General features: G+C 45.5%; 11 protein-coding genes and 2 long non-coding RNA genes across 15 annotated transcripts; 10 read left to right on the top strand and 3 right to left on the bottom strand.

The window, feature by feature from the left end:
• Positions 1-3,966: 3,966 nt before the first annotated feature.
• Positions 3,967-5,326, top strand: LOC120682216 (2-oxoglutarate-dependent dioxygenase DAO-like). Its single transcript, XM_039964023.1, has 3 exons — positions 3,967-4,453; positions 4,525-4,843; positions 4,945-5,326. Exons 1-3 carry the CDS (start codon positions 4,116-4,118, stop codon positions 5,185-5,187), a joined length of 900 nt encoding a protein of 299 aa, XP_039819957.1. The 5' UTR covers positions 3,967-4,115; the 3' UTR covers positions 5,188-5,326.
• Positions 5,327-12,336: 7,010 nt separating this feature from the next.
• On the top strand, positions 12,337-13,993 carry LOC120682215 (2-oxoglutarate-dependent dioxygenase DAO-like). The gene is made up of 3 exons (XM_039964022.1): positions 12,337-13,079; positions 13,173-13,491; positions 13,564-13,993. Exons 1-3 carry the CDS (start codon positions 12,742-12,744, stop codon positions 13,804-13,806), a joined length of 900 nt encoding a protein of 299 aa, XP_039819956.1. The 5' UTR covers positions 12,337-12,741; the 3' UTR covers positions 13,807-13,993.
• Positions 13,994-14,288: 295 nt separating this feature from the next.
• On the top strand, positions 14,289-16,802 carry LOC120682217 (protein THYLAKOID ASSEMBLY 8, chloroplastic-like). The gene is made up of 2 exons (XM_039964024.1): positions 14,289-14,684; positions 16,040-16,802. The coding sequence occupies exons 1-2, from the start codon at positions 14,370-14,372 to the stop codon at positions 16,442-16,444; spliced, it is 720 nt and encodes a 239-aa protein (XP_039819958.1). The 5' UTR covers positions 14,289-14,369; the 3' UTR covers positions 16,445-16,802.
• LOC120681174 (uncharacterized protein At4g06744-like) lies at positions 16,456-17,690 on the top strand. The gene is made up of 2 exons (XM_039962701.1): positions 16,456-16,460; positions 17,123-17,690. The coding sequence occupies exons 1-2, from the start codon at positions 16,456-16,458 to the stop codon at positions 17,688-17,690; spliced, it is 573 nt and encodes a 190-aa protein (XP_039818635.1).
• A 17,279-nt stretch (positions 17,691-34,969) lies between these two features.
• On the top strand, positions 34,970-36,777 carry LOC120682849. Of its 2 annotated transcripts, none has more exons than XM_039964881.1 (2): positions 34,970-35,596; positions 36,413-36,777. In XM_039964881.1, the coding sequence occupies exon 1, from the start codon at positions 35,072-35,074 to the stop codon at positions 35,582-35,584; it is 513 nt and encodes a 170-aa protein (XP_039820815.1). In that variant the 5' UTR covers positions 34,970-35,071; the 3' UTR covers positions 35,585-35,596; positions 36,413-36,777. The 2 variants fall into 2 exon arrangements, with proteins under 2 accessions (XP_039820815.1, XP_039820816.1); XM_039964882.1 differs by having other exon boundaries at positions 34,972-35,585.
• A 502-nt stretch (positions 36,778-37,279) lies between these two features.
• LOC120682848 (putative protein Brevis radix-like 5) lies at positions 37,280-39,047 on the bottom strand. Its single transcript, XM_039964880.1, has 3 exons — positions 38,923-39,047; positions 38,171-38,806; positions 37,280-37,751 (listed from the first exon to the last, which is right to left on the bottom strand). Exons 1-3 carry the CDS (start codon positions 38,992-38,994, stop codon positions 37,533-37,535), a joined length of 927 nt encoding a protein of 308 aa, XP_039820814.1. The 5' UTR covers positions 38,995-39,047; the 3' UTR covers positions 37,280-37,532.
• A 1,079-nt stretch (positions 39,048-40,126) lies between these two features.
• On the top strand, positions 40,127-45,548 carry LOC120682719. 2 transcript variants are annotated; one of them, XR_005678571.1, is made up of 2 exons: positions 40,127-40,478; positions 44,442-45,548. It is a non-coding gene; the product is annotated as an uncharacterized LOC120682719 (long non-coding RNA). The 2 variants fall into 2 exon arrangements; XR_005678570.1 differs by lacking the exon at positions 40,127-40,478 and adding an exon at positions 43,562-44,055.
• On the bottom strand, positions 40,921-43,822 carry LOC120682718 (G-type lectin S-receptor-like serine/threonine-protein kinase LECRK3). Its single transcript, XM_039964717.1, has 2 exons — positions 43,437-43,822; positions 40,921-43,325 (listed from the first exon to the last, which is right to left on the bottom strand). Exons 1-2 carry the CDS (start codon positions 43,783-43,785, stop codon positions 41,320-41,322), a joined length of 2,355 nt encoding a protein of 784 aa, XP_039820651.1. The 5' UTR covers positions 43,786-43,822; the 3' UTR covers positions 40,921-41,319.
• A 5,464-nt stretch (positions 45,549-51,012) lies between the features above and the next one.
• Positions 51,013-51,917, bottom strand: LOC120683698. The gene is made up of 2 exons (XR_005678884.1): positions 51,307-51,917; positions 51,013-51,201 (listed from the first exon to the last, which is right to left on the bottom strand). It is a non-coding gene; the product is annotated as an uncharacterized LOC120683698 (long non-coding RNA).
• Positions 51,918-64,020: 12,103 nt separating this feature from the next.
• LOC120682758 lies at positions 64,021-66,025 on the top strand. Its single transcript, XM_039964757.1, has 7 exons — positions 64,021-64,243; positions 64,333-64,647; positions 64,785-64,928; positions 65,012-65,098; positions 65,246-65,286; positions 65,374-65,418; positions 65,646-66,025. The coding sequence occupies exons 1-7, from the start codon at positions 64,104-64,106 to the stop codon at positions 65,693-65,695; spliced, it is 822 nt and encodes a 273-aa protein (XP_039820691.1). The 5' UTR covers positions 64,021-64,103; the 3' UTR covers positions 65,696-66,025.
• Positions 66,026-66,474: 449 nt separating this feature from the next.
• On the top strand, positions 66,475-68,565 carry LOC120683147 (polygalacturonase inhibitor-like). The gene has a single exon (XM_039965176.1). It carries the CDS (start codon positions 66,605-66,607, stop codon positions 67,811-67,813), a length of 1,209 nt encoding a protein of 402 aa, XP_039821110.1. The 5' UTR covers positions 66,475-66,604; the 3' UTR covers positions 67,814-68,565.
• Positions 68,566-76,485: 7,920 nt separating this feature from the next.
• LOC120683711 (beta-glucosidase 12-like) lies at positions 76,486-81,320 on the top strand. Its single transcript, XM_039965804.1, has 13 exons — positions 76,486-76,760; positions 76,919-76,988; positions 77,158-77,216; positions 77,393-77,468; positions 77,577-77,654; positions 77,732-77,819; positions 78,094-78,349; positions 78,847-78,962; positions 79,053-79,270; positions 79,562-79,593; positions 79,678-79,780; positions 80,769-80,877; positions 80,991-81,320. Exons 1-13 carry the CDS (start codon positions 76,599-76,601, stop codon positions 81,157-81,159), a joined length of 1,536 nt encoding a protein of 511 aa, XP_039821738.1. The 5' UTR covers positions 76,486-76,598; the 3' UTR covers positions 81,160-81,320.
• Positions 81,321-88,425: 7,105 nt separating this feature from the next.
• Positions 88,426-91,385, top strand: LOC120683712 (probable nucleolar protein 5-1). Its single transcript, XM_039965805.1, has 7 exons — positions 88,426-88,700; positions 88,792-88,901; positions 89,002-89,043; positions 89,871-90,035; positions 90,114-90,293; positions 90,487-90,687; positions 90,772-91,385. The coding sequence occupies exons 1-7, from the start codon at positions 88,643-88,645 to the stop codon at positions 91,132-91,134; spliced, it is 1,119 nt and encodes a 372-aa protein (XP_039821739.1). The 5' UTR covers positions 88,426-88,642; the 3' UTR covers positions 91,135-91,385.
• The last annotated feature ends 50,218 nt before the right edge of the window (positions 91,386-141,603 follow it).

Raw genomic sequence — 141,603 nt, 5'->3', positions numbered from 1 at the left:
TCTCGTGGGCAGAAAATGAGGGCACAGAGGGAAGGGGCGGAGTTTTATATTTGAGGAGGGAGCCTGCCGCCCCCCTGCCGGGCGGCAGCCCCCTGCCGCCCGGCAGGGGGGCGGCAGGCTCCCTCCAAAGACCTCTGCGCAAAATAAATTTATTTTTATTTACATATAGGTCCCTACCGCCTCCCTGCCGGGCGGTAGGCCCCCTGCTGCCCCCTGCCGGGCGGTAGGGGTATAGAACTGTAAAACCTGAAACCAAAAATATATTTCTGTATTTTTTTTTGAAAAATACAAAAATAAAAAAAACGCCCGCTTGAGCGTCTTTTTCCGTGTGTTTCCTCGACTGAAAACGCTCCTCATACACATGGAGTAGTATACAGAAGGGCTTGCAGCTGCTAAGAAATAGTATGATATGGCGAACAGGAAATGGCAGAAGCGTAAATGACTCCGTTCGGCAGCCAGCTCCAGCTCCAGCCCAACAGTATTTTCCTCTCACACCACTCCAGCCACCAGCTCCAGCTCCAGCCAGCCCAACAGTATTTATCTCTCACACCATTCCAGCTCCAGCTTCCAGCTCCAGCTTGCCGAACGCAGTGAATATTTGGAGGGACCCATGGATCCCCGGGAGTGGACTAGGCAACCGAAGACACAACCTGTTTAGTTCCCAAAAATTTTCATGTGCTACAGTACTTCAAATGTTTGACCACTACTTAGAAGTATTAAATGTGTTTATCTGATAAAACACATTTCATAACCTCGAGCAAAATCACGAGACGAATCTAATGAATCTAATTATACAATGATTAGATAATATCGTGCTACAGTAAACAACCTCTAATGACGATAATTAGACCTAATAGATTCCTCTCGCGATTTCCCGCCCATCCATCTAATTAGTTTTATAATTAGTCTATGTTTAATACTCCTAAAACAACTTGATCAGCAAAGTTGATGAGCTTATTGATCCGGTCACAAGTGATTGGGACAGCCAATTGGTCCACCAAACTTTTATACCAGCTGACGGTGACGGTGGGTGATTACCGCTAGCAGGGATTCGTGGAAACCCCCATTTAGAGATTCAGCCAGGGGTGTAGAACACGCAAGAATCTCCCTCACAGAAGCGGGTCTGGTTTTTAGACAAGTTCAGGCCGCCTGGGTGTTGTGATTGGTTCCTGTTGATCCCGAATTGGAAAGTCCAGACTCAGAATCTCTCAGGCAGGTCCTGGAAATGGGTTCTTCTTTACATGTCCTCGGGTCTCTTTATTTATAGGCTAGAACTATGTTCTCCGCTCTTCTCTAACTCGTGTGAATGCCCCCTTTGCATGGTGGGCGCCGTCTTCCAGGCTGGCCTGCCCTTGTCAGATGGGCAGGCGGCTTGTCGGGCCCGCCGTAGCAGGCTTTGGGGGGCCCAACAATGTCATGGGCGCCCCGGGGTGGCCATGGACATTGGTGGGTGGACCCCACGTCCCGGGGTGATCCCGAGAGTGCTTGGAGGGCCCTCGTGCTCTGGGGTGTCCTAGGGGACATCCCGGGGTGGTCCGAGGTGGCCGCGTGGCGGTCCCGGGGTCACCCCGCGGATCCTCATGGTCCGGGGTGACCCCGGTCAACCCCGGGGAGGCGGCCAGGGCCGCCGCGGTTTTATCGCGACGATGGGCGCAGTAAACCGCGTTGGGTCCTGACCACCGTCCATCTTCAAGTTGATGGGATGGGTAGCTCAGGGATAAGCTATCCGCCGCCTATCTTCTTATCGTCTGAGTGCTCAACATCCCCGTAATCATGATGTTCTTATGGGGAAGCCGCGCGCCCCCTCGGGTTTTGTACCGAGCCAGGCGGCTGGGCGCCGCAACCCACACGATTTTCCGCTCGGTAAAGATATTTTTACCAGGCGAGTGTCTTCGAGGGGAAGGAAAAGGCCTTCTCTGGGCTTCTCGTGCCGGGCCGAGCCCGGCCCGTTCCATGCAGGCGCCCATCTCTATGGGCAGTTGTTCTAGGTGTGGGTCCAAGGCTCCAAGCTGCGCTCGGCTGACGTCGCCGGCTGACGCGTGCTGGTGGGCCTCCTTTCTTTATGCGCGCATTAGTCTGGGGTTATGGGTACCCGTTCGCTTTACGCTGACAGACGCCCAGATCATCTTGGCAATTCTAGTACAAATGGACCTGGAAGATGTGACGGCATGGCATTATGATGCTAGAGGTCTTTTCTCTGTCAGCTCGGCATACAAGGTGCAGAAGGAACACAACCATAGAAGAAGCAGAGTGGGCTGTCAATCCTCGTCAGGAGGGAGCACATTAGAGAGTGAACACTAGGGCGACTATGGAAGTTGAAATGCCCTGGTAAGATAAAGCACTTCTTCTGGAGATTGGCCCATGACTCACTTGCTCGGAGAATAAATCTAGAAAGGAGAGGAATGGAGCTGGATACACGATGTGTGATCCAGCTCCATTTGGCAGATGCCACCTGTTCTTCGGCTGCAAGTCAGTATGACCTATTTGGCAGATGCTGGGATTATGTGAAGTTCGGGACAAACTGAGCCATACTTTCTCAGCAAAAGAAGCTGTCAGATCAATTTTTGAACTCGATGAGAATGACATATTGCTAGCTATTACCTTAATGTGGCAGTGGTGGCTAGAAAGAAACCGAGTGAGAGAAGGGGAACGGAGGATGGAGCCCTCACAACTGGCCTACATTGCTCGAAAGAATACTGACGAATTTCAGGCAATAAGCAGTGTATGTGCAGAATCAAAACCACAAGAAAAGAAATGATGGGAGAGATCGGAGCAAGATGTCCTGAAGATAAACTGCGATGGGGTCTTCAGAAGCGAAACATCGGTAGGTGGCTCGGGCTTTGTGATAAGAGACGACTCTGGCTTGGTGATCAAGTCAGGGGCAGGAAATTGCACACATCTGATGGATGCACTCCACGCCGAAATGCTTGCTATATTGGCCGGTGTTCGAGCAGCAGGAGAATAGAGGACAAGTCAAGTCGTGATCGAGACGGATTCAATGCTGGCGCGGCTAGCACTGACAACATCTACTTTCGCCCTGGGACCGGTTGGTGGTGTTGTGTATAAGATTAAATACTTGATGAACTTGTTTTTTACTTCGTTACAAGTGGTGTATTGCCCTAGAGAATGTAATAGGGTGGCGCACGCTGTGGCGGCGCTTGGTTGTAAGTGTCCTCCTGGTGCCGTTCTTTCATGGGATGGTACACCATCGGGCATTGAGGACCTAATGACCAGTGATATCACTGAGTCATCGGTTTAATGGAATGAAAATTCCTTAAAAAAAAAGAAAACGCTCCTCATCATCAGCACACCAGTCTTCAGCAGGTTCAGAGTGACAGAGTTCTCACCGGTGCTATTGTCAATGGTGCCTGCCTGCCTGGTGCTTGGTGCCCTCCCTCCACCGTGCCTTCTGCTCCAATGCTCCATGACTTGTACGATACGAGTACGTCAGTACTGGGCTTTATTCTTCCATGCCGCAGCGACGGCGACGGCGACCCTTCCTCGCTTGCCTGTTTCTTGGGATCCCTGCCCGATCTCGATGTCCCCAAGTCGGCGACCCGGTTGACATCGCTGCCACGCCTGTCCTCTAAAGAGACAAATCGTTCGCCCAGTCGAGCTCCCGTGCCGTGCTCCGAGGGGTTCCGTTTGCCTTGCATGCATCTTGCTGCCTCGCAGTTTACCGATCCGGGCTGTGTTTAGATCCTGGACCATTGGGAGAAAAAATCACATTGGATACTGTAGCATACTGTAGCACTTTTCGTTTGTTTGTGGTAAATATTGTCCTATTATGACCTAACTAGGCTCAAAAGATTCGTCTCGCAACGTACATCAAAACTATGCAATTAGTTTTTTTATTTACCTACATTTAATACTCCATGTATGGGTCATTTGTTATATTTAATGTTTCGATGTGATGGAAAATTTTGATTTTGGGGGGTTTTGGGGGCATCTAAACACACCCCGATGGCAACAAAAGCCTCCCGTGACGTGAACGCAGCGGCGTGTCGGCCGCTTGTCGATCTCACCACACCGGCGGCGCTATACATACAGCAGCAGCAAGCGAACCCGGGCGGCGTGTCCGGGAGACTAGAGACGACGACGGCCTCGGCAGTGGGATGGCGGCGGAGGTCCCGGTGATAGACCTGCGCCTCGCCGGCGCGGCGCCGGAGGAAGCCGCGCGCCTGCGGGCCGCGTGCGAGCGGCTGGGCTGCTTCCGCGTGACCGGCCACGGCGTGCCGCGGGGGCTCCTGGCCGAGATGAAGGTCGCCGTGCGCGCGCTCTTCGACCTCCCCGACGACGCCAAGCGCCGCAACACCGACGTCATCCCCGGCAGCGGGTACGTCCCGCCCAGCGCCACCAACCCGCTCTACGAGGCCTTCGGGCTCCTCGACGCCGCCGCGCCCGCCGACGTCGACGCCTTCTGCGCGCGCCTCGACGCGCCGCCGCACGTCAGGTTGGTCGTCCTCTGAATAGAATTCGCGCCTTTTTTTCTTTCCCGAGTAACGCAAATCATGTTGCTCGCAGGGAGACCGTTAAGGCCTACGCGGAGAAGATGCACGACGTGATCGTCGGCGTCGCCGGCGTGCTGGCCTCGAGCCTGGGGCTGGAGGAGCACTCGTTCAGGGACTGGCCGTGCCAGTTCCGGATCAACAGGTACAACTACACGCAGGGCACGGTGGGCTCCTCCGGCGTGCAGATCCACACGGACTCGAGCTTCCTCACCGTGCTCCAGGAGGACGAGTGCGTCGGCGGCCTCGAGGTGTCGGACCCGGCCACCGGCGAGTTCGTGCCGGTGGACCCTGTCGCCGGCTCCTTCCTCATCAACATCGGGGACATCGGCACGGTAGGTACCCCTCCCGACAGATCCGGGCAGTACGTCTCGGTGTTCCTGAGGTCTTTGATGATCACCCCGTCTCGATCTCCATCGATGCCGTGCGTTTCCAGGTGTGGAGCAACGGGAGGCTGCACAACGTCAAGCACCGGGTGCGGTGCGTCGCGCCGGTGCCGCGCATCTCCATCGCCATGTTCCTGCTCGGGCCCAAGGACGGCCGCGTGAGCGCGCCGGAGCCGTTCGTGGATGCGGACCACCCGCGCCGGTACAAGGAGTTCAACTACGGCGACTACCGGGGCCTCCGGCTGTCCACCGGCGAGCACGCCGGCGAGGCGCTCGCACGGTTGGAGGCGTAACGTGGCCGCGTGGTGCAGCGGCTGATCCGGAGCGTTAATTTGGGGCGAACGATGACTTTGAGGCTTTGAGCTATGTGAATTGCGATGAATTGCTAGCTATTCAATTCCGATCAATAATTTTTTTCGGTCCGTCTATGCCTAACTCAAGTGATTTGACGGGTTCCAACACTCGGGTAATTTTGTTCTTTGTTTCACCCAAAGCAAGTATCCAAAAAAATCGAGTGAAACAAAAGGCTTGCTCACCTAAAATTTGTAACCATCAGATCAGACATCAATTGCCACAAAAAAAATCCAAAAAGAGTACTAAAAACATATAACCAAAAACAAAAAGAAGAAGAAAAATATTTAAAAAATTAAAATTATACAGAATTAAAAAATTAAAATTATACAGAAATGTTCTATGGAATACAAAATTTCAGACATTTTAGGGAGACAGTGAGTAACCCGACAAATGCTAGATACAAAATTCCAAAAACCAAAATTTCAAAATATTACAAAGTTATTCTATGGAACTCAAAATTTCAGAATTTTTTGGGGTGCCTGAGTAACCCAACAAATGCCAAAAAGAAAATTGACAAATCAAATATTCAAGCAAATTGTACAATCCAAAAATATATATGTTACAGTGCTATGAACACTGTAATTGACAAATGTAATGCACTGTCAGTTACAATAATATTGACTTAACAAGATGGAAAACAAAAGAAAAATGGAATCCTGATTTTTATCCGTACACTTTTAATAAGAAAAGTACTGCAGCTAATTTACACTCACATTGTGGAAAACATACAGTACTATAGAAACTGTAATTTACAATGAAATGCAATGTCAATAAGGAAAATGCAATGGGGATGAAATAGTTGGGGGGCAAAATGAGAAATAGAACAAGCAATTTATAAAAAAGCCTAAATGAAAACCATCATTGATATTTGAAGTCAATAGCACATAATTACAACCCAAATATATTTAAATTACAGTACTATAAACACTGTAATTTTGGATAAATTGCACTGTAAATATGAAAGGAAAGGATAAAAAATAAAAATATACCTGCAAGACAAGAGGAAAGGGAAAAAAATTTAGTCTACAATAAACCTGACGCAAAATCCACAATTGATTAAGAAGTTATGATCAAGTATATATTATAGAAAAATAAGAATAGGAACCAGGACTAGATATATAGGGCATGCACAAACGAGTAGAGTGTAGAGCAGCACTAAACAAATAATGAAAACAAAATACCTTATCAAGATAAGAGCCATAATGGACAGACCAACAAAAATCAACTGCGGATAAAATTTACAGTGACAACATATGTAAATGACAGTATGAATTAAGCTGTCAATAGAGTATAGATTACATGTAAAAAGTACTATACTAACAGAAAAGCAGTTACAAGAAAAAGGACTACAAAATATTCTAAGTTAATCAGAAATATAATAGTGTCGTGGAGCTCATTACTGTAAAATCAAACATAAAACCAGAGACTAAAATCAGAAAATAGGTAAAAAGTTCTACAAGTTACAGAGAACTCCACTAATAAGGGGGTGATCAAAACATAGACGACTAGCAGTATACAAAGGCTACTAAACTTGCAGTATGTAAACTATTAACCAATACACTGAAACTGTATACACACACGAAAATCCACAAGTAGCAAGCAATAAATATACACACGAAAATCCATGAACAGGGGAATGACTGAAATCTGCAAGCAAATCAGATAGAGGGGGGAGGTCAAAAACCTACAGCATTCGGAAACAAAAAGAATCAAATCAAATGGACGCTAGCAACCAACAATTTACAATGAAATGAGCCAAATCCACAGGCAAAAACAAAGCATCCGTGCCACATACCTAGAGAGAGATAGAGAGCGAGAGATGGGGGAGCCCCCGTACAGCACGAGCGGCGCGAGTGCCAACGTGAGCAGCAGCAGCAGCACTGCGCCCGACACCGCTCCCTCCCCAACATCCCCTCGGCCTCCGCCTCGGTGGCCGGACGCGGGGCCTCCGATGTGCGCCGCCTGCCGGCACCGTGCGCGCTCCAGAGAGAGAGAGAGAGAGAGAGAGAGAGAGAGAGGTACCACAATGCCTCAGCAGAGAATGCCGGGCCTGGAAGGAGACGGCAGCGGCGGCGCAGGAAAAAAAATCAGTTGGAGGGAGAGCAGCGGCCGCAACGGGATCACGTTCAAAAATCACCGAGAAAATCGCAAACAAATGAAATCAACAACGAAAACCACAAATAGGGGAGCAAATCGAAAGGAATCAGGGAGGAGACGACGAAAACCTAAAAATCACCTCACCTGGCGGAGCTAGGAAGGGAGCGGAGCTCACAAGGGAGGAGACAAAAATGAAATGGAACTGAAAAGAAGAATAGAGAAAGAGCGGCCAGAATATCAGGGCAGCAGATAAAAAATCCAAAAAATCAGGCCGACAACATTGGCCCGCAGGTCATTGAGGTAAACCATAACAAACGGCACCAAAATAAACGAAGGGTGCAGATTGGACCAAAATGAGATCGGACGACACAGCAAATCGAGTGAGCAAAGGCTTCAAATCACCCGAGTGAAAGATAGCTTTCCCTATTTTTTTTGTGTCACTTCACATCATTTGAAAATTGCAAGTGGCAACACGTGCAGCCGTGCACACACAAAGATCTCGATGGTTCATACACGGACAGAAGCCTTTTCCTAAATAGAAAGGAGATGATTAAAGTATCCAGCATATTGTAATTTGGCTTACCTGCTATTTATAATAACCTACTACATTTTACACCACATACTTAATTTAAAAACATAGGTGATGATAAGCATTTTTTGAATTGGAACAGCATGAATTTTACACAGACTCTTTTTGAAAAACAAACTTTACACAGACTCGCTAGGATAGTTGAGCTGCAAGGAGACGTAATAAGGCTTCAACTTGATCTGTCAGCATCTGAGGCTTACCACTGATGTTTTCTCAAGTTTGCTGTTTAGTCCTTTTGTAGTGGCCGCACCCTCGGCTATCTGTTGGAATAAAGTCACTAACAAATGCACTATTCAATCCCTCGTCTTGTGATGACCATTGAGGAGAACATCTACCAACAGATATGCAGCGGAAGAATAAGAATCACATGCACAAGAGATGCATCGATTTACGAGGGAAAACCTCCTCAAGGTGAGGAGTAAAAACCCACGGGACCAATCGGTCCACTCCAAGCTTCCACTATAATCAACAAATAGTTACAAGGATTCTTCTCTAGGACCTCTAGAGGATTACACCAGCAGCAACACATTCACCATGATACACTTGGCATCAACAATAACAACAACCACAACTATGTAGCAAGAGGTATGCCAAATGTCAACAGAGAAGTCATAGATTCTGTCCCCCTTTGGTATCAGTTCATATCTCACAAACCACAGCTCCACTGTGCACAAATTTTGGTAGGAAAGTAGATATACGAGTCCTCTGACTACTGACAAGATTTCAGCTCAATCGGACACCATTTGACCACCCAAACAAATCATCTACCGAAACTGCTCTGTGCTGAAACTGCAATCACGCGAACTAAAAAAACCCCTATCAAATCTGATGCTCTGCTTAACCAATCATCAAACCAACTGACCAGATCGAAGTACCCTAAGTGTAGAACGAGCTCACCAAGTTTGGCGCAAATCCAAGCACGTTTGAGCCTCCAATCACTGGCTTGAAGCAGATCGGTTCACAACCACCAAATCTGGACATATTTGCTTCTCCTTCTTCCACCAAATCTGGACATATTTGCTTCTCCTTCTTCCTCTCTTCTCTCTAGTTGTGTTTTGTGTGTTCTGCACCTCCACCACTCCAAAGTGACGGCCGCACCTGGGAAAGATGAGGGTAGGGTTTTCTTGCTTGCCACTTCCTCTAAAGGAGCATTCTCAACCATTGATTCAAGCACTACATTAATGGTGCACAAGCACTTGGGCTTGTGGGCTGTCTTCATGAGTTTGCTTGGGCTCCAAATCTTCCTCTATGTGGAGGGATAGCCCAACACTAACATGGTGTTTCGAGAAACCAGTGCCACGACTGGAGCAAACGAACCTTTGTGGAGAGAGAAAAGAACCGCATTCAAAGTAAGTTTCGGTTCCCCGCCGATTAAAAAACTACATGCAGCAGATTATCTCAAGAGAAATTGAGGTGGCTGTTATCCATTGGGCGATGAAAGACTATTTTATTGTATATGGGACCCATGACCCCTTCAATAAAGTTTTTTTTATGATCGACGAGTAGCTTGTAAGGCCCACGAGTTCAGGGTGCGATGCACGTGGCTGACGTTTTCTTCGGAAATCGATACCACCGTTGGAGAAGGCCTTATGAACCTTCCTCGGCATGCTTGTTCGGCTGCACTGAAGTTAGCCGGCTGGCCGGCTGATTCAGGCCTGGCAGCACCCGCCGACACTCCTCATTTCGTGTGAGAGCAAAGCCAACAAGCTGGTTGTAAGGATTCTTGCAGTCTTCTCTCAGCCCACCTGTATAATAGTTAGCTCTTCACAATTAATACATGCCCCACTTGTCTCTCTCACAGATTTTTTTAGTTCTTGTACCCAAGCCGGCTGTAAGAGCAAGACTAATGATTTAGTCTGCTGCTGGCCGCAAGAAGATTTGCATCTCATCTCTCAGCCCACTTGTATAGTGGTTTAACCCTTCATCATTAATACACGGCCCACTTGTCTATCTCACAAATTTTCTTAGTTCTCGTGTCCAAGCTGACTGTAAGCTAACAACCCACTTCTCTTCTCTCTCTTTTCTCTCTCCTCCACCTAAGCATTCAGCCTGCTTTTAGCCTACTATAATACTTGCTCTAAGGTTACAGCCCGCTTCTCTTCTCTTCTCTCCTCCACCTTATCATTTAGCCGGCTTACAGTCAGGTATAATACTTTCTGAGGATGCTGGAGCCATCGGGTGTCTCAGCCCAGCCAGATCTATCCAGCCGAACATGCTCATAGATAGTCTCAAGAAACTTAGGCTATTCTTGCAGCTACTCACCCAACTTCCCTCGGTAACACTGTAAGTCTGTAATAGCATGATTTCCTGTATTAGCTATATTGGGGCTACCAGGGGCGGATCCGCACATCAATGTTCTCCCTTCTTACTCATCTGTTCTGTATTTTTTTTTCCTGAAAAGCCTTACTCAACTGATCTTTGCGTTTAGGAGTAACAGATGGTGCTGACAAGCAGATATTCTAGTCCACAGCTGAGAAAGCAGATCGAGATGACTCTCACAATGTTGCCATTGCTGATAGTTCTTGATCCCGTGCTTCCAAGCAAAGATTTCCCGTCAGAGGTCGACAAAACCTGTTCATACGTGGAAGAGGGAAGATTTGGAGTCCGACGCTGATGGATTCATTCTGCTTCTGAAGGCACTCCTAGATGCATGGTTCACACACTTGGCAATGGACTACTTCCATCCCATGAATTTATGGGACAGTGATCCTATAACAAGATAACACACTGAACATTTGTCAAAGGTCTTGAATCCCTAGGAAATACTGACCTAGCTGATGATATAAGGTTCGAGGCAGAAAATGGTCACAGTTCGTTGGACTACCTTGATGAAGTGGTGATCCAAGAGGCTTGCACGAGTTCTTAACAGAACGGGTGAATGTTGATTGCTTGCTTTAGTAGTGATCATGTGGCATATGGCAACCTGGGAAATAAGTCGCTCCTGAATACATGGATCGCTTAGAAATTCGAACAGCACAATCTGTTGCTGCAGTGACTAGTGATCAGTACTATTTTCCTGCCGTTTAACAATCCAGAAGCCTTGAAGGACATTTCTTTTGCGACTTCTGCTGCCACTGAATTGTAGCCACACTGACTGCTCTCTGCACAATAGCATCTCTCTGCCACTGATTCAGATTTATCACTGTAATAGTAGCTTTCAGATTCCCATATCACAAAGCAACAGATATCTTTTCGACTTCTCGAGATCCTCTGTCTGCCTGCATGACAAACCGACCACGGATTGGAATTGGATGGTGCCACGGGTAGGCCTCATCATCCATCGGGTTGGGTCGAATTTGGGTTGGGTTACTTCGAGTTTTGGGTCAAAAAAATGTTGGCCCGCGCCTGACCCGTGACATGATCGGGTTGGGTTGGCCCGCATTTTTGTATGTAATTTTCGGGTTCTATCGGGTTTTTTGAGTTTTGGGTCAAAAAATTCGGCCCGTACCCGACCCGTCACTTGATCGGGTCGGGTCGGGTTTTTTCGGGCTGGTTGGGTCGGGTTTATTGGGTCGGGTGGCACATGATCAGGTCTAGCCACAGGGCAACTAAAGCTACTCGCTCCAGGTTGGTAAAGAAAGTCATTTCAAACATCTTTGATCACTATCTTTTTGATACAAAAATTTATAAAATAGTCAATATATATACTTTTAAAAACTACATTTCAATATGAATCTATCTACATCCCTTTTATATTTTCAAATTCAATCTAAAAAAATTATTTACAGTTAAAGTTTAAAATATTTGCTTTAAAATAAATTCAAAACGACTTCCTTTACCCATAGGCCATACGGAGGGACCACGTGCGCAGGGGAGGTTTACAGTTACGGATTAATTGGCCTTGTTTGGTTTCCCGCGCTAGAAAGTGCTAGGAAACTTTGACTGCTAATTATGGTGTCAAATAAAATCAATTTATAAAACCAACTCCAGGATCCTTGCGCTAGGAACCCTGAAGAATATAATGAGGCCTTTGACCGCGTGATTAGAGGATGGTTACTGTAGCATCACTGTAGCCAATCATCGACTAATTACCATCATTAGATTCGTCGCGAAAAGTTATACACATTTCTGAAAAGTTTTGCAAATAGATTTTATTTAGCACTCCATGCATGCGAGATATTTTTTTTGAAAGCGTGCATTCTAAACAAGGCCATTATTTTCACCCGCTCAAGTCAATGAACGTCATTAGTGACGACAGCACCTGGATTGTATTCCATGCCTCCCTTCGTCGCTTGTCTGTTTCCAGGGATCGATCCCTATCCGATCCTGATGTCTCCCGACTCGGCGACCCGGTTGCCATCGATGCCCTCGCCTGTCCTCTAACGAGACAAGCCACATGATGCCATTGCCAGTCAGCCGCCACCACCGATTGTGTGCGCCAACGACTCTCTTCCGGTGTCGCAAAGATTGGTGGCGTCCACTTCGACTCTTCGAGGTGTACTACAGAGCTACCGTGCCGTGCGGTCCAACGAGTTTCCACTTGCTGATTGGCCTGCTGCCGCTTCACAGTTTCTTCCCGATCAGCTGGCTACGCGATCCGATGGCAAGAAAAGCCAAGCCTTGACGTGGAACGCGCGGTGTGTCGGTCGCCTGTCTCACCAAACCGGCGAGCGAGCAGGGAGGTCGTGGCGTGGCGCCGCAGGGCTCACGGTGCCGCCCGCCCCGACAAGCGGCGGCGCCCGTGCTCCCCCCCGCAGCCGCGCCTCTAAACTAAATACAGCACCAGGCCCGGCACCGAGCGAGGCCAAGCCAGTCCCGCGGTGCGTCCGGTCCGGGGGAGTAGAGCCGACCGGCTCCGGCAGCGGGGATGGCGGTGGAGATCCCGTTGATCGACCTGCGCCTGGCCGGCGCGGCGCCGGAGGAGTCCGCGCGCCTGCGGGCCGCGTGCGAGCGGCTGGGCTGCTTCCGCGTGACCGGCCACGGCGTGCCCGGGGGTCTCCTGGCCGAGATGAAGGCCGCCGTGCGCGCGCTCTTCGACCTCCCCGACGACGCCAAGCGCCGCAACGCCGACGTCATCCCCGGGAGCGGCTACGTCGCGCCCAGCGCCGCCAACCCGCTCTACGAGGCCTTCGGGCTCCTCGACGCCGCCGCGCCCGCCGACGTCGACGCCTTCTGCGCGCGCCTCGACGCGCCGCCGCACCTCAGGTTGGCCTCCGCCTTTTCTGGTCCGTCCATTTCTTTCCTCGTAATCGTCATATAGAAATTTGCCCCCCGTGTAACGCAAAATCATGCGCGCAGGGAGACCGTCAAGGCCTACGCGGAGAAGATGCACGACGTGATCGTCGACGTCGCCGGCAAGCTGGCCTCCAGCCTTGGGCTGGCGGAGCACTCGTTCGAGGACTGGCCGTGCCAGTTCCGCATCAACCGGTACAACTACACGCAGGACACGGTGGGCTCCTCCGGCGTGCAGACCCACACGGACTCGGGCTTCCTCACCGTGCTCCAGGAGGACGAGTGCGTCGGCGGCCTCGAGGTGCTGGACCCGGCCACCGGCGAGTACGTGCCCGTCGACCCCGTCGCCGGCTCCTTCCTCGTCAACATCGGCGACGTCGGCACGGTATGAACTTGTTGGCAGGTCCGCGTGCCGTCTCGGTGTTGTTGAGCCTTGACCTCTCGATCGATGTCCCAGGCGTGGAGCAACGGGAGGCTGCACAACGTGAAGCACCGGGTGCGCTGCGTCGCGCCGGTGCCGCGCATCTCCGTCGCCATGTTCCTCCTCGCGCCCAAGGACGACAGGGTGAGCGCGCCGGAGGCGTTCGTGGACGCGGACCACCCGCGCCGCTACAGGGAGTTCAACTACGACGACTACAGGAGGCTCCGGCTGTCCACCGGCGAGCGCGCCGGCGAGGCGCTCGCCCGGTTGGCGGCGTGACGTGGGCCACGCGGCCGGCTGCAAATTGGGAGCTGTTGATTACTCCTATACACTAGTGCTACTCCGTATCGGCTGTCTCGTTGACCCGTTGTGAATTGGTATGGAGAAGAAGGATTGGCAATTATGTCGCCATGTGATTTGGTATGGAGTCTTGATCAATAAAATCTCGTGTCATTTGAAAGTCGCACACACGTGCAGCCATCAGCTTGCGCATATATTTTTGAAACTATTGCGGATATAAATATATAATGAAGCAAAAGTTGCTCCTAGTCTAAGAGAAAACTAGGTAACTGATGCAGTTTGTATTCAGAAATCAGCGCGCTATAATTTTGCTTACATGTTACCTATAGTCAAAAGAAGATGAACTTCATACTACAAAGTACAAACTGACATGTAAAAAGATGAACCCTCGGCAAGACAAAACGTCTGAAATGTGAAGTTTTTTTTTTTTGGGAACGTCTGAAATGTGAAGTTCTGAACCCACCCAAAACAGTCACAATCCCACACCACTATCCATCCAACTCGGCCAGAGGCAGAGGGCCAGAGCGCCCTGCGGTGCGGCGATGCTCTCCTCACCCGCCTGCTCACCGCTCCGCCTAATCCCGGCCGGCGGTGGCGCTCGCCGGAGGAGCGCCGCCGCCGCGACCATCACGATGCGGGACCGGAGCAAGAACCGGAAGCCGACGCAGCGCGGGCGGTACCTCAGCACCGAGGCCATCCAGGCCGTCCAGTCCCTCAAGCGCGCCGCCCTCCGCGGCGGCCCCGCCGCGTCCTCCGCCGCCGCGGTAGAGCCCAAGCTGCGGCGCCTCCTCAAGGCCGACATGGTAGCCGTCTTCCGCGAGCTCGCCGCGCAGGGCGAGGCACTACTGGCCCTCCAGGTACGCCGTGCTATGTGCGCCTGCTGCTTCACCAACAGAGCCTATTGTTTTTTTTAAAGAAAAAAAGTAGCAGAGCCTTCTTTTTTTCCCTATCAAATAGAGCCTATTGGTAATCGCCTTGGTGGCTGTTTGGGCATTGTAAGCCAAATTCTTGGCTAAACTGTGTTGATCAATTAGTCAGTTACCTATTAACGTGTAGTTTAGCAACCAATGTGTAAAATCGTGAATTTCTGTCACGGGGTTGTGCCATGCCGACGGCCTAAATTGTTCCTTCTCCAAATTGGTAAAACTTATCAAGGAGATAACAAATTTGAGAACAATGCTTTACCCAAAAGCTGTCAGCCTTTCTGAACTACAGCAGATGTGCACCTACTATTGTTATTTATAAACTGTCCATTAGATACCTGTGCGTGAAGTATTTCTGATCTGATCCAACAATCTATCATCTACGAGGGTTAGGAGTCTTGGCTAGTTGTAGCGACTTTGTTTTCGCTTTTGCTCGTCGCGTTCAGTTCAGATCTCTTTATGTTGCTTGTGGCTTCCGGTTGGCAGCCCTCTGTGCTGTCTTCGGCAAGTTTGCTAATACTTTGTCTAAACAGTCATAGTTTCGTATCTCTCGAACTTTGTAATTTCGTTACTGTGGTAATGAAATCAGGGCAAAGTCCCAGTTTGGAATAAAAAAATCTATCATCTACGGAAAACTCAGTCTAATCTTAATTGTTGGTTGAAATCTCCTACCTTCCTTCAGAAATAGCATGATGTGCTGATCTGGCCTTCAAGATTCATGCCTGTTCAAATTCTTGTCCACTTTGATTTGAGCCATTTCCTTTTAACTGCTGGATGCAGTGGATGTGCTTTGGGTGCTATTTCTTAAGGTTATGAATCCAGTAAATGTGAAGCACGTATATGATTACTTATGTTAGTCTACAGCAAGAACCTTTAAGTATTTTCTTTTTCAATATGGCTGCTATTTTCGATTAATTAGAATCTAGTAGCATGAATGAAGGCAATTTAGTGGCAGCTCATAGAACTACCAGGAACTACTTCTAACTTCTTGTTGCACTTTCACTGTTAGTTTCTGTAAATGGCATTTTCGTGGTGCATTATTTCGCTCAATATCCACTCTTCTTAATTCGTATCACTTTATATATATATATATATATATATATATATATATATATATATATATATATATATATATATATATATATATATATATATATATATATATATATATATATATATATATGCATTTAGGATGATGGTGCTACTGCTGACAAGCAAGTTTTATTCCTGAACAGATAAATGCAGACTTAGATGCTTCTCATTTCTCACAATGTTGTCATTTCTGATAGGTCTTTGAGGAGATTCGGAAGGAGCATTGGTACAAGCCTAGGTTGCTGTGGTACGTAGATCTTGTTACAGTGCTTGCAAGTAAAGGTTTGCGGTCTGAGGTTGACAAAGCCTGTTCCTACCTGAAGAGGGAACAGTTGGAGCCAGACACTGAAGGTTTCAATCTGCTTCTGAAGGCACTCCTAGATGCTGGGTTCACACAATTAACACTGGATTGTTTCCGTCTGATGAAATTGTGGGACAGTGATCCTGATAAGATAACATATACAACATTGATCAAAGGTCTTGGATCCCTAGGAAAGATGGAGCTATCTGCTGGTATAAGGTTGGAGGCAGAAAATGATTACGGTTCCTTGGACTTCCTTGATGAAGTGGAGATCGAACAGGCTTGTACAAGTAGTTCGTAACAGTATGGCCAATGTGGTTTGGTTGCTTATTGATCGAACAAGCAGGAGTTATATCTGCATTGTTCGGAATGATCATATGGCAACCTGGCAAAGAAATCACCCCAAATATTTGGATTGTTTAGGGTTTAGAAAGTAGAACAACGTAACTTGTTGCAGCAAGGACTACTGACTACTGACATCTAACTTTTGTCCGTCCATATTTTCTTTTGTAACTTGTCCAGATTTTTCTTTGAGAAGTTCTCTGCATCTATTCATACTGTTGACTTGCCATCTGAATTATAGTCACATTACTGAATTCCCTTTGCGACTTTCAGTAATCGCATTTCTGTATATATAAATGGCTGCGTGCTTCCACTCATACTGAATTAGAGCGTGCTTGTAAGTGGTACTTATGTTTTAGAATTACTATTGTAGGTTGCTGTGGGTGTAAATGGAGGATTATGGCAATTGCTAATATCCATTCATACTGTGTTCAGTTTGCCAATTTACATTTCTGGAGATAATGTTCAGATGGCCATGCTCAGGGGTGTTAATTAGTGATCCTTAGGTGCACCTCCAACCCGTTCAAAATTTTGTACTACTTCTCCAAAATTAAATTTTATTTTGAAAAATTACTACAAAATTTTAAACTAAAGAGGGTTAGAGGAGCAACTAAGGGTCACCAATTTGCACCCCTAGCGGCCTAGCCAGGTCCATCGATCGCAACAGCTGCACGCTCCTTGAGGTGCTGCTCTTCCTCAACAACAGCCTCAGCGGGTGCCTCCCCTACGAGCTAGGCCTGCTCGAGAAGGCCACGGTCATCGACGCCGGCACCAACCGCCTCACGGGCACCATCCCGGCGTCGTTCGCGTGCCTGCGCAAGGTGGAGCAGCTCAACCTGGCGGACAACCTCCTCTACGGCGAGGTACCCGACGCGTTCTGCCGGCTCGCGTTCGGCCGCCTCAAGAACCTCACGCTCTCCGGCAACTACTTCACGTCGCTCGGGTCCTGCTGCTGGGACCTGATCAAGGAGGGCAGGCTCAACGTCGACCGCAACTGCATCCAGTGGGCGCCCAACCAGCGCTCGCACGAGCCACGAGGAGCGCGCCAAGTTCCTCCGCCAGCCAGGTCGTGCCCCGTCAGCGACTACGTGCCGTGCCGCCCCAAATACCGCGGCTCCGGCGAGCCGGCCGCTGGCGAGGCCGCGGAGGAGGAGGATGCGGCGGTGGAGTACAGGTACCGGACGTACTCGGCGCTGCATCCTTGAGGTCTCGACCTGGGCCGGACGGCGACGGCGAGGGCACTGCACAGGCTGAAAAAACGCAGAGCGCTGTGCGTCTTGTGACCGTGAAACGACTGATCAGTCGATCGCTGCTTGGCCCGCTGTGTTCGACGGGTTGTGTTGGTGTGTTGTGTCCCTGTCCAGCAATATTCCCCTTCTGTCTGATGATGATCAATCCACTATTATGGCCTACTTGAATTCAGAGCACCATGCCACCATTTACTAATGAAATCAAACGACCACCAGTATGAAATCGTGAGATTGTAATGCCGCGATGCGCATCAGCAAAGGCAATTATGGTGGGAAAAGAAAACACAATAATCTGAAGAAAGCATAGTAAGATATAATAATAATAAGCAAACGTACCAATGCTTTTTGCCTATGACGTTAAAACCAGAAGCATGCATGATGCAGCACTAGAATGTGCACTTCACGTTCATGGAGCAGAAGATTATTACCCTCCATGAGTGCTGCGCAAACTGCTAAGACGCATGTTAGCAGCATTTGAAGTATCTAATAATTGATGAAGTACAAATAATAGGATCTGTAGAAAACTATTCATGCAGTTATATGCTTAGCCTGCCACCAGAAAATATATATAGCATCTCATGCAAATATATATGGTAAAATTGTCACCAAATATTATTAATTTGAAGCAAACAGCATCAGCCTCCAGTTTAACAAATGGTACGGAAATCAATCAACACACAGACATTTCATGAAAACGCAGCGTCATCCGATGGTTTGATGTGGCGCGCACAATTATTCTTGTGCATTTATTCTTAAACGGCAGCGCATGATAGTTTATAAACTAGTTGTTATCTTGCATGCTCCACTTGAAAATCATATTCCCAAATCTAAATGAAACCAGGGGGCAGCTTATCCATCTCATGGAGCATCGGACGATATGCAACTGGTGCAGACCCCCTCCCTCTTCCCCTTCCCCTTCCCCTTCCCCTTCCTCCTCCCCTCCACCTCCCCCTTCCTCTTCCCCTCGTATTTCTAGTAGTGCTCCCTGCAAAATATTGGATCAATAATAAGAGATCTCAAATATACCGCTCAATGTTCAACAAGACAATAGAATACCACTTTTTTTTTGCGTAAGTTGAAAACAGAACACTTCATATCTCCATTTTAAATGTACTAGACAATGCTCTTCTAACTATATTATTATTGACAACTGACATAAAGGGAATGCAGGTATGTCTTTCAAGTCTACGATGTAAAAATATTTTTTTTTGGCAATGTGACGTAATATTGAAAATGCATTGTTCGAATCCATACCACCACTTTCAGCATCATCAAAATCCACTGTTCTCTGCAACACCAAAGAATGCATCAAAATAATATTGATCAAATAAATATAAGACAACAAGTATGCGTATAATGAAAAGGAAAAATTCAACCAGCATTGTATTGTTGTTTAAAGTTCAAAATTTTCTAAATACCCACTATATACATATATATAAAAGGTGTCAGTTTACATTTTTTATTTTCATTTTATGCAAGTGTCAACACAAAACAGCTGGTGGGAATTTCAACTTTCTATTTGAGAAAACCAGATTTCCAACTTTAGAACACAAAAAAGGGAAGCTACTAGCGCGCAAAAGAAAATACAAGTACCTTCAATAGAATTTTCTAGAAAAAGTTAGTACCTTCTTATGCAATTTTCTTCCTTCAAACATGTCTGCACCTTCTGACAATGCCACTAGAAATGCTTCAACTTTAGGTTTCGAGCGGAACATCCTTGTGTATTCCCGATGAGAGTAGAACTACATGAAACAAATTTTACTAGCTACAAGGTTTGGGATTTTGTACCAACCATTCATAAGTAAAATAACATATCAAGCTAATACATAATTAGTCATACATGCTAGATTATAATCATATACAACACTATGCCTCGAGTTAGTAAAATATCACACATAATCAATCGTGTGCAAGTTGTTGACTTGGTGGCCAAATTGTAGCCAGATTGTGCGAATCACATTGCAATGCTGGCTGTTTTTTGATACAATGAAATATCTATCATAGTTACATTGAATAATATAAGAAAGCTTGTTTATTGGAAATCCATGACTGCATATACGAACGTTCAGTTTCCTAGCTCTTCACATTTTCTTCTAGTAATAAAAGCTTTTAGGGTCATGGACACTTCCTAATTATCCGTTTTATCTACAACGGAGTGATAGCTTTCGCATTAGCAAAGGCATAGCCTATACATATGAACATTGTAATTCAATTTGGTTGTTCATGAGTTATTCCACTTGATCACCGTGCATCAAAAATGGCTATTATACTCTCCCATATACTTTCATTTTATGGATCTTTACTTTTTGTTATTGTCACACTTTATCAACGCTAATTGGCATTTCATTGACCCATTTGAGGTTGTCATCTCCCACCTAGAAGAACTTCTCCAGTTACTTGTCAACAAATTCAAGGACCTCCTTTGTAGTGCTCAAGGCCGTCAAGAGGTAGACCGGTTAGGAAGAGAGGGTTCACTTCATTACTTCATCCACATTGCCCTTCCCTACCGCTTGTGTCTTGTTGGGACCCCCATCACCTCGACAAGCTGACTGTAGCCTTATTGGCGAGTGGATAGAGGTCAACTTTCTGTAATTGCTTGATGCTAAGCGGTAGTCTGAGGTACTTGATTGAGAAGTTTGCTCGGGAATCCTCTAGGACATCTTCTAGATCAATTCGCTCATGAAAATTAGCGCCATCGAGGATTTTTGCACATTTTGTTACATCACCGAAGAGCTAGAGAAGATGTTTCAAAGTGGTCACTTCATGCTTAGCTATCTTTTTGAAAATGACCGCATGATCAGCATACCTAGAAACAAGTAGCCTTGCATTGTTTCTAGTGACCTAGTTCAGGATGCCTGCCTCGGAGGCCAGGCTGAGGAAATGCTGCAATCTAGTCTTCGACCATATTCTTCGACCATTAGCAATTAGTGATCCCGGAATGTCGTTAAGAAACACATGTTGACAAGGCAATGGAGAAGGTTGCGGCAATCTAGTCCCACCATCTTTGTGTGTGTGTGTTTGGGGGGGGGGAGTATAAGCGATAGCAAATAATCCAAGTAAAACAAGTTGAACACTTTTAAGATTTCTAGCTTTAACAACATATCATCATTTTGTGTTGGTCAAAGTACCATATTGAGTTGTGAACATAGAAGAAGTGATCATGGATGTCACAATCACGAATGAAAGCACTTCCGCTTTTAGAAATGATGTCGTGTATTGCAAACACTAGGCATAAGCCCAGAATCTTAGATCCTATTTGGCATGGCTCCAACTCCACATTTTTCTGATCCACTCTAAAACTTCAGCTGAAGCATGTGCTAGGTAGAGTTGGAGCTATGTGGATAGGGTCTTTGGCTACCTAGCGCAAAAAAAAGGATTTTGAAGGTGCTTTGCCATTCTCACCCTTTCTTATGGAAGGACGGGGGCAAGAACAAAGTGTCAAGGGATGAGGGGGCATGGGCTGGATGGGTGGCGACAACAATGAGCCATGGGATGAGGGTGCAATAGCAAGGGCGAACAGCAAGATGGGGGCGTGGTGGTGAGATGGGATGCGGCAAGGGCAAGCTGTGCGAGGGGCTGCCGGATGGTGGAATGAGCGGTTGTGGGTGTGCAGTGAGGGCAAGTGGTCGCAAGGTTACGGCGAGGGTGAGGAGCCGTAGGACGGGCGACGATGAGGTGTGAGGAGCTGAAGGATGGGGCATGGCGGCGGAATGGGGTGGCGGCTAGGGTGAGGTTGTGAGGAGTCATAGTATGGGACATAATGGAGGCGGCGGGATAGGTGGTGAGGAGGGCGAGGGGCCATGATATGATGTGCGGCAACGGGACAGGCGGTGAGGAGGGCTAGGTGCCGCAGATGGGGCACAGTTGCCGGTGACAGCACGACAGTGAGACAGGGGCGCAGTGGGGGGGCTTGCAGAGGAAGGTTGGTAGACAGAGGTGGGAAGGAAAAAAACAAATTGTTTTCTTGTGTAACCGATAGCAGTGGTGGGTAAGTTCCTCCGCTTCATGTTTGGGTTGATTTGAGAGTATATTTGAGCAGTTGGAGAGGTGCTCCATGAGAATGCACTAGGGCTCCACCAATTCCATGGAGTTAGGTTGCTACATCAATTTTTGGAGTTGAGGTGTTTGGCTAGCTATACTCAACTCTGGAGTGGAGTTTGGAGTTGGAGCCATACCAAACAGGGCCTTAGTGAATAGCTTCACCATTCTATGAATGAGATTAACCAGCCTATATGATCTTGTTTGCAGCTTCTTTCTTTGGTATTAAGATGTTAGCCGAGTTCAGAAGGTTGAGATTTATATAGTGGATGTCATAAACGGAGTTAATGGTTGTCACTAGGTCTTCTTTGATGATCTCCCCATAGATCTAGAAGAAATTCCAGTGAAGCCATCTGCCCAACACGGCTTGTCCGACGTTGTTAGAGAGATAGACTTCAAGATTTTGTTCATTTGTAAAAGGTGCATCTAGGTGGGAAAGATTATAGCGTTGTATATTTAGGGCCTCCCAAATGAAACCTATCATTTGTGTTTACGGGGATCCCATGATGAAGATGTACTCATTGACCATAGAGGGTTTATAATCATACAATATGGTCCATTCTCACTCATTTTGTAAGCGCCAGATATGATTTTTGCATGTGCATGTTTGTTTTAGATGGAAAAATGTTGTGTTTGTATCACCCTCCTTTAGGTTAGTGACCCTAGAGGCCCATCTTTTCCTAGCCCTCTCAATGACAACAAGCCACATAACTTGACGCTTGAGACATTTTCTCACTTAGAACACGTCATCAAAGAGTTCCCTACTTTCCTGAGCAATACCCAGGTACTTGATTATTTCCAAGGCCATGTGTAGTTTTTATGTGTTCTCATAGAGGATTGATTGGCTCAATTTGAGCAAATATTATGCTGTTTCATGAAGCTTTTAGTGCAGGACACAAACTGGTTGAATGTGTGTTGTTGGCTCATTCCAAACTCTTCAAATGTCATCCAAAAATCCGGTTATTTTGGTTAGTGCAAGGACACGGTTGACAGGCCAGTCAAATTGGAGAGCAGAAGCACACATTGATCTGACATGCGGCGGCAAGTGCTTCCATATGCCATGTTGTTCAAACTCGAGGTCCTAGCTTTTATCCAGAAGGATGGCATATCAAAATTGTCTCATTCTTCCCAAGTTTAGGTTTCAGTTATTTTAATTGCATGCTCGGTCAATTAAGTTGAAATAGGACTAACCATTTATAGTTGTTTGGGGGCTTAATGCTTCTCAATTCTTTTAGGAAGGTAGGTTTGCAGTTATGACTAGATTGGCCATAAGAACCGTGATGATGAATAAGGTAGCGCATTCCTTCATTAACACTGACACCTAGATGTCCTGTAGTTCAACGTAGTTGTCATTCCAAATTAACAGGATGCCTCCTCTGGTGCTAGCTACACGTTCGTAGCTGAATATAGCCTCCCAAGAAGGCAACCAAAGCTCCATTAATAGAAGTTAACTTGGTTTCTAGAAGGCATGCAAGTTGGCAGAAGCTTGAAGCCAACATTTCGTGCATACTTATCCAATAATATCAAGATTTGGCATTTCCATGGCACTAACAATGAACTCCGCAGTGCCAAACCAGTGAAGAACTACCGCTAGACTATAGGATTACACAAAAAAAGCATACTCGATGAGGAGAAAATGAGCCACCAGTCAACAAAGGACATCACAATACTAATACCATCAAATGCCCATGAAGTTCTGGACAAAACCATATAAATTTACACGAGCGTCTACGATGAGCTCAGTACTGAACCACAAATTTTAGATGACATAACCAAGGGACATGACATGAAGATAAACATAGAAGCATTGAGCTTTTGCGGCAAGCAATTACATATTAGCCTCGACAATCAATGTTTGCAGCTCTTCAATCTCGCCGCTAACTCACTCATTCATTGCCTCATCTAGTTGAGTGTAGTGGGGGTGGGGTGCCAAAGAGTGTAGTGAGGGCCACAATGATGTGAGGTTGAAGAGGACCGTAGAACATGGTGATGTAGTTGTTCATGACCTCCTGGAGCGGAGCATGCTCTTCTTCAAGTAGATAGAAACACCATCATAGGTTGATTTTCTTCACCATCGATGCAGTTGGGGTCTTCGCCAGCCTAGCACTTCTGCACACCTTGGCCATATTGTAGACTCAGATGCAACGAGTTTGCACTTGGCGCGATACCTTAGGCCACTCCTGCATGATTGGCCCTGGGGGCATGGCGAAGAATTCATCCAGCCCTAAAGCCGAGGAGGGGCCTAGAATGCCTCCATGTCACATTCGGAGCCACAGGTATGCATGGGTAGCATCTTAATTGGCGAGTGAGAGAGCACCCACACAAGTAAGGAGATGTGTGGCAGTGGCCTCTCAAACAGCAATGTGGCCGCAAGTTGTAACTTGGTTGAGCCTTGTTGCACATGCCTTAAAGATTTCTCTTTCAAGTTATCTTATTTCCTGTTACTTCATTGAGTCTTTGTCTTGGGCAAATCCCCACGACAAATATGCCTAACTTTATTGAATTGTGATCATCATTGATGATAATTCCAATTAAGGCACTTTATATATTAAGAGGTAATTTCACATGATATTTACATGCATTATACCTAATTTAATCAATCTTTTAACAATATCACTATTTTTTCTTAGAGCTTGAGTCTAGTGATATGCTTGTTCATGCTTTTGCCCTTAGGTTTTGGGGAAAAAGTTATAAACCCAAAGCAACACAATGCATTTGAGTCTTCCCTTTCCCTAAGCTAAAGTATCAAAAGGCTCCAATTGGACTACAAACAAAAAGCAAGAGAAATTGTGGTTCCCTAACTGTTGTAGGTTGCAGACCTGCTGTCATCTTGGACACCACAGAGATCGCAACAAATTAGCCACTACTGTGGGTTGCAAGTCATCCTAGACTATAGGATGGTGCCTTGTCGGGACCAAGTTATTAGTAACATGTTTTCTCTCAACCTGTCCCACTAATGTCATGTTAGAGATGTGTTCTATTTCACATCACTAGATTGGGTGTGTCCTTTCTTGATTTCTAACATAGTGTTGCAGTCATCCTAGATACCAGAGTTCATCACAAATGAGCCATTATGTAACACTCTAAAATTTGCTTTTAAAACTATTTACTCTGGTTATATAATTTTTGGGGTAAAAAAGAATTAATTTTGCAATATTTAAAACTCACCATAGGTTTTAATTTGAATTGATGCATTCACATTGGTACATATTTTATTTTTGTATGGTTGTGTTCAAGTTTCTAAAGCTCCAAGAATTTTTTCCAGAATTTTCTGAGGTTTGTATCTATTTTCTATAATTTAAATTTTTTTTTGGTCACTGGAAAAACCTTTTTCTTTTCCATTTTCCATTTTCCCCGTTCTTTTCTCTTTTTCTCCTCCAACCCGGGCCGCCGGCCCGTTTCTCCCCCGCGCCGGCCTCCTTTTACTTCTTCCCCCGCCGGCCCATTTCCCTTCCTCCTCTTTTCTTCCCTTCTCGGCCCAGCACCGACCCGCCGGTTTTTATTTTCCCCTCTACCGCTGACAGGTGGACCCCACCTGTCAGGGTCTCCTTCTACCCCGAGTCAGGGTCGGACCTGAGTTCCACTGAGCTTCTCTACCTGGGCCCGTAGGCGCGGATGCCTAGGCCGAGTCGGCTGCTTGGACGCGTCCCTTTTCTCCATATAACTCAGCCCACGGACCCCTATCTCTCTCGTCGCCCAAGTTTTTTTTGCCCTAGCTTCTGCGCACGCGCACGTGCCGCCGCTGCCCCGCCCAAATCTCTCTCACCTCCGTCGATGTCCTCAGCCAGGACCCCTCTGCTCACACCGCCGCCTCCGGGAGTTGCATGGTGAGCACTGCAGCCTCTCCTGCTCTGTTTTCACGTGTTTTGACCCGGGTTAGCACCCTTGCCCGCTCGCCGGACTTCCGCTGATGCCTCCCTTCGCCGTCGGCCGCTGTCGGTGCCCGACTACCGCCCCGCAACCCCCGCATTGGCTTCCCCTCGCCGCGCTCGTGCCCCCCGAGTCTCTCCGCAATTTTTGGCGCACCGGAGCGCCGCTTGGAGCTCACTCCGGCAAGCCCCCACCGCGTCTAGGGTGGCGCCGCCGCTGGCCGCCCGATCCGATTTGAGCCGTCGGATCAAAATCCAACGGGTGAAGATGGATCTAACTCGAGTCAATAGGCAATCCGTCGGACAACTATGGCCATTTTGCGCTTAGGCCCTTTCGTTTTCCAGAAATAAACCCGCCGTCCTTATCTATTCAAAATTAATTACGTTTTAACTTTGTTTCTTGCAGAAAACCCCTTGAGCTTTTCTAAAATAGAACCCGCTGTCCAAACTTTAGTTTTTACACGTTAGCCCTCAAGTTTTTATTTAAAATTATGTTTTAGTAATCAAATTCTTCTGTTTAGCCCTTTTTAGTAGTTTTTCTCGCAAATAAATCCCTGCAGAACCGTTTTTAGCATATCTTTAGCGTTTAAAGTCCGTTTTAAGTTCTTGGTACCGTTTTGATCGTTGTAACGCGTAGAACTTGTTTTTAAGCCTTTTACATCTGTTTTTCATTGATTGATGTACTATTTTAATTTATTTCTATTGTTTTCTTGTATGTGCTCGTGTTGCTTGGTGTGTTCGTGATGATTAGACGAAGAGCCGTTCGAGAACCTTCAAGATCAGGATTTTGAAGACTTTGAGTAGCGGCAAGTGAATGAGGAAGGCAAGTATATTCCTTGATAATATTTTGTCCTACTCACATTTACTTTATGCGTGCATGCATTAAATTGATTGGACACCTATTTATCCCTATTGTTATCCATGTCCTTGAATAACCGGGTTTTCCATTATAAAAGTTTTTGGTAGTTTGCTTAGCCACTGAACAATGGTTATGGGTGATTAAAGAAAGCTTTACAGTTGATATATGGTTTACACTTTTTGAGGAACTTTATGATACTTTGGTAATGATGATTAAAATCAACCATGGAGAACCACCCATGAAAATAGCACAACCACAAGAACTACATGGCTCTGGTCTTGGCTGATTAATTAGATTTATCTAGGTTATTAGTAGCTTACCAAAAGGCGCAACGGGGTACTAGGTTCAAGTGGGGTACCCGGCCTGCCAAAGGGGTTTGGTACGCCTTCGAGGTACGCTCGCTTTGGGGGAGGGTGCACTCGCCTAGAGGCTGAAACCTCAGCGGACTGCTACTGGTTATAGAGTCTTTGTAAATGCCTCGTAGTGAATCCCTTCCACTCACCAAAGAAAGTGTTTAAGGGCCTTACAAACTCAGGCATCAAGGGAGACATGACTTGTGGGTAAAGTGTGCATCCTCTGCAGAGTGAAAACTGGTATATCAGCAGTGCTCACGATTAAGAGCGGCTCGAGCCCTCACATATCTACTTACTTGAAATCATTGTTTAATTCAGTTGTTCAATTATTTCAAGGTTTATTTATTACTTCATTTATCATTTTCTTTCATTAATGTGGGTTTGGATTCACATGTGTAGTAATGTTATTTAATCAATTGTTAATTAAAATGCTTATCGCTTATTCAGCTAGCCTTATTCCTTGTTTAAGCATTCATGTCATTTATTTTCCAATATACTTGCTGAATACGTCATATGCTCACACTTGCTATATCAACACTGCTCAGAACAGGATCAGTTTGAGGACTTCCCAGAGGACATCCAAGACTTCTAGGCGTAAGTTCCCCCGGTCAGCTACATGTGGAGTTGAATGATCCACTGCTAGAATAAATGCAAACTGAAACGCTTATTTATTTATTTATTTATGTTATGACTTTCTGTTTGGTTTGTAATAAATAACTTTGGTACTTTATGGCATTGTTTCTGTTATTCACTATTGTCGTCATATGTGTGTAATTTGACCTTGACACACATATGATTTATTGCTCAATTTATTACTTCAAAATCGGGCCTGACACATTACTACCAATAAATAAGTTCCCCAAATACTATTCTATTTCCCCTTCCACTTGTCATTCAGCACTTCATCCTTTGAAACCTTTTATCACGGTGCAACTTCCTCCCCAATGTTGTGCACCGTTGTTCTTCTTGATGGCGTGCCATGTTCTCAATAAAGAGCTCTAACTCAAGGATTTAACCAGCTATCACACAACAATGGCCCTACATGTGCTCGTCCCTTTCATGATTGAAGTAACCCATGAGCATAGTATTATCCAATGATGGCACCACCCTAGCTTTTCCCTAATGTGGTGTCCCAGGCACCACATGTCATCAACTTAATAGTGGTCCTGATTGTTCTTCTAACTCATGCCTATCTTGTGTAACGCATGCCTATTGCGAGTTGCCTAATGGCATCAAGCTGGAGTAGCTTTAACAAAATTAGTTTCTCAAGTGCATAAGGCAAAACATGCTTTTGTAAAAGTGACTTTGGAAAAGTAGCTTCTCACAGTCACAATGCACAAGCAATTGCAAAAAGTGCCTTTACATGAAAGTTTAAAGTTTAACTGCATAAGAAAAAAGATGCTTTTGTAAAAGTGACTTTGGAAAAGTAGTTTATCACAATCACAATGCACAAGCAATTGTAAAAATGCCTTTACATGAAAGTTTGAACTTTAAGTAAGATTTCTAAGTTGATTGCTCATCCCTTCAATGATTGAAGTAACCCGCGGGCATGGTATCATCCAATGATGGCACCACTCTAGCTTTTCCCTAATGTGGTGTCCTAGACGTCTCATGTCATCAACTTAATAGTGATCCCCAATGTTCTTCTAACTCATGCCTATCTTGTGTAACACATGCCTATTGCGAGTTGCCTAATGACATCAAGCTAGAGTATCTTTAAAAAAAATTAGTTTCTCAAGTGCGCAAGACAAAAGATGCTTTTGTAAGAGTGACTTTGGAAAAATAGCTTCTCACAGTCACAATACACAAGCAATTGCAAAAGTGCCTTTACATGAAAGTTTAAACTTTAAGTGCATAAGACAAAAGATGCTTTTGTAAAAGTGACTTTGGAAAAGTAGCTTCTCATAGTCATAATGCATACGCAACTGTAAAAGTGCCTTTACATGAAAGTTTGAACTTTAAGTAAAAGTTCTAAGTTGATTGATTGCCCCTTTAATGATTGAAGTAACCCACGGGCAAGGTACGATCCAATGATGGCACCACCCTAGCTTTTCCCTAATGTGGTGTCCTAGACATCACATGTCATCAACTTAATAGTGGTCCCCAACATTCTTCTAACTCATTACTATAGTGTGTAACACATGCCTATTGTCAGTTTCCTAACGACATATACAAGCTGGAGCAGCTTTAATTAGTTTATCAAGTGTATAAGACAAAATATGCTTTTGTAAAAGTAACTTTGGAAGAGTAGCTTCTCACGATCACAATGCACAAGTAACTTTTTTTTGCAAAAGTACCTTTACATGAAAGCTTAAACTTCAAGTAAAAGTCCTAAGTTTTTGCATACATCATAAATATAATTATATGACACTTAATAAGCAGAAAAAGCAGGCTACTTACATATATAAAAAATTGGTATAGTCTAAACAACTTCACTTTGGATAGAATTAGAGGTTTATTGCATCTTTACATCTAAATCCCTATAGGACTTTACTCACCTTAACTCATACTTTGCAATATTTTTACCACAAACTATATATACTGATTATTGTATAAATAATCATCATTAACTAATCTTTTTAACAAGGTGTATTACTCTATTCATTTTGTATATCTTAGGACATAGATTCAAGGGCCCTCATCCATTGGACATTAACTCTACCTCCATTAATTCTTGTTATTGGAAACTACACCAACCAATACTTCTCTAAAGACAAATAGCTAGAATGAAAGAGAGGTTTCCATATGCGGTTGAATACTTCAAGATACAATAGAACTTTAATCACTTACCCAGTCATGCCGCCCATCTGGCCTTCCCTTTTTGAATGCCTTCCAATCTTCAGCGTTGCATAAAGGATGTTCCTCCATCCATAAAGGTGTTGGAACTTCAGTTAGCCCGAAGAATACATCATTGGTACTTGAATCTTCCATTGAAGTTAGCTTGCTGGTTGGGGCTTGGCTAGTTGTAGGTACTAGAAGAGAGTAAGGGGATATAAATAAGACGAAGCCTAGTGTTCTACTGAAGGGAAGAGCTGAATATATAGAGGAGAAAAGGAGAACCAGATTTTGTCCTATTCTATTTTATTTAATTTAATATAAAACTTCTAAAAAACAAATTATTCCATATAAAACTCATCTATACTAGGCGATTCTATAGTATTTATTACATAGATGTTATTTGGCTGTAACCTGCTTTGTTTGGATCTCCACCATCATTACTAGGTTTTTAGTCACAAAATGTAATCTACCGATGGATTGAAGGTTGGTTTTAGATAGCCCATCATTTTTTTTGCTACAATCAATGCACTTTATGGTATAAAGCCAAGCCAAATCTACCATAATATATCAGATCTATACAATTAATCCCCACTAATATTATTTAGATCCTAAAAATATCTCTCCATATTCATCCAGATCATTGAAATATGATTTATCTATATGCAATATACAAAATTATCTTGTTTGGAGCCATTCAATCAAGGTTGGAAGACACAATTGATAATCTCATCGATGGATGCATGTAATGAAAGTTAGTAGTAGCTCATCATTAACTTTTGGCTCCCAATACGACAAGATGTCAGTGAAGCTAGATCTATGGTATCTATTCAATCCATCCTTACTAACATTATTTAATTTTTTAAAAGATATCTTCACGTTTACTCGCACTCTGGCAAACAAGCAATCATTTATTTATTTCTATGACCAATACTATGTATACTCTTTAAAGCCAAATCTAAAATCCATAATATATATGTAAATTATTCTTGCTAAATTATTTCCTCAAAGATCTCTCAACAGTCATCCACATCTAAAATAAGATAACTAGGGATGAAGAGGGATTTTGTTTTTCTACATGTATCTCATATTTTCATGAAAAGGAAATATGATTGGAAAATAGGGGAACAGGATGGGAACTGGATGAGAAACATGGAAGGGTATATACCACTCGTATTAGCAAGATCTTGTATTTCATCCAGAATGGACCCGTATTTATCCCATTTTTAATCTATCCAAGATAGGTCCATCTTTTTTTTAAGGAAAGATAGCTCCATCCTAATTGCAGCCGTAATGCCTATGCGAAAATGCCTTCGCTTCAACAACCTCACCGGGATCATCCCGCCGGAGCTATGCAACGTCACTTCCCTGAAAGAGCTCGTCTCACGTACAACCAGCTTGGTGGTAGCATTTCTGCAGGGATTGGAAAGCTGCCAGAGCTGAGGATGTTGTTGCTAGCAGTGAATATGATTTCCAGTGGGATCCCTGAAAGCCTCTTCAATCTTTCTCTGCTAGAGTTGCTAAGCCTGACAGGCAATAGGTTAGATGGTAAGTTGCCTCCTGCAATCGGTAACGCCTTCCCTAACCTCCATTTTCTTGATCTGGCTTCCAACATGCTTGAGGGTTTTGCCCCAGCATCACTATGCAACCTTTCCTCGATCCAAGAGATGGATTTTAAAAAAAATCAGTTTAGAGGGAAAAATCCGTGTTCCATTTGGCATGCTTCCTGGCCTCATTCGGATGGACCTAGAGCTAAACAATCTAGAAGCAAAGGACAATGCAGATTGGCAGTTCTTCAATGCACTCCGAAACTGCAGCCATCTGCAAATGCTCGGGCTTACGGGAACCAGCTGCAGGGAGTCGTGCCAAGTTACATCGGTAACCTTTCTTCCTCTCTTTGGTACATATCTTTGGGGGGTGATTACAATTTATCAGGCGTTCTCCCCCCGAGCACGGGGAACTTTCGTAACCTGAATTGGGTTGCATTTGGCCACACTAGTGTATTAGGCACAATCGGAGAGTGGATTGGGAGGCTGGAAAACTTGCAAGGTTTATTTGTTCCAATGAACAATTTCGTGGGTACTATTCCATCATCTGTAGGATATCTTACCAAGTTGGTAGTTATCAATATGTACGACAATAGCTTCTCAGGTCTCATATCGTCCACCATAGGAGACCTTCCGTAGTTATCGGTTTTGAGTATTGGTCGCAACAATGTCCACGGCACTATACCCAAAGAGATTCTTACAACATCCACATTAACCAAATTCTTGATATACAACAACAATTTGGAAGGCCTGATTCCTGATTTTAGTAATCTCCAACAGTGCACATGGCTAGACTTTCATCCAACAAGCTTTCAGGGGAGATGCCTGCATCTCTAGGCACATGTCAACATTTGCAAACCATCCAGATGGGCCAGAACTTCCTCTCAGGAAGCATCCCGGTGTCTTCGGGGAATCTTATAAACTTGGCAACGCTCAATCTTTCCCGAAACAATTTATCAGACACCATTCCAACTGCTCTAAGCGATCTTCAACTTTTGTCCCAGTTGGATCTATCTAACAATCACCTAGAAGGAGAGATACCAAGGATAGGGGCGTTCAGGAATGTTACAGGCATTTCACTCGAAGGCAACAGGGGCCTATGTGGAGGAGTAGGGGAGCTACACATGCCTTTATGCCCGGTTTTCCTCAAGAAACAATAATATGCAAAACGTTGGTTGAAATTTTGGTCCCCGTACTTGGTTCTTTGGTGCTTATGTTATTGATATATTTAAAATTAATCAGAAAGAGGACATCGAGAAAAATTCAGCTATCACTGCCAGGTGAGCAATTTCCTAGAGTTACTTACAAAGCTCTAGTACAAGCCACAGATAATTTTGCAGAGTTCAACTTGATTGGGAGAGGAAGCTCTGGTTCGGTATACAGAGGAAGGTTAACCCAACCGAACAAGCTTGTGGCTGTAAAGGTTTTTCACATTGACATGCAAGACACAGATAGAAGTTACATGGCAGAATGTAAAACTTTGAGAAATATTCGGCATAGGAATCTCCTTCCGATTTTGACAGCATGCTCTACAATTGATAATAGGGGAAAAGATTTCATAGCTCTAGTTTATGAGTCCATGAACAACGGCAACTTGGATACTTGGCTGCACCCAACAGGCGACAGACATGTTCTGCATCAACTGGGCCTAACTCAAAGGATAGACATAGTCGTTGATAGCTTATGCATTGCAATATCTACACCATGACTGTCAGAATCCTACCGTCCACTGTGATTTGAAGCCCAGCAATATCCTTCTGGATGATGATATGATTGCTCATTTGGGAGAATTTGGCATGGCGAGGTTCTACCTTGGATCCATGTTGGCATCAGGAGAAGATTTGGGCTCCATAGATTCAATAGGTTTGAAGGGAACTATAGGGTGTATAGCTCCATGTACCTTTTCTTGTCTAGCCATAACTATCGTTTCTCTACAAACCAAAATCATTATTTATTTACATGAATTTCACCTTCTATTGCCCTTCTGACTTGACATTCAGAGTATGCTGGAGGAAGCAATATTTCAATTTCTAGAGATGTGTATAGTTTTGGAGTAGTAGTGATGGAGATACTAACAGGAAAATGGCCAACTGACCCTATGTTCTGCAATGGACATACCATCGTTGATTTCATCAAGAAGAGTTATCAACATGAGGCACTTCATACCCTTGACGCTTGTCTCCAAGAAGAACGCCGCCAGTTTACCCGATCAAATATGGAAGAAGATAACAACGTCTACCAGTGCTTGCTGTCCCTGATACAAGTGGCACTTTCTTGCACATGTCAAATCCCTAGTGAATGGATGAACATGAGAGAAACGACTGCGAAATTGCACGCGATCAAAATGTCATAAATGTCTTGGAGGGGAAGCTAACAGTGGCGAAGCTACAGCTTGCTATCGGGATCAGCCGACCCCGATAAAAGTCCAGCAAAATTCACTGTTCATCAATATTTTTTACTTACCGATCCGTTGCAAAAAGATAAAGATCCCGTTGATCGTCACCGCTGGGCGCTGGCTTCGCCCTAGGAAGCTAAGTTACCCTTCATCAGTAGTACAAGTGTACGACATACACCAGATGATACTTTTTTCGAAGTACAAGCGTCTGAAAAAAGTCCTATTGCATCTGAATTCTGAAATGGAATGTTCCTTCCTTCGAAATGTGTAAACAGTTTTTTAGATTACATGTAAACATTAATAAACTGAAGAAAACGAGTGGACCGTGTAGTGGCGTGAGCCTGTGAAACAGCTCATGAGTGGACCGTTCGCTAGTGGGCGGAGAGGGGCGGGCGCACGCACTCTGCAGTAAGGATGGATCTAGACATCCGAATTCTTAGAACAAATTTGGTATTTTAAAATAAATATGTTTAAAATTTTATGCTAATCTTTTTTTATATTATCAATCATATTATTACACATAAGAATAAAATTTTGTATATATTTTTTTATGTATTATTTGCTCCCTACAATTAAAAAGGTGAAAAAAGATTTGAATCCGTATCCGATCCGTATTCGAATTTTTATATCTATTATTTGAGAATATATATGATAAATTTGAGGTTTAGTTTTTATGAATCTTTACAAGATAAATGTTAAATACAAAGCTATGAATTTACATAGTAAATTTTATATCTTATTTGTCCATAATCGAAGAAAAATGACAAAAAATCTGACATTCGAATAAACATCCGAATCCATCCTTCTCGCAGCAAAGTTGGGCCGTAAAATGGGGTTTCTGCTCTAGCGGGCCAAACCCAGAAGATGGATTTGGCTGGCATTTGCATATGCTGGGCCCCACTGCAAAGATTAGGAAAAGACATCGTGGCTCGTTTCGAGCTGGTAGAGGATTTGATGTAGTAGCGGGTGATGTCTAGTAGTAGCGAGCTAGTACTGCCATGCCTGGTGAATATGCTACGAGGCCCTGCATGATTGATCGCTGGGCAAACATTGCACGCCGGAGCTTGGAATGCGCTCGGTGGGTATCTATCGATTTGATCGGGGCAGGTTCTCTTCCAAACACAAGTCCTCGAGCACTTATGACTAATTATGAATTAATTAGATTCAAAAAGCTCGTCTCACAAAATTATCGCAATATGTGTAATTAGTTATTTTTTATTATAATATTAAATAATTCATACATGTGTCTACAGGTCAAAAGTTTTTGGTGTGGGAACTAAACACGCTGCGCGCGGATTCCATCTGAACTTCTTATTGGCCTAGCTTTTTCTTCCAAAAACAATTGTGTATCCAATTCTGAACTTCTGATTGGCCTAGTTTTTTTTCTTCAAAAAAAAATGGTCTAGCTTTATCCTGTCAGCGAAAGCTTCCCGTGCGCGCGCCCCCTTCGCCCTCCTGCCGCGGTATTGCCGCCGCCGCCGTCCCCCACTCGCATCCCGCATGGCGGAGGCCAAGCCCCGTGCCCAAGCTCGGGTCGCCGCTCCCGCGTGGGCGCAGCGGACCGAGGCCCTGACCCACATCCTTACCCACCCGTCCCACTCGCCGTCGCTCCACTCGCAGCTCTTCCTCGCCTCCCGCGTCCCGTGCCCGGGCTCCACCGCGTCGTACCCGCCCTTCCTCTGCCCCGGCGCCTCGCTCCTCCGCTGGGCGCTCGCCTCCGTCTTCCTCCCGCGCGCGGCGCGCCTCGGCCTCCCGCCCTCGTCCTGGCGGTCCCGGTGCCCCTTCCAGCTCCCGCCGCCGCTCGTGCCCTCGGCGGCCATCGAGCCGGCGCCCGAGCGGTGGGGCGACGCCGAGCTCGCGGCGTACGCGCGCCGGCGGCGGGCGCGGAGGGGCCCGCTGACGACGCGGCCGCCGATGTCCGTGGCGGGCGTGCTGTTCACCACCGTGCCCAGCGTCGCGATCGTCGTCGCCGTCGTAAGGGAGCTCTTCTGGGTCCGGCCCAACCGCATCTGAGGTGACTTTGAGGTTATACCATGCTCGACGGGATACTGCTGGAACTGGAATGATTTGATACTGATAGTAGGAGGCAGTTGCATATTTGTGCAGTTTGCTTTGATTGTGGCAAAATGCCATGTTCTTTACAGTGATTTCGTTGCACAAGCCATTGTCTGACAGTATTGCATAAACCGCACTGAACTGCAAACTTGTGATTTCTTTCGCCATATACACCTGCACATGAAACGCTAGATTGGCCTGTTGGTGGTATTAGGATATGGACTTGTTGTTGCTCAGGAATAATAGACACTTTTTGGGTGATTTGCTGCAACAAATGTCTTGCAGCAGACTGTACTCACTGTAGGCATTACATAGCTCAAGATTTTGGTTCTGCCTGGCTGCCTTCAACTTATTCAGTGTGTTCTAATATCTCTTTTTGTTTGTTTCCACGAGTTTTTTTTCCGGCCCCCATCACATCAAAAAAAAAATCTTACTATTTAGGACTATCAAATAAAATTTGTTTATAATTTTTTTTGCACAGATGAGTGCTAATTCGCGAGACGAATCTAATGAGCCAAATTAATCCATAATTTACTACAATGATGCTACAGTAATCATTCGCTAATCATAGATTAACATGCCTCATTAGATTCGTCTCGCAGTTTAGCCATGTGGTTCTGGAATTAGTTTTGTAATTATATTTCATTTAATACTTCTAAATACTAAGATTCTCTTTGATGTGACATAGTTTAAAATTTAACCCATAAATCCAAACAACCCCTGAAATTGCAGCTTATTTATGACGGCATGGTGTAGTATTGCTGAGTTTAAATTGAACCTGGGCAGGATGCTGGATCAGGATTCAGGAAGCACAGGGATCTCGGCAGCTCCATAAAAAACCTGGGCCTATTTATGGATGCCTGGGGGCACCAGAGGGCCACGGACACGGACCATTCGAGGCCCTTCATGCCAAAGGAAGCCTCCTCGTGGACCACCACCAGCAAATCAGGAGTCACTCGGTGTTGTTCCTGTATCACGAATCCTTTCTTCTTTCCATCAGGCCTGCTAGAAAACAAGTTCCAGAAGGATTATCATCCAATTTGTTGGGGGATGCCAATGTTCTTGACTCCAATCCACGGCGACATTGGCTGAAATGTCATTGTGAAGAATGTTTCTGGCTCAATGTTACATCGGATGATATGTGCTGCTTACAAACCACAGACTCCTTACAAACCTAGGATAAACTGAACTCGGAGGTCTAGTCGAAGCAGCAGCGTCGAGCAAGGTTGTAGAAGTGTTCCCTTCAGGTTAAGGGGACTAGTATAAACTAGGTGTCCAGATTTCACTGTGTTCGGTAGCTCTACTGGCCTCCAGCTCAATAGTATTTTCCTCTCACACCGCTCCAGCACCAGCCTCCAGCCACCAGCCAGCCAACAGTGTTATTCTCTCACACCACTCCAGCACTACCCACTAGCTCCAGCCCAGCGAACAGAGTGTTTGTAGTCTTTTTTAAGTGTTTTTTTCTATTACACCATGGTTGATCACCAATAAATTGGGAAAAATGGATGTTTTTCTGCTTCTGACGAAACAGAGATTGTTCTGCACCTGTTTTGGGAGGGCTTATGGGAAGCTCATATCATGCGATGTACAATTGATTATGTAGCCATACGATTGGCACCTTTTATTAATGGATACTACACCATGATAAGCTCATAAGCTGGTAGGAACAAACTTTATTATAGGATCGAGTTTGATCTTACATTTCGAATCTGGGTTAAATAGTAAACACTATGTACATTTCAGCAAAATATCACACAAGCAAATAGCCTAGGTATAAGTTAGGCACTGTAACAACAGTTGGAGACGGTTGTGTATAGGATTTCAGTCAGGATGCAGCAGAGGTCGCCATCAGTCCTCATCAGGTTGTAATGAGACTGATGAACAGGTATAATTTTCCAGGTAAGTGTCACTGTCCCTGTCTCGTTGTTTTGTGGCTGTGTTTCGCCTGGGCAGCCCTTGCGAAGCTGTCGGCCTCGGTGACGAGCCCGAGGATTGGGGAGTCCACCTTGTTGGCCGACCCGCCGCCGCTGCCGCTGCCGCTGGACGGCCCGGAGAAGTTGGAGGTGGACCCTCCCGACGCCGACGCCGAGCACGACGCCGAGTACTCCAGCTCCCCGATCCCATCCTGTGAACCCCACACGATGCAATCATCCTTCGTTGTTCTAGAAGGCGAAAAAGCAGAGCAGATTCTATGCAGTCGGTGCATTGTGAGATGGAGACTTAATTTGCTACAGGAAAATATGATCAGTACTCTGCCGCCATATTTATCATCAGGCGTACAGCCAGTAGCAAGCAAGCAAGAGAGGTGTACGCCCATGGCCGAAAAGATGGCTGGATTGAGAGTCCCGGTACCAACGATCGTAACATGAATTTGAAACGAGATGCCGAATCGGATCATGGCTTATGGCGGCATTGCAAATCTTTTATTGCCTCGCTGCTGTACGCGGCTGCTAGCTGCTCCGGTACGGTGGAGGTAGGTGGCCAAACTCCACAGTGCAAGTGTGTGATCGGAGCAGCGAGCGGGAAATCGAATCAAACGCGTACCGGATGTTGGTGGTCGTCGTCCTCGGATTGGCACGGGGTGACGGGCGCTGCCGGATCGTCGTCGTCGTCGTCCTCGTCGCCGTGCGAGGGGTGCTCGGGCTGGACGATGACGCTGTAGAGCTCGACGATGCGGTCGCAGTTGTCGGCCCACCAGCTCTGCGCCGCCCAGGCGTCGCCGAAGTACTCCTCGCTGAAGCGGATGCGGCGGAGGTGGTTGGTGCCGTCGCCGCGCGACACCAGCGTCATGAGCACCCCGGGCTCCGGCTCCGCCGCCCACTCCCGGTCGCTGTCGGGCGCGCCCGCGGTGGCCTCCTCCTCGTCCCCAGCGCCGCCGCCGCCGTCCAAGGGAGAGCAGCACTTGTCGCAGTGCTCGTGCCTCGCCCCTCCACGCTCCCGCTGCTCCTCGCCCGCGTGGAGGCGATCCTTGTGGTGATCGGCGGCGTCGGCTTCGTGCGGCTGCGCCGGCGCGATCTTGGCGGACGAGGACGCGGACGACGCCGCGGCGGCGTCCTTGTCCCGCGGCGTCTCGGCCTCCGGGGAACGCCGCCGATGCCGCCGCCGCTGTCGCCGCGGCGCCCGCGATTCGTCCTCGCCGCGCCCCGCCGCCCTCACCTTGATGAGTGACAGGGCCTTCATCTGCGCGCGCGAAGGACACGACACGACACGTTACATTACATCACACACGCCGCCACGCCATGGGAAGAACGAACAGGGAGGGGGAAGCGGCAGGGTCCGGGCGGCCTGGGGCGTACGCTCTTGGCGATGATGCCGACGGACTTGGCGACCCTGCTGCCGCCGCCAGCGCCGTGGAAGCACGCGTGCATCGCGGAGCCCGGCGGCGGGCCCCCGGGGCCTGGACACCTCCCCTACACCCCCCCCCCCCGATCTACTCCGCTCCGCCGCGCCCGTGCACCTGCTCTGCTCCCGTGCTGCTGCGCCGCCGCGCTGGAACGAAGACGCGAGGGGGGATGGGATGGGGATGGAATTTGAAAGAGGCGGAGGGCGCGGCACGGAATTAACGGGCGGGCGAGCCCGTCGCGCAATCAATGCCGCGGGATTGCCGTATTTAAGGCAAGGCGTTTGGTAATTCCATGCCGTCCTCCTTCCAGGTTCCAGCCCACCGAGGGCAGAGCTGCCTTAACTGCTGCGCACGTACGCAGGCGCACGGGGGTGTCTTCGAATTTGCCCCGGATTTCCCGTCGGAGGACGCCCACTCGCCCAGAGATCGAGCCCGAAATTACCGTTACGTGACGCGGATAGCGTGGTGTGCGGTGGTTGGTTGGTTGGTTCGGTGAGAAGTGCAGGCGCGCTCTGAATTTGGGCCTCTTGTAGGCGCGAGCACCTCGATTCAACCCACACAGAAGGGTCAGGAACAGCCCACCGGACTGCGGGGCTTAGGGTTCCCATGGCCTCCGGCGAGGGGTGAGAGGTGGGTGAGTGGCGTCGGTGAGGTTACCGCTGGTCAGGTGGTGATCGAGACGGTGGTTAGAGTTAGGTTTCGGGTTTCTAGGAGAGGTGCCTTACGAGGCCAAAGGCTATAGAAGGAGCGGTGGGGGCGGCGGTGGTAAGCTATGGATAATGGGACGGTGTCGGGAGGATGAAGATGAGAAGCAGCGACGCGTAGGCTGGCTCACGCGGGAGAAACTTTTGTGATGAATCGATCCTTATATGACTGCGAATGGCCCCCTGTTTCCCCTTTTCTGAAACGAAGTCCTGTTTTACGCGCAGACTAACACAGTCGGGTGAAACTTGTTCATTCAGATTTGACCATTTGAGTAACTACTTCTGTTTGGGCTGGATCACTCATGCATCACATTTGGGCTGTTCCAAGAGCTTCTATTTATTTTGGGGGTATGTGACACCTGGACTGTTGCAAGCGCTCTATTTGGGCTGCAAAGAACCTTCGGCCCATCCTTTTGGTTGCAACAAACGAGGGTTTGAGACCCGACACGATTCGGCCCGCGCTGGAATCGGTTTTGATCCTGCTTGCTGGTGAAAAAAAAAGAGGAAAATCCGGCCGGCGACAGCACCGCCTAACCCGCCGTGGCGAAGGGGAAGCGGTCCAGCGGGGCTGGTTGCGAACTAGTCCCGCCGTAGATGAAGAAGCTGCTGCTGACTGTTTCGGGCCTGGGTGTTCCCTTCTGTTCATGCGGGAGGCCATGGCGGCGGTGGCTGGCGGGAGCCTAGGGCCGTTTCGGCTCTGACGTTGGTGCCGAGGTTGAAGCGGGAGCGTTGGCGGGGGCCACCTGCTGCCTACGGGTAGATTGTTAGCGCCTCCAATGCGATTCGATAGACGCCTGGTTGGATGGTGAGTTCTCAGACCTCTCCTATTCTCGACTGTGTTTTGTGACGAAGAGTAGGATCTAGGGTTGTAGGAATTAGGACACAATTGGCTGGAAGCAACAGCATAGTTCAATCTGAACTCTGGCCATGTATAAGTAAGTATAGCATTCTAACTCATGGTCATGGAACCATAGCATACCTGCTGGTCTGCTACCCAGTTCACTTAGTGCATTTTTTTGAGAACTAGTGTATTGTCCTTGTCCTGAGAAATAACCAGTCTGGAGATCTCTCCAGTTGTTATCGTTGTGAGAGACTGAGAGTAACACTTCGCTCACCAATTAGGATATCCATACACTCAACCATATAATATATTCTGTTTTTCTGAATCTCTGACTGTGGGCGGTATAGTTCTTGTTTGGAAATGCCCTCAAATCCAGCACGAGGAGTCGATGATTCTAGGACTAATATATTATCCACTTTGCAACACAATTCATTGAAATACAACTGCAACACAATTCATTGAAATACAACTGTCTTGTAACGCACTGCTAGTCTACTTTTATTTTACAAATAGTGTAAGACGAATTCATGGAGCATGGGATAGCTAGCTATTAAGTGCACTATATGATTATCTTGGGTAGCAGCTACCATTATTTCCCAATGACCTTCACTTTGTAGAAAGGAGGAAACAGTACATATTTCATGACCAACAGAAGGGAAAGCTCCCTTTCCTATTGTCAGTCGGAACAACAGTACAATTACTATGTAATGCAGTCAATATCATCAGCCTTCTATAGCACAAAAAAATAAAGATGACTCCAAAACAGAAAATAAAACATGTATGGCTTGCTCTTACAAATGCCATTTTACAGAAGTGAACTTATGAAGGCTGGAATGCCAATAGGAGGCTGGGGAGCCTCTGTTGACCCATCAAGCATCTTGGTCACCTTAAGCATAGTTGGGCGCATCGTTGGTTCATCCTGTATGCACCAAAGAGCGACTCTTGTGAGTCTTTCCACCATTTTCATATTAATAATTGCTTCCTCATCACCTTCAACTAACAAGTCAATGCGGGCACAGCGATAGCAATCATATGCCCAGAATGCCAATATAACTTGCTCCTCATCTGCAACCTTCAGGTCTATGTTCCGCCTGCAGCATACAATCTCTAGAAGGACTATCCCAAAGCTATATACATCTACTTTACTAGAGATACCCACATTCTTGAACCACTCTGGAGCAAAGTATCCTCGGGTACCTCGGATTCCAGTGCTTGTTTGTGTCTGCTCAGCTTTCAGGAGCTTCGCAAGGCCAAAGTCTGATATCTTGGCTATAAAGTTGTCATCAAGAAGGATGTTCTCAGGCTTTATATCACAGTGTATGATCTGCTTGCCACACTCCTCATGCAAGTAGAGCAGGCCTCTTGCAATCCCATGGGCAATATCAACTCGGAGGTCCCATGATGGCCTCATGCCACTGAAAAGGAACTTAGTAAGAGAGCCATTGGGCATGAATGGATACACCAGTAGCCTTTCATTTCTTTCATAGCAAAATCCCAGCAGCTGGACTAAATTCTTGTGAAGTGTATGCCCAATTGTTTCAACTTCCATTGTGAACTCCTTTTCCGTCTCTCTGGGGATCCTATCAATCTTCTTAACTGCGATGCCAGTGCGAAACTCGTCATGCAGGTGTCCCTTATAGACTATACCAGAAGCCCCCCTGCCCACCTCCTCATTGAAACCATTGGTTGCCTCCTCAAGCTCTCTATAAGTAAAATCTCTTGTCATTGCCCTGGTCCATGATTGTATTTGGTTCTTTTTCGTGGGGTTCTTAAAGCTTGATCTGAGAATATGTGCTGAAATGAAGAGAAAGTTCAAAAAGACAGAGATACCTATAGCGATGGACCCTCCAAGTATCCAGTCCTTCCTATTGGCTTTCCATTTACTTGTAGCCTCAATATTAACTAGAGGGTGTGGATAATTATTCTTCGGTACCTTGAGGAAAACTGTCCTTTGAACTTGACTTCCTTGGTTTCCATTAGACAGAGGTAGTTTCTTCTTCCAGCAATGTCCATCCTGATCAAACACCGCAGCAGCACAGAAGCAATCGGTCAGGCATAAGTTTTGGCAAGTAGTCTTGTTCATGGGGAAGTACTGCTCGTAGGCACGAAGAGGCCAATCAATGTTATTCATTGGAATCATTTGAAACTGCTCTAGTACTTGTGCCTCCCTCAAGTCACAGCTTTGCAACGCAAAGTCTGGTTTGCACCCTTTGTACTTTCTTTCTGGATCAAAGAAGGAATAGTTTGGTGCACAAGCACATTCTGTTTCTGTCTGGTTCCAGTTGAACGTGCAATAGCTGTTGTATCCACACACTCCACTGCCAAAATTTGAATACATAATGGAGCAGATATTTGCTGGCACTGCTTGCACTACTGTCTGCGCTGAAGGCAACCCACTGCTTACTACTACTTTTTTTGGATACTTGTACTGTCGAAGAACACCATCTGGGTCAAGTTTTGCCCAGTGATAGAACTGATCCATTGAATCCATCTCTGCTGGCATGATGACAATGATAGGGTGTTGCATGCTGTTCTCCAAGGCATAGTAGATTGTGCCATTCACATCATAGACCAGCTTCCCACCATTTCCGCTCGTGTTAGTGGACCAATAACCATCATAGTTGAATCCAGTTGGAACAGCAACTGTGTAGAAAGTCAGGTTGCCATCTGTTTCAAGACTGAGGATGAACCGACCATTTGAGTAATCGGTGTCCATGAGCTTAGCTTGGAGGAGAGTCCCGCTAGACAACTCTTGGGATGGTAGGATGGTGTCTGCTGGTGTAGTAAAACTTTGCCACATGGGGGAGCCATCTGCTCCATAAATCACAAAGTTTCCAGTGTCATTCATGGAGGCATAAGCACCACCAGAAATTGGGGACCTCCAAACCTCAGCGCCAGCGGAATCACGTAGAGAAAGCGTACCGTTATGGGTGAATTGCAGGCTTGAACCAGATGACATTGGTGTGCTACCATTGGTGTACCAAACAATAGTCTTCTCTTCTATCTGTTCAAACCAGATGGCAAGTAGATAGAGTGAGGAGTTAGTCTCCAGGGATCTGAAACCAAAGGCAAAATTGCCAGAGGGTGAAAGCCATGATCTGTTTGGGCCTTCAGGTTTCAGAGCGGATCCTGTGCTGATAATCTCTTGAGCTCTAGTACATGAGTGGGGAAGTTGCAACAGTAGTAGGAGGAGGAATAAATGTGCCATTGGTCTTAGCTGGTTGCTCTGTCGAACAATAGATTTATGCGCAGAGGAGGATATAATTTTCATATCACGTGCTATAGGTGTTACATCCTTAGGACCAAGACTTCCGTGGGATGACAGGTAAATTGATGATTAGAGCTGAATGCATGGCATGTTTGACAATGGAGCTGACACCACTATATTATTAACCAGCCATTTTCGTGGAACGGGAGGTAAGTTCATTGAATGCTAGGCCATGAGATTGTAGCACACAGTGAATGTGAACCACAGAGGCTTTTTCTGCGTGAGATGAAGTCGTCTGGTTTCGTTGAATCAAGTTGGTGCATCCGACAACTTGTAAGTGGTGCTGACCAAAGGTCACTATAAAACAGCTGGTATAATTAGATTAGCCATTTTGATGAATGCTTAACTTCTGAATCAGACCTAAGCATAAAACTTTTCAGTTATGGATAAATTCTGATAAGGAAAAAATAATTGCTTGACAGTCTACTAGAGAAGCATATGGAGACTATAGTTTTGTTCCCATCTTAAAGAATGAAGTGCTGCTTTCATGTGTCCATTTGTATTTATTTGAAACATGATGTGTGCAATTTTTAATTTCCAACCAGGGAACGAATTATGTTAAAATAATGAAAGTGATTTGAGCACTGGAATTGCATAAAAGACAACTATTCTTATCTCCAAAGTTGATTTCCTCTAGTTCTACTGCCTTTTTTCTGCAGAGGCTGGTCGGTTGTGACCTGGTGTTGAAGTCTTTGAGAGATTTAAATGCAGCTTGCAAATTGTCAAGCTGAGAAAGATGAGCCAAACTCATGAGCCACCGTGACTGGAGCTAGGACCAGATCTATGGAAATGATGGCAAGATCAGTGTCAGTGTTGAAAACTGCGTCGTGTTGATCTCTATATCACTGGCAAAACCGTGACAGGGCAGAATTTGTCAACTTGGTGCTGTTTTGTAGTTTTTACTTTTCTGAATTCTAGATGATAGGCTATATGCTGGACAGTAAATTGACTATTGAGCGATTTGGTTTCACAGGATTGTAAGAAGTCCGATGAGCGAGGCTAATGTATGATGTTGCTATATAGAAGGGAGATTTCTGCGTTCCCCCTTGTCCGGACTGATCATCCACGGTGCCCACGCCGGCATCGCCTGTTGCTGGGCGTGCGTTGTTTGAAAATTGAAACTTGTTTTGTGAATTTGTGCGAGTGGACTGCTTGAGCTGGTAACACACTCGGGATTGAGAGTGACGGTACGACCAAGTCAGAGCAACCTGGTTGGAAAAGTTGACTGTTCTCGTGGACATGATGTGTGCAATTTTTAATTTCCAACCAGGGAACGAATTATGTTAAAATAATGAAAGTGATTTGAGCACTGGAATTGCATAAAAGACAACTATTCTTATCTCCAAAGTTGATTTCCTCTAGTTCTACTGCCTTTTTCTGCAGAGGCTGGTCGGTTGTGAACTGGTGTTGAAGTCTTTGAGAGATTTAAATGCAGCTTGCAAATTGTCAAGCTGAGAAAGATAAGCCAAACTCATGAGCCACCGTGACTGGAGCTAGGACCAGATCTATGGAAATGATGGCAAGATCAGTGTCAGTGTTGAAAACTGCGTCGTGTTGATCTCTATATCACTGGCAAAACCGTGACAGGGCAGAATTTGTCAACTTGGTGCTGTTTTGTAGTAATTACTTTTCTGAATTCTAGATGATAGGCTATATGCTGGACAGTAAATTGACTATTGAGCGATTTGGTTTCACAGGATTGTAAGAAGTCCGATGAGCGAGGCTAATGTATGATGTTGCTATATAGAAGGGAGATTTCTGCGTTCCCCCTTGTCCGGACTGATCATCCACGGTGCCCACGCCGGCATCGCCTGTTGCTGGGCGTGCGTTGTTTGAAAATTGAAACTTATTTTGTGAATTTGTGCGAGTGGACTGCTTGAGCTGGTAACACACTCGGGATTGAGAGTGACGGTACGACCAAGTCAGAGCAACCTGGTCGGAAAAGTTGACTGTTCTCGTGGACCTGATCAGAGCTGTGTGTCGTTGTCCCCCATGTCATCCAGGTGATTTTGCTTTGTGTTATCAATCACTTTTTGGACAAATCAGAGAATGACACATCGTACATTCAAGAGAAATAAAAACTGAGTGAAAAAATTACAGTCACTCAGATTTCCGTCAACTTGCAATCTTTCAGATCAGAAAGAGATGAGTCCACATTTCTAATTTCTTTCTAGCGACCCTCATCAGGTAACCCTGCCTCTGAGTAACGCACTAAGCTAAACTGAAAACTGATCACCATACCTCTTGGGATGCCGTCAGACTTGATAGCGATTAAGGTGTGCTCAATCTGGAATCACGTAGAGGAGATGGTTAGTGAGATCGGTAAATTGAATATCTATGACCAACTGCTCTTGTTTGTAGGAAATCTTCAACCTGCCATATGGTGGTTTCTGAAAGTGATCGGGTGCTCGTAAGCTAAGAGAGGAAGATGGTGAATTAGACTAACTAAAAAACCTTAACATATGGCTTCAACTAATTTGCACAAAACATAAAATAGATCACATTATCTAGATGTGCAACTATGATTTAAATAATGTGAAACTCTCATCCCAAAACAAGTTTTGCAACCTATAGCCAATCCTAGCTTGATGCTACTCTAAGAAAGCAAAGTCAAACAAGTTGTAAGTATGAAATGCGAAAGCTTAAATGGGGATGAGAGAGGCAAACTCTTGATGCGTGATTTATCTCGTGGTTCGGTTATGCACTAAGCCACTCCTACTCCACATTGTTGAAGCACTCACGAAGAGTATCACTTCTTGGCCACCAAGTCTCTTCTGGGACTTTTCTTGCGTTGCCACCAAGGCTTGCAAGTCACCACGGTCATCTTGACCCAGGGTTCCACTAAAGAGCTTTTCCATAAAGGATGAGGGTCTTCATGTCCCTCGCACAAAGATGTCGACGCCGCTCCACACCAAGCCGGAGAGTCGTTGACGTTGCCGGTGAGTCACAAGGACTCCAAGGATGGCTGGCGCACCAAGATACAATGTTGGTTCGCTCTAGAACCACGCACAAGGCAGCAACACCTTGCTTTCGCACTCACTTAAGAGCTAACCTAGCACAAACACTCTCAGAGGTGTGCTAAGGACTAAACATTTGTTCACTAAGCTCTTTGATGGCTTGGAGATGTTCTTGGGTGTGGATGTGATGTCTTGGAACTCCAACAACTCCAAAATAGTCGGGGATGCCACATATATAGCCCACAAACTCGTAGCCATTTGTAGCCGTTGATGGCATTTCTGCGTAAGCATCGGTTTAACCGGTGCCTAGTCATCGGTTTAACCGGTTACCAATAGCTTGAACTAGTCGTTGGCTCATTCTGACAAGTTTTGCAGCTGAAATATAGTACCACCGATTTATCCGGTGATAGCATTAGTTTAACCGGTGCTAAAGAAATTTTCTGGAGCCAAAAACATGCTCTCTGGTCAATAGTATAGTGCATTACACCGATGCCCTTTTCGTTAGCATCGGTTTAACCGGTGCTTATAGGAATCAGCTTCGATGATCTTGTACTATATAAAAAGCTTGTGAAATACTCTACAAGATTCTGCTGAAGTCCATCTCATTTGATCAAATTTTGAGCTTAGGAATAACCGTTGATATGGCATCGCGGTGCCACACAGAAATCAGCTTTCTCATGTTTTGGTCATAATTTTTTACTCCGAACTCCGATTTCGATTATCTTGTACTCTATGGAAAGCTTGTGAAATGATCTACAAGATTCTGCTGAAGTCCATCTCATTTGACCAAAGTTTGAGCATCGTTTTAACCAATGACCATCGGTTTGACCGATGGCTGCTAGGCACTATATTAATTGGTGCTACTGTTTTATGCCGAACTCGTCCAATTCAGTGTTTCTTTGAATTCTTTCTTCGTGCTTTGCTTTGCTAGGGCTTTTTACTTCATCTTTGGGACCTAGAAAGATTCTCTTGACAAAATTATTAGTCCCATGATCATATCGTCACTCAATCACCAAAATCACAAACAATGACCTTATGGGGCCATGCTCCTTACAGTTTCATAGAACTAAGAAAACATAACACTCTATGCAGTCAAATTTAACTGAAAAATGAGTTTAGGGAAAACTGAATACACCGAATAAATATGTTAGTTTTTTAGGCTTTATTTTTTAGGCACTCTTGGAGATGCTCTTACCACATTAGTTTTGCGTGACAAAACAATCACTTAAAGCAACAACATAAGATAATGTTGCAATAGATGTTAACCTATTACAACGAAAGTTGAACATATGGCAATGCAATAAAACTCGTGGCAATATAATAGATATATTGACATCAATTTTTAAGTTGTGGCAATATCACCTACTTGTTGCAACAATTTATATGTTGTTGCAATATTTTTGGTGGCAAAAGTCTATTTTTCTAGTAGTGAGCTGATGGACAATATAATGTTTTAAACGTTATTTCTTATTTGCATGCAATTCTTTCGCAGACTAAATTTCTCTCCGGTCGAGTGTTATTCTACCTATGGTGACCATTGCACTTGTCCCCTACTGTTTGTGGCGTGCTTACCGGAAGAAAAAGGTTGAGATGAGTTTGTGGAACCTATTTCTTGTTGCACTTGCGGTGCTTCCATTTTATATTTATAATTTATGGTTTAATAATCAATTTAATTTGCTTCATCCAGGGGCAGATTTAGCGTGGTGGGGTGGGGAGGGGGGGGGGCTTAAGCCCCCCTACCCTCATGAAGCCCTCCTAAGCCCCCCAACATTCTTGAGCCATGGATGAAGTAGGGGAACAAGAAAATGAGGAGGAGGAAGAAAAAGAGGGGAGGGGCCGTGGAGGAGGAAGAAGAAATAACACTAGTGAAAGGGAGAGGGTGATGATGCCGAAGAGAGGCTGTGTTTGTGCCACGCGCCAACAAAATCGTGAGAGAGGGCAAGCTGGGCTATTAAAGTTAATTCGGTAAAAAAAACTAACATGTAAACTGACTCAGTTGTTCTTTTACTAGATTCTCTACTTTATGATCCTTTTGCATGGCACCATGCCTCCATGGCCTAGTTTCTGTGGGGAACAATCGATCCAAGTTTCTTGCTTTTTGGAAGCCAACAAATCTCCATAGTGCAGAGTATAAAATTTCGTTCAGAATTTCAGTAACCTATGTTCATGTTCAAGCCTAATGAGCTTACTATACCAATTATGGACTGATTAATATTGTCATGGTTCCTGATCTGCTTATGGTGTTAATTTTTTTTGAGTTTGTGGTGTTAATTGTGAGGTGCGGTAGTGTCTTGTAGCAAGGCAACAAACTTTTGGAGTAATGTCAAGGACCCTCCCTTGGCAAGGACAGAGATGCAGGAGGATTGCAAAAGAAGGTCAGGTTGGATGTGCAGTGGCCTTGTGCTTGCATGGGCCTGCGGACATGAACAATCAGACATCACCAGTAGGCAGTAGGTGATGGACAGTCTCCAGACTCCACAGAGGATGAAGAAGCTTGCGGCGCGACGCTTATCGTTGCTCTTAGCCTCCAACTCTGTGATCCTCATCGCTGGTTAAACTTTGGCACCTTCTCATCATGATCACTGCAGGCCAGATGATAGTCTAATATAGTGCAAAGCCTAGAATTATCTCATTTATTTTGACTAATAATAATATAATCATGAAGGTGCATTTCGGATTTTCGGTAATATAATAAAATATATATGTGGTAAAATATATTAATTATTTGTGTAGTTAGTTTCCTATAGATATGCACGATATGTAGCTTGATATGCTAAACGATGGATAGATTTATATTTATAAATAGCAATATATTTTAGTGACACTTGTGGGTAATTTATAAATATGTATAAGGGTATTTTAGGCTAATTTTTTCGTAATGGCAAGGGTGAGTAATTTTAATTTTTCTTTTTTTTTCTTCGATTAACGTGGGAATTTCTAGACCTTGAGAGCGAACGTGGTGCTCCGTTGGTTGGCCAAATAATAGATAATAGATAAATTCAGAAGTCTGAATAGCTAGAGGACAATGAATATTTAGAACCATTCAAAAACCTAAATATGCGGACAATGGAAACTGAATCAGTGAACATTGGATATTCAGCGGGGCATAGAACATCTCACCATTTGTCGAAAAAGAGAACACTAAACATAGAAGATATATAGTAATAATGCAAATAAAAGAATAGCTTCCAACCGAACAAAATTGTAAGTAAAGACTGAAATGTTGAAGCGATTGAGGTTCACTTGACTGAAATATAGTATCAAGTTGCCGGCGATGGCATCTCTCAACCCACCAGCTGCTTAGCATCTTAGGCTATCCGCATTGGGGGACGGTAAACCGTCCTCTAGTACGTGATAGAGGAGGAATCCCCTGCAGCGGGGTCCTATATCGCCTACGCGAAAGCAATGGACGGCTCGACATCCACCATTCGTAGCGCAAGTACGGTTCTTCCGCTATGGGTGGGCCCAGCATCAATGCCGTGCACCTCCAACCGCCGGAAGCCGCGCCCCGCTGCCTCCTCCGCCCCGCCGCGCTTCCACTGCCGCTGACGCTCCGCCCCGGGCGCGGCCGCCCCTGCTCCTCCTCCGCCCGCCGCCGCCCCGCTGCGGCTCACCTCGCCCAGCTCCGCGTCCTCCAGCCCGCCACGGTCGCCACGGCGGGCCTCCGCCACTGGCCACGGTCGCCAGGGCAGCCCACCCGAGGCCTCCGTCGAACAGGGGCAGCTGGTGCCCGGCCCCCGCCCCCGCATCGTTGAGGAACGCGAGCTGCTCCTGCAGCTAGAGCTTGTCGAGGAGCGGGTCCCGGCGGGTGCGGCGAAGAGCTTGTCAAGGAGCCCGGCCCTAGCACGAGCCCGGCCTGGCCCGCTCTTAGCCGTGCCGTGCCTGGCCCGGTCCAATATCAAGTCGGGCCGTGTCGTGCCAGCCCACGGGCTCTACCAGCGGCCCAAGCACGGGCCCGCGGGCCTGTTTCGTGCCGGGCCATCCCGCTGGAGCCCGGCACTATAGCCCAGGCCAGGCCGCCCGAAGCCCATAGTTCAAAATACATCTCACCCTACTCCAAATTTAACAAGCAATTCAAAAAAAAAGGTCACAGATCACAGCCAGCCACACACAGAGACACATATAGTAAAATATCACTTAACTGATAAGTGATAACACAATTATAGAGCTATTTTAACACTTGATCTATGTGATCAAGTGTTGCTGCCTCATTAAAAACCTTCCTAGATAAAACTCACCCTTGTGAGAAACCCTAGGAAGGGAAAAAGAGTACAGCCCAACTCTATAATTGTTCAAAATTACATCACATTGTTCAAGTTCAGCAGACTCATTAGTACATTACAAACAGAAGATCAAATTGCAAAACACTACTGCTGACTTGGTGATGCTGCTGGCCTCTTGCCTAGGCCCAGCCTTGCCCCTTGCCTTCACTTCTCATGACTAGCCATTGGCAGGGACAGACCTAGCAAATACAGACAAGAGAAGAATCAATGATCATGATTTATGAAACTGAACAATTCATAATAGCATAATCAAATATGTTCATGTGAACTTGTGAAGTACTTACTCATTTCCAGCAGCCTGCCCTTCAGCATTGTCCTTGATGCCAAACTTTAACTCCAAATCTCGCGTCAACTTCTCGACATCATGCTGCGCCCTTGCATCAGCAGCTTCCCAGTCCTTGACACAGGTCAAGTACTCCACATTATGAGGCGCCAAGCATCGTCGACGCTCCTCGATCACCCTGCCAGTGAGACTAAAGCAAGATTCCGAAGAGACAGTAGAAATTGGAACAGACATAACATCTTTTGCTAGTATAGACAGAATGGGATATGTCAGTTTGTGCTCATGCCACCAAATTAATATGTCAAAATCATCATCAAAGTAGGTGACAGTGTCGCTGTCCAAGTAGGAAGCCAACTCTGAAACAAGAGGCACAGATACTGCAGAAGAAGATGTAGATGCAAGAGCAGGAGAAGAGGGACTTGTACCAGCAGCTCCATATATCTTACCCCAAGTATTTTTTTCTTACCAGATGATCCTGATATGTTGGAGGGCCTCTGCAACCTAACTGCACCATACTTGTTTTCATACTTGTTATACAGTTTGTACAGTTCAGCTCTTACCTCAGTGAAGTAATTAGAATAATCAACACCAACAGCCTAAGAAAGAAGCTGGAGAACATTATGAAATCCTCTCATCTTGGCCCTTGTATCCAAAACAAAAGCAAATGAATACAAAAGAGGGATGTTTTGCCAATAATTGAGGAACTTCAGTTTCATAGGAGTCAGAATGCTCATGAGCAAAGCATCAGTCTCTCTGGCATGCAAATGACAAGCAATTTCAAGGATATGATGCAGCATCAGAGGACTAGTTGGATAATAAACACCAAAGAAAGCAACAGTTGATTCATAAAAATTCCAAGAAACTCCATGATTTTCTCAGCAACAGCCCAATGACCTTCACTGAGTAGTGGCTCACCATTAACCAAACCATAATTAGCAGCAATAAAGGTCGAGAAAGTGCCCTTGTATAGTATGAGATGCTTGATCATGAGATAGGTGGAGTTCCATCTCACATCCATATCCAAAACAAACTTGCGAGGTTTAACCCCCTTAACAATGCAATAGTTATGAAATTCACCAATGCGTTGGTTAGAAGAGTTCAAATAAGAGATTGCAGTTCTAAAAGCCTCGAGATAAGACTTGATCCTTTTCAAACCAGATTTGATAATGAGATTTATAATGTGACATGCGCATCGCTGGTGCAAGAGTCCACGCAATGCATTGTTATTTTCTCTGTTAACATTGTCAAGTGGTGCAGGATCAGGACCAAGATAATCAACAAACTTAGGAATGAGCTTTGACATAACTCTGGAATTAGAAGAAGCATTATCAAGGGTCACAGCAAAGATTTTATCTGTCAAACCAAACTCATGAACAACAGATTCAACACGTTCAGCAATGTTAACACCATTATGTGAGCAATCAATGAGCCTAAGCCCAATGACTCTCTTCTCTAACTCCCAATCAGCAGAAACAAAATGAGCAACCACACTAAGATAGTCTTCCTTAGAATTGCCCGACCAAATGTCAGAAGTGAGGCAAACAAATGTAACAGAACGCAAGCTATCAATTAGAGAAGTACGACGCTCAAGAAAATATTTTTCCAAATCTCTAGTAGTGGTCTGTCTAGAGACTCTAGAAAAACAAGGATTGTGAGCACGCTGAATGCACTCCTCAAATACTTCTTCATAATCAAAACCAAGAGGCAAATCAAGTCTAGAAATCAACCGGCACATCTCTCTCCGAGCAACATCGGGTTTGTATTGCCAACCAGTGACTGAACCATCACCATTGAACTGGATGCGGGACTGCACTAAAGCAGCATGCTTAGCTTTCTTGACGCATTGCGTCTGGTGACGGAGCAGATGTCCAGTACCAGGAGTAGATAGACAGAACATGATTACAGTGGTGGCAATTGGCAGCGATTCGTACCTGCTTGCTAGAGGGCAAGGTCTCAAAGATCGGCTCGAAGTCATTCCAGGCACCAGACCTGGCACACTTCAACACGATGTTGTTGGCAGTAGAAGCAGTAGGCATCGAGGCCGGCGTCTGAGTCGCCGACGCGCCGACGCTATCACCTCCAGCACCAGCGCCGGCATCATCAGGGGCATCGACATTGATCGGAGCAACACTGCTACCGAACAATGCCTCAGCGCCGGCAGTCGGGTCGTCGTCGTCATCCGCGGGCAGGCCACACGCCCTGAGGTCATCGTTGATGGTGTACTCCTCCATGTCGTCCATCACGACGACCTCAGGGTGCAGCCCACCTTCGCATCAACCCTCGACGGCTCCATTCCTCAATGGCCGGCGGCTCCGAGTGCACGAGACCTGCACAAGAGACAAGATGGAGATGAAAGACGAGGGTTAGGGGTAGGGAAAAGAATGGAGATGGAAGACGAGGGTTAGGGTTAGGGTTACGGAATAGAGTACCTGCGCAGCCGGAGCCCGGAGCCATAGAGAGAAGAGACAACGACGGCGAGACGGCAAAGACTACTGCCAACTCCGGCCAGGATTGGAGCGAACCAGCGAGGTGCGTAGGAAAGCGAGATCTGCTCACCGGAGCGACGGAACCGGAGATCTACTCACAGGAGACGGAAGGGAAGACGAGAAGCCGGCGGCGGAAGCGGGTGCGGCCGTGCGGGTCGCCGCTTGCCGGCCGAAATGGCGGAGGCGGCCAGGCGGAGGCGCAATCTCTTGCGGTCGCGGAGTGGCGGCGGGAGCCAGGCGATGGGGGCGCGAGGGAATGGGGGCTAGGGTTACGAGCGGGGGGAGCCGCGGGCGGGCGGAGTTATATACTCCCCCCTCCCCTAGCCAGCTGGGTTGGGCCGGCCGCGCCCGACCGTTGGAGTTAGCGGGCCACTACCGGGCCGGCCTGCTAACTCCGTGCCGGGCCGTGCCGGCCCACGGGCGGGGGTGCTGGCCCAGGCACGGACACGGGCCGTGCCAGCCCGGGCACGAAATGGACCGGGCCAGGCTGGGTTTGGGCCGGGCCAAAAAAACGGGCTTCCAGGTGAGCCAACGGGTCACGGGCTGCATGGCCAACTATACACGTCGTTAACTCCCGCGCGTGCTAGCAGAAGGAGAGCACTGAGAATAGCAGCAGGTCCATGGCCGCCTTCGTCAATGTTCTCCCGATCCACACGTTCATGTCGGCGCCTGGCCTACCGAGATTTTCCAAGAGTCGAACAACTCACAAGCAGCACGCTAAACACACTCAGCTCCATCTTGGGCACAGCCACAGTTAAGTGGGCCAGTTGCCGCGGTGCGGCTTTGCCCATTGTTTATCAGCCTAGCAGGTTCAGCCCAAGTGCGTACGTGCGCGAGCAAGCAGGCAAAACCAGGGCTGAAAGTGCAGAAAGGTGCCCGTGCGCCATATGATCATACTCCTATGTACTCCCTCCATATTATTTTATTTGACGTTAGGACATCAAACAATAGTTCATTTTATATATAGATTCTTGTCTGAGACGTCAAAATAAAAGAATACGGAGGGAGTATCTTTCAGTGTCCCAAGGTCTGTTTGATAAGCTGAAGTTGGGTGCTAAACTTTAGCACAATTAGCATCTATATACGTGCTAAAGTTTATAAATCTTAGCTACATCTTAACCCATCTCATTAGTCATTAGCACTTCCATTTGAATAAGCTAAGGCTGATGTTTAGCACTTTCATATATAGCACGTGGATTCCAAGCGAAATGTTAGTTTTCTTTTTCAAAATATGGCATAAACACTGCTCAATCATATAAGAAAAAAAGAAGCAAGCTGGTTCTTACATGTAATGAACATGGCCTCATTTAGGCCATTTCGAGTGATTTTGGTGATCGAGTGACAACGCAATCAACGGGACTAAGGTGTTTGTCAAGTGTCACTACCGGAAAACGCTAATTCGCCGTGTGCCAGAATCTTTGCCGTGTGCATTTTATCGGGCACACGGCAAATAAAGGATTTGCCGTGTGTCTGCAAGAAAACACACGGCAAACAACAAACACACGGCGAACCGCGCTCTTCGCCGTGTGCCAAGCCCTAGCACACGGTGAACTCCAATCTTCGCCGTGTGCCATATGTCTGGCACACGGCGAACATTATTCTGCCGTCACGCGCCGTCTAGGTCCCTGACGGACGTCATTATTTGCCGTGTGTACAGGGTGACACACGGCAAACATGGACCTTTGCCGTGTGCCTGGCTCTAGGCACACGACAAAGATTGTGTTTGCCGTGTGCCTCAGTCCAGCACACGGCGAACACGAAAAAAAATTCATGTTTTTGCTTCCAAATTTTTTCTACACTCTCCATATTTTGTTTGGTACTCTATGTTTGAATATGATATTTTTACAGACATATTAATTGTATTTAACTAATTTATTTCATTTCAATGTTTTTTTCCGTATAAATCAAATATAATTCCAAAGGGCATGAAATAATAGGAAAAAAATTGTAAAAAATGATATTCATAATATTGACTGTAGTGTTAGAGCTTAAATAGTAGTTGAAACAAAATTTCAAAGTTTCTGGTAATGAAACATTACGACGATCGTGGTGGCAAAAAGTGTTTAAATTCTATAAAATTAGAACGACGTCAGAAAATTATGAGATTTGCCGCAGCTTCATGCTATCATGCGTGGAACGTATGGTAAAAATTTGAGCATGATTCGAATATTTTGTCACGATGATGCTTACCAATTGAGAGTTTCCCGAAGAAGATTCAGAGAGAAGAAGAGGATGAGTTTAGATTTGTACGTGTCATGATAGAAAAAATTGAGTTTGACTTTTAAACTTTTGCTATAGACAATATGCGTTAATGATTGCTTCATGTTGAATTTTCATATTTTTCCGGGTCTATTTGGTATTTTTAATGTATTAATTGCAAGTAAACTATTTTAATTGACATAATTAAAATATAATCAATAATGACATGAAACAATGAAATTTGAGTTAGTCAAAAAAATATTTATCATGTCATTGAGGCCGTATAAAAAATATGAGTGTTTAGCTTTAGTTAATTTTTGAATATTTCATTATCAAAATAGTAGACATGAAATTGTAGAAATTAACTTTGCCGTGTGTCTAGAGTCTGACACACGGCGAAGTCGAGATCTGACACACGGCGAAGTAAGACTTTGTTGTGTATCTTGGATCTTGGCACACGGCTAACTATATTTTCATAACTTAAATACACCGCACACGCTACCTCTCCGCTGCTGTGTTTCGGTAGAAACGAGAAGGGGAGATGGCTTGCCCTGCACAGTACATGCTCTCGGCCAGCGGCTGCATCTTCCTGGGGAGCAGCACGCCTCAGGCGAGCCTTGTCTGAGGCACCGTCATCGGCGGCGTTAGCGGCAGCAGGCCGTTCCTGCTCACCTGCAGCGCCTCGTTGTCTCTGTCTCCTTCCTCGCCGGCGCCTGCGCAGGAGGACTCCGACTGCAACGAGGAGGAGTGCGCCCCGGAGAAGGAGGTACCGCCTGCTCCCAGCTCTAGCTCCTCTTCTTTCAATTCCTTCTGAGCCCTCCTCGTTGGTAGCAAAAGGAGAGGGAAGAGGTGGGCAGGCAGCAGCAAATGAGAATATGAGATGTGCCATCCATTCGTGCTGTGTGCCATCCATTCGTGCTGTGCGCATGCAGGTCGGGAGCGTGCGGGCGCGTGCGGCGGCCGGCGGCGGCGTGGACTCGCGGCGAGTGTCGTGCGGACGCGTGCGCGTGTGGCGGAGGCGGGACGCGGCAGCTCGTGCGGCTCGCGGCGGCCGGCGCGTGCGCGTGGGGCGGCGTGGACTCGCGGCGTGCGCGTGCGTCTTTTATTTATTTATTTTTTAAATCTTTGTCGTGTGTCACATGTTTAGCACACGGCGAAGTCAACCCCGCCGCCATCAACTCCGGCCGACGCCATTTGTTATCTTTATTTCGCTGTGTGGCATGAATAACACACGACGAATGTGTTCGCCGTGTGCCCGATATATGACACACGGCGAACACTTTCGCCGTGACAGTGGCTGCCGTCGGCGCTTCGCCGTCGGCCACCCACGGTGAAAACTTCGCCGTGTGCTAAATGGGCTTTGCCGTATGCCAGGGGCACACGGCGAAATGAGGAAATCCAGTAGTGTGTATCTCATCAGATCCCAAGAGTGAAGTAAAAAGCCCTAGAAAAGCAAAACACGAAGAAAGAACTCAAAGAAAGATTGAAATGGACGAGTTCAGCAAAAATAAGTAGCACCGGATGAACCGGTGCATGATCACCGGAGTATCCGGTTGGCACCGGATAAACTGACTCCAGGATCACAGGTGCATTGTGCAGAGCGTATGGGAGGCAACGTGCAGAAGACTCAGTGGGTCCGGATAAACCAACGCCGTAGGGTCGGACTATCCAACCAAACCAGCCGGATTATCCGACGCGTGCCAAGGCCCCGTCGGAGCAAGTCTCGGGTGATTCTTCAGAGAGCATGTTGGGGGGATCAAGGCACTGTCTTAAAGATCGGATCAACTGATGCCACATCGGACAAAGGCATCGGAGTAATGGTGGCGTGCTTTGTGGCACAGAGGAAGAATTTTGTTAAGAACCGGATGATCCGACGCACCGTCGGAGTATAGCATCGGATTATCCGAAGGCCTCCACGTCAGCAATTTTCACAGTTTGAAAACTCAACGGCTAACCCAGGGCTGTGTGTGATCGGATGATCCGAAGCTACCTGGTTGGATTATCCGACACCCTACGTAGGAAAAAGATCAACGGCTCTAAACGGCTAGTTAACTTTGAGGGCTATATATATGGGTTCCCCCGGTCATTTGAAGTTTGCTGTAGTTCAGAGAAGACCCACACACATCCAAGAACATCTCCAAGCCAATCAAAGAGTAAAGTGATCAAATCCTTTAGGTTTAGCACATTCTTGTAAGTGAAAGTGCTAGGATAGCTCATGAGTGAGTGAGGAAGCATGGTGTTGTACCTTGTGACTGGTTCTTGAGCGAACCAACAAGAAGAACTCGGTGAGCCGGCCATCCTTGAAGTCTTGGTGACTCGCCGGCACGTCTTTGACCCTCTGGCTTGGTGTGGAGTGTCGACGACACGCTTTGTGCGAGGGACGTGGAGACCCCCTTCCTAGGTGGAGAAGCTCCTTAGTGGAACCCGGGGCCAAGGTGACTGTGTGTTCACGGGAGAGACTTGGTGGCCGAGAAGCAATACTCTTTGGGAGTGCTTCAACAACGTGGACGTAGGTGTGCCTATGTGGCTAACCGAACCACGGGATAAATCCTCGTGTCACAAGAGTTTGCGTTATCTCATCTCTCTTTAAGTTTCCGCAGTTCTTATTGCAATCTTTGTGTGCCTTTACTTTTTAGAGTAGAATCTTGATAGGATTGACTATAGGTTGCATAACTCTTTTGGGATGAGGGTTTGCACACTAGAAGGACACTAGTTGCACATCTAGATAGTATGCTTTAGTTTATTTTATGTGCAAATAGTTGGAGTTTGAGGTTAATGTTTTTAGTTTGCCTAATTCATCCCCTCCCCCTCTTAGGCTACGAGAACCCAATTCATATCAATTGGTATCAGAGCTGGGACTCACACCTTTCACAAAGGAAGCCAATTCTATTGGCAATTTGTGTTACCAGCTCATAGGATCGGTATTAGGCTTCACCGTCTAGTGAGTTAGCTCATCGGGGAAGGGATGGATTCTTTAGGACCTCCTCCACGTTTCGATGGCACGGGCTTCCAATGGTGGAAGATTTTAATGGAATCACATCTCCAAGCTAAGGGCCAAAATGTTTGGAGAGTAACTAATGAAGGCATGAAAAGCAAAGGTCAACAAGAGAAATAATTTGATGCTATTGCAAAATATGTAATCTTAAGTTCTCTTGATGATAAAATTTTCAATCGTGTGTTTGCTTGTGAAAATGCTAAGGATCTTTGGAAAACTATCAAGGAGAACCATGAGGGCACAAAGGATGTGGCAAACGAAAGATATCATGTTCTCATTAATAGACTAAATAGCTTCAAGCAATTTGATCATGAAAATGCCGAATCTATGTACTCACGGTTGAATGTTCTTGTGAATGAGATTAACTCTTTAGAGGTGAAGAAAATTGATGATTTGGAGCTCATTCGCAAGATCTTTCACTCTCTCCGAAGGCCGGACTATGATTTGATGACAACCATTCTCTATGAGAAAGAGCTCACAATAATGACATCAAATGAAATCCTCAACAAGGTGACCGCCCATGAGCTTCGCAACGACATCAAGCCAAGAGCCCCACCTTCTTCCCCAGCTCATAGTGCTCTCACAAGCAAGTAAGAAAGGTTGTGGAAGAAGATGACAATCAAGCAAAGTTCAAGTGAAGAGGAAGAATGCCAATGCTCCTCAAGTGATGAAGATGTCATGTCCCCAAGCTTTTCAAGCAAGTGAAAATCATGAACAAGAGTGTAACGTCCCGCCTCCCCGAGGCCGGGCCCGCTTACATCTGGCTGCTTTCTAGGACATAGACTGTCCTCACAGACCAACACCAGTCTTTTCTGCACACTTTGTCCTCACTCGTGCGCACCCGGGAAGAACTTCCCGGTCGGTCATCCATCCCCAAATTTCTCCCGGCCAAGCACGCTTAACCTCGGAGTTCTTTGGAGACCGGCTTCCGGAAAAGAAGTTGCAACTTGTTGGTATGAGTATCATATTAATCCTATTAAGCCCTGGGCCGGGGTGTCACAAAGAGCTTGAAGAAAATCAATTCAATATGGTACATAGTTTTCCTTAAAGATGGGCCTCACCACCAACATATGAAGGTTGAGAAGAGATTCAAGAAGAAGAAAGAGAAGAAGCCCAAAGAAGAATCCTTTGTTGTTCTTGGTGAATGGACAAGTGGTGATGAAGAATCAAGCACAAGCTCAAGTGATAAGTCAAACAAGACCTTCACCACCCGCTTCAACACGGGCGCGGCTTCATCATCCAACATATGCCTTATGGCTAAAGATATGGAAAGCGATGTAAGTGATGATGACTCCGACTCTCCTTCCTATGAAGAACTTCTTGACTTAGTACATGAGCACCAAAGAGTAATTAAGAAACATTCTAAAAAATATGATGCTCTTAATGATCTTAATGCTGCCCTTGCTATAAATTATGATAATTGATGTGCAAATTCCAATTGCTTAGCAAGAAACATAAAGAACTCAAATTAAAAATTGAGAGCATCACTAAAGAAACTAATAACTCTTTGGAAACTTCTAACTCTTGCAACAAAAAATGCCATGAGAATGTTTTTTGTAGAATCATGTGATGACCTCATAGCAAAGGAAAATGACGAGCTCAAGCAAGAGGTAGAAAGGCTCATGAAGGAGTTGGCTAGATTGAAGGGCAAAGACATAGAGAGTAATGTCCAACCTTCTCAATATAACCATGAAGACATGGTGAAGAAGCTTGAGAAGGGGTCCACCGTGACTTGCTCAAAGTGTCATCAAGAAGGCCACAAGTCCAACAAGTGCTCTCAACCAAAGAAGAAGCTTTCGGATGAGAAGAATAAGAAAAAGATCACAATCAAGAGTTCTCTCATCTACACCAAGCCCAACTGGAAGAACAAGACAAAAGCACCACCTACATGATCAAGAAGAAGGACAATGGCAAAGTGGTTGCTCACAAGGTTGGGAAGAAGGATTGGAGATGGAACCACTCCATTTGGGTGCCCAAAGAAGTCATCATTAACATGAAGGGGTCTCAAATGTTGTGGGTTCCAAAAGATACTTGAAGCCCAAGGATCGGCAACGGGGGATTTGGAGGCTTAGCTCACAAGATGATGAGAAGATTCAAGCCAAAGAAACTAAGCTCACAACTTGGACATTTGGTGCCCAAGTCCCCCATAAAGTAATGATAGCTAGATTTTATTTCAAGCATCATGTAGCTCTATTACTTTTGCAAGGATGTTTGCATGCATTGCATTTCCTAGTATTATATATGGTGGGTTGCTTATGTCTTGCTCTAACCCATGAGCAATCTACATGGTTTGATAAATGTATAGAAAGCTACACAAGATTATCCTTTCATGGTACATGGACTTCATGAGGTATGTATTTCATTTTTGTACCATAAACACAAGCTATAGGGTAAACTTCCCATTGTTGTCATGAACAATGTGCATACATTTACTTGGTGATTCAAACACTAAATGCACAAATTTAGCGGGAGTTCATCATATGGTTTGTGATTTTGGAGACTAACGTGTTTACAAGTTTACCTTTTGTAGTCTCTTTCCGGCGTTAACACTCTAAGAAAATGTTGTTCACGCTCAATGTGAATTAACAACTCTATAAGAGTGATTAGATAAAGTAGTGTGCTTTCATGTATATTGAGCCATGCTCTATTGAACTAAAATTTCCATATCTAAGTTCATAAGCTATGTGCTCATATATTTGTTCACATTGGTGTGCCCAAGTGACTCTCGCCCATCTTCTTTTCAAGTGGTACAACCAAGGTAACTAAGTGACCCTCGGAAGTATGCAAGGTTCTAAAACTCTTTCATTTGGTATATTTATCATTTCTTTATCCTTTAGAGCTACCTCCGTGTATGATATGATCTAAACTTTTTTGGTCTAAATACCTAGTTGTGCACTTAATTTTCACATTATCATTTGTGCACACAAATTGTGGAAAGTTTAGCTTATATCATGCAAACTTCATGTTTTGTGATCCACCTTAGTAATCATTCAAGTGGTATCTTCATTGATATCATACACATGGATCATGGCTCATGAAACTAACTCCCGAGGCTACTAACTTTTCCCTTTGAGCTATATTATTTTGCAAGGCCTTTTTAGGTGATTTGACTCCAAAGGGGGAGAAATGTGGAACAAAGCAAGTATCTCCTATAAGGGGAGGGATGTCTTCCAATGGGGGAGAAATATGGGGAAAAGAAAAGGAGAAAAATCATGGATTTAGGGGGAGGCCAAGCCGACATTGGATGGTGGTAAGCATCCAAGCAAGTGTAAGTGGTTCAAACTGTCAATTTTTGTAAATTTATACTTGCTTTGATTGTGTTGTCATCAATCACCAAAAAGGGGAGATTGTAACGAACATGGCCCCATTTAGGCCATTTCGAGTGATTTTGGTGATCGAGTGACAACGCAATCAACGGGACTAATGTGTTTGTCAAGTGTATCTCATCAGGTCTCAAGAGTGAAGTAAAAAGCCCTAGAAAAGAAAAACACGAAGAAAGAACTCAAAGAAAGATTGAAATGGACGAGTTCAGCAAAAACAAGTAGAACCGGATGAACCGATGCATGGTCACCGGAGTATCCGGTTGGCACCGGATGAACCGACTCCAGGGTCACCGGTGCACTGTGCAGAGCATATTGGAGGCAACGTGCAGAAGACTCAGTGGGTCTGGATAAACCGACGCCATAGGGTCGGACTATCCGACCAAACCAGCCGGATTATCCGACGCGTGCCAAGGCCCCGACGGAGCAAGCCTCGAGTGATTCTTCAGAGAGCATGTTGGGGGGATCAAGGCGCTGTCTTAAGGACTGGATCAACCGACGCCACATCGAACAAAGACGTCTAAGTAATTGTGGCGTGCTTGGTGGCGCAGAAGAAGAATTTCGTTAAGGACCGGATGATCCGACGCACCGTCGGTGTATAGCGTTAGATTATCCGAAGGCCTCCACATCAGCAGTTTTCACAGTTTGAAAACTCAACGGCTAACCTAGGGCTGTATGTGATCGGATGATCCGAAGTTACCTGGTCGGATTATCCGACGCCCTACGCAGGAAAAAGATCAACGGCTCTAAACGACTAGTTAACTTTGAGGGCTATATATATGGGTTCTCCCGGTCATTTGAAGTTTGCTGGAGTTCAGAGAAGACCCACACACATCCAAAAATATCTCCAAGCCAACCAAAGAGTAAAGTGATCAAATCCTTTAGGTTTAGCACATTCTTGTAAGTGAAAGTGCTAGGATAGCTCATGAGTGAGTGAGGAAGCAAGATGTTGTACCTTGTGACTGGTTCTTGAGTAAACCAACAAGAAGAACTCGGTGAGCCGGCCATCCTTGGAGTCTTGATGACTCGCCGGCACGTCTTCGACCCTCCGGCTTGGTGTGGAGCGGTGACGATACATTTTCTGCGGGGGACGTAGAGACCCCCTTCTTAGGTGGAGAAACTTCTTAGTGGAATCTGGTGCCAAGGTGACCGTGTGTTCACGGGAGATACTTGGTGGCCGAGAAGCAATACTCTTTGGGAGTGCTTAAACAATGTGGATGTAGGTGTGCCTTTGTGGCTAACCAAACCACGGAATAAATCCTCATGTCACAAGAGTTTGCGTTCTCTCGTCTCTCTTTAAGCTTCCTCATTTCTTATTGCAATCTTTGTGTGCATTTACTTTCTAGAGTAGAATTTTGATAGGATTGAATATAAGTTGCATAACTCTTTTGGGATGAGGGTTTTTACACTAGAAGGACACTAATTGTCCATCTAGATAGTATGCTTTAGTTTATTTTATGTGTAAATAGTTGGAGTTTGAAATTAAAATTTTTAGTTTATCTAATTCATCTCCTCCTCTCTTGGGCTACGAGCATCCGATTCATATCATTACACAACTGAGAGAGAAGTCAGAGTCTCGGCGAGAAGAGAGAGAGAGACTGAGAGGGAGAAAGTCAAGAGACTCTGAGAGAGAGGAAAGAAAGATATATAGAGAGAGTCAGAGAAACTCAGAGAGAGAGAGCCAGAGTCTCAAGAGAGAGTCAGGGAAGAGAGAGAAATCCACGCTCGCCGCTATATACGCCACAGGCCGTTTTCACTAAACCGCGGCGCAGCACTACAGAGAGACCCAGCCAGCGTGATGTCGTGGGTCCCAATGAGGTGCGGAGACGGCAAACTCTGCGGCGACGGCGGCGCGGAGTACCCGTGCGTGAGGCGGTTCCGGCACCGGCGGCTCATCGCCTTCCTCTGGATGTACGGCTTCGAAGCCACCGTCGAATCGTACGCACGCACGTTCCTCTCCTTGGCCATTTCCCTTGCGCCTCGCCTCTCTTTCTCGCCTAACGCTTCGCATGCTTCGCTGCGTGCAGGATGCTCGGCGAGTCGGACGCCATCTGCAGCCCACGCCGCCTGCAACAGCTCGTGCACCGACAGCAGTGGCGCGACGCCCGCAGCTACCTCTGCCGCTTCCTGCCGCCGCCGGTGGGCACCGAACGGCTCAGCGTCGAGGCCCATGTCCTTCACTGCTTCCTCGGCGTGCACACGGTCTTGGCCAGCATCGTCGCCGGCGTAAAGGAAGACCCCGCCTACAGCCAGTACCTCAGCCACGACAGGACCGTCAGCTACGGCGCTGTCAGGATCCGCTCCATCATTCTCAGCATTCTCTGCGCACGGCAACAAGTGAGGTACATACAGACAGAGATCTATCCAGTCGAATTGAATCCAACTTGTGCTGCCTCTTCTTGTTTCTTGTGCTGCCTCGAATCAAATTATTGTCGTGTCAATTAGTAAACATACACATGGATGTGAATATGTGATGCAGGACTTCGATTGACTGGGAATGCGTGAGGTACAAGGCGGCGGATATTATCTATGACTTGGTTTCTCGGACTCCGGAGCTCAAAGATCTCATCTTAATGCCGGGCAACCGAATGAAGCCACACAATGTTCTTCCCATTGGGTTCGGGTATATTAAACTGAAATCCCCAGTCCTCGCCATTTCTTGTTGCTCTTCCATCGATTTGATTGTTATAATCTTATTGCCACCAGTTTCCGCGGGAGGCGTCACTTAAAGAAACGGACCCGCCGGGCAAGAGCATCTGCTCTTGCCAAGGTCTATATTGGCCGACAGAGGAGGTATTCTACCATGCAACTTATCTTCAGATGAACAACATAATGCTCACCACTGGCTCAATCTTCCTGTTTCTGAATTTATTTTTAACCACTGAATTTTGGTAGTGCGGTCTCTGACAGAATTGATTCCCTTTCTTTTTTTTTTGCCAGTCTACCAGCTATATCGGATCCCTCTCAGGAATCTTATGATGGTAAGATACCATTTTTTATATAAAAAAATTGCCATTAAGCAATGCGGCTGGTACATTTGCATATGACCAATATGTCTTCATTTGCAGAACTGACCGTGTCCAAGGCACTGGATTGGGTGGCAGATATTGTTGGTAAACAAGCTTCTCTGTACTCTAGATTAAGCTCATATACCCATTAAGCTTCTCTGTATACATGAAAGTTATAAGTTTACCCGAAATTACATCTTAGGATTTCATAGTCAAAATTGGTCAGAGATGTCTCCTCTCCCAACTATTTTGTTGGGGAACAAATTATGTACATCTTTCTAGCTAGATACTGTGTCATTATGTTACTGATATTGAACTTGTCTGACCTTCAGATGAATGTTTGAAAGCTGGTAGGCGTCCAGAGTCTCATCCAGTTCGTTAACTTCAGACAAGTGGAATGGAAGGTAAATTCAGAGTTTTTTCATCCACAAAAAGCTGCTTCAGAAAAAATTCATTGTGTAAACTTAATATCTTGATTTTTCATGGGTTATATTATTCGTTGAATCCATTTTGGTAGAACTCCGTAGTAAAATGATGCCAATCAACTTTCAGTTGCTCTTTCCATTTCTACTTCAGTCTTGGATTTACATGTTTTATTTTTTTGACATGGTGGCCCTCATGCTTTGCAGAAAAAAACAAACACATATACCATGCAAAATGAGAGCGAACTATTAGCTTTGTTATGCTGTGACTAAGTTCATCATTATTGTTACATCCCATTCTTTTGCTCCTAATGCACTAATTTTATTACTGTTGTTGAGTTCAGTCAAGCCATTACCAGCCTCCATAAGATTCGTTAGCCAACCCTTGTCCCTGCCCCCATGGTGGTGTGTCGGCGCCAGCTCTCCTCCCTGCCCTGCGCGGTGGCGCCGGCGGCGGCCAGCACTCCTTCCTTCGCGCACAATGGTGCAGCGTCGGTGCATGCCCACCTCCCGCCCTTCCCTCCCCGCACAGAGCCGCATCGACCCCCGCCCTCCTCCCCTCCCCACGTGGTGCCTCCCAAGCGCGACGGGCGTGCCGGCGCCCTTCCTTCCTTGCGCGGCGGCGCTCCGCCTCCTCCCTTCCCCCTCGCGGCGGCTCCTCCTTCAGCGGTGGCGGCCACCGCCCGCCTCTCCCCTGTTAGCGCACAGAGCTATAGACGCCGTCGCGCAGCGACGTGGATGATGTGGCAAGGTGGCGCTGCCGGAACTCGAATGCCTACGCAGTCAACCCGTGGGCTGGCACGGCACGGCTCGTTTAGCAACTGTACCTAAACTGGCTGTGCCTAATTGGGCTGGGCTAAGTTGGGCCCATGTTCCTATTGCTTGCAGCTGCATCAAATCATCAAACGACTCTTAAACCCTTGACCAAACTGTGGCTTACCTTCAACATTACGTCTCCGCGCCCATTTGACCCCCCACGCCTACATAACGCACTGTTCATCACCTCGCTTCATCACACATTCACACACCTCAAGCAAATCGGAAGTACATCGTCGATAGCCATGGCCACCCACCGACTCATCATCCTCTTCCTCCTATCTTCCCAACTGATCACCATGTCGCTGTCGTCTCTGCCTCCGCGGGGCAGCAGCGACCCTGATGACCTCCCCACGCTGCTCAAGATCAAGGCGCAGTTCGGCAACCCGGCCGCGCTCGCGGAGTGGCAGCCCGGCACGGACCCCTGCAGCTGGCCGTACGCCTACTGCAACCAGTACCGCCGCGTCGTCTCGCTCTTCCTCGAGAACGTCAACATCACATCCACGCTCCCGCCGGCCATCGGCGAGCTCGACCAGCTCGAGACCCTCAGCATCGAGAACATGCCGGGCCTGCACGGCCCCATCCCGGACTCCTTCGGCAAGCTCGCGCACCTCTCCGTCTTCAACGTCATGGTCACCTCCGTCTCGGGCTCCATCCCGGCGTCCCTCTCCCGCACCAACCTCTCCTCCGTCAGCTTCTTCGGGAACAAGCTCACCGGCAGGATCCCCACGTCGCTGGAGAAGCTGCCGCACCTGACCTTCTTCGACGCCGCGAACAACGACCTCGTCGGGCCCATCCCGCCGCGGCTCGTGCACGGCAGCACGCCCGACATGCCGCTGGGACTGAAGCTGTCGAACAACCGGCTGTCCGGGAACATCCCCTGGCTCTACGGGATCGAGAGGTACATTATGGAGTTCAAGGTCGCGAACAACCAGCTCGCCGGCGACGCGTCGTTCCTCTTCGGGCGGCGCAAGAGGGTGGATGACCTCGACCTCTCGGGGAACCGTCTCAAGTTCAACCTGACCGGGCTGGAGATGCCCAGGGACCTGCTGTTCCTGAACCTGAGCCACAACCGGATCTACGGCGGCGTACCGGCGTCGCTGCGGGAGTCGAGGGTGGTGACGCTGGACCTCAGCTACAACCAGCTCTGCGGGGAGATACCCGCCGGCGGGAGGATGGGGTGGTTCAAGGCGGAGGCGTACGGCCACAACAAGTGCCTCTGCGGGGCGCCGCTGCCGCCCTGCGCAAGCGGCCACTACTGAACCGACCTTGTCTTACTCCATGGCGCACGGCGCGGTGCAGACGTGCAGTCAGTAATTGTGTGTTTTCTTTTTTTGAGATTTGCAGTCTTTTTTTTTTGAGAAGAACCAGGTTTTCATTTTATTCATAGCATCTGATGATTACAGCACAAATTACAAAGACATCCTTAAAGGATAAAAAAATTATAAACTCCCGGTCGTTGTCGCCACCGGCGGCCGGAGCTCCCAGCTTGAAGCCGACCTCCTCCCTAGCGAAGAACATGGATTTTTGATGCCGTCTTTAGCAGCACATCAGAACCGACATGCACTACAAACGCTGAACGAACCGGCTGAAGATGATGGCCAGAGACCATCGCATCGTCAGGCAACAAAGGATCCGACGCCCCAAGGACCTCCAGAAACCCCAAATCGCCTAGCGACGAAGAATCCCGAAAGGGAACTGAACCACCGGATGTGGGAACTAACAACCAACCCGAATCCACTTCGTGTTGGTAGGTAATCCAACTCGTATTCTCTACGAGTTGGCAAACAAACCTTCTGAAATTTCTAAACATATCCATTGTCGTATTCTAGTTTACAAATCTAGCACTATCTTTGGAACCATGGGCAGCAACGGCACCAAGAGAAACACAGGGAAACCAAACATCGATGCAGAAGATAAAATCGATGGCAAACCCATCGATGTTGAGAGCCCTGCAAAAGATATCACCATTAAGCACCACATGCACCTCAGATAGCACCAGGAGTCGCTCACCACAAACACAAGCAATAGTAGAGAAACTCCGAAAGGGACAAAAACTTACCGTTGACAGCTCCGCCAGTAAGAACTCTAACCCTAGACTAGGTAAAACTACTCTAATAGGAGAGAATATATACATCACCCACCGAATCCGTTGTTCCCCAAGCACATCGGCGCCATAAAGGCCACCGACGGCGAGGAAAAGCAGCGAATCCGGCGGGGAGTCAAGGAATCGCCGGCACGTCGGCTCTCTGAACTGTTGGGGGAACGAATGCTTCGAGAGAGGTGGAGACTAGAAGACACAGTTGTGGACAACTTTCCATGAGCTTGGGGCCTTGGGCTTCAGCTCGTTCGGCCCAAGCCCAGAGCCTTTTTTTTTGGTCTTGTATCCGTTGCTGACGAGTATTCACTCCTTCGTGTACTTTCAAACAGATAAAATAAACCATTGTCTATTTAAAAAATTCAAGTTTTATGTATGTTGATCAACTACTTGACAACTTTGTGCATGCATCTATAATTATATTTATATTTCAGAGTACTTTCACGGGATATTGGTTTCATAATTCATAGTGATGAAAAAAATAGTATAACAGCAAAGTAATGGCTAAAGTCTAACTTTCAAAGCCAGGTCGAAACGGAGCAGATGGTTATTTACTTGTTTTCCTGTCGAATGAAAGAAAAGGAAATTTTATTTTTGTCTTATTTCACACTACTAGAAAAAATGCTTATAGCACTATCAGCGTAATGGAAACGAGGTCCCCATGACCCCGGACTCATGCGTGGTTAAGAAGGACGGGGCCTTCCAACCGCGTCAGCCGGCGACGTCAGCCGAGCGCGGCCATGGACCCCCACCACGAACGACCACGCGCGGGGCGTGGTGGGCACCGCCGAGAGCGGGCTGGGTCTGGCCCGGCCCGCGGAACCCGGACGTAGGGTATTATGCCTCAGGGTGGCCTGAATCTGTCTAAATCCACCGTTTCAAACTCGCTTCTTTAGGGGAGATTCTTGCGTGGTTTATACCCCTGGCCGAATCTCTAAATGGGGGTTACCCGTAATCCCTGCTAGCGGTAATCTTACACCGTCAAGCACCGATTGAGATTGTCCTTTGGTACTGGTTCATACAACCGGTGTAGGCATCTGAGATTAAAGGTTAGAGGCATTAACACCGGGTGGATGACCGGGTACTAAGGGATCTTTTGGTAAAAACACGAGGGTGCAGTGGCCAGAATTCAAATCCATGACTTCTTGCCTCACATGTAGCTCACTTACTATCTCACATACACAACAATTGTAATTAAGAAGAATATATTTTCCTTTTAAAGTAACCAGTGGAGCACCTTTAAGCACCACCCGGTACCAAAGGCTAAACATAGGTACCAGGAATGTTACACCCATTAGTACCGGATGATAACACCACCCGGTACCAATATCTAGCCTTTGGTATGGGATGGTGTTACCACCCAGTACTAAAGGGTCCATGGACCTTTCCATCTACATCAAAACTACCCGAACAAAGATGACCCAATACTAATGCTAGAACTAGTACCGAGTCATTTTTGTCCCAGTACTTTTGACGTGGACCGATGACCTCTTTTCTAGTAGTATCATCTCACTTCAACACAATGCTATGACCCTGCATGTCTTAATGTTAGATTTTTAAAGCAAAAAAGTAGAATATACAAATGTTGGATTGTTTTCTATTTAGGAAAATTCAAGTTTTATGTATGTTGATCAACAACTAGGCAATTGTATGCATGCATCTATAATTATATTTATATTTCAGAGTACTTTTACGGGATATTGGTTTCATAATTCATAGTGATGAAAAAAAATAGTATAAGAGCAAAGTAATGGCTAAAGTCTAACTTTCAAAGCCAGGTCGAAACGGAGCAGATGGTTATTTACTTGTTTTCCTGTCGAATAAAAGAAAAGGAATTTTTATTTTTGTCTTATTTCACACTACTAGAAAAAATGCTTATAGCACTGTCAGCGTAATGGGAACGTGGTCCCCATGACCCCGGACTCATGCGTGGTTGAGAAGGACGGGGCCTTCCAGCCGCGCCAGCTGGCGACGTCAGCCGAACGCGGCCATGGGACCCCACCATGAACGACCACACGCGAGGCATGGGCACTGCCGAGAGCGGGATGGGCCTGGCCCGGCCCACGGAACCCGGAGGGACGCTTCCTTCCTCTCGAAGACACCCGCTTGGTAAAAAGATCTTTAACCAGGCAGTTACGGCGCCTCGCCGCCAGGCTCCCTGCAGGGCCCGAGGGGGTGCGCGGCTTCTCCGTAAGAGCATTATGATTACGGGGATGCCGTGCGCTCAGAAGATAAGACGATAGGCGGCGAACAGCTTATCTCTGAGCTGCCCGTCCCATCGACTTGAAGATTGGCGGTGGCTAGAACCCACCTCCATTTACCATGCCCCATTGCGGTAAAGACCGGGTTCATCCCGTGCGGAGTCCCGGGATTGACCAGGGTCGCCCCGGACCAGGAGGGTCCACCGGACGACCCCGGGAGCCTCCACGTGGCCATACTCGCGCCACCCCAAGCACCCCCCGGGATGCCCCGGAGCGCTCGGATCGTGCAGAAGGCCCCGAAACACTCCGGGATGAGAGGGCCCACCGGCCAGGGCCTAAGGCCACCCCAGGTTACCCAGAGGTGACCCCGGACGGCTCTGACGGTGGTGGGACCCTAGGTGGTTGCTACAGCGGGCCCGACAAAATGCCTGCCTACCTGACAGGAACATGACAGTCTGGAAGACGGCGCCCGCCATGCAGGGAGTACGTTCAAATTAGTTAGAGAGCAATAGAGAAGGCAGATGTAGTCTATAAATAGAAAAATCCCAGGACATGTAATGGGACCAATCTCTTCGGGACCTAACTAGTACATAAGTTCCGGGCTTGGGCTTCCCAACTTGGAATCATCAAAAAACCTATCACCACACACACAGGACGTAGGGTATTACGCCTCCGGACGGCCTGAACCTGTCTAAATCCACCGTCTCAAACTCGCTTCTTTAGGGGAGATTCTTGCGCGGTTTATACCCTGGCCGAATTTCTAAATGGGGATTACCAGTAATCCCTGCTAGCGGTAATCTTACACCGTCAAGCACCGGTTGAGATTGCCCTTTGGTACTGATTCTTACAACCGGTGTAGGCATCCGAGATTAAAGGTTAGAGGCATTAACACCGAGTGGATGACCCGGTACTAAAGGGATCTTTTGGTAAAAACGCGAGGGTGCAATGGCCAGGATTCAAACCCATGACCTCTTGCCTCACGTGCAGCTCACTTACTATCTCAGATACACAACAATTGTGATTAAGAGAGAGATATTTTTCTTTTAAAGTAACCTGTGGAGCACCTTTAGGCACCACCCGGTACCAAAGGCTAAACATAGGTACCGGGATGTTACACCCATTAGTACCGGATGGTACACCACCCGGTACCAATATCTAGCCTTTGGTATGGGATGGTGTTACCATCCAGTACTAAAGGGTCCATGGACCTTTCCATCCACATCAAAACTACCGGAACAAAGATTACCCAATGCTAATGCTAGAACTAATATTGAGTCATTTTTGTCCCAGTACTTTTGAGGTGGACTGATGACCTCTTTTCTAGTAGTGTCATCTCACTTCAACACAACGCTATGACCCTGCATGTCTTAATGTTAGATTTTTAAAGCAAAAAAGTAGAATATACAAATGTTGGATTGTTTTCTATTTAGGAAAATTCAAATTGTATGTATGTTGATCAACAACTAGGCAATTGTATGCATGCATCTATTATATTTATATCTCATAGTACTTTTATGTGGCAATGGGTTTCATAGTGATGATAAAAGATAGTATAAGAGAAAAATAATATCTAAACATTGTGTATATTTTTTTATTTTTCTTGATTTTTTCCTTATTTGAGAGAAGAGACACTTGCAGTTTATTTCTGCTGTTTTACAATTACATTTGTCCAACTCACCAGCTGGGACCTGCTCTCTAAGGATAAATGATGCACACATGTCCCTTTTATGGTGGCCACCCTATATATGTGGGCTATGGTGCGGTGGTTCATGTTAGAAGTATATCCAAAATATGTATGAAACTTAAGTCAACATATTAAAATGTTAACCATGCGTATTAAGAAACATTAAGTAGTACAATCTTAATGTTGAACATTTAAAGTAAAATGTAGAATATAGAATTACTAGATACTATTTCGTTGAATTTATTATGCCAAATGGTGGTTCAAATGAAATAAAAAAGGAGTAGCGATTTCAGGTAAAAAATAAAGGAAAAAAATCCAGTTTACATCTCGAGCTATCATAAAAGTTTGAGTTTCAACCATCAACTACAAAACCGGATAACTTAGGCTATCCAATTGTTGAAACCGAATAAATTTGACTCATTGGGTGGTTTCACAAGTGTTTTTTTTCATTTTGTAAAAAAGTAAAATATCCAAGTTTAAACTAAAAAATTATAAGTAATTCATTTTAAATAAATAATGAAATGAGCATTAGCATGTTTCAATAAAATGTCGCTTATCTATTGGCACTATACTTGTCAATTATTCGGATCCCATTTTTTTACATTCCTAGTATTTGTTTGCTTGTAGTTATACTCATTATATTTGGATAAATAAGATTCAAACAGAGCAATACTAGACAGGTTATACTTTTAGAAAAATTTAGTGGTAGTTTCATATTTTTCTGATTTAATGAATTGGTTTTGATTTTTAATCTAACCAAAATTTTTAGAAAAATATGAAACCATCCAAAGAGTCAAACTTGTCTAGTTTTGACAACTGAATGACCCTTATTATCTGGTTTTATAATTGAAGGTTGAAAATTAGATTTTTGTGGTAATTCCATGGTACAAATTAGACTTTTCCCAAAAATATATCACCCATCCCTACCCCTCCAATCAAGTTGTGCCACATCTTTAACTGAGGAAACCAGCAGACAAGATCTGGCCAGCCATTGAGCCACGTCACCTCTTTTTCTCAGCCGTTATATTGCTGCTGATATTTGATCGGACGGATGTAGCGATAGCTAACCAAAGGTTTGTCTAGGAGCTTCCTGAACACACCAGCGCTACAGCTCGGCCTCCACCGCGTGGCGGCGCTTGCCGGCCTGCTTCGGCGCAAGCCCGTCCTTGACTTGTTTGCCCATTGCCGAGCTCTGGCTATAGCACAACGCGGCCAAGCGCTGGCACGCGGTAAGGAGGGTTGTGCGGCCAGGTACCAACGCAACCACGCAGTGGGCGGCGTCGACGGTGTGCACGGAAGGACGGTCGCGTGCCAGGAAGGAGAGCGCGCATAGACTTCAGCCGGCTGTGATTTGCAAATACTGGCCTCGTTTGGTTCCCATTCTAGAGATTCTAGAATGGTTTTTCTAACCTCCGCATGAAAGACTAAATAAAGTCTATTTGCAAAACATTTTTAGAGATGAGTGTAACTTTTCACGACGAATCTAATGATGGTAATTAATCGACGATTAGCTACAGTAATGCTACAGTAATCATCCTCAAATCACGCGGTCAAAGACCTTATTAGAATTCAATGTTCCTAGCGCAGGAGTTCTGAAGTTGATTTTGTAAACTGACTTTATTTGGCACCGTAATTAACGGTCAAAGTGTCACTATTCCCTAAAATGACATAAAGCAAACAAGACCACTGATGGTTCGATGAATGGTTCGTTCCAACTGGCTAGAGATCTGCATACTCTCCTGGTCGTCATCGACAAAGAGGCTTCTTGTCTTCTACAACACCAGCCGGTGCCGCGTCCCTAGTGAGGTTGGTTCGGAATTCATCGCTCTTCCCCCTCCCAACCATTTCATCTAATAAAATCTGGATATGTTCGGGTTTACATGACTGCCAAGCCATCTATTCCAATCCACAATCCGATGCCGTGCTCTTCGTCGTGCAGCTGAGCCGAGGATCTCTTCCCTGGATGCTGCATTGCCCAAGCAAGTTCCACGTTAAGGTATTAGTTTCGTAACGTTTTATTCTCTAGAGTAAAACGGGGGAAATCTTTTTACTCTAAAACAATTGTTAGTTTGGTACTCTAGCTTATTGCTAATTCCTTTGTTTCCATAACAAATATGTTGGATGAAGTATATATTCAGCTAATACAGAATCAGCACGGTGACATGTGTGTTTGTATGTACTCAGAGGGCTAATTTTGTATCACTAGTCTATCAACCCGTGCTTCCGTACGGGCTAATTAGAATTAATATAAGAATGAGGTTAATAATTATAATTATCCATCTCACACCCTTTTCATCTATTAAATATTCTAACACATACTCTAAAATATATATTTTCATTATTTAGTTACAATAGATTTCATTTTGTGCACCTCCATATGTATTCAATATATGTTTAGTTGAACTATTTTTTTGTGAATTGGTGTTCTTATCTCTTCCATTAAACATGAATATATGATGACATATATCGTGGGTAGTATTTTTTATATAAATAATAATATAAATACTATATTAATAATGATAGAAATAGTAATTTTAAAATTTCATATTGGTGCACTTTAATATATTATTATAATTATATAATTTAGGTTCAGATTTATGAGTAATTTAACTTGCAATAATAACGACATAATTGAATAATTTATATGCAAATTTAGGGGGGTATTTGTATTATTTTTTAATGACAAATGTGGATAATTTACACAAAGATTAGGGGGTTACTTTAGATTTTTTTTATAATGGCAGAGGTGAGTAATTTAGATACATGTTTAGGGGGTTATTTTAGTCTATATTCATAATGGCAAAGGTGGGTAATTTATTAAGAAAGATAACAGATCCGATGGTTTTTATAATTAGAGTTGTTAGATTGATGGCTGGATGTTTCTGATTTTTGTGAGAATTTATATGATTTCTCTATTTTTTTAGAGTGTCCACCTAGAATCCTAGGTGGGTTCACGTGAAGGCTCCAAAAGAACATCCAATTAGTAATAGTAAGATGTGTGTTCATAACAGGAGCTATTGAACCCCTCCGTTTTGTTTACCTTCTTGCCGCTACAATAAGCAAATAGAGTGCTACAACTAGTGTGGTAGCGATATGAGAATACATAGTACTATCCCCTGACTCTTTCTTAAGGAAGAAATGGATCTACAAATATGGACTGCACGCCACGTGCTAGAAATATATGAAATCAGACTTTTCGATTCTTAGCAGATTCAGAATTCCATAACTAATAAGTGAAGAAGAGCAGTTTCATTTAAACATTTTTTCGGCTTCAATAGCCCTTTCAGTTATAAGCATCAGTTATAGACTGACCCGGTAGTGAACCCGTTCACTAAGACATTCATGCCTTACACATGATTTACTGTCATGATGCTAATGGATTGGAAGGAGTAATTTGTTGAAAGATCTTTGATTGGTCTTTACAATATTTTTAGCTGCAAACATGAGCATCGAAACAGTTAAAACCCCTGGGCTGACCTCACGCGATGAATCCGGATGAAAAAGAGAGAGTCCAATTCAAAGGGGCGCGGCAACGGCGCGCCAGCGTTTCTAGTGTCATGCCTATTATGAAAATAGGAGTATATAGAAACCCTGGGTGACTTTGTCCAACCGTTTCGGCATAATCTAAGCGTCCAGGCCAAGGCAGTTGAAGTGTTCGCACAACCGATTCCACACTCATTTCCTTTCGTCCTTGCCTCTGCTGGCAAGAGGCTTGCCGTGTCTCAGTCTCTGTTTCTTCTCCCTGTTCTTTTCTTTTTGTCAGTTTGCGTTTCAACTTTCAGGTTCCTTAATGCAAAGACACGTGGAACTCCTGCCGTTTTCTCACGAAAGAAAATACAGAAACTGAGGCCCCAGCGTAGTGTTATGGCAGCGATGCGGCCTGCAAGATCGAAGAATTTTTCAGCTGTTTTGCATATCCATATCACGGTGGCCAGCAGCACCCACTGAAAAAAAAAAATTGGAACGTTTTGGGCGGCCATGCATGATGCATGAGCTTACATATGGGGGTGCCAAGGGAGCCTAGCTGTTAACAAGCTCGATCCACTCACTGTCGCCACACACAAATGTACACACACACAAAAGCAATGGCTGGGCTTCGTGTTCTACTTCCGTTTCTCCTCCTAGCCGTCGCTTTTGGCGCCCACGACGGCGCTGCCCTGCCGCCGATCAGCCGGAGAAGCTTCCCTGAGGGATTCATATTCGGGACATCCTCGGCTTCCTATCAGGTGAAAGTTCTCTGCTCTTGTTTTCCATTTTGGGAGGGCTGTGAGGTCTGTCGAGCTCCCATCTGTCATCTGCCATACAACCTTCGATTTGTTTGCTTGAGTAGTTAGCAAAACCAGCATATAGCCTGATCCAAGCAGTCGCTGGCACAATCATGCAGTATGAAGGTGGCGTGATGGACGGGGGCAGAGGACCAAGCATCTGGGACACCTTCACCCATCACCACCCAGGCATGTATATAAAGATGAATAGAAGACTACTATGTATACACAACATGACTTGCTTTGACGTAGTCTATGGATATACCACGGAAACTTGTAATTTCCAATTAAAATGACAAGAAACAATAGGGAACAGTCTTTGAATTTTGAAACCTGTAACAATTTTCTAATATGGCAGATAAAATTATTGACAGAAGCAATGGGGATGTGGCCGTGGATTCTTACCATCTGTACAAAGTAAGTAAGAATATTCCTTACAAAAATTCAAGGATATACTCCAGGTTTTGCTGTCTCTTTAGTTCTGTCTCATTAAGCAGATAAGCTTATGCTACTGTTTTTTAAGATTCTCCAAACTACCAATAAAAACATGTTACATCACTGATCCATGGGGAGGACTTGCCGCAAAATTGCAGGAAGATGTGCGCCTCATGAAGGACATGGGAATGGATGCATACAGATTCTCCATCTCATGGACAAGAATTCTTCCAAGTAACCAACCTAATGCTTAGACGTTCTAGGTCACACTGCCTTGGACATATTCCAAAGTGTAGGCAGATCCATTGTATCAAATTTAACTATCTGCAATTCTAATGGCAGATGGAAGTCTGAGCGGTGGAGTCAACAGAGAAGGTGTGAGATACTACAACAATTTGATTGATGAACTCTTGTTGAAAGGTATCCCTGCATGTCTTGATCCATTGGTTAGCCTATTACAATCCAATTGTATGCAATCTTATGCATCTAGTTTGCAGGGGTGCAGCCATTTGTGACCCTTTTTCACTTCGACTCACCTCAGGCATTAGAAGACAAATACGGAGGATTTCTTAGTCCTAATATAATGTGAGTTATGACCTTAGGCTTCTCCGGAGGAGTTTTTTCTTTTTGAATTTGCGGCTTCTCTTGAGTTGTTTGTGCTGGTCTTTTTTGTGAATATATCGTTTACATTATCATCTTGAAGCTTGTTAATTACAAACTGTCAGACTAATATTCATCCAGCACGCAGGAACTACACAACAAGTCCTAATAAAAACAGACACTTGTGCATTGCCATTTCCATCATTGCAATAGAAACTTCTCTCCATATGATTTATCGTTCATTACTGCAATTGTGCAGTAACGACTACAGGGACTATGCTGAAGTCTGCTTCAAAGAGTTTGGTGATCGAGTCAAACACTGGATCACGTTCAATGAACCCGGAGGCTTCTGCACAGCAGGGTATGCATCTGGAGTGTTTGCACCAGCCCGGTGCTCGCCATGGGAGCAGGGCAACTGCAGTGCTGGGGATTCAGGAACGGAGCCTTACACTGTATGTCATCATCAACTACTTGCCCATGCAGAAACAGTTCGCTTGTACAAAGAGAAGTACCAGGTCGGTGATGAACTCTCCATGCAATTCCTCAAAAGAATGGTGTGATTCCCAAAGAAAAACTCCCATCATGCAATTGAAATTTTTGAATGAACTGATTAGCAGTGTGAAAAATTAGATTGAGCTTGATACGTAAATTAGTCGTGTTTAGAGTTCAGTTTCTGTCTAGGTGTACCATGTGCAAATGCAGTCAACTCGTTTAATTACACAACTGAATCTTATACTATACTCTCATTTTTTTTTCTGTTTTCACTCTCAAGTAGAAAGATCTACTACTGGCCATATCTCCTATGCCGATCTTCTAGTTTATGGATCAAGTTCAGAACGCGTACAGTTTAATATGAGAAGATATAAGTTGTGATAGTTAGGCCATGGTTTTGTATATACTAAATCCCAAACAGAATATCACTTCATATGAATGATAAGAAGAATATATTACATTTGCCAAATGATTTTCACCTTGACCATGATCTGTACGCATTGCTCACATTTGCATGCAGGCGGTCCAAGGAGGGAAGATGGGAATATCATTAAACTCACTTTGGTTTCTCCCTTCGTCCCCATCCAAATCCAACAATGATGCAGCGAGACGTGCCTTGGATTTCACATTTGGATGGTACATTCTCTACAAAATTGTGACCATCACATAATTTTGTCACTAAAGTTGAGGAAAAGAACACAAAACTTACTAGCCATATCCTCCTAGGTTTATGGACCCCCTTGTTGGAGGTGACTACCCACTCAACATGAAAGGATTGGTGGGAAATCGCTTGCCACGATTCACAAGAAAACAATCTAAGATGCTCAAGGGTGCATTTGACTTCATCGGACTCAACTACTATACTACATACTATGCTGCTAATCTTCCTCCTGCAAATGGCCTTAACATTAGCTATACCACTGATTCTCAAGCTAATCTTTCGGGTGAGTCACCAAGCCAAATAAAGGATCTTCTACTTTTCTTAACAGTCTACTATTGATGAATTCTTTTCCTGCACAAGAATAATGTTGTAGCAAAACTCCATGCAACAAGAACTTTTATTTTAACAGTATTAATATAGCATTTGCGACATGCATGCTGTTATATGTTAACTGCAATCTCTATTGCCTCAATTGACTCCCTACTTTTAAATTATTCATAATTAGTATTTTACATTTAATTTCAAACTAAAATTACTTGTAATATATTTTTCTGACCTCTTATGATTATATTAGGTATTCGAAATGGTGTCCCCATAGGTCCCCAGGTAACTTATCATTTCCTTGTAACAGATTGATTTCCAGCCCATTTTATGTGTGTTGATTTATTTGCATAACCAACATATATGTAGGCTGCTAGTCCTTGGCTCTACGTGTACCCTCGAGGCTTTAGTGAGCTTCTACTTTATGTTAAGGAAAACTATGGCAACCCTACTATCTACATCACTGAAAACGGTAACTTTTAATCAATAAGTATTACCTTTATTGATAGAGCGGGTGATTCAGTGTCATACCATGCCATCTACTTATTTGGTACACTACCTTTATTCGTGTTCATCTGTCGCTTTGGACACTAACACGATCTTCAACAGTAGATTAGTTAAAAGAGTTCAGTTAAAAGAAAGAAAAACTAGCACCAATTTTATATGGCAAATCTTAAATTTTGTTTATATGAATGGCCAAATTTATGTATAAACTTAATTACAAGCATTCCTTAAATGATACCCATCTGAGAACGAATGGAGTATAACTTAGAATTTTCTCCGTTCAATAAAAAGTCCGGTTTACACCCTTGAATTATCACAAAAGTCTGATTTTCAACCTTAAACTACAAAATCGGATAAAATAGACCATTCAACTATCAAAACCAGAAAAATTTGACCCTTAGAGTGGTTTCGAATGTGGTTTTGTTTTTTTAAGAAAAATTAAAAATTCTAATGAGATCTATAAAATCAAAACTAAAAAATATGAAACTAGTTTCAATTTTTTTTTAAAATGTAATCTATCTATTATTGCTCTATTTGAATCTCATTTATTAAAAAATAATAGGCATAACTCCAAGCAACCAAATACTATGAACATAAAAAATGGATTCGAATAAATGACAAGTACAATTTTAGAAAAAAAATTTATACCCATTTCATATTTTTTATTTAAAATGAATCAATTATGAATTTTCTAGTTTAAATTTGAATATTTTTAAATTTTATAAAATGGAAAATCACCTTCAAAACCACCCAAAGGGCCTAATTTGCCCGGTTTAGATAGTTGGATGGTCTATTTTATCTGGTTTTGTAGTTTAAGGCTGAAAATCGGACTTTTGCGATAGTTCAAGGGTGTAAAATGGACTTTCCCCTTTTATAAAAGTATTTATTAGTCTCCTCAACTAGGAAGGGGGAAATGAGAACTGAAACAATCTGAAAACATTCTTTCTTCTATACAGGCTTTGACGAAGCCAACAACATGAGCTTGCCACTCCAGGAAGCCCTGAAGGACGACACTCGCATAGAGTACCACCACAAGCACCTCCTTGCCCTGTTAAGTGCTATAAGGTCGGATCTCTCTATCTAGCTTTACACCACACAACGGACCCAGTTGCTAGTAAATTTGCCTATGCCAGTTGATGACACCTGACAGCATTACATTTGACTTCCTCAACTCACAGGGATGGAGCAAATGTGAAAGGATACTTCGCATGGTCGCTGCTAGATAACTTCGAGTGGGTGTATGGCTACACAGTCCGGTTCGGGCTAAACTTCGTGGACTACAACGACGGGTTGAAGCGGTACCCCAAGAACTCAGCCCGTTGGTTCAAGGAGTTCCTGCAAAACTGAACATGGACCTGACCTAGCAAATGGAAGATGCATTTGGGACGGTGCAAGACTTTTTTGGTGTACGTTGATTGATTTTTGCATATGTCATGGCATGGACATTGTGTTAAAACAAATGCATTTGCGTTTTGCTGCAATAAAGCATGTCTACGTTGGTCTGGTAATCAAGACAGCGTATATATACCCTCAGAGTTGAGTCGTAGCCTCGCAGGTCCTCTCCTGCACCATCGACCAACAGATAAGGAATCTGCATATCTGAGCATCTACATTTGTATTGCGTTTTTGTAAAAAGAAGACAGAAGCAATGGATGCATATCCACACAGCGGCGGATCCAGCAGGGGGGCTAGGGGGGCTCCAGCCCCCCCTAATTACACGTAAAACAATGTACCAAAAGCATCAAATCACCATTAAATTTTCACACAAATCAACATCTCCATTGTTTCAGCCCCCCTTGCCTCTCATCTTGCATCCGCCACTGTATCCACATGAATGAGACAAGGCGTCGCTGCACCAGTGCACGTAAAGGAGCTATATCCACGTTCCTCTTCCTTGCAGGTGAATCAAACGACCCTGGGAAGCCCTTGACCAAAACTTTATTTTGGTCCCTTAACTTCAAAATCACACGTCAACTTCCTCCAAAGGTGACCTCATCGCCTACATATATATTCCGGCACGACATGGCACGAGCACGGGTTTCTCTTCTTTTTTCATCGTTACCTTTCCTTTTCTTATTTCTTATAAGTTATAACCTGAACTGACAAGTTTACCCTTATCCTCATATCTATCAAGCTGGACGCACCTGAATGATAGCGCGTTTAGTACCAAAATTTTTTTTGAGAACTTTTACGGCACTAATTAGGAGTATTAACACATAGACTAATTATAAAACTAATTACACGAATGGACGGGAAATTACGAGACGAATCTATTAAGCTTAATTAATCTATCATTAGAGGTTGTTTACTGTAGCACAATATTGTCTAATTCTTATATAATTAGATTCATTAGATTTGTCTCATAATTTTACTCGGAGATTATGGAATGAGTTTTATCAGTTATTCATATTTAATACTAATTAATAAAATTTTGGGAAGAGCCCGAGTCTGGCTGGCCGTTTGTTGGTGCTTCCTTTCCGCCGCCGTCACCATTGCTGTGAGACGTCATTGCGCTTGGACCTCAGCTCCTTCCTCTTGATCTTCCTGCATGACTGCCCCGGATGGTTATTAGGCGACGAATCCGCAGCACGCGAGTAGAGGTAGCCCCTCCTATGGCCATGGCCACGCCTCTGCCTGAGCTGCCTGCCCTTCTACTGCTGCGGCGGTCACCACCACCTCTCACACTCGTGGCTCGCGACGGCGCGGCCTTTCCACGAGAGCCCCTTCGGCCTAAGCCGGATCCGCAGCCGTCGCCACCTCCGCTGTGAGGAACCAGCCCAAGTTAATCCCACCTAATCGAGTTATCGTCCATTGATCAACTCAATTAGAGAGGACTAACCCCGGTAGTTCTTAGAATGTGTCATGAGCACCGCCCAAGATTTAAACACACTCCACTAGCACAACAGTAATACCATCACATAGACACGTCCAGCGCACAAGTTATATTACAATAGAAGTTCAAGTTACATTACATCAAGTCTTTCATAGTTTGCAGCGGAAAGTCTACGACATAAGCACTCCATACATAACGCAAAATAGAAGGTAAACATTATATGCCGATAGTGCCCTTCTCCTCACCCGCACCTCCGTCCGCGGGGTAGAAGTAGCCGAACACGGCCTCCGGCTGCGCGTCACCTGCATCAACTTAACGATAGCACCATGAGTACAAAGGGTACTCGCAGGACTTATCCAACATGGGTACATATATCCCAACCTCAAGGAGAATGCATTTGGTTAGTAGCAAGGTTGGGTCATGGTATTTAATTGGTTTTGCAAAAAGGCATCTATCTTTGATCAAGTTGATAAGCAAAAGACAAGCATCTATAATTTCTAAGTCATACATCACTACAATTGCATAAGTAAAGTGATCCTATACAATTCGAGATCAATCTTCCATGAACTCATCACGAAACTTTACATTGGTGCGAACCTCAAAGAGCGTGCTCACTGTCCGAGAGCGCAGCTATTGCAATAGATTAAAGACCCTGCAGGGGGTACAACTTTACCCACACGAGGCTAAGCCCAACGCCCATACCCACGGCCAAGGGTAAGGGTTGAATCATACCTCAACCGTTCACACAAACACAACTGACTATGAGCGAACGGTCGGGAAGGACAAGTGCACCGAAACCGTCGATCACACTCCATCACGACCCGCACCGAATCCGATCAAGGCAAGGTGTGACTCATGCTAATTGGCTTGCCTTCCCATTATCAAGCATGTGGTTTATACTAAAAGGTGCTCAAGAGGCCAGCGACTAAGGAGATGGTCCTTAACCAACTCAAGCAAGACTAACCATTTGGACTCCATTCCATCATAGTCCGAATTCTTGCTCAAGTCCGAATTCTTGCTCAGCCCTACCATTCTTGCTCAAGTCCGAATCACAGTTTATAGTTGTTCACATTTTATTCATCATCATTTAGGAGTGTATAATTATTCAAACATCATATAACTCGCGAGTGGTGGTGCCTTGCCACCGCTCGTCTTCTACCGAAGCTAAGCATGGCTAAGCATTTAATCCGTGACTCCTAGACAAGCATACTCAACTATGAGGGATCATCCTAGGCAAGGTTGGTACTGCATCAATTAGGTTCTAAGCAAACATTGATACATAAACATAATAACTCATGCACAATCAAGACACATATGTAAACTTCATTGATCCAAAGTATAGGGTGAAAGAATGCTTAGGTGCCTGCCTTGAGCCTCAAAAGAAGCGTCGTCTCCCACGGGCTCCGGCTCACCCTCCTCTTGCTCCGGCGTCACGGTCTCTACACGAATGCAAATGATGATTGATAAATGAGTATGTCATGAGTGTATGCTATGATGTGTAAATGACATGAGGAGGCATGTATTAGTAGCACCAAACTATGGTATAAGGACTGGACATAAGGTACACGGGTGGGTTGTGCATGAACGAGTGCAAGGGTGCTGAGCAGGCAAGGGCGAACCATCCGGGTTAATGGAGCGGACCGTCCGGTCTGAACGGCGGACCAAGTGGCGGACCGTCCGCCGGTTAGTCGTGGACCGTGTTGGGGTGAAAACATGCTCTCTGACTAAATCGCGGATCGTCCGCGTGGAATAGGCGGACCGTCCGCCTCTCAATTTTGAAAGGCTGGAAATCATGCAGAGGCTCTGTTCGTTTGGGTTGGGATCTGGCGGACCGTCCGGCCATGTCGGGCGGACCGTCCGCGACACGGCCGAGGCCCACCGGCGAGTTCGCCGCTGGCGATTCCGGCCACGGTTTGGGGTGGGGTTTGTTCCTAGAGGTTCCTGGGAGCTTAGGGAGTTCACTTTGGTAACTAAATCTCACATGCATTAGGGTTTCGAAGCTCTAGGTCATCAATGGTGATTGTGCTCTAGGTGAGTTCTTGGCTCCAAATCCTAGGGCAATGGGGATGGATCGGGAAGGGAAAACACTCACCAGCGTCGGGTAGGATACCGGCAAGGGCTTCAAGACAACGGGGAGGGCTTGGGGTAGCTCGGGTCGTCTTCCTTGCTTGGAGCTTAAAAGAGGAGATGGAGTAGAGGAAGAAGCTTGTTGGGGAAGCCCCTCCCCAAGGAAGAAGAGGAGATCGGGGTGGTGCAGCTCGCCAACGTCGTCCCCTGGCGTCCTCCGGCGATGCTCCGGCGATGTAGATCTTCAATGGAAAGGGAGGAGGAAGGGGAGCTCCTCCATGGCTTGGCTAGAGAGAGGTCTTGGGGAGAGTGGGATGGGGAGAGAGAGAGCAGAGGGGTGCTGGGGAAATGGAGAGCCCGGGCTGACGAGTGGGGCCGGGGGTGGGACGTGGCGCCAAGACTCTGCGCGCATGACATGCATCGGGGGTGCACTAGCGGACCATCCGCGAGTGTGGCGCGGATTGTCCGCGGGTGGGTGATGTGGCAGGGAAGGTCGATGTGTCCGAGGTGAATCGTGGTCGGCCCACGTGGCATAGCCGCGGACCGTCTGCCATATAGGGGCGGACTGTCCGCCACTACCGAAAGCAGCGGACTAGCCTAAGGTTTAATTCTCTCTTTAAGTGTGAGCTAATTATGCTTAATAATACACATGATGACATATTTAATTTGTTAATTAGCATATGGCTGTTACATGTGCCACCGCGCACGCCTGTGGTTGGGCACGTTCGACACGGGCGAGGACTGAGGCGGCGGCGCGCGCCTATGACGAGGCAGCCCGCGCGCTGCGCGTCGAGAGCATGCGGACCAACTTCGCGGACCGCGCCCAGTGGTGCGGCGCCTCGGGCGCGGCCACGGCCAGCCTGAGCAAGAACCTGCAGCACGTGATGGCGCGCGCGGCCGCCGCGGGGAGGGCCACGGTGTGCGCCGGCCGGCGGAGCAGTTCGCGCTCGCCGCATTGTTCCGGCAGTGGCAGCAGCCCGCCAGGCTGCAGCGGGTCGAGGCCACGGGTGCCGCCAAGCACGCGGTGCAGCCGAGCTTCGTCGAGCCGAGGCGGACCGAGGTGCCGGCGGCACCGGCGCTCGAAGCCGGAGATCCTTGGGGCGCCGCCGCTGAGCTGATGATGCGCGCGGAGGAGAGGTCGTTCAAGGTGTGATCGTGCCGCCCTCGTTCAGCTCGCCATCGGAGTTGGAGTCGGAGTCGGAGTCCTTGGACCTGGAGGATTTCCAAGCTACGCGTAGCCAAAGAACGTCGTCACCAGAGCACAAAGAAAAGATAAGGTTCATGTACAAAGAAAAAGGAATGAAATATGAAAAGGAAAGAAAAAGATGGAAACTTGCGAGAAACCCCTAGGTCGAAGAAATTCATGAGTTCGGTGGCAAATTTTGAAAGTCGATTGAATCGGGTGTCAGGCGCCGCCCCTCTATAAGCGGCGGCTCGGCCCTGCATCCGGCCCCCAATTGATCAGATTTGTTCCAGCCTTGCTTTTCCCTGCACCGGTGGAGGATGCCGCCAAAGGGAAGAGGGCGCTCCGGTTCCGGCCCTTCCAACTCCAAACCGGCAGCCTTGCGCGGGATTATGCGAGAACGCCAGCCTTCTGTCGAAGGGGTTTCAGGTACGCCTTGTGAATCGATCCCTCTGTTGAATCGATCGATCCCCTTGTTTCCTCTTGTGAATCAGAATGAATCACTGAAATCGTTTATGTGTAGAATCAATTTGCCAGGTCAGGGATGCAGGTAGATAGATGGCCGGAGGACGCCGCTTGTGCTTGGTGTCCCCCGCACCTTGGCCTTCTCTTCCATGTACCCGCCATAACCCGTCCACGATGGGGACGAGCAACGCAACCCAGACGAGGGCTCTGTGGAGCTTCAGTGTGGGGAGCGAGCGCGCGTGAGGTCCGACCTGCGCCGCCACTACAGCAGCCAGGGCCTGGGCCATGGGGAGGGAGGGAGAGAGAGGAGAGGGAGAAGGGAAGGGGCCGCTGTAGACCGCCAAACGAGTAAGGAGCGTGGCAGATGGAGATAGGAGACGCCAGCGGATGGAGAGGGAGAGCAGCCGGAGCCGGAGCGCTACCAAATTGGCCTAATATAATACTACTAGAAATTAGTAGTAGTACGGCACTAGCCAGTAGCAGTAGAAGTGTATTTGAAATTTGTAAGCAGTAGCATTTGTACTAGCATAAGGCTATTTGCATTTGTGGTACTCTATTTTCATCCTCTAAAAAGAATATCCCTATCTGATCGTCAAGATTCTCTTCTTTACATCCAATTTTCCCGCACCCGTCATCCTCAATATATCATCCTCTATACCAACTACCAGGCGTGGGCTCCACACGTCAGAAATTTTTTTAATCCACCGCGCCCTCCCCCTTCCCACATTCTCTCTCCTGGCCTCCCTCCATCCGCCGCCATGCCCCCTCCCTCCGCCGGCACCCCTCCTCTGCATCCCCCGCCGGTGAGCCGCGGGCCGCACCGCACCCCTCCCCTGCAGCCCACGCCGGCGAGCGGCGGAGCTCCCTCCCCGAATCCGCGCACCGCACCGGCCGGGCGAGCTCGGCGCCGCCGTGGGCGGGCGAGCCGCACCGCCGCGGGCGGGCGAGCACGGCGGGCCTGCGGGAGGCGGCGGGGGAGCAAACGGCGGGCAGCGACGGCGAGCGCAGCGCGCGACGGCGGGTGAGTGCACGACGGGCTGCGACGGCGAGCGTAGCGCGCGGCGGCGGGCCTGCGGGAGGCAGCGGGTGCGTGCACGGCGGGCTGCGACAGTGAGCGCAGCGCGCAGCGGCGGGCTTGCGGGAGGCGGCGGGTGCGCGCACGGCGGGCTGCGACGGCGCTTGGGGCGCCTCGCCGACGCGCGCAGAGCAAAAACCTTCTGGCCGGCGGCGCGCAGGAGCCCCTCCTCCTCCTCGCTCCTCCCTCCGCCGGCACCCCTCCTCTCTCTCTCTCCGCCCTCTCCCTTTCCTCTCCAAGGTCCATCCACTCCTCCCAGGCCCTCCCTCCGCTCGCCCGCGCGCGCCGGCCTCCCCGCGGCGGCGGTGGAACGGAGCGGCAGGGGCCTCGGCGGGCCACGGCGCTGCCGCTGCGGGGCACGCGCGGCGGCCGCGATGGGGCCACGGCGGGGCGCGTGCTGAGGCGTCCTCGGGTCGGCGGCGGCGGCGGCGCGCAGAGTGGTAGGGCGGAGCAGCGGTGCGTGGCGCGGCGGGGTCGCACGGCGATTTGGCCAATCTTGAATCCCGTGCGTATGAGAGGGAGGCGTCTGGAGCTGTGAGCGAGCTAGCGCTCTGCTCCTCGATAGCGACTACTGTGCAGTTACTGTTCATTGATTAAAAAATCAAATCACCGGTCAACTAGCCAGCCGTTGCGGGTGCCTAAGACCGTCCACGGTGGAGGGAGCAAATGAAGGAGCAAATACACTGTTCGACACTGTAGATGTACTGTTTGGCACTGTAGACAGAGAGGGCGTGGGAAACGAGGAGAGAGCAAATTTGCTCTTGCTCCCTCCGCTGTGGTCAGCCTAAGAGCAAGACTTATAAGCCAGCCGGCCGCCGGCTGCAAGGGAGTCCTGGATGGTGGTGGGTCCCACGGTCTTGACCAATGACAGCACGTGCATGTCCTCCCAGCCGGCTCAAGCGGGCGCCTGGCAGACCGCCGGCCTCCTTCTCTCATGGGACACATAGGCATTCAGCCGGCTCTCCGCCGATTAGAATACCTGCTCTAAGTTGTCCTCATCTTTGCGTTGTTTATTCTTTGACAGGATCCAAGAGTAAGGCAAGTGAAGGTGCTAGTCAGAGTGTTCCTCGTACTGTTTCTTCATCACCATCATTATCACCATCATCGTCGTGGTCGTCGTCGTCACTATCTAGTGGCAACAGTTATAATTTTTTTGCTAACAACAACTTTCGCATTAGCTCTGACAACGGCGATAGTGACGATAGTGATGGTCAAATTGGAGTCTTTCACCTTGATGAGAAGGCGAAAAAAAAATGCCTCTATAGGTGAGCCAGCTATCTGCTGTCGATTTGTCTATGTGTGTTTTTTTCTTTTCAATCCTGCTTGCTTAAGTTTAGCGTGACTTCTTGCCTTCAGTCGACAGTTTGCCGTGTCGTGGGTTAATGTTGCTGCTGTTTGAGACGCCCTCTGGCTTCGCACTTTTCACTTTTAATGGTGCTCTATGCTACCTACCTGATCGTATGGATGTAATGTTCTTCCTTCCAACCTCCATTAACGACGTCCTTGCTTGCTCATGTGGTCTATGCCAATGACCTAATTTTCTATTCTATCATTTGTCTCCTACAGAATCTCTGGGCAGAGTTTGGAAGCCCCAGCCGCGCAAATATGGTTAGTTCCAACAACTTTCCTTGCTTTCCCTTCTGATTGCTATCGTTATCTTATATGCTTGTTGTTGAATTAGTCCAAGTAGCCATCTTTGCATTGAGGGAGAACTAGACGTATAGCCCACGCATTTGCGCGGCTAGCATTGAAAATTTAAAAATGTGCTTGTCGTTGTATCCTTACTTAAAGATTATACTATTTTTTATCATACGTCACCTTGTTGATTATCGTACATTATGTCTTATTATTGGTTAAAACAATTCAAATATGATATACCTATAATAACAATTTGATTTGTTGAGCTTTAATAATATTATGCATATAAGTATTCTTATTTTCATTTTATTTTGATTGATTGTTGTTAGCTTTAGTTTTTATTAATGGTATATGTTTATAACTGATACATAGCTAAATGGTATTTTATATTTAATTTTTTTTATAATGGCATTGGTGGGTGATTTTTAATTAGCCATAGGGGTATTTTAGACTAATTTTATCATAATGGCAGTGGTGGGTAATTTTTATTTTTTTATTTTTCTCCAATTAACGTGAGAATTTCTACACCTTGAGAGCGAACGTGGAGGCTCCGTTTGTTGGCCAAATAATAAGATAATAGATATGAACTCGAGCTCATTGTTCACTAGCAGCCTCAAAACACATTTAATTTTCTCCCCAACTCTAAGCATGCAGCATGATGCTAGTTTTGCTAAAATGTCACCATAGGTTCAAGGATTCTAAATAATCAATCAGTCAATCAATGCAGAGACGTGCATGGTACTTAAATGTTTTGTTTGTGCCCATGAATATGGTTGCTTTTATTTCTTTGTGATCAGATGGTTTTTGCAAAGGGATTTCTATCTTTTGAGGACAAATCCAGAGCCATCAATGGTGATGGTGTTGACAGCGAGCTTGCTGGTCTGATCAACAGGTGGCACAAACCTGGGATGAACTTGTATGTTGGAAAGCCTGAGTATAGAATGATCATTGAATCAGTGTTGGTCAGTATTTGCTCCTTGTCTTGTATAGTTATATTTTTGAACAACTTTGAGTGCCATTGTTCCCGTGACTCCTTTCAGAAAATACCCTGCCGCATGTGTTGTCAAACTGTGTTGGAGATAATGTGGGGCATACAACAACACATGGGCACATTAGTGGATGAAGAAAAATCAAAGCTGACTAAAGAGGACCGCTTACCAATGAGTCAAGGACTAATGAAGTTCCTGAGTAATCGTGGATATGATGTCAAACCAGAGATGGTGAGTTCACTAGTTGGACTTGACATGCTTTCTGATTTATAGTTCCCTACTATTTAGTATTACCTTATATGTAGCTTGTGTGCTCTGGACTTGGAAACCTTTATTGAACGGACCAATGTTTGGGATTGAAGCTTTCATAGAAAGACTCTTTTAAATTTTCTTTTAGCTATGAAGCATTGCCTTCTGTATCCAGGTCAATGAGAAGATTTTTTTGGCGGCATGCGCCTTGTTTCATTGTGGTGCTGATGATGAGAATAAGTTAGGACTCTTGCGCGATGCTGGTCTCTACATTAGAGATATTTCTGGCATTGCTTGTGAGGATTGGGACATACTGAAGCTTGCGATAGCTGTTAAGGTGATATGTTGCCCTAAAGAACTCACCGATTTTCATGAGGTAAATAATACTTTGCTGCCCAGTGTGTGCATTTCATGGAAGATTGTATATATCATATAATGTGCTAAATCATGTTCCTTTCAGGTTCTTGCAGAAGATGTGGTATCAAAGTTGAAAGGTGATGCACCTAAATATAAAGGTGTCGCAGTTAAGGTCTGTTGGTTGAGTACCTACCACGCAGTTGTGTCTAACCATCGTCTGAGGATTGCGAAGAAAAAAATGTTGGGGTCCTTGGTTAGGAAAGCTAAGAAAGCATATGAAGCAGAACAAGCGGAAGTATGTGACAAGGTTAAGTTGCATGGAGAGTCGCAGCAAATTGCTCAAGACCATATGACCTCTGTGTCCAGTCCCACCATGAGAACAGTGATCAGGCGCAGTCCAAGGCTGAACCGAAAGCTGCATGAGAACAGTGGTGAGGGTACTCCCCATAAGCGGCCTAAATACTGATGCACCCGTGGGAGTACTATGGCAATGGATGATTAAAATGCTGGGCAACCTACCAACTAAGGTCGGTTCATGGTGAAGCCCCATGATGATCGTGGCATGATATCTTAGCAGAAGCTTTTGGGTTGTTTTATGATGTAAGACCTATAATTTACCTGCAACGTTGTTCTTTGGCTGCCATCCAGTTTCGTTCTAACTTCTATGTGAGGATGCTCTCTAAACATTATAGTTTGCTTGACTTAGTTAAAAAAGTGGTTATGTGCTCGTTGTGTTGGCCTTCGGCTTGGCCCTGGCCCTTGTCCTGAACTCCTAATTCGGGGGTCTCATTCTCTCAGGGTGCTCGATGGCTGTCTTCTATTGAAATATTCCAAGATGAACGGTCAAGCTTGAAATATTCTGTGTCTATCATTGTACGGCGACGTGGACAGAATAAGGAGGGAAATGGATAGGATCTCTAATATAGGCTCTGTTTAGATCCAAAAACCCAAAATACAAATTTTTTGTAAATCGCTTGCATGGTGTACTAAATATAGTTGAAAAATAAATCGCATTACACAAATAGACGGTAAATCACGAAACGAATCTAATGAGCCTAATTAGGGCATGATTAAACACTAAATTACTACAGTAAATCTACAGTAAACATGCTCTAATGATGGATTAGATAGACTCATTAAATTCGTCTCGTAGTTTACAGACAAGATCTATACTTAGTTTTATGATTAATTTATATTTAATACTTCAAATATGCAAGATTCCCTTTTAAAAATCTAAAAATCCAAAATTCAAAATGAACTAAACAAGGCCATAATAGGACTGGCATTTCAATAAGGATGGAAATTGATAGGGTACCTAATAATAAAATATGACTGGCAGGATGGAATTGGATCGGATAACTAATAAAATAGGACATTGGATACAAACGTTTCCAATAAGTTTAAAATTAGGTTATTTATAATATAATGATATATCATAAGCATGGTTTACAATCAATCGTACGAGACTGCTTGATCAGATCTCCTCCATCCTTGTTCCCTGCGCTGGTGTAGGTCCGGTTCCGGGCCTTCCGACTCCAAACCGGCAGCCTTGCGCCGGATTATGCGAGAACGGCAGACTTCTGTCAAAGGGATTTCAGGTACGCCGCTGTGCGCGCAGATTCCACTGTTGCAGATGGCCCAACCCCAGATATATGTGTAGTTGCAGCGTCGTTACCAATCCTTGGTGGCTTCATCCCAAGTCTCTCTGTAATAAAGAACTCTAGGCCCAGTAGTCAGAGGGAAGAAGAGCCGCGAACAAGCGCGATCAGGTGCCCTAGTCGTTAGCGGAGTTTGCGTCCTCCGCGTACCCATACCTCGTTAGAATTTAGAAACGATCTTAATCAAAAAAATCAGCAAATATGTTAGTGATTGCGTCCTGCTGCGTTCGTTGACGTCGAAGTAGGTCACCAGGAGGCTCACGGTCAGAAATTATCTTGATTTTCATTCAATCGCCCCATGATCACTTTCTGGTTAGCAAGTTAGACTTCTCCGGCCTTACTTTTATTCCAATACTTACATTCCTTCATAATTTAGGGCTTAGAATGTTCTTGTGGATGATGATAATGATGTAAAAGTATCACTACTTTAGTACTTCTGCAGAAATCTTTCCTCGTGATACATCGTCTTGCATTGATTTAGATGATTTTTTCTCTAAATTAGAGGTAATTCAAGCATTATTATTAATATATACGATTGAGTTTTGTTCTTATTTTCTTCTCTTTTATAGTTTGTGATATCAATATTATTTTTAAAGAATTGAGTACATTTTACTAGTATATTATTATATGTTTTATTATTTTAAGATGAAAAAAATGTCCATCCTCTAGGTGCCCTATATCTCGTTTGCTCTAGGGCCCTCCAAACTATAGAGCCGGCCCTGGACGTCGCTCATGCTTGGTGGCTCAGCACCTTGGCCTTCCTTTTCCATGTCCCCGCCAATCAAGATTGGATTATATTATACGGTCTCTAGAGCCTCCTGTATTTTTGTAAATCATTTTTCCTCTCATACTCACAAGCTCATAATAACATGGAGTGATGAATCTGAATCAAACACTTTGCATGTCTCATTTCTTCTTTAGATAATTTACCAAAATCTTAATACAGAGTTCATGAATTATGCCTCTTGCTCTAGTTTGTCCTGGTACAATTTTGTAAAATTCATTGTTCTCGGTTCATAGGTTGCATATACGTAACATCTACAACTAACCCTTTGATGTCGCACACAAACTCCTAAATGTTTCTAGTAAACTGAGATCCCCACTATTTATATATGTACCTATAAAATTCCTAAATTAATACAATTTTCACTGTAAAGTTAATAAATTCCTGATGAAACTTCTTGTCACACCAACAAAATTGACAAAAATCTTGGTGGAACTAGATGAAGACAATTACCTGAATGCAGCATAGTACTAGACTTCTATCAATAACATTGATTAACATAAAATTTTTTGTTATTAGTTTGTCAACCGTGCCCATAAATATTTAGTGATACCATGACATATTTAGTGATGCTAAAATTCTTTTGCACAAATAAGGTGATCACGAAAAATGTAATTTAGGTTGATGTTTTCACGGTGCTAGAAGTGCTAAATTCCAATTAGTAATATAAATATTCAATAAAGTTTCACAACTAATTGAGGCTTAGCACTCACCTATCAAATTCTTATCTACTGTTAAACACAGCCTTAGCTTCATTAGTACTTTGTTTGTGCAGCTACATTCTAGCAATGCAGGGAAACAATGTTACTATAGAGCACGTTGCAGTATTTCTCCATTGCCGCAAAGGATAACTACTGAATTTTCTTAATGAATCAAATGTTGATCCTGATAAAGCCCTATGGAGACTTGAAAGCGGGTTGGCGCTTCATGTTTTCCCTGGATGATGCAATATTGAGAAATTGGTGCCCCTAACCTTGACACCGACTTTTGAGAAGTATACCAAGTAGTATGACACCACTTCTTCTACGGGCCCTATACCCACACCACACCGACGAGATCTTTGACATAGACACCAACACGAGAGACTAACTCTATACAAGAGAACCCAACTCTTTATTCACTATAACTTAGTACAATACAAGACTCTTGTACTCTTTCTGTGGTTGTCATACAAAACACAACTACACTCCATAGCTACCATGCCACCTCCTACTTGATACTGTGCCATGGTATGGCAAGAGGGGATGGAGGGGGTCGGAGCACCTCTAACCTACCATGCCATCTCCTACTTGATACTATGCCATGGTATGGCAAGAGGGGATGGAGGGGATCGGAGCATCTCTATTTATAGGTGCTCATGGGTGTTATGGTGTTGCCATGTGGCAACTCCCACACTCTTCTTTACAACATATCTAACTCTAAAATTTTACTCATCCTTATCCAACAATGCAAAATATCTAATTCTAGAGAACTCTTGTCTTGCCATGAAGCATGACAACTCCTGTCTTTTGCTATTTCCAATTTTTTCTAAAATCTTCTCAAGTATGCATTGTTGTTTTCAACAGGGAAGATCAAAGGGGTAGTGTTGGCTTACTTTTTACTTTGCTAGAAGATACTACTATAGCTGGCCAAATGGGCCAGGCCCGATGGGCCAGCACGGGCATGATCCGAAAAAGCATGACACTAGCACGGTACAGGCACGACACCATAGTGCCAGTGCCGGCACGAGGCATGGTCTATATAGTGCTTGGGCCACAGGTCCGGCCCGCGGCACTAGCACGGGCACAACACGACTAATGGGCTGGCACGATGCCGGCCTGATAACACCAACAGAGATGGCCTTTTAATGGCCCATCTTGCATCCCAATTTGCAAACCTAGGTATAAAATATCACTTTCCCTTCCCAGCCCCCATCCTCCTGCTGCCGCCCCCCTCTCGTCTCCGTCCTCTCTCTCTCTCTCTCTCTCTCTCTCTCTCTCTCTCTCTCTCTCTCTCTCCGCGCCCCTCTCTCTCGCCGAAGCCGTGCCGTGCCGCCGCTGCGCCTCCCTCTCGCGCCGTGCCTCCGGCCGCAGCTCCCGTGCCGCCGCCGCCGTCGTGTTGGCATGCCCCGGGGCACGGCACGGCATGCCGGCGCCCTCGTCGGGCCGTGCCTGGGCCGGGAGGCCGGCACACGCGGCACGGCACGGCGGCGCCGCCGTGCCCCGGCGTGCCGTGCCTCGCCGTGCTTGGGCCGTGCCGTGCCCGGGCGGCCCGTTAGGCCACCTATAGATACTACCAAAGAAAAGTAATATAGAGCAATTGTTATTGAACAATGGTGGTACACATTGCAAATACCTAACTCTATATGTCATTCATATGTACAATTCAACTATGACTGAGATGAAGATCTTGGCCACCCGTGAAAGCCAAGAAACCCATAAGAGGGCATTTCGACCAAATGTGGACAGTGGGCATGTCAAAAGGCCCTACGGGTTGATACCCTGCTAAATTTTAGAAGGGGCAAGGGAGACAACCAGTTGAAGGATATTGGTAAGGGTATCAATGATGTAATGACAATAGTTGCTGATCTATGTGTTATATCAAGCATGGAGGCTAAGGCTAGTGTGCAGAGTAAAATCCATGAAGTTCTTGGAAACATCAAGACCAAAGTTACCCAATTTGCTGAACTAGCTAAAGCGGTGAAGGTTACAGGCAGAGATCAAGCAGAATGTTCTCTGCAGTGCATAGTTTAGAACATTCTTCTCATGTAACTCAACTTCGTGCTCTTGCACCTTCTGGTATTGAATGATCATCGCAAGGTTTCTCTATTACATCCAACAAAGGAAGTTCAAGCACGGTGACCCCAATAGTGTTCAATGCAAAGCTTTATTCCCGGCCATCTCACCTCCAATTCCATGAGTCTTCTGGTACTAGAGTTTGGTTGCAAGGTTTGTCTGGTGTCACTTTCAACTCAGAAAGCTCAACAACAATGTCCATGGAGTCCACAACTCAAAACCCTCTACTCAGTCATCTCAGTTTCCATATGCTGCATTGGATATCTCAGCTGTTGCATCGCAGCCACTTAGTGCTGAAGCTTTTCTCCAAGGAACTACCACGCTTTACAATGAAAGTATATTTCTAGGCCCGGTAACCCTTCTACATCTTACTACTCTAGAGTCTGGAGATCTAACATCTTTGCACTGGCAATAAGCACCTCCTCATAAGGACAATAATTATGATGACACAGTTGGCAGAAGCTCGGACATCTAACATCTCTGCACTGGCAATAAGCACCTCCTCATAAGGACAATAATTATGATGACACAGTTGGCAGAAGCTCGGACAGGACCTAGATGGTTAGAGTTATCAATATTGCCTTTCTTTATTCAAAATGAACTTCATTTGATTAGCTTTGTAAGTGATTTGGGTGGTGAAGCCTATCAGCTTCCTTTAGATCAATAATCTTCGTGTCAATTTGGATAGACAATTATGAGAATTCTATTGCCTCCACCCCTCGATATATTCTGTGAGTTGCATTTTATTGCTTTTTACTTTTTATATTCAGGTTGATGGACTACTTTGGTATCATTATGCTTTGCTGCGAATGATTAATCTTTGCATGAAAACAAAATCCTTGATCTTGACTGTCAATTTTATATTTGCATATGCTTGTGTTTCGATGTTATGGCCTCCCCCCTCGGTATATTCTCTGTGTTACTGTTTTAGTGCTTTTATATGTAGATTGACGTGCTACTTCAAGTTATTGTGCTTAACTAGTTGGAATGATATATTTGGCATGGCAGCAAAAAACTTAATTGTGTCTCTTTTTTGTTTACGATATGCTTGTATTTCAATGTTGTACTGCTAGATTGAAGTAATCATTGTCTGTAGTTCTATATATAGTTTTACTTCCTTCATTTCAAATTATAGGTCATTCCAACTAAGACTTCAGAATTTGGACTGCGCCTCATAGAATTTGTTCACATATAAACTAATTAATTTGTGCTGTTAAAATTATAAATTTGATATTTGGAGGTGTTAATTACAAATATGTGTATAGTTACCGTTTTAGTTCGTATAATTTGTTCTAGGGACATAACTTTTCATTCGCTAAGTTCATATAGTTTGTTCTATGTCCAAAATAATTTGTTCCGGTGCACATATATTTGTTCCTTGAGTTTGCCTAATTTGTTTGTCACGTATAATTATTTTGTTCTATGAGTTTGTATATTTGTTTCCATATTTTCATATCTTGCAAAAAAAATCACCCTTGATAAAAATATGCTAATAAAAAATATCAAAATATAGAGTCAAGTGGGGTCTTGTTTTGAAGATCCTAATGGCAGAAACTCAATGGTGCAATCCAAATTTAATTTGGATACACAGTTTTTGTTTTATAGATTTTTTTAAGTTCTAACCTTTCTTGCATGCATGCTAACGTAAGTTTTTATCCTTTTTACATGCATGCGCCAACTTTTAGCTGTATTGTATAAACAATCAAGATGTCTACGCAGTTGATAAATTAAATAAATCTAACTTGTTGGGCTGACGGCCATTTAGTAACACGTGGAAAAGCGCTCTCAGGTAACGGTCCGTAATTTTATCACCAACTGTGGAAGATATTACCCGGATGGAAAATTATTAAATGCTAAACAGAAGAGTGGAAGTTCATACACTTGGCAAAGTATATTGGCGGGACTAGATTGTTTCAAAAAAGGGTACATTTGGAGAGTAGGAAGATGGGTCACAGATTAACATCTGGGAAGATAGTTGGGTCCCGGCTAGTCACAATCTGAAAGTTCTAACCCCAAGGGGTCACAACCTGCTGCACGACAGTGGATGAATTGATTGATCCAGTGACAGGTAAATGGGATGAAGAGATGATAAAAAGCATATTCTGGGATATTGATACAAACAGAATATTGCAAATTCCTCTTGTACAAGGAAGAGAGGACGTGGTAGCCTGGCACTATAACAGAAAGGGATACTTTTCAGTGGGTTCTGCATACCATACACAATGGCTCCACAAATTTGGGGATAACAATGTGGATCTGAATGCGGGAAGTTCAGGGGGAGAAAGAGTATGGAAAACCTTGTGGAAGCTGAATGTCCCAGCGAAAATAAAAATATTCGGCTGGAGAGTTCTGCATGGCTTGTTACCTTGTCGTGGCATATTAGCTAACAGGCACATTGGAGAGGATAGCAGCTGTCCTATATGTCGACAAGGATGTGAGGATATAAAGCATATTTTGTTTTCCTGCGAAAGATCAAAGGAGATTTGGAGAGTGCTGGGCATTTGAGAGGAATTAAACAGACTCTCTGATACGGATCGATCGGGGTATGTACTGTTGGCTGATATAATTAAACAGTCAAAACAAATTAAGCATCTAAATCAGGTGGGTTTGGCTGAATTATTTCTAACCGGAGGGTGGTATGTCTGGTGGGAGAGAAGAAAACAAGTTCATGGTGATACTGTTCAAAATCCGGCAAAATCTGCTATGTCTATCGCTACACTGACGACGAACTATATGAAGGCTGAGAAGAAGAATATAAAAATCAAAACGCAGTGGAAGAGGCCACCAGAAGATTTTCTATTGTTGAATGTGGATGCTAGTTATAACTATGAACGGAGTACAGGAAGCTCAGGAGCGGTGATTAGAGATGCAAGGGGTGTGTTCGTAGCTGCCGCCGCAAAATACTACGAAAATGTGCTTGATGCTCACATGGCAGAAGCGATGGCTCTCAGAGAAGGAATGTTACTAGCTTATCAAGTGGGGTGTCGACGCTTGATGATTCAGTCTGATTGTGCGGAAGTCGTGGAAACAATCCACCAAGGTGGCCTGTCTGCAACAGCAAGTGCTCCTATCTACGACGAATGCGCCCAGATTTGGCAAGATTTTATTTCGATATCAATAGAGCATTGTAATAGAGAAACAAATTGTGTAGCCGATGAATTAGCTAGAATGGCAATGGCCTCGAATTTGACATGTAATTGGGTCGATGAACCCCCTAGGAACATCCTAGAAGCTTTGGTGAACGATGTAACAATGTTCCAAGATCAATAAAGTGCGCCAAATGGCTTCAAAAAAAAAACTGTGATATATAGCCACACCCGGCTGAAGCTGTACCCCAAGAATTCAACCCATTGGTTCAAGGAGCTCTCGTAGAAATGAACAAGCACTTGGCTTAGCTAATGGAAGGTGCATTACGAACGGTGCGAAAGATTGTATTGGTGTACCTTAATTGATTTTGCATATGGCGTGGCTTGAAGGACATTGTGTTAAAACAAATGCATTTGCGTTTTGCTGCAATAAAACATGTCTGCGTTGGTCTGGTAATCAATCTAAGACAGTGTATACCCTCAGAGTTCAGTCGTAGCCTCGCAGGTCCTCTCCTGCTCCATCTAAGCATCTAGATTTGTATTGTGTTTCTTAAAAAAAAGGAAAAAAAGAAGAAGCAATGGATGGGTATCCACATGAGTGAGACAAGACTGAGCATAAGTCGCTGCACAAGTGCACGTAAAGGAACTATATCCACGTCCACGATCCTCTTCCTTGCAGCTGCATCAAACGACTCTGGAAGCCCTTGACCAAAACTTTTTGGTTGCTTAGCTTCAAAATCACACCTCAACTTCCTCCAAAGTTGACCTTATCGCCTACATATCCCCGGATGCATCACCGTGCACTTGACCGTACACCTCAAACAGGCTAGTACAAGTGGCAAGTACTACTTCACCAATCACACCATGGCCAGCCACACAGTCCTGCTTCTACTGCTATCTTTCCAACTGATCACCAGGTCGCTCTCTCAGTCCCAGTCCAACCGAGATCTCCCGGCGCTTATCAAGATCAGGGAGCAGTTCGGCAACCCGGCCGCGCTGTCGGGCTGGCGGCCCGGCGGCACGGCCTGCGCCCCGCCGGCGGCCTGCAACGAGCAGGGCCGCGTGACCAAGATCTTCCTCCAGGGCCTCGACATCACGTCCACGCTCCCACCGGCCATCGGTGAGCTCGACCAGCTCGAGACCCTCAGCATCGAGAACATGCCGGGCCTGCACGGCCCCATCCCTTGGGCAACCTCGCGCACCTCTCCATCTTCAACCTCATGGTCACCTCCGTCTCGGGCCCCATCCCGCCGTCCCTCTCCCGCACCAACCTCACCTCCGTCAGCTTCCTCCGCAGCAGGCTCAACGGCACCATCTTGAAACGAACATGGCACCATTTATGCCATTTCGAGTGATTTTGGTGATCGAATGACAACACAACACTTGGACTAATATGATTGTTAAGATGACCATTCTCAGGCTTTTAGGTTCAAGTGATGACAAAGAGAAAGAGAAGATAGGCCTAGCAAGGCCCGAAGGGCCGCCCCCACCGGTTAGCGGACGGGGGTCGAGGGGGAGCCACCCCTCGCGGGTCTCAGGGCAGCGCCCTGAAAGCTCTTTGGTCCAAAGGACAAGAATTGAAGAGACCGTGAAGAAATCCAAGTCAAAAAAATCAAGACAGAGATACTTCAGTAGCACCGGAAGAACCGATGCTATAGGCATCGGTGCATCCGATGGTTGCCGGATGATCCGATGGCCTGACTTTTGATGCAAGTCTGTGAGGCACCGGTTGAACCGACGGATCTACGAAAGGCATCGGTGCATTGGGCATACCTTGTTCCAGAGACGATATCAAGCGTCCAGGAGAAGATCCTTCAGCACCGGTTGAACCAGTGATGCATCGGTGCATACCATCGGTGTAATGACGTCAGCAGAAGAGTTGAGTGCTGTGAGTGGCCGGTTTAACCAACGGCTAGGCATTGGATGAACCGGTGGTCATTGTGTCAGCTGACAGAAGCTCAACGGCTACTTCGGGTCTGAGAGTGACCGGATGAACCGACGCTACCCCAGGCAGAGGCATCGGTTCATCCGATGATATGCAGATTTTCTGCTAACCGTTGGAGCAACAGCTACAAGACTTGGTGGCCTATATATACGCCTCACCCCAGCCATTTGAAGATTGCTGGAGTTGCTGGATATCCCACACACACCCAAGAACATCTCCAAGCCATACAAAAGCATCAAGATCATATTCTTAGCCCTTAGCACACTTTGAGAGTGTTGTGTAAAGGTTAGCTCTTAGTGAGTGTGATTGCAAGGACTTGAGCCTTTGTGCTGTGGTTCTCTAGTGAACCAAAACAATATTTCGTGAAGCGTGCTACACATGGTGTGAAAGGTTATCAAATTAGCTTTCCAACGCATCTGGTCCCGCGTCTTTTGGATGTTCCTAGGTGGAGTTATGATTAAAACATTGAAGACCACTCAAAAGGCCAGAAGACATGCGGGAGATTGACAACCACGGCATGAATGATCAAACCAGTTGGCCTTCCACCTTCCCACGTGGCTCTTTCAGTTCACATCTATTTTTAGAGACTAGTTATTAGTATAAATACCCCTTATTTGTAAGCCAAGAAGAACTTTTGATGAATTAAGATTATTCCAGTGATATTTGCAGCCGAGCTGCTTGAGTGTCTTACTCAACCCTTGTTCTTCCTTGTTCTTCTTGAACTTGTGGAGAGATCTCTCTGAGATCCACTAATTCGTGCTCTGCGGGTTCCAGTACGGCTGCCCCGTCTTGTGTGGATTAGCTCCGGTTGTGGTTCTGCGGTCGTTCGGAGATCGAGTCGAAGTCTTCGCGGTTTCGGTGTCTATCTCCTCGTCGCTTGGTCGCATCCAACCTTGGCCAGGTGTAAAGCCTTTTACCCCGCTGAATTTTTTTTCAGCAAGTTATCCCCATTACCAAAACCTACTGTCGTGAAGATCGGGCCAATTCGCCGAACCAATTCGGTGCATATCAATGGGACTTGTTGAGATTTCATGGCTTCATGCAGGGATAGTGTGAAAAAAAAATCAATGCATTTCAGACAAGTGATAACGTACGCTGCTTACAAACCAGGGGATCTCCGAAGAAGTTTCAGAGAGATGCAGAATAGTAGGATAGATTTGTGCTCAATATGAAAGTCGCATATGAATTTAAATTTGGAATTTTTTGTTTAGACAAAGAATAAAAAAGTATGTATCCCATGAAATTTGGCTTAATTTTTTTGAATTTGTTATATTTTTTTGCCACTCATTGGAAATAATTGTATTTAGTTTGAATTTTAACTTTAGACGCATGAAATAATAGATTTTTCTTCATAAAATTATGATCCATAAATTATTGACTTATGTTGGCAAGTTTTTTAATTGATATTAATTAAAATTTTGTAAAACACTTGATCAAAACAATTTTGTTGATATAAATTAAATTTAACTATGAAATACATGGAATAATAGTTTTTTTCATGAAATAATGAAAAATGGAAAGTCAGCTGTTCTAATCTGAAATACAAATAATAATGTATGAATTAATGTATTTTTTGTTAAATGTGTACATTAATATTATTTTTTGTAGCGAGCTCTTTGATTTTGCAGGATAATTTCTTTGCCGAGTGCTGCACGGGCAAGCACTCGGCAAACATTTTTTTTTTGGTTTTTTATATACTTTGCCGAGTGCCGGATCCCGAGCACTCGGCAAAGTTTTTTTCCTTTTTTTTAAATAGCTTTGCCGAGTGCTGGATCTTAAGCACTCGGCAAAGGTTATATTCATTTTTTATTTAATTTCTTTGCCGAGTGCCGGATCGGGGAACTCGGCAAAGAAGGGGTGCTGGCACTTAAGCGTCCATGCCCACCACTTTCTCGCTCACTTATCACAATCCTCCACACCCGCCCGCGCCGCCGCCTCCACACACGCTCGCCGTCGCCCGCCGCCTCCCGCCGCCGTCCTGCTCGCCGCCCCAGGCCCCTCGCTGCCCGCGGCCGCGCCTCCCGCCGCCGCCGTCCCGCTCGCCGCCCGCGGCCGCACCACCCGCCGCCGCCGTCCCACGCGGCCGGGCCGCCACCGTCCCGTGCCCCGCGTCGCCGCCGCCCGGGGCCCTGCATGCCGCCCACGACCGCGCCGCTGCCGCCTCGGTCCCCGCGGCGCCCCACCGCCGCCCCCCACCCCCACGGCAAGGTTATTAATTAGTGTATTTTGTTAATTTATTTAGTTTAATTAGTGTATTAGTGTATTTAGTTTAATTAATTTATTAGTTTAATTAGTTTATTTAGAATATTATTTATATGTTTAGTTAGTTTTTAAATATTAAGTTAGTTTTTAATTGTTTAGTTAGTGTTTAATTCTGATTGAATTCATTTAAATTGTTATTTATATTATTAGTTAGATGTTATGTACAATTCAATTAAAAATTAGATAGTTTATTTAGATATTCAGTTAGTTGAATTTATATATTTATAAGTCTGATTTAAATATTTATTTAGTTTTAAAGTCTGATTTAGTATATTTTCGCCCTTTTTTAGTTTATTTAGTAAATCATGTTCGTAGATCGCGTAAACCAGTTAGGCGTCTCCCGTTCGGAAGAGATACGACTGGAGATATGTAGATGTTTGCATATCTTTAATCGTATCTGTTTCGAATTGTCCACGCTTCTTTGGACAGCCCGAGGATGCGTATATGGGGTTAGTTTTTATGGTCCATTCCGATCCGAGGCAGAGTTTCGGCATCAACTCCCTATTGTTCTCGGGATACACAATCTCCCTTTCGGGACGTGTATCTAGAGAACAGTGGGGAGGTGCTGCCGAAATTCTGTCTCGGACAGGAGTGGATCATGGAAACTGACCGCATCTACGCATGGTCAGGTGGGATTAGTACCAATCTTTACCTACTAGACTCTAAGCCGAAATTGGATAGTAGTCACTGATATCTTGGAAGATGGATGACCGTGAGTGGATGTACACCGGCCTGGTAACTCGAGCTAGCATGATCAATGAATGGATTGAGAAGACTAACGAGTTCTTGGAAGGGGCATGGGCGCAAGCTGAAGGGTCGAGTTTCATGTGGTGTCTCTGCAAGAGTTGTGGAAACCAGAAACGAAAGACAAAGAAGGTCATGGGCGAACATCTTTTCAATCATGGATTTAAGCCAGACTATACCCGGTGGATCTTTCACGGTGAAGCCCATCGTATGAGGGACGAGGTCGTGAGGCAACGCATCAATAAATGTGATGCTACTGGTGGGATTGGAGACATGTTAGATGACTATGAGGAGGCACATTTCGGTGAAGGACCGCAGGAGAAGGAGCTAGAGGCAAGCACAAAGGTGTTTTACGAGATGTTGGAGGCGGCACAGAAACCTCTTCATGGCTAAACAAAGGTTTCTCAGCTGGACGGCAGGTTCATCTTATTTAGAAAAGAGCACGAGGCTAAAACTTACTATCCAAAATGCAAAGCCTCAAGGTTCTTGAGGGTGGATGCTGGTGACGGTCAACCTAAGAGGCAGCTCACGATTCCTGTGAAAATTGTACGTTACCTTCCGTTCATTCAGAGGATCCAAACACTCTATATGACCGAGGAAATCGCAAAACAGATGACATGGCACAAAAAAGTTGTTCGATACAACCCTAATAAGATGGTGCATCCCTCTGACGGTGAGACATGGACTCATTTCAATGAGATTCATCGTGAGAAAGCTGAAGAAGCTCGTAATGTACGTGTTGCGCTGGCAACCGATTGGTTCAATCCTTATGGTATGATGGCCGTATCGTACTCATGTTGGCCCGTGTTCGCTATCCCCTTGAATCCCCCCCGGTGTTCTCTTTCAACGACATACCATATTTGTGTCGTTAATTATTCTTGAGCACCCAGGGAATAAAATGCGTGTTTACATGGAGTCTCTAATCGATGAGTTGATGAAAGCATGGGAAGAGGGGGTGTGGACATACGACCGAGCGACAAAGACAAACTTCAAAATGTATGTGTGGTACCACTACTCCATGCATGACCTCCCAGCGTATGGCATTTTCTGTGGATGGTGTATTCATGGAAAGTTCCCATGCCCAACATGCAAGGCAATTCTGCAGTTCATTTGGTTGAGAAAGGGGGGCAAATATTCGTCTTTTGACAAACATCGACAATTTCTTCCTACTGACCATCCATTTAGAAGAGACATTAAGAACTTCACGAAAGGTGTCGTAGTTACGAAACCTGCACCGAAGATGCTGACGGTGCCATGCTTCATGCTCAGATAGATGCTCTCCAGGTCAATGATATAGGTAGTTTTGTGAGATATGGCGAGGAACATTCCTGGACTCAGATCTCTGGCTTGTGGAGGCTTCCCTATATTAATGATCTTCTCCTTCCACACAACATTGATGTCATGCACACTAAAAAAATTGGGGCGAGGCTCTTTTTGGAACTGTCATGGACATCCCTGATAAGATGAAGGACAACGTCAAGGCTCGAGTGGATCTGGCAACGTTGTGCAATAGACCAAGATACGAAATGAACACTCCGAGACCAGGGAGACAATGGAGGAAGACTCCGGCGGATTTCGTCCTAACGAGGCCCCAAAAAAAGGAAGCACTAGAGTGGATCCAAAAGTTACAATTCCCAGATGGGTATGCAGCGAATCTGAGGAGGGGAGTCAATCTGACTACGATGCGAATCAATGGCCTGAAGAGTCATGACTACCACATATAGATTAAACGGCTTCTTCCGGTGATGGTTCGAGGCTATCTCCCTGATACTATATGGCGAGTGTTGGCAGAGTTGAGCAATTTCTTCCGCCAGCTGTGTGCTAAGGAGTTCTCGCAGGCCATCATTTCGGACATAGAAAAACTGGCCCCTGTGTTGCTATGTAAGCTGGAGAAGATCTTTCCACCCGCCTTCTTCAATCCGATGTAGCATTTGCTTCTACACCTTCCGTACGAGGCACGGATGGGCGGGCCTGTGCAGTACCGTTGTTGCTATCCAATTGAGAGATGTCAGAAGGTTCTTCGAACGAAATGCAAAAATAAATGTAAAATTAAAGCTTCTATTGCAGAGTCATGTATTCTGGAGGAGGTGTCAAATTTCACTACCAAATACTATGGTGACAATCTTCCAAGCGTGCATAATACACCCCCTCGTTACAACGCTGGCGATAATGAATCGAGTCTCAGCATCTTCCGAGGACAACTTGGAAGTGCAAGTGATGCGAGGTACAAGACCTTGAACCATGAAGAGTGGCGCCGAGTCATGCTATACGTGTTGACCGACCTTTCGGAGGTGGAGCCGTATATTGCGTAAGTTCTCAACATTGTGCCCACTTCACGAGTTTCCGTTTCACAAGTTTCCACTACTTAGCATCCAACCCCCTTTGTCATTTTTGATACAAGGAATTTCAACAACTATTTTGGCTTCGCTCAAGGGCTCCAACCCCGATGGAAATGGAGAGTCTTCTTAAAAATGGCGTGGGAAATTCACAACCCGATTTCACCTATTGGTTTCAACAGAAGGTAGTCTTCAATTCATAATTGTATTCTATTTTGTTGTCATCGAACTATATGACAAACTATCCTGCATACGCTTGCAGGGCCAAACTGATTCGTCCATGAGTGCCGAGTTGAGACAGGTTGCCGATGGTTTTAACGTTTATGATGTTAACGGATATCGCTTCCACACAATGAGATACGGGCAGAGTCGACCCAATCGAAGAACCACTAATACGGGCGTTTTTACGCCAGGTTAAGACAGAGTCGAGTATTACGGAAGAGTTGAAGAAATATACGAACTCAAGTTTCATGGTTCTGTACCGCTCACTCCAGTCATTTTCAAATGCCATTGATTCGATCCAACATTAACAAGGCAAACCTCTAGTGTTGGCCTAGTCGAAATTTGACAGGATTCAACGTTACGAGGCGATGATGTGTACATTGTGGCTCAACAAGCCACACAAGTTTATTATCTCTCATACCCATGCCAAACCGACCACCATCTTCGGGGTTCGGATGTTGTGTATAAAGTATCACCCCACGGCAAACTTCCTCTTCCAAACAACGAATATTACAACAATGATAGAGAGTTTTTTCAAGAAGAGGGGCTACAAGGGAGTTTCGAGATAGACTTATCCGACGAGATCGGAATGGAAGTCGACAATAAAAGGGAAGTGGACGAGGAAGGTGGAGATGAGGTTCAAAATATTCAGGACTTACAATTACTAGAGCGACTACGTTTAGGCAGAGATAGTGAAGACGACATTCCTCCTTCGGATTCTGTTGGTTATGTTGACATAGCTGATAGTGATGATGAGGATTACGATCCAGCTAATCCCGATTATGATGACGACTTTTAAAACATGTACGACTCACAATATTTAATATATATTATGTTAATTTATAGTTATATTTTCTTTATTTTCATTTATTTGCAAGTATTATTTATCTTGACTAATTCGTTCGCTCCTTTTGATTTCAGGTAACCAAACAAAGATGTCAGGTGGTGGCAAGCTGAGTTGGCTGAGCTCATTGTACAGAGGCAGGGGTGGAGGAGGCGGTAGTGGGTCCGACGCACCCGAGGGGTCCGGGAGCTGTAGTGTTCGCAAAGGTGGTGGAGGGGGAGGGAAAGAGAAAGGGAGAGGGAGAGGGAGGGGTGGAGGAGGAGGTAGTGGGAGTAGTGGAGGAGGTAAGGTGAGGAGGACGAGGACCCCTTCTCCTATAGAGGAGGAGGAGGAGGAGGAGCAGAGGGTGGAGGAGGAGGAGCAGAGGAGCGAGGAGGAGGAGGAGGAGAAGAAGAGCGAGGGGGACGAGGAGGAGGCCGAGGAGGGGGCGGCAGGAGGTGAGCGGGCGGTGTGGTTTTTGTGGACCGTCGCAACTCCCGCGACGTTCGATCCCTTTAGCGAGACGCCCGATGATTCGGCCACTAGAGCCTAAGTAAGTATGTTAGTACTTCTTTATTATGCATTACATATATTTAAAATTGCAATACTAACCAAAATTTTACATTAAACACTCTTGCAGGGGGTGGTTTTTTGTGCAGCCTGGTGAGCACAAAAGGAAGCCCAATGGTATCCTAGGTCTTCTGTGCAGGCAGCACTTCTCCGGACTCATGATGCATGCCGGGGTCCTGGAGCCGGCATACACGTGGGACCACTACATGGCCAGCCCGGACGCTACAGATCGTGAAGGAAGGAACTTCACCACCAAAGCGAGGCGGGTGATCGGGGAGTTGTGGGTAAGTCATTCTCCAACTAAAATGGTCAAAATACCGCATTCTATTTCAATTTTTGTAATGATGATTGTAATTATCTTGTGGGTATATATGCAGGATTTCTACAGGTGTGAGGAAGGCTATGAGGCCCGGGTGAACGAGCAGGCTCACCAGGCTTGCTACAAGCTGGTGAAGGACATACACTACGAGGCACGCAGGGGCGGAGCTAGAGCAAAGTTGAGGGGGGTGCGAGTGCGACATTTCATATCAATTAAAGTTTAACTAATAATCATGAAAAATTATAAATGTTCAAGCAAAATAATATAAAGTAACAGTGCCTCATGCACAAAAGGAAGTAATAGTGATAGGAGTTCTTATTATTTACCAAAATCAAATATAGCGAGGGATAGCGTGCAACAATTGCCAAAAATGCTCAAGATCCTCCCTGCTTAAAGAAAAAGGAGAAGGAACAAGTCAATTTCAAGCAAAGAAATGATAAAATCATTCATTCCAAAAAGAAAAGAAAAAATGATTGTCTTACTTTTAGAGGTCATATTTCCGTCCTTTTCCTTCCATTTTCATAAAACGACAGACCACTGCATCATTGGTAAGTTTCTTAAACAATTCTTTCTCCACATAGCAAATAAGTCTATAAAACAAGTGCTCATCACTAATTTTGTTGGACAGATATGTCTTCACAAGCTTCATGGCCGAAAAACATCTTTCTACTGTTGCAGTATGTCACACCCTGAAATTTTTAAATTTCAGGATGTGATTAAAATTAAAAATAAAACAACAATTTTCTCATAATTTTAAAAATTTCCCAACATTTATTTTCTCCACGGAGGATTTAGTAAAAATAAATAATGATGGGTTGTTTTTATAAAATTTAGCGAAAATGTTTTGTTGTTGTGCATCCATGCTGCCTTGCATTTGTTATTGTTTGTGGTTCAATTTTGAATTCAAATCTTTGAGTTTGAATTTGAATTGAATTTGTTTGTTTGGTTTTGAGAAAAGAAAAAAAAAAGAAAACGTTTTCAGCCCAGCAAACCCATCTCTTTCTCCCTCTCCCTCTTTTTCCTTTTCTTTCCCATGGCCCAAAACTCCTCTGCCGGCCCACTTTCCTCTCCCGCGAAGCCCAGCCCGACGCCGCTCCATCACCCGAACTGCCGCTGACATGTGGGGCCCATGTAACACCCCGGTGTTAATTTTTGACGCTAACATTGTGCTTGATCGCTAATTAAGGCTAATCATCGTCCTTAGCGCTATTTGAGTTCGCATAGTAACTTTCGACTGAGCTACGTTCGATCTTGTTTTTCTCCCTAATCCGAGCTCTAAATCAACTTCTGCCCAACATCAATGTTGTAGAACTTTTCTTCCTCTGCAACTTTCATTTTGGCCAAAACTCAAGTTTCAGCACGAAATTTAAAGAAAATCTTTAATTTTGCTTTGAATAGGACTTTTTTTCAAATGCACTCAAGTTTTAAATTTTATCTTTCAAACCTTTGTTCAAATGAAAAAGTGCCTGAAACAAAATTTGAAGATCTCAAAATTTTGAACAACTTTCGTATTCAAAAGTTTTTCATTTGACCTTTAGTATAGGAAGAAAAATTGAGTTTATAAACGGGAGTTTTGAAACTTCGTTTTATTTACAGAATCGCCCTCACTCCACCTCCTCCCCTGTTCGCTGCGTGACACGCCATGATCGACGCCGTGCCCACGTGCCGGCCATCCTAGGCATCCGTGCCGCCGCCGTCTCGTCGTGCATCACAATCTTATCCTTGCCCCGGCGTCCAAGTCCATCTTCGCTTCCTCCTTTGGCCCTTTCTTCCTCCTCGAGCAGAGCTCGACCGAGCTCGCGCCACTCGCTCTCGCCGGCCGAAATCCGCCGCCCCTGCTCGATCCTCTCTCGATTCCTCGCGCCCCGAGCTCCTCACTACCTCCTCCACCATCCCCGCCCCTCACCCGAGCTCCTCCCTGGCTGAGTTGGCCGAAAACCCTAGCCCTACCGCCGGCCGCCATTGGAGCCAACCCGAGCTCCGCCTCCCTCGCGTCGATCCGCTTCTCCGACCACCCTTCACTCGAATCGACCCCAAGAATGGGTTCGTGGTGAGTCACTCATGCTCCCCGGCCTTTTTCCCCTTTGCTTCATGCATCGCCGGTGCCGGAACACGGCCGCCGCCACCATCGCCGCGACTGCCGCGGGCCCCGTCCGCGCGGCCATGCGCCGTGCTGCCGCGCGCCCTGGCCCCGCCCGGCTGCGCTGGACGTCGCGTCGCCTCACCCCGCGGCCGCCGCCCTCTGCCGTCTCCGGAATGCCGACGCCGCGCCGCCGCTCCAGCCCGCGTACTCCGCCGCCGCCGCCCCTGCACCCCCGCGCCCCTATTCCGCGAACGCGCCCCGCACCCGCCCACCCCTGGCCGCAGCTCGGCCCGGCTGCACGCCGGCCGGCCACCGCCGGCGAGGCAGCGCCGCCGCAGTCGGCCTGGCCGCACGCCGGCCGCCGCGCGGGGCAAAGCAGGGGAGGGGGAGGCGCCTAGGGAGCGGGCCTGGGCTCCCTTACATGTGGGGCCCGGCTGTCAGCGCCCCCCCCCTTTTATTGTTTTCCTTTTTACTTGTTTTATTTCAACTGAGATTTCATAATTGCATAATAATTCACAAAAAAATGCGAAAAATGCGAAATAAATTTTGTTAGGTTTCTAAAATCAAGATCTTCAGTAGAAAAATACTTGTGCTGGTGAAATGTCACTTTTGCCCCTGCTAAATATTAGGGTTGTGTTTAACCTAGTTTAATTAATACCAGTTGTTCTGTTGTTCTAAAAATTATGAAAATTTCGCAGTGGCTTACTCCTTGTATGTGTAATCCACTGTAAAAATTTCATGTGCTGGTGTTGTGCACTTTTGTGTAAATCTATTTATGTTTAGTTTATCTTGCTAGAGTTAAATAAATGTTTTCTATTAGCAATAAATGTTGGAAAAATTAGTTAGCATGCTTTGTCAATATCCCGTTAAGCTGGAAATTTTTTTGTTGCTAGATCATGTATGCAAGTTAAGTTTTTGCTTTTAATTTGCCCCTATCTATGCTCTTTTCTTTTATAACTGTTGTTAGTTAATTATTTTATGCGTGTGTAACCTCAACAAAACAAGTTCCTGTCTTAATCCATGCTACCCTAAGCAAGTTAGTAGTTACTGTTTTGAAGGAAACACTTCAGGCTAAAATAAATTGATTGAACTCTCATGTTGTAGCACCAAACCGTTTTTGCCTGTTGAGCTTGTTTGTCGTGTTTACTCGATAACTGATTGCCCAGTCAGGTCCTTCTTGTAATTGCATTGCATCATGAGCACTAATGCGGCATGTGTTGTTTTCTTTATGCTTATGCACTCGCCTTGTTGCATATCATTAGGTACGCTAGATGTACAACGTGTGGACGTGGAGCACGTGCTGACGGAACCGAACCACAAGACGGTGTTGGGTGGACGCGTCCTGAAGAGTGAAGGACCCACTGGAGCAATCGAAGATCCGACTCAAGGTCGGAAGGGCCCAAGGCCTTGTTAATACTAACACTAGGTTAGTGTTACTCCCAGGCAAGCCCCGGAGCATAACCATTTTTTAAATTATTCAATGTTTATTTAAGTATTTGTGCATTTATGTTCTAGGAGTTGAATGGAACCATAGTATGCATGTTTTCCCTAGGTACCGTGGGCCTATACTAGTATGCAGGTGTCGATAGAAATGCTCTGCTAAATAGGATTTCGGTAGAAGTCGAGTGATTACTGTCACTCGCGAGTTTAGGATCTTGATCACTTAGCTTTGGCTTTGAAATGAATTGTTGAGTAAAGAGAAATGGAGACCGGGCGGAAATGAGTTGGATTAATGGTATAGAATGGATGAAAAGAAATCTCCGCCTGTGTCGATTGAGGACCGTTCCGTTGTTGGCAGTGTTGATCGAGGATTGAACAGTACTAACCACATACCGGAAGTAGGAGGTAGTCGAAACCGGTAAGTTGTGTACCACTTTACAGCGGTGATTTGAATTTCCGTCATGCTACGCTGGGCGTGGGAGTTGGCGGGTGTTGGTTAGGATGCCGCCTCCGGGTTCTCCGGGAGTTCACCGCGAGGGGCCCATCACCTGGGTTTTAGCAGGCGTAGTTCAGATGCCGTGGTAATGCGGAAACAGTTGACGCGCGTGGCCCGACGTGGCTTGCATGTGTCGTGTGAGTTAGGTCCACCTTGCAAGGTTAAATCGGATCGATTCGCCGTGACTCGCGGTTATGAGAGCCTTGATCTCTTTGTCACATCGTAGTAAAGGATGAAATGAGAATGAGTTGAAGACATTTGAATGGTTTAAATAGAGGTTTAATGTGATCAACCATGCTTGCTTAGATGTTAGGCAAATTTAGTTGGTACTTGATAAACTTAAATTGAGCTAAAATATTGAAAGTAAGGATCCAGTATTAGTAGCCATTCAGCAAAACTAACTCCAGTGCCAAAAAGCTTTGCATGTCTAGATAGTGGGCTAAGTATACCCGTGTCGGGTAAGTCTTGCTGAGTATTAGTATACTCAGGGTTTGTTGTCACCCTGGTTTTCAGGTAACTACTGCTGGCTGGAGCTAACCAGGATTCACATCGGTGGGCTCGATGTGACGTCCTCACGTCATCGTAGTAATCGTTGTTTTCCTAAACTATACTTCTATTTATTTTCCGCTGCATTTTGAACTCTGATATTTTGCGTAATCTGGTTTGTAAAACTCCGCTTTGTAAATTAAATTTGAGAACTTTTATCTGCTTGTAATCATCTGTGCTCGTCTTCGTGCGAGACTTCCAGTGTTTTCGATCCTTAACCCAACAGGCTGCCAGATTACACCGTTTTAAGTGCGTGTTTACTTGATTAACACTTAAGATGATAGTTAGTGCACTTAAGCCGGTTTAATTTGGGCGGTTCTACTACAGCTGGTATCAGAGCCGAAACGCACTGGGGATGATTACTTTTATGCTTAAATAAGTTTAAAACCAACTTTTTGGCTTGCAAAATGTTCGGTTTCGAAAGTTTGACGCTAGTTGCGCTAAGGAATAAGATAGATAGCTCGTATGCCCTATCTAGGTTTTATTAGTTATGGTGGCATCTATATATCTATTTTATTCCAGCACTTCCAGTACTTTTCATTCTGTTAAAACTTACTTATTGCACAACTGGTACCTAATATTCTGTAACGACGCGCCTACGCTCAGGTGAGCAAGGTAAGCATTCTGGTAGTCCTTAGAATAGCCCACGTGTTTCATACGTGCGCGGGTCCCATATGATGAGCATACGAGGAGGTGATAAGACTCAATTTAAACGAGCCTGTCGCTATCTGCCGCCTGATATGGAGTGCGGATTTCTTACCGTGTGATTGTAATCACGGTCATCTCGTAAGGCAATGTTACGAGGTGAAGACCTGTTATGTGGTTAGACATAACCGTGTACCTTGGGACACGTGTACCCTTGGGTGTCCCGCAAGGCGATTTGTACGGGAAGTGAATACGTTGCCTCGGTAACGTATGAAGCGCTGCCCATTCAGCGTCGAACGTTTGGGTGCCATCTCTATAGTGGATGGTAATGTATGTGTGAATATGTGGGAAACTGCATATGCGTTACCTGTGTGGCGTAGGACACATGAGGACCGTTCGTGTGTGCTGGCACGAAGGGTCCAGAGATGGAATTGTATATCTCTTTATATCTTGTGTTTGTCTGCAGGTACGCTAACCACGTTACGTAAGCCTTGAACGTAAGAACGACTAGTATATATAGGGAGAGTACGTAGTGTGCCACCAATTGTTCCCGTATGCCTAGTTATTGGCAATTGTTGGTGAGGAACGATAAAACATGCATGCATCACGGCATATCTTGAGTTAGTTTGATTGTCATGCTTGTTATGTTATTCTCTAAAACTATGTTGCTTATCTGAATGTCTTCCTAGGTTTGTGTCGTGGTAGTAGGCCAACGTGAATTGCTAGTCTGATCTTGAGTTGAGAAAGTCTTTTGTAAATTAGTGGCTTAGGTCTGGTATGAACCTTACTGTTGATCTTAGCTTGTTAATCAATCCAACCCTTGATCAATGCCTTGAATCTATTCTTACAAAACCATTGTTCCTTTTTCCTCATGGTTCCCTGGCTAAGCCATGACGTTTGTTAACAAAACCCCCCTTGTTCAATAACTATTCTATTTCTTTTGGTGATATGCCTGATCTTGTTGGCTATTTTGACTCTAATACCTGAATCTTGTACCTTCATTTTTGCTCAGTTAGTTTTGGATAAATTAAAAAGATTCATGATAAAATAATCTTTTAATTGCGGTCGTTGCAACAGTCATGCATCACATCCTTTCACATCATTGGTCACTGCATATTGTTGCATCGTCGGGAATCCATAGACGGACCAACGGGTGTGCGTCCGAGTACAGTTTCGGGTGGTCTTCGGTTTCCATAACCTATCTTATCGCTGTTGGCACTATTGGATTGCTACTTTTGATTTCTTGTGGTGGTGTTTAATCACATAACCCTGATGCCGCGACGGAACCTAGGGCCTCATGTGCTTTGCAACCACATGATTGAGCCACTAGGAGCGCGCTGGTGCCTAGGTTGTGTGACGTAACTCACTGCAATCCCCTTTTATGCAACCTTATTAGTGTACTAACTTTCGCTCCTTATTTAAGGGTACAGAGCTAACAATGTGTTAGTCATGAGAGAACGGTTATGGGGTACGGACCATGTGCATCACCAATGTGGCGGAACCACCCAAAACTACTGGGCCCGGGTGCACTGATCCTCATTGCTAAGCAACTCTGACCCAGATTGGCACTCACCGGTAGTTCCTCGAGTGAAGCCTCGATAAAAGCCACGCTATTCCAGGATCAGCAGACAACACTCACACGAAGGTGAGCCCAGATATTACAACACAGAACATCTCATACATCTCAGAGTGTTTGCAGCGGAAAAGAAATTTATTACAAACCATATTCAGAATAGTAAAGTACTACAGAGTTCCAAACTACACAAATTATTCAAGTGTCATAGTTCAGCGGAAGCATTAAAAGGTATCTAGCGAAGTAACGTGACGCATCGATAAAGCCCGTACGAAAGCGTCACTCAGCGGGAGGGTGGTCAGCACCAGCTGAAGGACCATCCCACTCAAAAGACCAGCCCGGAGGCAAGGTACACGGCCAAGCAAGACTTGCAAACAGATCTTCGAAGTTAGTACCTGAAAAACAGTGCCACAAGCAAGGCTGAGTATACTAATACTCAGCAAGACTGACCCATCACCGGATATAACATAGTCCGATAACTAGACATGCAAGGCTTTTTGGTTGGTGGGGTTTGTTTTGCCAAAAATGCCACTAAGAGTTGGTCCTTATTTTCAGATTTTATCTAGCCATCTTCTAGTTGGATTAACCATTCTAAGTTTGCATCCAACTCTACACAAACATGGTAGAGCAATCATTTAATCAACCAGCAGTATTATCATCATCATGTTCCACTTGTTACTCTGTGTGACCGAAAACATTAAGCAGTCTCATGCCGTGAGAGGCGGACGATTCCGAATCGAATTTCAACCTGGCCAGGGGAACCTAGACCACACGTATGGGAACCAAGTCATCCACACAACATTTCCCCTTTCTTTCCAGTCCGTGGATCCGGCACACCCTCCCCGACTACAGAGCCCGACGTCTCTGCACCCGTACGTCCAGACAAAAAATAAACCTACTTCTACCAGGAGGGTGCGAGATCGTTCCACTCGCTGGTCCAATCAGGTACTTCAGCTTACCGATTACCATATTTCTCGGTATGTGGCCAGGGTTCAATTTCCCGACCGGACCGGCCTAACCGCCGGGCTCCGGTACCGGTTTACCGGTCCGGTTAGGCCGGTTACCGGTCGGAACCGGTCAAATGTGAATTTGAATTCAAATTTCACCGTGGTGGCGGTTCCGACCGGTATACCGGCCGGGTATACCGGTATACCGGCCGGTTTGGCCGGTATACCGGCCGGTTTTGTGTTGCGGCTCACTGCGGTATACCGACCGGTTACACCGGTATACCGGCCGGTTTGGCCGGTATACCGGTTGTTTAGAGTATTTTTTCGCCGCTTGAAAAATTGATTCCCGGTGTGAAATAAAAGGAAATTTCGACATGAGCTATGCACATTTTAATGTAAATGACCCTACCAAAGCAATGAGTTATAATTATGCATACAAATACAATAGTAATAGGGTGCATACAAATACGGAGTCATACACTTATACACATGAAATGAAAAGTTCAACGTAGGAATGGGAAGACCCCCATTTGAGATGCGGTTTGGTATTCGGCGGTGGACATCAAAGCGATACCTCGCACTCTAAGCAGCTCAGCCTTGTAGTGTTGCCAAGTTTGGCCCGTCCACGCCGATGTTGTCTGCCATTCCTGAACTAACATAGTGTAAAAATGGGGGTCTTCCCATTCGTACACCCATCTCGTCGGTGGCTGCATGCTAATGTCAGGAATGGGATAGTGAAAAGAGTGCCTCGAATCGCTGTAGGAGGAAGAAGAGTTCTGTGGACTGTCATAGTCCGTCGGTCCACCTGTTCTCCTCTGCGATTGCGGTGCTCCATGGTCGGTGTCCTGAGTAGCATGTGTGAACTGAGTTTCCCCTGCAATCAACCATATTTCATAATTAGTAGTCAATAGTCAGAAATATGTGTGTATTTATATGTGCAATATATACCTGTCAATAGACTTATGGAACCACATGACCCCATTGCAATATATCAAAAAGTTGATGACACTCATCCTCGTCGGACCAGTCCATGAATCACACATTAACGTGATGCCAAATAAGGGCCAGTCTTTCTGAAACTTTACGTACCTCGTCTTCAAGTCTTGCTCATTCTGATCAAGGTACTTGCCATCAATATCCCGTCCAGTGGGTGATGCGATACCTTCACCTGCAACCATATGAAAATCATAAGATACAAAAATGTAAGTTTATAGGTATCATTGCAATGAAAGAAAACTTACCCCACTTCTGTGTCTCCCTAACCGCGCTGATAAAGTATGGACTGTCAGCCTGTCTTCCAGGTACTCCTGCAATATGGAAAAACTTTGACCAAGCTTTACCAATAGCTTCCTTTGCATTCTTACCCTTCTGCGTCCAGGAGCCTGTATCAATCCTTGTTTGTGTCATTCCTCTTCTCCCACCAGCTGCCAAGTTATAGTCCTCCACCACAGGACTCTCCCTCTGCGAAGTGGACTTTCGAAACATTCTCTGCATAACATTCCCCCTCGTCGAACCACTACCCCCTCCACGCTCATATGCACCTCCTCTCTGTTCCACCCCCCGTCGGAACTCTGCTTCCGCTCTCGATAGATCCATGGCACGCTGCACCTGAGCCTCCTCATCTTCTTCATCACCGGGATAGTTTCCCTCTGCTGCAGCCTTCTCCCGTCTCAACCTCTCTCGGGCCCGGTCAGCAGTTGCCTTCTTTGCCCTATCCAACTCACGCTGAAAGAAGTCCCGCACATCAGGTGGCACATTCCTGCAATGGATCACCTCTGCCCCGCGCCCAGCCAAATGTTGTTTCAATCTAGTCGCACCACCTCCTCCTTTCTGCGTACGACAATAGTTACATCGCCATCCGGGATAAAGATTTTCACCGTGTTCCCACACAACATCTCTGCTTGCCATTGTCTATCTGCATACATGCACAACAAAAATATATCATCTAATATTCTTACTCCTACCTAAGTTATAGTGTCAAAAATCATCTAATACACCTAAATTAAATCTAGCTAAAACCTACTACATAGTGCAAAAAATCATGTAATATAAATAAATCTTCCCTAAATTCTAAATATACCTAAGTCATACACCTAAATCCTAAAACAAAACATCTAAATACACCTAAATCCTAGGGGAAAAAAAAAACTAACCTGACCGCGGCTTACCAACGCTAATCGGCGGTTTACCGCCTCCCCATACCGGTAAACCGGCCTCCCCGGGCGGAAAACCGGACGGGACCGGTAGATCTGCTACCGGTCCGGCTTACCGGTGAGGGAGACCGGTTAGCCGGGATCTGAGAGCGGCTAACCGGCCTCGAGCGGCGGGCGGCGACTTCTGGCGGCGGACAGGAGTCAGTGAGGGGGGAGCGGGTGAGGGAGGCGCTGGTGAGGCTTCGGCTGAGGGACACGCGACGTTAAATGACCTCTGCCGCGCGATGGGCCTTAATGGGCCGCGGTTTTTTTCTTTTTCTTTTTTTATTTAACTTATAAATTCCGAAAACCATACTAAATGAACGAATTTTGGAGAAAATTTGACACCATTAGATTCATTGCACCTTGAAGTATTTTTAGGAATTTTTTGGGAATTTTTCATTTTTTTGAATTCAAATTTAAATTTTGAATTTGGACCGGTTTCATACCGGACCGAACCGGTACCGGTCCGGACCGGTTTGACCGGTAACCGGTCAAACCGGACCGGTTACCGACGGTTCGGTTAACCCTGTATGTGGCTAGTACTTTCAAACGCTTAACGAAATGAGCCACACACCGCGACCTTAGCCATTTTTGACTACATCAGCGGGGTATCACAACTACACAACCCCGCCCGTTGTCCTTACATTTCAGCAGGAATTAAAGTCAGTCAACTCCTATAATCTCGCGAAAGGCAGGAAATCTCTCGACTTTTACCGTACCTAGTTAGCGGGGCAACTAGTCGAGAAAAAGATCCGGATAACAAATATAGGTACCTAGGGATCATGCACCTAAGGTTTTCGATCAACTCCTAGAAAACGTAAATGCGCAATAAAAATTATTACAGCATATACAAAAATAGTAAGATGAATATAACGTAAAATAATGGGATTATGCACCGGGGCTTGCCTTCTTGGGCACTGTTCAAAAATAGCCTTGGGCTCTTCCGAACATTGGTTCGGGTCTTGATTCAAGTCAGTATAAATAAGAGAGACACTCTCCGGAGTGGTAGTATTCGCGGGCACCAATTCGTAATCACCGTCGAGTAGATTTACCGTTTCTATATGCATGCAGAAATGATATTGTTACAACATGATATAAACATATTTATTTCCTTCACTATAAAGTTGTAGTCCAGAATAGCACGTGTTTGTTGTGGTGGTCTTAGTTAACTTTATTTTCGGGGCAATCGTTTATAGAGTAGTTCTTAATTTCACTTTACTTCATAAAAGAGGTGTGTGGTTTGGTTTTCATTTTTATCATTAAAACATAGCATGCTTTCACTATTTCATAGCAACCAATTTACTCATGAGCTAGTGATGAAAAACTAAAGTAACTCAAATCATATACTCTAGCATCTATGGTATAGTTTTCAGCATCTAACCATAAAGCAATTATCCATAACAAAGCATGTAAGTAGATTACTCTAGTTGCTTCACCTTTTTGTACATAAATTTTGACATGGGTTATGGTGCTACAAATTTTATGGGAGCATCAACCAAGCATCTACTCAGTACTTTAATTTTTCCAGATTTTATTCACTTATGTAGCTGAGGTAATAAAAAGAACAAAAACAACAAGCCATTAACTAAGATTAATTCTCCAGAGAGTTGTGCTAGGGATATGATTCTGAAATTTTTACCAGAGCCTATTCATGTTCTAAACATACTCCAGAAAAATTATAGAGCTTTATAACCACTAGATAAATTAGTTATGCATTTAACTTAACATGATTTAGCATAAATTTCTCAAGGTGTATTTAACCAGCACTGCATATGAAATTTTTATTACAGATATAACATACTCTAAACAAGATCATGTCCAAAAATCAAGATCAGTTATGGTGTAGATTACTCAGAACAAAAATAGTAAATCTAGCCCCAAGACGTTAAGCATGATTATTCACCAAAGCAAAACTCAGTAACTGCACCTCAAACTTTTTAGACAAGAACACAGAGCTAAAAAGAGACTTCAGAAATAAATATAGATTTTTCTGAGCATAAGAACTATATATGGAGAATTAAGTTGATTAAACAAGCATAAATCATGGTATATAGAAACTGAACGCTAATAAATATGAAATTTATGGATTCACAAGATTTCAGTTACACATGTATGCAGTAAAAATTCCAGAGTAAGTTCATGTGCATATTTTCCAGTATTAATTCGATAATGTCAATAACAGATTAGAGAATCTTGATTGTTCCAATATGATAACTATTTTGGTTGGGTGTCATATTTTTACTATGATCTTAATATTCCATTATTGATAACATATCCAAAAATCAAGATCATTTTCTGAGTAGAACTTCATGAACATGCATAAGGTGATTTTCTTATTCTTTTTCTCAGATTAAAATAAAAGCAAAATATGAACATGTGACTGTAACAAAAGTTGTAGTTCTTGTTCTAAGGATTCCAGAACATTTTAGTTTGCATTTTTCTGATTTTTATACGATTTTCTAGGCATTTTTGAAGTTTGCTGTTTTGGAGTTTAAGCACATTTTGCAGATTAGTCCCTGGAGGTTTTGGTTCTTCTCAAACGAGGTCCCTGGCGGAACTTCAGAATAGAGGAGGGAACGGGAGCGGCGTTTCCCGGCGAGGAGGTTGGCCGGCGGCGAGGGGAAAGTGGGGGAAAAGGATGAGGAGCTCGAGAGCTACCTTTGGGTGGCCGTGGCTCGTCGGGAGAGGGTCTGAGGAGGCGGGTCCATGGTGAGGGGCGGCCGGCGGAGGTTCTGGTCGCCGGTGGCGCCACTCCGGCGAGGGAAAGGCGGCGGGGCTTGGCCGGTGAGGTGCAGGGCGGTGAGAGGAACCCGTTCAGGGGCTCTATTGGAGCCGAGGATGGGCGGAGGGTGTGGTTCCACGGGGAGCCGAGCTTGCCGGCGGCAATGGCATGGGCGGCCTTCCTGCGCGCGAGCAGGGAGGGCGATGGCCCTTTTTATAGGCGCGCGATGGAGGGGAGGCGGGTCTGGGCGAGCTGGAAAGCGGTCTACTGGGGTAGGCGCGGCCGGGGAGGGCGCAGCCAGGCGCGGCGTGTGGCTCGGCCATGGCAACGTCGTGGCGAGCAGGAGAGGAACGGGGGCGCGTGTCGAGCTCGGGGGAACTCCAGGAGAGCTGGTTTGGGGCAAACCCAGGGGCGCGGGAGCGGTTTTGGGCGGAGGCGCGACGCGTGGGGCGGCCAGGTGGCCGGCGCCGGCGTACGGACGCCGTCGTAGGCGCGGTGCAGGGAGACGGAGGTGGAAGAAACGGTCAGTGGCAATTTCGTAATTAGACCAAAGTTCCAAAACCCAGTTCTGTAATTTCAATTTTTCTCCCTCTTTTTGGCCTCAGATGAAAAAGTGTTGAATACCACTTTTGCTCAGTTTTTCAAGATCTACAACTTTCATGTTATGCACTTTTTCATTCGAGCAATGGTTTGAGAGTTATTTAATTATTTCAAAAACTGCCATTTAAAGTACTTATCATTTCATGTGAATTTTGGCACTTTTACTCCTAGCCTTCAACTAGGTTTTTGTTTAACATGACATGGTGAATATGTAGATTCTTTTTCCTATGCATAAGTGCATTGGTTTGAAAGTTATTTTTAACTTCCTTATTACTAGAAATTGAACTCTTGTTGATTTAATTTGTTTGAATTAGTAGCTCTTCACAAATCAAAGAATGGTTCCATTGATCTTTGCATTTGAGGGCTTTCCAGTTTGGGTTTGATTTGCATAGAAAGTTTATAGCTCATTAGGAAATATGTATTTTAGTGTCTTATTACCACACATGTCAAGTCAAGTTTAAAAGTGTACCAAATATTGTTTTTCAAACACATTGCACTCAAACACATGCACACATACATCTACACACAAGTTTGCAAAAACTAGACATAGGGTTCTTATCTAAGTTTTCTTAGCTCATTTGTGTGTGAAGTTATGTTAATTGTCTTCTTGTGGATAAATTGACACCAAGGTGTCACAACCAACTCATGCATGTGCGCATCATGCTTATGCATCTCATACATACATACATCGAGAGCATTGTCATCATCGCATCATGGTGTATGCATCATTGGGCCAGCATCATGGCAAATACATCGTGTCATATGCACCATTTCATTTGCACATGGAACACTCCATCCTCGTGTTGCACCATCATTGCAATCATCCATCTCTAGGGTGCATCATTATCATGGCTATCGAGCAATTGCACTCTAAGTTGGAATATTTTGCCACTATCCCTTGATTGCATTGGTATAAAGAAGCATGTTTTACAGCTAGCATCGTGCAGCTACTTCAAGTAATATATCCTGAGCAAGGATGTTCCAAAAAAAAATCTTCTCCTAAACCATTCTTTGTGTTATCCTTACTTGTTCTCACAAACCTTGTGCTGAATCTCACCGGCATCCGTTTTCTTCATGTAGTGATCTCAGTATTGTGAGAACTGGCCACCTTGCATCATTGTCGTTCCTCGTTCCTTCTGACGTTCTCTCTTTGGATCTAAAAATCTTATATGGCTTACCTATCCAGTCTCGTTGAAGGGCCGTGCAAGAATCAAGTTCGGGTGTTTGCTTAAAAGCATCATCGTCATCAGGAGGCGTCCCTGGCTGCATGCAAAGAGGAAGTTCCTTTCACCTTAGTAGGAAATCCTGTTTTTGGACTGCATGTGTAATCTTAAGTTCCCTAAACCACCTTGCTTATTTTGAGCTAGAAACTCGTGTATGTAGTGCTGTGTACAGCTATTTGTGTGTCTGAGGTTTATGTGGGTCCTCTTGAAATAGAAGTTGTCATACTGCTAAAGATGTCTCCACTTTATTCTGTTTCTTAGGTGAATAATGGAGTATGCAGCGGGCAGTAGTAGGAAGGACCCTGGTGAGGGGCACATCAACCTTCTACCCTCCGACGTCATGATAACCGAAGCACCAATGAGGCAATTTGAGCCTTGCCACTGTTGCAAGATGTACGACCGCCCTTGTCTACGAAGCAGCTCCAAAGAAAAGAAAAATGAACACAGCGAAGTACTTGAAGAATATACTAACCCCAGACCGGAAATAAATTGGAAGCAAGAAAAGACGCAGAATGTTTTTTCGGACTCCTTAATGCCACCATTGCAACTTCCGATGGGACTTAAAGATCACCAGGTAGATTGTCGGACTCCCAAGCTCGGCGTAGGCAGCATAGATTTGAGTGGATGGGAAATTACATGCACAGAATTCTCTCCACATAGTAGAAGGCAAGTTAGGAGTACTACTGATGTCGACCCAGCTATAAGAGCAAGAACTCGTTCACCTATTCGGAGTTCAATGAGGTCAAAGAAGAAATGTCGTTGCACCGGGTGTCAACCTTGTTTCAAGTGTGGCGAATACGGCCATTTTATCCGGGACTGCCGTTCATCCACTTGGAAAGATCCACCAAATTCGGTTAGCACCTCTAAAAATCTGAACTGGACAAAGATACTATCCAGTGTTTGTATGTCGGGAGGCGACTCAAGCAATCTACTTCGGATGTTAGCTGCACAGTATGAACCATCTACACAAGGTCAGAGGTCAAATAAGCAATGCGATAGAAACAAGTCCGACACGTGGTACCATCGAGAAGGGATGGTTCACGCTGAATGCGCTACCCCCAAGAAAGATTCCAAAGGTAAGTCAGTTGGGGAAGGTAATTTTTGGATAGTGCTAATATTCGGGGTTAACGAACATCTTCCCTCCTTATCGGTCACTTACGCGTGTGAATCTCGGGACGAGATTCCTTTAAGGGGGGAAGGTTGTAACACCCCGGTGTTAATTTTTGACGCTAACATTGTGCTTGATCGCTAATTAAGGCTAATCATCGTCTTTAGCGCTATTTGAGTTCGCATAGTAACTTTCGACTGAGCTACGTTCGATCTTGTTTTTCTCCCTAATCCGAGCTCTAAATCAACTTCTGCCCAACATCAATGTTGTAGAACTTTTCTTCCTCTGCAACTTTCATTTTGGCCAAAACTCAAGTTTCAGCACGAAATTTAAAGAAAATCTTTAATTTTGCTTTGAATAGGACTTTTTTTCAAATGCACTCAAGTTTTAAATTTTATCTTTCAAACCTTTGTTCAAATGAAAAAGTGCCTGAAACAAAATTTGAAGATCTCAAAATTTTGAACAACTTTCGTATTCAAAAGTTTTTCATTTGACCTTTAGTATAGGAAGAAAAATTGAGTTTATAAACAGGAGTTTTGAAACTTCGTTTTATTTACAGAATCGCCCTCACTCCACCTCCTCCCCTGTTCGCTGCGTGACACGCCATGATCGACGCCGTGCCCACGTGCCGGCCATCCTAGGCATCCGTGCCGCCGCCGTCTCGTCGTGCACCACAATCTTATCCTTGCCCCGGCGTCCAAGTCCATCTTCGCTTCCTCCTTTGGCCCTTTCTTCCTCCTCGAGCAGAGCTCGACCGAGCTCGCGCCACTCGCTCTCGCCGGCCGAAATCCGCCGCCCCTGCTCGATCCTCTCTCGATTCCTCGCGCCCCGAGCTCCTCACTACCTCCTCCACCATCCCCGCCCCTCACCCGAGCTCCTCCCTGGCTGAGTTGGCCGAAAACCCTAGCCCTACCGCCGGCCGCCATTGGAGCCAACCAGAGCTCCGCCTCCCTCGCGTCGATCCGCTTCTCCGACCACCCTTCGCTCGAATCGACCCCAAGAATGGGTTCGTGGTGAGTCACTCATGCTCCCCGGCCTTTTTCCCCTTTGCTTCGTGCATCGCCGGTGCCGGAACACGGCCGCCGCCCGCCGCGGGCCCCGTCCGTGCGGCCCTGCGCCGTGCTGCCGCGCGCCCTGGCCCCTGCACCCCCGCACCCCTATTCCGCGAACGCGCCCCGCACCCCGCCCAGCCGCCCTTGCCGCAGCTCGGCCCGGCTGCACGCCGGCCGGCCACCGCCGGCGAGGCAGCGCCGCCGCGGTCGGCCTGGCCGCACGCCGGCCGCCGCGCGGGGCAAAGCAGGGGAGGGGGAGGCGCCTGGGGAGCGGGCCTGGGCTCCCTTACATGTGGGGCCCGGCTGTCAGCCGCCCCCCCCCCCCCCCCTTTTATTGTTTTCCTTTTTACTTGTTTTATTTCAGCTGAGATTTCTTAATTGCATAATAATTCACAGAAAATGCGAAAAATGCCAAATAAATTTTGTTAGGTTTCTAAAATCAAGATCTTCAGTAGAAAAATACTTGTGCTGGTGAAATGTCACTTTAACCCCTGCTAAATATTAGGGTTGTGTTTAAGCTAGTTTAATTAATACCAGTTGTTCTGTTGTTCTAAAAATTATGAAAATTTCGCAGTTGCTTACTCCTTGTATGTGTAATCCACTGTAAAAATTTCATGTGCTGGTGTTGTGCACTTCTGTGTAAATCTATTTATGTTTAGTTTGTCTTGCTAGAGTTAAATAAATGTTTTCTATTAGCAATAAATGTTGGAAAAATTAGTTGGCATGCTTTGTCAATATCCCGTTAAGCTGGAAATTTTTTTGTTGCTAGATCGTGTATGCAAGTTAAGTTTTTGCTTTTAATTTGCCCCTATCTATGCTCTTTTCTTTTATAACTGTTGTTAGTTAATTATTTTATGCGTGTGTAACCTCAACAAAACAAGTTCCTGTCTTAATCCATGCTACCCTAAGCAAGTTAGTAGTTGCTGTTTTGAAGGAAACACTTCAGGCTAAAATAAATTGATTGAACTCTCATGTTGTAGCACCAAACTGTTTTTGCCTGTTGAGCTTGTTTGTCGTGTTTACTCGATAACTGATTGCCCAGTCAGGTCCTTCTTGTAATTGCATTGCATCATGAGCACTAATGCGGCATGTGTTGTTTTCTTTATGCTTATGCACTCGCCTTGTTGCATATCATTAGGTACGCTAGATGTACAATGTGTGGATGTGGAGCACGTGCTGACGGAACCGAACCACAAGACGGTGTTGGGTGGACGCGTCCTGAAGAGTGAAGGACCCACTGGAGCAATCGAAGATCCGACTCAAGGTCGGAAGGGCCCAAGGCCTTGTTAATACTAACACTAGGTTAGTGTTACTCCCAGGCAAGCCCCGGAGCATAACCATTTTTTAAATTATTCGATGTTTATTTAAGTATTTGTGCATTTATGTTCTAGGAGTTGAATGGAACCATAGTATGCATGTTTTCCCTAGGTACCGTGGGCCTATACTAGTATGCAGGTGTCGATAGAAATGCTCTGCTAAATAGGATTTCGGTAGAAGTCGAGTGATTACTGTCACTCGCGAGTTTAGGATCTTGATCACTTAGCTTTGGCTTTGAAATGAATTGTTGAGTAAAGAGAAATGGAGACCGGGCAGAAATGAGTTGGATTAATGGTATAGAATGGATGAAAAGAAATCTCTGCCTGTGTCGATTGAGGACCGTTCCGTTGTTGGCAGTGTTGATCGAGGATTGAACAGTACTAACCACATACCGGAAGTAGGAGGTAGTCGAAACTGGTAAGCTGTGTACCACTTTACAGTGGTGATTTGAATTTCCGTCATGCTACGCTGGGCGTGGGAGTTGGCGGGTGTTGGATAGGATGCCGCCTCTGGGTTCTCCGGGAGTTCACCGCGAGGGGCCCATCACCTGGGTTTTAGCAGGCGTAGTTCAGATGCCGTGGTAATGTGGAAACAGTTGACGCGCGTGGCCCGACGGGGCTTGCATGTGTCGTGTGAGTTAGGTCCACCTTGCAAGGTTAAATCGGATCGATTCGCCGTGACTCGCGGTTATGAGAGCCTTGATCTCTTTGTCACATCGTAGTAAAGGATGAAATGAGAATGAGTTGAAGACGTTTGAATGGTTTAAATATAGGTTTAATGTGATCAACCATGCTTGCTTAGATGTCAGGCAAATTTAGTTGGTACTTGATAAACTTAAATTGAGCTAAAATATTGAAAGTAAGGATCCAGTATTAGTAGCCATTCAGCAAAACTAACTCCAGAGCCAAAAAGCTTTGCATGTCTAGATAGTGGGCTAAGTATACCCGTGACGGGTAAGTCTTGCGGAGTATTAGTATACTTAGGGTTTGTTGTCACCCTGGTTTTCAGGTAACTACTGCTGGCTGGAGCTAACCAGGATTCACATCGGTGGGCTCGATGTGACGTCCTGACGTCATCGTAGTAATCGTGGTTTTCCTAAACTATACTTCTATTTATTTTCTGCTACATTTTGAACTCTGATATTTTGCGTAATCTGGTTTGTAAAACTCCGCTTTGTAAATTAAATTTGAGAACTTTTATCTGCTTGTAATCATCTGTGCTCGTCTTCGTGCGAGACTTCCAGTGTTTTCGATCCTTAACCCAACAGGCTGCCGGATTACACTATTTTAAGTGCGTGTTTACTTGATTAACACTTAAGATGATAGTTAGCTCACTTAAGTCGGTTTAATTTGGGCGGTTCTACTACAGCCCACCTGTCAGGGTCATCTTCCTTCCCTCGCCCGCGCCGTGCCTCTGCTTCTGGCCCCGCGCCGCGCTCCGCCATTGCCCGTGGGCCTCCGTACAAGCCGGCCGACCCGAGGCCCCCTCCAGCTCTGCCCCACGCGCGCGCCGACCTGGACCCTCTACCCCACGAGATCGCAACCGAACCGGACGCTAGTCCGAATCCGGCCGTCGTAGGCGCCCCGCCGCGTCCCGCGCGCGCCGCCTTGGCGTGGCCCGCACGCCAAGGTCCTGGCCCCGGTCTATAAAAGCAACGTGCCGCACTCCCTGGAACCCTACCAAGCTGCAGCCGCTGTTTTCGCTCGCGAAACCCTAGCTTCCGCCGCCGCCATTGCTGGGAGCTCGGAGCTCCGTTTTGCGCTGTCGCTCTGTCGTGCCCTCGTCGAGTTCAAGCCTTCTCGGAGTTTCACGTCGAGGTGAGGCACGCTGCAAGCCGTTTTCCCTTTCGCTCTCGCCTTCTCGCATGTGCAATAGCTCGCCGGAGTTTCGCTTCGTTGCGCCGCCGCACTAGCCCTCCGTCGCCTCTGCGTCCCTCGCAGGCCCCGCCAACGAGTTCGCCGTGTCGTGAGCTTGCTCCTCGACCCAGCCCCGAGCCGAACCGAGCCCCGGACGGCTGATTCCGGCCTGCGCCGGCGACCCCGCCGCCACCTAGCTCGCCGCTGGTAGCTCTGCGCCGCCGCTTGCGCCGCCATTCACCGATCGAGCGCCGCAGCTGTTTGCCCCCTTTGCCCAGAGCCGTCTAGATCAGATCCAACGGCCCAGATTAGATGCAACTAGGTCAAACCTGTGTTGTACCAGTTAACAGTGTCCTTTTTGCAAATAAGCCCCTCGGTTTTATCAAAATCAACCCGCCGTCCTACGCAGTTGAAAAGTATTTACAAAAGAGCCCTTTTATTTATGTTTTAGACCCTGACCTTTTAGGAAATAGAACCTGCCGTCCAGGAAGTGTAGTTTTGCTTTCTAACCCTCGCGAGTTAGGTTTAATTTTGTTTTAGCCCCTGGTTTCTTTAGATTTAGCCCCTGGAAGTTCAAAACTCTCACAAACAAGTCCCTGGTGCACTGTTTTAGTCATATCTTTCACGTTTTAACTCCATTTTCATCGATTCTTGCGCTCACGTGATCCTTGTGACGTGTGCAATAGCTTTATAACCTTGTTATCCTCTGTGAGCATAGTTTTTTGTGTCTTGCAAATCTTTTCTGTTAGTTCTTAACTCTATAGTTAATCGCGACTAGATCCCTGAAGCATCGTTTAGTCTATAGAATCGCCGTTTTAGTTCTGTTTTCCGTGTTTCTTGCGTTCTTGTAATCATAGCAGCGATCTCTATCCTTTAGTATGCTCTTTTAAAGCCTTTCTTTTGTTCTGGTGTACTGTTCTTAGATGTACTTATTGTTTGCTTTGTATGTTTGCTCGATGATTGCTTCGAGTAGAAGGATCGCTGTTTGAAGATTGAAGATCAAGAATTGCAAGTGAGCAAAAGCTGAAGAGCAGTAAGAGTAGCTTTTCGTTGGAGAAAGGCAAGTGACCCTAACCATACTTCTATCTATGCTTTATTTACAAGATGATATGATTTAATTGGAACATGGAGAACCACCCAAGAAAACCGTACAACCACAATACTATATGGCTCTAGTCTTGGCTAAGTAATTAGATGAACTATATGTTGTGTTGGGGTTGTTCACCTTGGTGGTTATGAGTTTGTGTTGTGGAGCGGGTGAAGGAAGCTGCGTCTTCTGAGGGACCGCACGGCAGGGACCAACACATATATATAGGGATTCTTTGTAAAGGCCTCGTAGCGTCCGTATGCAATCACACCTCGGAAGTGTGGTATTGTGCCTGATCAACACATATGCGTGGTTGGGTTCAAAGTTCTTCGGAACTTTTACGCGAATTGTGGTGAAAGTGTACAACCTCTGCAGAGTTAAAACTAACCGGTTAGCCGTGCTCACGGTCAAGAGCGGCTTGGACCCTCACATGATTAATAAACTTAAAGATGGATTTAAATCATTTTTTGGTTATTTCTTGTGGCCTTGCTGAGTACCAACCATAAGTGTACTCACCCTTGCTTATTGCTGCTCAGAAGGAGAAAGTTGTGGTGAAGTCTTTTGAAGATGTTGCTGAGTTCTAGGCGTACTCAACCCCCAGTCGATTGCCTGTGAAGTTTGGAGTCTCCGTTTCCAGGATAAGCTGTATAACTCTGATAGTCTTTTATTTGTTGTAATTCTCTTTTACGTGATACTGTTACTGATTATTCACTTATAATGTCTCTATATGTATGAAACTTGATCCTCGCATACATATAGTTATGCATTCGGTTTTGTCCTTAAAACCGGGTGTGACAGAAGTGGTATCAGAACTGTATCGACTGTAGGACATAAGCCTAGATAGCAATGGCCGTGTTCTAAGGTTTCTTTTGATATCAAATCTATTCCTACTTGTTCTTTGACCCCCTCCATTGAATATTCTCTCTCCTTAACTATTATCTTCCCTCAGTCAGCATTGATAACTCACCTTCCTCACCTGACTCTCTTTTCATTTGCACGTCATTATTTTGCAAATGTTAGATCTTCAATCCTTGTCTATTTATTTTCCTGTATCAATTCTTGATTTTGATCATACCTCCCTCTTGATGTATGATTTTCCAATTTCATCCAGCTCACCTATTTTTGATATGCTGGTGAAAGGGGCTTCTTGAAATTCTTTTTAACTTTCCTTTTTGGATCTATCTTTCCTTTACTTTATTCACAATGTGCTTAGTGCCTCTCCTTTCTTTCCAAATAAATACCGCTCTTGGATTCATCCTTTAATTTTTGATTCCAAAGTACCTCTTCTGATTCAAAAATACTTAGATGAACCGCGCCACGTATCCTAATGCATGTCCAAGTCATCTGAGATCCAAGTCATCTGAAGAATGGAGCTGCTAGTTCTTCATGAGGAGTCGAGTTGAATTGGAAATAATACCACCTGCTCACATTCCTGCTCATGTTGGATGGAGAATTCAAAGCACTACCAAAGAATCAAGCCTGAGTCACATGGTGGCACTCTCACTACTACTGCAATCACGATGGTGGAGTCAATGCTAGACAAGTTGAAGGAGGCACGTGTCATCAACAACGAAGCTGGAAGATGTAACCATACTTAGGAGTACCCCTTCTAACTCTATTCACAACGTTTAGCATCGTTCTTTGACTGTGTTGACTAGTGGAATTCGGTGTTTGCATGATGATGCTTGTCTTTATAACCTTGTTTGATTCGCTTCTTTGTAATGATTGTTGGTGTATTGTGAGTCTTCTACCTACAATGACATCGGTTGCCTAGATGGGTTCTTATGTACCTCTCAATCCTTGTTATCCTCTGTCTTTCTACCTAATCCTTTGGATGTCAAGAAGGAAGTTTATGGCAACACTGGCAGCAATAGTAGAAGCCTTCAAGCGTCTACAATGATCGACCAATGAAAGAAGCTGCAGACAAGAATGCACTCTTTTCCCTTTCTGTTACCCCCATGTCTTTCTCCCCTCCACCTTGATTTCTTTAAGTTGCAACCACCAAGAGTTGAAGAGGATATCATGGATTTTGCCTTGTTAATTCGATCTTTCTTTTTTCATTCTCTCTACTGACCTTATCCTTACCACGCAACTAGATGGTGAGTCCCAGCAGAAAGGAGAAAGAAGACCTCAACATCCCAGCACAAACTCAGGGAGTACAAGCAATGGTTCCAACCAGGGTCAATATTCAACAACATGTTATAGAGCAAGCCTCATTTCCTAGGAGCCACAACCCTGTTAGCAGTGATAATCAAGTCCCAACCGGTCTGCCACCGTTTGATAAAGAGAAGATGTTAGCTATGCAAGTTCAAGTCTTACAAGGAAGGTTGCAATCTACAACACCATCCTCGAATAACATGGAGATGACCAAGGCAGAATTCCCCACCGGACCAGTGAAGAGGCAAGTAGCTGAAGCATGGAACAATGAAAAGCGTAAGAGAAACTATGAAGCACCAAAGCCACAGATAGAGAAACAACATGAGATTAGTAAGACTTCAGAAAAGTGCCAATGTTGTGAGCATTATGGTCGTCGGTGTCTACAAGAAGATAGCTTAATGACAGCAGAAGCAAGGCAACGTTATCATTCAGATATTAATAAGAAGTTATCTATGCAAGATCCAAACCTAGAAGGAGTTACTCAAGTTGAAGATAGAAATCCGACTATAAACCTCGAGGATTGGACTATCACTTTCAAAGAATATCAGCCTAAAAGAAGCATGCAGCCTAAGAAACGAATTAGTAAAACAAGCCAAGAGAAGATGGAGTTACCACAACCATTGGCAGATATCGGTACTCAACTTAGTTTCAATCAACCACAGCCAAAAGTTGTTCAACCTCCATGTGACCCCTCTGCCAAAAAGGATCTTGATGTACAAGCCATTCCACCAAGAGTTGTGGAGGAGCAGAAAATTAGTCGGGATGGACGTATTAAAAGAGTAATGTATTATAAATGTGGTGAAAAAGGCCACTATGCCAATAGATGTCCCACGAAACGAGAAAGTCGAAATGGGTATGCTAAAAGAGTGTGTTTTGGGAGTGGTAAAGAAGGGCATTATGTCGATAGCTGTCCAACAAAGCATAAGAAGACCAGGTCCCGTAATGCTCGATTATATTGCCTCAAGTGTGGAGAAGACGGACATCTTGCCAGTTGGTGTCCCAATAGCCCCGCACTCGGTCAGACATCATCAGATGGCCCCCTTGCCAGGACGGATGATCAGGATATTTCAGCCAGATAAGGATGCCATCAATCCCCAATGCTCAATTCTCATGCCACCTCGAGTCGCCAAGATACTAAAGCAAGACAAGCATGCTTCTACAAAACAGCGGATGCCTAAGGATATTTGGGAGGATCAGAATTTTATGGGTGGCTTAATTTCGTCACTTTACTCGGAGGTTAAGGGATGTTTATGAGGACTTGGGAGATAATACAAGACACCCAAGCCAGAAAGAAGCAATCAAGCTCTTTTCAAATCACTTTATCAAGATATGAAGGATGGGCCAACGAAGCTGAGGAAAAAAATGGATAGTTTAAAAAAAATGTAATTAGACTGAGTATCCGTGAAGTGTTTTGTGTGAGTTGCCAGGAATTAAGAAGTATACATTGTAAGAGGAAATGATCGAGAAGGAAGATAATATGTGTTGGATACTACCCACCTAAACATTTGTCTCTTGCTAGCCTTGTGAATCTCGGGACGAGATTTCTTTTAAGGGGGTAGTTCTGTCACACCCTGAAATTTTTAAATTTCATGATGTGATTAAAATTAAAAATAAAACAACAATTTTCTCATAATTTTAAAAATTTCCCAACATTTATTTTCTCCACAAAGGATTTAGTAAAAATAAATAATGATGGGTTGTTTTTATAAATTTAGCAAAAATGTTTTGTTGTTGTGCATCCATGCTGCCTTGCATTTGTTATTGTTTGTGGTTCAATTTTGAATTCAAATCTTTGAGTTTGAATTTGAATTGAATTTGTTTGTTTGGTTTTGAGAAAAGAAAAAAAAGAAAACGTTTTCAGCCCAGGAAGCCCATCTCTTTCTCCCTCTCCCTCTTTTTCCTTTTCTTTCCCGTGGCCCAAAACTCCTCTGCCGGCTCACTTTCCTCTCCCGCGAAGCCCAGCCCGACGCCGCTCCATCACCCGAACTGCCACTGACAGGTGGGGCCCACCTGTCAGGGTCATCTTCCTTCTCTCGCCCGCGCCGTGCCTATGCTTCTGGCCCCGCGCCTCGCTCCGCCATTGCCCGTGGGCCTCCATCCGAGCCGGCCGACTCGAGGCCCCCTCCAGCTCCGCCCCGCGCGCGCGCCGACCCGGACCCTCTACCCCACGAGATCGCAACCGAACCGGACGCTAGTCCGAATCCGGCCGTCGTAGGCGCCCCGCCGCGTCCCGTGCGCGCCGCCTTGGCGTGGCCCGCATGCCAAGGTCCCAGCCCCGGTCTATAAAAGCAACATCCCGCACTCCCTGGAACCCTACCAAGCCGCAGCCGCTGTTTTCGCTCGTGAAACCCTAGCTTCCGCCGCCGCCATTGCTGGGAGCTCGGAGCTCCGTGTTGCGCTGTCGCTCCGTCGTGCCCTCGTCCAGTTCAAGCCTTCTCGGAGTTTCGCGTCGAGGTGAGGCACGCTGCAAGCCGTTTTCCCTTTCGCTCTCGCCTTCTCGCGCGTGCAATAGCTCGCCGGAGTTTCGCTTCGTCGTGCCACCGCCGCACTAGCCCTCCGTCGCCTTTGCGTCCCGCGCAGGCCCCGCCAACGAGTTTGCCGCGTCGCGAGCTTGCTCCTCGACCCAGCCCCGAGCCGAACCGAGCGCCGGACGGCCGATTACGGCCTGCGCCGGCGACCCCGCCGCCGCCTAGCTCGCCGCCGGTAGCTCTGCGCCGCCGCTTGCGCCGCCGTTCACCGATCGAGCGCCGCCGCTGTTTGCCCCCTTTGCCCAGAGCCATCTAGATCAGATCCAACGGCCCAGATTAGATGCAACTAGGTCAAACCAGTGTTGTACCAGTCAATAGTGTCCTTTTTGCAAATAAGCCCCTCGGTTTTATCAAAATCAACCCGCCGTCCTATGCAGTTGAAAAGTATTTACAAAAGAGCACTTTTATTTATGTTTTAGACCCTGACCTTTTAGGAAATAGAACCCGCCGTCCAGGAAGTGTAGTTTTGCTTTCTAACCCTCGTGAGTTAGGTTTAATTTTGTTTTAGCCCCTGGTTTCTTTAGAGTTAGCCCCTGGAAGTTCAAAACTCTCACAAACAAGTCCCTGGTGCACTGTTTTAGCCATATGTTTCACGTTTTAACTCCGTTTTCAACAATTCTTGCGCTCACGTGATCCTTGTGACGTGTGTAATAGCTTTATAACCTTGTTATCCTCTGTGAGCACAGTTTTTTGTGTCTTGCAAATCTTTTTCTGTTAGTTCTTAACTCTATAGTTAATCGCGACTAGATCCCTGAAGCATCGTTTAGTCTATAGAATCTCCGTTTTAGTTCCGTTTTCCATGTTTCTTGCGTTCTTGTAACCATAGCAGCGAGCTCTATCCTTTAGTATGCTCTTTTAAAGCCTTTCTTTTGTTCTGGTGTATTATTCTTAGATGTACTTGTTGTTTGCTTTGTATGTTTGCTCGATGATTGCTTCGAGTAGAATGATCGTTGTTTGAAGATTGAAGATCAAGAATTGCAAGTGAGCAAAAGCTGAAGAGTAGTAAGAGTAGCTTTTCGTTGGAGAAAGGCAAGTGACCCTAACCATACTTCTATCTATGCTTTATTTACAAGATGATATGATTTAATTGGAACATGGAGAACCACCCAAGAAAACTGTACAACCACAATACTATATGGCTCTGGTCTTGGCTAAGTAATTAGATGAACTATATGTTGTGTTGGGGTTGTTCAGCTTGGTGGTTATGAGTTTGTGTTGTGGAGCGGGTGAAGGAAGCTGCGTCTTCTGAGGGACCGCACGGCAGGGACCAACACATACATATAGGGATTCTTTGTAAAGGCCTCGTAGCGTCCCTATGCAATCACACCTCAGAAGTGTGGTATTGTGCCTGATCAGCACATATGCGTGGTTGGGTTCAAAGTTCTTCGGAACTTTTACGCGAATTGTGGTGAAAGTGTACAACCTCTGCAGAGTTAAAACTAACCGGTTAGCCGTGCTCACGGTCAAGAGCGGCTTGGACCCTCACATGATTAATAAACTTAAAGATGGATTTAAATCATGTTTTGGTTATTTCTTGTGGCCTTGCTGAGTACCAACCATAAGTGTACTCACCCTTGCTTATTGCTGCTCAGTAGGATAAAGTTGTGGTGAAGTCTTTTGAAGATGTTGCTGAGTTCTAGGCGTACGCAACCCCCAGTCGATTGCCTGTGAAGTTTGGAGTCTCCGTTTCCAGGATAAGCTGTATAACTCTGATAGTCTTTTATTTGTTGTAATTCTCTTTTACGTGATATTGTTACTGATTATTCACTTATAATGTCTCTATATGTATGAAACTTGATCCTGGCATACATATAGTTATGCATTCGGTTTTGTCCTTAAAACCGGGTGTGTCACAATAGCCACAGGCAGCACTAGTACATGCTTTAAAAGTTGATCAACTAATGCATAAAGATGATTTTTTTCTGTCTCCACCATTTTTTGTGCAAGCTCACTAATGGTGTTTAAGTTGGAGAATCTGTTGTCTTCTCGCACATCAGCAATGTACATGTTAAGTTGGGCCCTAAGATCCCTCAAATTTGTAGAGCCAAAATCATCAGGATATAACTTTGCTAGGCTTATCAAACTCTCCACATCAAAATCACAAAATGATTCTCTTGGACTGAATACAGCTGAACAAACAAGCAATTGAGAGTTTGTCTCATTAAAGCGGCTATCAAGTTCTTGAAGCAACCAATCAGTAATGTTATTAAAACAATCCACTTGATAGTGATGCTTGTTTGTGATTCCAGATTTCTTCCTTTGTTGTTGGGGATTAACATATGCATCTTCCATTTCCAACTTACTGATATCATGACGGTCACAAAACTCATTCATTTCATCCAATAAATTTGTCCACCCATCTTTTCTAAGATCATCCAAATTGATTCTAGTTGCTTTCACACTTTTAATGGCATTCACAATGTCTTTATCCTTGTGTTGCAATGCTAATGACAAGATATTTGTGATGGACAATGTAGTCAACATGATATGCAAATAGAAGACAAAGTCAAAAAAATTGGAAATACACTAGCAGATTTGATGCTTGGTCTCTATTTTTCCAATCTCTATCATCCTTTTCCACAACTTTGAGCACTTCAATTATTGTAGAAAACATGTCAACCAAACCTTTGAGAGTTTTGTAATGGGAATCCCAACGAGTATCTCCAGGTCTTTGAAGGCATTGCTTTTGATTTAAGCCTCTCCCAGTTTCAAGTTGCCCACAACCTAAGGCCTTTGTCAATTGTTCATGATTGATTTCTGTCATAATATCCTTCCTCTTGGATGATCCACCCACCACATTTAATAAGATGTAAATCTTGGTTAAAAAATCACTAATGCGATTATGCTTTCTCACAATGGCCACAATGACTAACTGAAGTTGGTGAGCAAAACAATGAACATAATAAGCTGCACTGTTTTCTCTCAAAATCAAAGATTGTAATCCATTAAATTCACCCCGCATATTGCTAGCACCATCATATTCTTGTCCTCTAACTTGTTTTAAGCTTAGCTTTAACTTTGCAAATAGAGAATCAATAGCTGACTTGAGGTAGGAAGAAGTTGTCTCAGTCACATGCCCAAGTCCAACAAACCTCTCTTTCACGGTTCCACTTTTGTCAACATACCTCAACATCACAGCCATTTGTTCTTTACATGAAACATCTCTTGACTCATCAACTAGCAAGCAAAACACATCATCCCCAAGTTCTTCAAGGATAGAATGTATAACTTTATTTGCAAAACATTGAACAATGTCCCTTTGTATTTCAGGAGCCAACATAGAACTATTACCTGCAGTACCCACTGCCTTGCGCAATTCTGGATCATGCTCTGCTAAGCAATCATAAACTTCCAAGAAATTCCCTTTGTTGTAGGACTCCTTGGACTCATCATGGCCCCAAAATGCCAATCCTTGGTTCAAAAGTAACCTAGCAGTATCAATTGATCCATTCAACCGAGTAAAATAAGCCTTTTTGGCTGCATCACTTACCCTATTGAAAGCAACATCTATGTGTTGTTTTCTCTGCAACAAAGCATCACAATTCTTCATTGCATTATAATGTAAGCCACCAACATTACCAGCATGTATCTTTAGCCTTTCTTTCCTATGATAACCATTTCAACCATCAACAACAAATGCTTTGTAACCTGCATCCTTCTTTTCTCTGAATAAGAAACAGTAAAAACAATAGGCCCTTTTTTTGTTTCACTATATTCAAGGCCTCAACTTTTTTCGAGCTTTCTTCGAAATCAATATATTCGTATTTATTATAGTCTCCCGCGTTGTTTGATATGCAACTTCAAATCGAGCATAACGAGCCGAGCCGAGCCGAGCCTGCCAAAATTGACTTTTGTTCCAAATCAACTAATCTTTATTTTAAAAAAAAGAACGAACGTAATCGGAGCAATTTTGAAACGAGCCACCGAGCCAGCTTAACGAGCTTTTTTCCAGCCCTAATTCAAGCCAATCAAACTCATCGAACCACTCCGATTGGAAACTTTTTGGGTTTTCTATTTCTCCAATCTGTGTAGGGGGGGAAATGCATGTGCGAGGTTGGCAAGGCCCATTCTCTAAGTATTTCCTTCTCACCTTCTCTCTCTGATTTGGATGATAAGAATCAATTTCTTTCCTCAAGCCTGGATCATATTTAATCTCGTCTTCCCAATTAATCTCAGGTAGACATGAACTTCTTAATTGGTTGACATTATCTTGCTCTGGTGCTTTTCTTTTGAAATACTTCTCCATGTTTTACCTATCATTTACAAGAATATTTAGATTTTAATTGTGTCCAGTACTCCTATCACAATAGTAACTAGCAAGAGCTTCCCCCAATTACAACTTAAACCCTAACAAAGTAATTCTAAAATCTGACCAATGACAAATTAATTGAAGTAAAATTGGATGCCCAACTGGAAAGGAATCGAAACAACTGAAAGAAATTTTGAGGGTCCTTGTCTTACCTTGTGATCGACCAAATGTTGAAGAATGCAAGGGAAAGTCTGCAGGGGGTGAGGCCAGGCGGCGATCAGCCTGCAAGGCTACAACACGCACGCTCGTGCTGCGCCGCTACGGTTGTCCCGGCCGGCGGCCGGCGAGGAGATGCCTCCATTTCTTTCTTCAATCAGTGGAGAATTGAAGTGCCATGGGAAACAACGAGAAGCTGAGAGGGGGCGCAAGGGGAGATGGACAGACGATGGAAGGCGAAAAGACTCATCGGCGCCGCGACCCCTGGTCTTCTATGTGAATACCTGGATTAACAAAGGCTGAGGCAAAGTGGGCCGTGGGCTGGCGTAGTTGGGCTGTGGGTGCATTGTATTTGTCCTGGGGGTGCATATGAGGTAAAAATTTGATAGCAATAACTGATTTTCATTTTGGGCCTGGGTGCAGCCGCACCCATATGGGCCAACGTGGATCCACCCCTGGAGGCACGTGTCCAGGCCGTCGTTGTGTACTGCGCTGAGTTCGAGAACAGGAGTGTCAAGAAACCAGCCGCAAGGGACATCTTCCTCACGCGAGACCAGTACTTAAGGGTAAATAAATGTCATCTCTACTCATTTATCTTGTATTTGATATTACAATATGTCATGCACTTCATTACGTTTAGGTGCCTCCGAACTGGTGCGCAAACAAGGCCGAGTGCTGGTCCATGATGGTGGACAAGTGGATCAGCGAGCACTGGGCCCGCCAGCACGCCTTATGCCGGGAGCGCCGGTTGATGATGCCGGGTCCGGCACATCATCAGGGGAGCCGTAGCCTCGCCGAGTACAAGGAAACTTGGGTAAGTTCACTAATTTCTTCATTCTTTCTAAAATTATATTTTGAATTCTTACTAATGATCTTGTTGATTTCTTGGCAGTCGGAGTCTCATTCAGGCCAGTCTTGCAATGACTTCACGGCGTACACCATGTCTCACATGGGCAGGGCGACGTCGGACGTGGCCTACAACCCGGCTACTCCACCAGAGGTCTACACAAACCCCAGCATCCCGGCGCACCTCACTGTGTACACGGAGGTGGGAAGGGCGCTCCACGGGGAGACTTGGGATCCGGTGACCGCGCCACTCTCTGGAGAAGCCATCATGAGGGCGGGAGATGGGAAGAAGCACGGGCGGTACTGGATCGCCAACAGCTTGGTCGACACGGCGAGTACGCCCAGCCTCACGCAGCTTAGGGCACGTACCACTGACTCGACCCTGCCCATACGGCCACGGCCTGAGACTTTTATGGCCAGCGTGCACCAGAGACAGGTTAGTTCAGATTTAGTTGTCGTTCTATGATATTTATGCAATTTTGCTTCGTATTGTAACATGGATGTTAAATTCTTGTAGTCCGAGATGGAGGAAAAGTTGGCTGAGGAGAGGAGGTGCCGATTGGAGATGGAGCGGAAGCTGGAGGAGGAGCGGAAGCTGAAGGAGGATCAGTCGGCGATGATGCAGAGCATGGTCACCTGGATGCAAGGACTTGGCGCGTCGTTGAACTATACGACGCCGCCTCCTCCCTTCGCCCTTCCAGCTCAACCTTACCTTCCCCAGGGACCTTCTAGCACTCACATGAGTATGCAGAATTAGTTTATGTGTTTCTATTTATATCTTTATTATTCTTACTCAATTTATGTGTTTCTATTTGCAAAATCAGTCGTGGAACGCATCGAACGACCCTCCTCCAGACCATAACTCGCCGGCGGCCCCGTGACAAACTTGCCCCCCCCCCCACCTGACCGTGAGTGATTTGTAGTACTAGTGGACTTGTGTTATTTGTATGTGATGGACTTGTGTTAGACTCATTCTGTGTATCGGACTCGTTCTATGTGATGGACTTGTGTTATCTATCGGACTTGTGATATATGTCATCACTTGTGTTATTTGTATAGGTGCTATTCTCGTAATTGTCAATTATATATTTGTTATAATAATTGTTTGTAATGTCCATGCATTCAAATATATTGTTGTTGTATTTGTATCGAAAAATAGAGAAAAAAGGGACAAAAAAAATTTTGGTCACTTTGCCGAGTGCATAAGCCAAAACACTCGGCAAAGTGGCCTTCACAGGTCAGCAGAAAAAACACTTTGCCGAGTGCTAACCAGCGACACTCAGCAAAGCCTTGACACTTTGCCGAGTGCCTGGGATCTAGCACTCGGCAAAGCTGCCACGTGGGGCGACAGTTGGCAGCTGCTTTGCCGAGTGCCTTTGCCGTCAGGGACTTTGCCGAGTGCCAGTTACACTCGGCAAAAGCCTGTTTGCACTCGGCAAAGCCTTTGCCGAGTGTAACACTCGGCAAAAAGCCACTGAATCCGGTACTGCGGCCTGCCGTATATTTGCGATACCGTACAGCAGCCAAAATTGACCCTCCAGCCGTACATTTGCGCACTCCACCACCGCGAGAATAGTGGCACGTGCAAACGACCTCGAAATTTAAAAAATTTGTAGTTCTTAAACCATATATCAAATTCTGATTGCACAACTATATCTCTTTCGAGGAGACCTTCAAAACAAGACCCCACTTGAATATATTTCGACGATAATTTTCAAAACACATAAATTGATTTATGTACAATGAAAAAATGGCAAAATCAATTAGTCAAAATGCTCAGTCGACCTGCTAAAGTTGCCTATTATTGATCATGCAATCAACATTCACCTATCTAACAAAGTTGGTTACCCTTATCCACTGTTGACACTAAATATTTTATCTTCACAATATGAACACCAATATCCACTTAACTAAACTCGGGCATGCAAAAGCAACATGATATAAACTCATGAGCAATTTTTGCAAACATCATAAGCAAATTAGAATGCGTGAAAAAGTATTTTCTCTCAAAAAAATTATATCGTTAAAACATAGTGGTGTGAGATCTTGTTTTGAAGCTTTTATTGAAACAAACACACATGTGCAATCGGATTTTGATTTCGCTGCTCGGTGTTGAAATTATGATCCTTTTTATTTTGAAATCATTTCCACGGATGTGCCTTTTCTTTATCTGGTTGACCCTCACGTGCATGCACACATGGGTGGTCATACGACCGAGAAGCAAGCTAAGCATTAATGTAAGAAGAAAAAATCTTTTATGTAGGCTAAGAAAATCCCGAACCCTACCCCATCCATATATAGGAGTGTCGTAACTCATATCGTAATTCGTGTATAGATAGCCAAATGGGCTAGACCCGCTGCGCCACCACGGGCATGGGCCGAAAAAGCATGGCACTAGAACGGCCTGGCCCGTGGCCCACCGTGACTGGGCCTCCATATCAGCCCGCGGTGCCGGCACAGCTCGGCTCGGTGAAACATCTAATCCACCCATTGAACCCCTATCTCCTTTCTTCACTCCCTCCTCTC

This window comes from Panicum virgatum, chromosome 7N (assembly GCF_016808335.1).
Source record: "Panicum virgatum strain AP13 chromosome 7N, P.virgatum_v5, whole genome shotgun sequence".
Classification (NCBI taxonomy): domain Eukaryota; kingdom Viridiplantae; phylum Streptophyta; class Magnoliopsida; order Poales; family Poaceae; genus Panicum; species Panicum virgatum.
This window is presented reverse-complemented; position numbering and strand designations above follow the sequence as displayed.

Bases quoted from the DNA above. Each gene is read 5' to 3' on its own strand.
- LOC120682758 (XM_039964757.1), top strand. From the start codon at position 64,104: ATGTCGTGGGTCCCAATGAGGTGCGGAGACGGCAAACTCTGCGGCGAC. The intron at 65,099-65,245 runs GTATTCTACCAT...TTTTTTTGCCAG, and splicing joins TATATTGGCCGACAGAGGAG to TCTACCAGCTATATCGGATC. The intron at 65,287-65,373 runs GTAAGATACCAT...CTTCATTTGCAG, and splicing joins CTCTCAGGAATCTTATGATG to AACTGACCGTGTCCAAGGCA.
- LOC120682848 (XM_039964880.1), bottom strand. From the start codon at position 38,994: ATGCACGCGTGCTTCCACGGCGCTGGCGGCGGCAGCAGGGTCGCCAAG. The intron at 38,807-38,922 runs GTACGCCCCAGG...TCGCGCGCGCAG, and splicing joins TCGGCATCATCGCCAAGAGC to ATGAAGGCCCTGTCACTCAT. The intron at 37,752-38,170 runs GTACGCGTTTGA...TGGGGTTCACAG, and splicing joins ACGACGACCACCAACATCCG to GATGGGATCGGGGAGCTGGA.
- LOC120682216 (XM_039964023.1), top strand. From the start codon at position 4,116: ATGGCGGCGGAGGTCCCGGTGATAGACCTGCGCCTCGCCGGCGCGGCG. The intron at 4,454-4,524 runs GTTGGTCGTCCT...TGTTGCTCGCAG, and splicing joins GACGCGCCGCCGCACGTCAG to GGAGACCGTTAAGGCCTACG. The intron at 4,844-4,944 runs GTAGGTACCCCT...GTGCGTTTCCAG, and splicing joins ACATCGGGGACATCGGCACG to GTGTGGAGCAACGGGAGGCT.
- LOC120682217 (XM_039964024.1), top strand. From the start codon at position 14,370: ATGCTCTCCTCACCCGCCTGCTCACCGCTCCGCCTAATCCCGGCCGGC. The intron at 14,685-16,039 runs GTACGCCGTGCT...CATTTCTGATAG, and splicing joins AGGCACTACTGGCCCTCCAG to GTCTTTGAGGAGATTCGGAA.
- LOC120682215 (XM_039964022.1), top strand. From the start codon at position 12,742: ATGGCGGTGGAGATCCCGTTGATCGACCTGCGCCTGGCCGGCGCGGCG. The intron at 13,080-13,172 runs GTTGGCCTCCGC...TCATGCGCGCAG, and splicing joins GACGCGCCGCCGCACCTCAG to GGAGACCGTCAAGGCCTACG. The intron at 13,492-13,563 runs GTATGAACTTGT...TCGATGTCCCAG, and splicing joins ACATCGGCGACGTCGGCACG to GCGTGGAGCAACGGGAGGCT.
- LOC120683712 (XM_039965805.1), top strand. From the start codon at position 88,643: ATGGTCAAATTGGAGTCTTTCACCTTGATGAGAAGGCGAAAAAAAAAT. The intron at 90,294-90,486 runs GTGAGTTCACTA...TTCTGTATCCAG, and splicing joins ATGATGTCAAACCAGAGATG to GTCAATGAGAAGATTTTTTT. The intron at 90,688-90,771 runs GTAAATAATACT...TGTTCCTTTCAG, and splicing joins AACTCACCGATTTTCATGAG to GTTCTTGCAGAAGATGTGGT.
- LOC120682718 (XM_039964717.1), bottom strand. From the start codon at position 43,785: ATGAAAATTATATCCTCCTCTGCGCATAAATCTATTGTTCGACAGAGC. The intron at 43,326-43,436 runs GTACGCTTTCTC...TTTATGGAGCAG, and splicing joins CCTGCAATTCACCCATAACG to ATGGCTCCCCCATGTGGCAA.
- LOC120683147 (XM_039965176.1), top strand. From the start codon at position 66,605: ATGTTCCTATTGCTTGCAGCTGCATCAAATCATCAAACGACTCTTAAA.
- LOC120682849 (XM_039964881.1), top strand. From the start codon at position 35,072: ATGGCGGAGGCCAAGCCCCGTGCCCAAGCTCGGGTCGCCGCTCCCGCG.
- LOC120683711 (XM_039965804.1), top strand. From the start codon at position 76,599: ATGTACACACACACAAAAGCAATGGCTGGGCTTCGTGTTCTACTTCCG. The intron at 77,820-78,093 runs GTGAGTTATGAC...GCAATTGTGCAG, and splicing joins TTTCTTAGTCCTAATATAAT to TAACGACTACAGGGACTATG. The intron at 79,271-79,561 runs GTGAGTCACCAA...TGATTATATTAG, and splicing joins TTCTCAAGCTAATCTTTCGG to GTATTCGAAATGGTGTCCCC.